Raw genomic sequence first — 137,836 nt, 5'->3', positions numbered from 1 at the left:
GTTTTCTATGAACAGGTATGATAATCAATTAATCATCGCATGTTATATACTCTTTGTGCTGTTAATATCTAAATCAATCAAGTATATTTTGTTAGTTAATATAGGTTTCAGAAACTGAAGCACTATTTATCAGCTACTGAAAGTGTACCTTTTTTAAATGTCACAAAAAATGCATTTTTATTATCAAGCAAAATAATATCGTACAATTTCACTATATGCATGACTACACTTGCATTAAATTTATTAGGTGCTCACCAGGCATAAAAGGGGAAAAATACCAGTGTTTCCTATGTAGATTTTTTGTTCATTTATAATGATTTGTTATTTGATGGTCTTTCATTGTTTGGCATCAGAAGTGATGACGATGATGATGACTATGGTGTATTTCGCTCTGATTCTGAAATGAGGCATTTTCCACAAGTTAGTGAGTATTTTCACCATGTTGAGTTTGATGACGTGAGCAATGATGAAGGAACACATAGAGCTCGTCTTGATGGAGAAAATATTGGCTCAAAAAGTTTAAGCAGTTCTCCATTGAACCATACTTTTGGCTTACATGGTGTGGAAGGAATTTCACAGCCTGGGAAAAAAGATGGTCTTGATATGGATGATGAGTGTGAGGCACCCTCCTCCATGTATCCTGGGGAAAACTGTGATGCTGAACCTGTGGATTTTGAGAACAATGGACTGCTCTGGCTCCCCCCTGAACCAGAAGATGAAGAAGATGAGAGGGAAGCTGGTTTGTTTGATGATGATGATGATGATGACGATGACGATGCAGCTGGAGAGTGGGGGCGTTTACGCACCTCAAACAGTTTTGGAAGTGGAGAATTCCGTAATAGAGATAAGCCGGTTGAGGATCACAAGAAGGGTGTGAAGAATGTGGTTGATGGTCATTTCAGGGCTTTGGTATCTCAACTATTACAGGTTGAGAATATTCCTGTGGGTGATGAAGATGATAAAGAAAGCTGGTTGGAAATTATTACATCTCTGTCATGGGAGGCAGCTACACTATTAAAGCCAGATATGAGCAAAAGTGGAGGAATGGACCCTGGTGGATATGTGAAAATAAAGTGCATTGCTTCTGGACGCCGCTGTGAGAGGTAGTTGCCACTTGCCACAATGGTTCTTGTCCATGCATAACACAGTATGTTGTTGCTGTAGAACTCAAAAGACACTCCTATAGGAATGAGAAACAATTCTCAAAATTTGTATTGATTCTTGAAATCAATTCTCAAATTGCCAATGGTAAAAGTCTACCAATATATCAGTAGGAATGTAGTTACTTTAGAATTGTCAATCCTACTACTTTTAGGATTAACAATATAATTTAAAAATAATTAAAATATATTTCCTAATTAAATTTCCAAAATGTAGAAACCTAAACTTCTGAATTTAAATAACCATAACAATAACTAAACTTAATCCTAAACTGGTTAGGGTTGGCTATATTTATCTTTTTTCAACGCATTCAATTTTGTTAGATATGTAGTCCGCATTAATATTCAAGACTTGCAAATATTTTGATACTATTTCCCTCCTGGTGATCTTAAATCTCCCTAGTCCCTTCCCTTCTCACTCCTTCTCTAACTAACTTATTTAGACTACCTTACCAGTGCATTTGCTTCTCTATGTCATATATGACTAAACCATCTTAAACGAAAACTTCTTAATTTTAAAATAAAATAAATTAAAATAATTCGTAAATTTGGTTTTCCTTGGTTTCATTTATTGTCTTGTTCCACATTCTTAGACAAGGTTCCTCGATATGGATTTTTCTTTTAGTAGTTGATCATCGAGAAGGCTGTGAACAACTAAATGGTTCTCCCTGTGGGCCAGATTAGTGAAAGAACACAACTTGATAATATCACAATCATAGAAAAAACATGAGGAGATTAACATGGGAACTGATGCTTCGAATCACATCAAGAACTTTTTCCTTCAAGATCTACCATTGTTTTGCTGAAACTTTAATTAGCTCCCATTTAAGGATCTTTGTTTTTCTTCTACCATAAGATATATGGAAATATGAAGTTGAAATCTCTTATGTTTTCATAGATATCCTAACTTATGCACGCCACGGTTATCTGAAACTGCATTAGGGCTAGATCAGGATGATTTTTGTTTTTTACTTGGTTGTCTTGCTGCAGTCTTTCTAATTTCTATTTTCTTACTTGGCTTTTGATTGTTTCTTTTCTAGTATGGTGGTCAAAGGAGTTGTTTGTAAGAAAAATGTGGCTCACCGTCGAATGACATCAAGAATAGAAAGACCTCGATTATTGATTCTTGGAGGGGCACTTGAGTACCAGCGTGTTTCTAATCACTTATCAAGTTTTGATACTCTGCTACAGCAGGTAGTGATCCTTTAACAAACCACCTTCTTCTCCCAGCCATTATGTATAACTTAGCAACTTTTTACTCCTGAATGTTCATTATTTTCATTCTTTGAAGTTTGAACCTTTTCTTTTCTTCTCTTCTTTCTCATGTGTTTCCTTTCTCTCTAGGAAATGGACCATCTGAAGATGGCTGTGGCAAGGATAGATGCACACCAACCTGATGTTCTTTTAGTAGAGAAATCCGTCTCACGATTCGCACAGGAGTACCTTCTTGCTAAAGACATATCTCTAGTTCTCAATATCAAGAGGCCACTTTTAGAGCGCATAGCCCGTTGCACAGGTGCTCAGATAGTTCCTTCAATCGATCACCTCTCTTCCCCAAAGTTAGGCTACTGTGATAAGTTTCATGTGGATAAATTTTTGGAAGATCTTGGTACTGCTGGGCAGGGTGGAAAAAAATTGATGAAGACATTAATGTATTTTGAGGGATGCCCAAAGCCATTGGGTTTTACTGTAAGTCCTTGAAACTCCAAACAATAGAGATTTGATGATGATCAGATATTCAGTTTCATTTTGTAACAATTAGACAAGCTAGGAAGATTTGGCTGGTACAACTACTTTTTCAATGAGATTCATGTAGTTTTATTTCAATTCATGCTTTATCTCCTGCTGGGCATAATTTTTAGTTCATGAACTGGCTTGTCGTCTGAACACTCATCAGCATGGAACTAATGCAAAATGTGTAGCAATGCCATTCTTGTACCATTTCATTGATCTTGTAGACTTCTTCAACGATGATCAGCTGGATCCTACCTAGTTGTATTTACCTCTTTTATTTCCGTCTATTTCAGATTTTACTTAGAGGTGCTAATGGGGATGAGTTGAAGAAAGTGAAACATGTGGTCCAATACGGAGTTTTTGCGGCATATCACCTGGCTTTGGAGACATCTTTTCTTGCTGATGAAGGAGCGTCTCTGCCAGAATTCCCCCTCAACTCTCCAATAACGGTAGCACTCCCAGATAAACCTTCTAGCATTGAGAGATCTATATCAACTGTACCTGGTTTTACTATTCCTGCCAATGAAAAGCCTCAGGGACTGCACCCTAGTAGTGAACCACAGAGATCCAACAGCGTCTCCATTGCATATGTTGACTCAACAATCAGCAATTCTTCTATTGACCAAGTTGAAAGACAACCACTTACTGATGGTCCTAGCTCTCAGTCTGCTGCAGTTACTTCCTCTCACATCAATTCAACTGCATTTCTCTCTACTGTTCCTTCTACAGTGAAAGTTTTTTCAGATTCTTACTTTGAGAAGGAAAATAAAAAGGGAAATGGAGATTCTCTGTTAGCAGAAATAATTCCAGAAAACAAGGCAGGTGCCATGGGTGATCATCTTACTGTTAATGGCTTTGAGCATTCAGAAGGTATTCTAATGAATCATTCTCCAAATGATATTGGTGAAATGGTTCCCTCTCAGTCACACGGTACAGAGGTATCATCCACACAGGAAAGTAAAAGTAACTTTGAGGAGCCAGGACCTTTAAAAGAAGAATTTCCGCCATCACCTTCAGATCATCAGAGCATTTTGGTTTCCTTATCCTCCCGTTGTGTGTGGAAGGGGACTGTCTGTGAAAGGTCTCATCTTTTTCGAATTAAATACTATGGTAGCTTTGACAAACCTTTGGGACGGTTTTTGCGAGACCATTTATTTGATAATGTAAGTTCCTTTTTTAGACTCTGTTTTTATCTTTATTTATAAAATATATCCATAATGAGTTAACTAATGAGTAGTAACTTTTTCTTAAGAGTTACACATGCCGTTCTTGTGAGATGCCATCAGAAGCACATGTACATTGTTACACACATCGACAAGGCACCCTGACTATATCTGTTAAGAAGTTGTCAGAAATACTCTTACCGGGTGAAAAGGATGGAAAGATCTGGATGTGGCACAGATGCCTGAGGTGTCCCCGGACCAATGGTTTTCCTCCAGCTACTCGGAGAGTAGCAATGTCTGATGCTGCTTGGGGCTTATCTTTTGGGAAATTTTTGGAGCTTAGTTTTTCAAACCATGCAGCTGCAAGCAGGGTTGCAAGCTGTGGCCATTCTCTGCATAGGGATTGTCTTCGATTCTATGGGTATTTGTCTTTATTTCTTTAATTTATTGTTTTATAAATAATTATAAAGCTTCTTTATTATCTAAAGTAAGTTTCTTGATGTGGAAGCATAGCAATAATGTCACACGTATGCAAGCTTGATCCTAAATATGAATTTATGGCACATTAGAGAACCAAAATTGTGTGGTGAGACCATTTTGGATGTCATCAGCTGGAATAAGCCTCTTTTGGGATGATTACGGGAATGCTTTATGTTCACTGAAACTGAAAATTAAGCTCCTTGGTCTAGTTGCATTCATTTGCATAGATTGTCAAACTATATGGCAATCGTAATGAAAGCCCTTTTGTAATTTCATTTCCCTTCTAACAAATCTTCTTGATGTGTGTGTTTCTTACCAAACTTTCATGTACAGATTTGGGAACATGGTTGCTTGCTTTCGATATGCATCGATTGATGTTCTTTCTGTGTATCTTCCACCTGCAAAACTTGATTTCAACTTTGAGAACCAGGAGTGGATACAGAAAGAAACAGTGGAGGTGCAATGGTCACAATTTTGACTTCTGTTATTTCATTTAGCACTTCGTATATGAGTTTTTTAATTATCTGATTATAACAGGTTGTTGACCGGGCAGAGCTTCTATTTTCTGAAGTACTTAATGCTCTGAGTCAAATTGCAGAGAAAAGACCTAGTGCAGGACCACCAAACAGTGTCACAAAACTACCTGAATCAAGAGGCCAAATAGGAGAACTTGAAGTAATGTTAAAGAAGGAGAAGGCAGAATTTGAGGTCAGGCTTTCTCTGCATGTTAGTCTTCTAGCCCTTAGTTACATAAAAGCCATGTCCTACAAGCCCAGTTATACACATGGCTGTTGAGTTTATTAGACCATTTCAGATGATGTACATGCATGTAAATGAATTTAGAAATCCTAGTCTAAGCTGCTTTTATTTCACAGTATTTCTGTGTGTAAATCTTCAAGTCACTTGGACGAGCTAAATTTACTTACTAATGCTCTTTGAATCATTATGGAAAGTATACATTTGACTGTCTTTTAGCATATGTTAGGCCAGAGTTTGTTATTAATCTGAATCTGCTGGTGCCCTCATGTGTGTAAAATGTCAGTAATTAGATTCCTGCTCATTGAACATTTAGATTCTTGATCAACATGCTTCAATACTTTGTAATTGTCTAAGCTGCTCAAGTCAGTCCTTCTTAATCAACAAGAATGGGCCCCATCGTAACATCAGAAATATGGACTTTCATCTGCTTTGGTTTCACATTAATTTATGATAATTTTCATCTGTCTTGATTTCACATTTATGCAATTTCTATAATAATTACCTTAGTTTTTCATGGATATTTTACATCAAATTTTCATATGCTGTAGGTATATAGCTGATATTAGTTAGGTTTACAACTAAAGATTAAATTCATGAATTTAGTTGAGAAATCGTGAATTTGAAAAAGATGAATTTTTCTAGGTATTTATATCTATAGTTCTATATGTGCATATTGTTTAGGAATATTTACTATTTAATCCCTATGTTATAGGAAAACTTATTAGGTGATTCTTCGGTTTTAAAAAATACATTAAAATATTCCTAACATTAGTCCCTCCATTAATTTTAGCCATTAAGTTTTTAACTATTTAATGACTATGGTTTGGAAACACAATAATTGATCTCTCAATTTGTAAAAAGTCTATTAATTATTTCCTCTGTATCAAGGTATTTTAGATTTTTTTGCAATACTTAATGGTTAAAATTAATGGAGGGACTAATTAATAGACTTTTTAAAACGTCAAAGGCATTTTATTGTATTTTTCGAAATCGAGAGACTGACTAATGAGTTTTTCTATATGACACAGGGATTAAAAAGTAAATATCCTTTATTAAATCCAAATATATGAGTATAAAAAATTAAAGGGTATCTGTGGATAATTAAATTTGAATATCACTATTTCATATACCTCCATCAAAATGAGAGGTAAAACTTTTTGCTATATTTAATAACTAATTCTGCTTGTTCTCATTATTGTTTTAGGAATCGCTCCAAAAGGCTTTGAATAGAGAAGCAAAAAAGGGTCAGCGTGTTATTGACATTCTTGAGATCAATAGACTGCGGCGACAGTTGCTTTTCCAGTCTTACATGTGGGACCACCGCCTAATTTATGCAGCCAATTTAGATATCAACAGTCTTCAGGATAATTTGAATTGGTCAAGTTCAGGACATGAGGAAAAACCCATAGCTAACACTGAGCAGCTCACTGAGATGGATGTGAATGACCAGCCAGGAAAGAGTGTTGGCAGTTGTGACTCTCTTCCTGTAGATACAACATTGCTTAAGATCCCAGATCAACGAGCAGGATTTGGAAGTAATCCTGATCAGTGTGACACTGTCCAGAAAACAGATATGAATCAAGGTTCTAATCTTGAAAAGGAAGACCGTGCTGACCTTTCAGCTGTCATTCCCATCTGTGATCAACCTAACAGTTTGGGATGTAGTGGAAATGTTCGCAGGACTCGTTCTGAGAGCCAGGTTCCCATTGTGTCAAATTTATCTGATACCCTTGATGCTGCATGGACAGGTGAGAATTTCCCAGGAGTTGGAATATCAAAGGATGATACCAGTGTGCTTTCTGATTCTGTTGTGGCAGATTTGTCAACCACAACTACAGCACTGGAAGGTTTAGATCTAAACAATCGAGCGGAAGACCAAAATGGGCCCAAGGTCAGTTATTCACCTTCACCTGCATTATACACCAAGGCCTCTGATAATATGGAAGATTCTGTCAGCTACTTAAGAATGCCCTTCCTAAACTTTTACCGGTCATTGAACAAGAATTTTCTAGCAAGCTCTGAGAAGCTTGATACAATGGGTGAGTATAATCCAGTCTATGTTTCATCCTTCAGGGAGTTGGAACTGCAGGGTGGTGCTAGGCTCCTCCTGCCTGTGGGTGTAAATGACACTGTCATTCCTGTGTATGATGATGAGCCTACAAGCATTATATCTTATGCACTAGTATCACCAGAGTATCATGGCCAACTAACCGATGTCCGGGATTTGAATTCTTCTTTAAATCTATTTGATTCTGTGACTTCTCAGTCATTCCACTCGGTTGATGAAGTCATCATTGATTCTCTCAGAAGTCATGGGTCTATAGATGAGAGTATCTTGTCTATAACTGGATCTCGTAGCCCTCTGCTTTTAGACCCACTCTCTCACACAAAAACTATGCATGCCAGAGTTTCTTTTGGAGATGAAGGCTCACTTGGAAAGGTGAAATATTCTGTGACTTGTTACTATGCAAAAAGTTTTGAAGCCTTGAGGAGGATATGTTGCCCATCTGAGCTTGATTTCATAAGGTCTCTCAGTCGTTGTAAGAAGTGGGGAGCTCAAGGGGGCAAGAGTAATGTATTCTTTGCTAAAACCTTGGACGACCGGTTTATTATCAAACAAGTCACAAAGACAGAGTTGGAGTCTTTTATAAAATTTGCTCCTGAATATTTCAAGTACCTCTCTGATTCAATCAGCTCAAGAAGTCCAACATGCCTGGCTAAAATTTTGGGGATCTATCAGGTACTTTTTCTCTAAACCTTTAAAAATATCCTAAATTATCCTAGTCATTCAATTTAATTTTACAGCTTGCCGGGCCCATTCATTGAACTTGTCCACACGAAGTTGCATATTTTTCCTGGAATTTATTATGTATTTTCTCGCCTTTTATTTTGGAAGGTCACATCAAGGCATCCAAAAGGTGGGAAAGAATCAAAAATGGATGTTCTGGTCATGGAGAATCTTCTGTTCAGGAGGAATTTGACCCGCCTTTATGATCTTAAGGGATCTTCCCGATCACGATATAATGCTGATTCTAGTGGGAACAATAAAGTTCTTTTGGATCAGAACTTGATTGAAGCAATGCCAACTTCTCCAATTTTTGTTGGAAACAAGGCAAAGCGGTTGCTAGAGAGAGCTGTCTGGAATGATACTTCTTTTCTAGCAGTAAGTGTCAAATTCTGTGTGCATGTGTGGTTGGAGATGGCTTGTTGTGTTCAAAGCATTTGAAGTATCTATTTGATAGGTTCCCCTGCATTTCAGGCGAAATAACTTTGTTTTACATGTTGACTTGTTTTTTGCTTGTGCTGATGCAGTCTATCGATGTAATGGACTACTCGTTATTGGTCGGGGTGGACGAAGAGAAGCATGAATTAGTTCTTGGAATCATTGATTTCATGAGGCAGTATACATGGGACAAGCACCTGGAAACTTGGGTGAAAGCTTCAGGCATACTCGGTGGGCCAAAGAACTCATCCCCAACTGTGATTTCTCCAAAGCAATACAAAAAGAGGTTCAGGAAGGCAATGACTGCCTATTTTCTGATGGTCCCAGATCAGTGGTCACCTCCTACTATCGTTCCAAGTAAATCCCAGTCAGATTTTTGCGAAGAGAACAACACAGTGGGCGGGACCTCGGTTGAATGATACTGCGAGTCTCTATGCTTGTAAATTTTACATATGCATTTTGGGACAATAGTCCCACTCGGTTTTTCCCATGTTCATATATTTTTTCCTTATATTTTTATTCTTTTTTTTTTTTAATATAGGAATTACATTTGTATGTTTAGTTAAAAAAGAAAAGTCGGTAATTTTTTGTTAGGAGAAGCAGAAGAAAGCTGTTAAAGCCATAGGAATTTCAGGAAGAGGTATTAATTTGAATGACCGCTCCATGAAATCTCAGCACAATGTATTTATTCATCTATTTTTACGGTTGCAGTGTCTGAATTTCAAGATGTTTGACATTTTTGTACTTAGATTTTGATGTTCTTTCTAAATAATACATCTGGTTTTGTTTCCTTCTATGTTTGGGCATTTGATATCTCGTCCTTCGTGTATTGAAATTCCTCGACTTAGGAATGAAGAGCTTTCCAGAGGATTGGACTGGCAATTCAGAAAGTAAATTTGCTTCTTTCCCAAAATGACTTTATGTAAATGATGTTGGAACTTGATTACAAAATATGGGAAATATGATTAAGGTTTATGCTGGGCATTTAATTACATTCTGATATTGTAAGAAATGAAATACTTCTTTCCATATCGATGCAAATTATTTTAAGCACATTGACGAACATGAGGCTAGAGTTAGTGATTGATCAGCAGAATTTGTTAAAGCCTTCCCATTCGAAGTCTTCTTGCACAGCAGCAACTCCTTTGTCAGAGTTGTTAAACTCCCCACCATTAACAACTTGAAGCAATCTTTGTTGAAGCAGATTGATAATCTCTGCATCTCTGTATTCAATCAAACCATCACCCACGAACGAAAAAAGACACATTTTTTTACAATAAGATAAAATAAAAATTGTTTGATAGTCAACTATAATGAAGGGAAATAACGAATAATAATAAAATATTTTGTATTGGGATAATCTACCTTGAAGTTGAATGATATGCTGTTCTTGGAAACTGTTGATGGAACCGAGGACCTTCATCAAATCCTTCACAAATGATCTCTCCACTTTCATCTCTGTAACAAATTATGCCCTCAGATTGATTCTCAAATACCTGTTTAAATTAAGAAAAGGCAAACAAGTAGCACCGTTTCAATGATCATTCTTGATTCTTAGGTGACAATCTGATACAATTCACTTGTTTTTTATTTCATTAAACAAGAAGATCCATATTACAGCTTCAGGGACAAAGGAAAACAGAGAGGAATTGATGGTATGAGTGTGTTCAGGAGAATGAATACCTTGTGTTTGTAAGATGATCTGGGTTGAAGTGCAGGAGATTTCTTGAGCGGAACCTGAGTGTGTTGAAGCATCATAGTTTTGCCTTTAGGCTTTATGATTGAACCAGAATTTTGAAGCAGGATGTGAGGAGAAGAAAAGCTTGCTACAGCCATTGATCATAGGCAAGAGAAGGAAGGAAGGAAAGAAAGTGAAGCTAGGCAGGAATAGTGTAGTGTAGTGGGAAGATTATAAGTTTTGAAGGTTGAAAGAGAGATAAAACTTGCATTATTAACAGGGGATGTCTTGTCATCAAGCATTATAAGGTAAATACATTAAGCAAATGGACCCCATGTTGCTTATCTTCTACCTGTTGATCCTAGCAAACCCTAAGTCACATTGTTGGTTGATTTCAATTCAATTGGTTGGTGGGTCTATTCACATTGTCACTATAAACCCATGTCCCATTCATTATACTTTATGATTAGTCCTTTGAGTTTATGTATGAGACTTGCACAGAGAGATGTAATGTGCTGAATGGTCACCCATCTCAAGGATTTTCCTTTTTTAATTTTATTAAATTAATGGATGATATAATCATGATTTACATAGATTCAACTAAATACAAAATTAAATGATTACATGTACACTTATTTTTTTAATCAAGCATCACCATCTTTCAAAGTTTGAGATTAAAAAAAGAAATGAAACTGTGAAAGTAATGATCTCAAGGGTTTCTAGCATGCTTAGATATTACTTTTTTTAAATAGGAGCATCATGATTCTACTTTTTGAATAAATTCCCATCAATCAGTTCCAATAATTCATTAGAGGATAACTATTTTTATTCTTTTTTATTATAGTAAAAAGTTAATGAGTTTCTAACATGACAAAAAATATAAAAAAAAAAAATAACATGAAAAAAATAAAGATTTTTTTTTAATACAGCAAAAAAAAAAAGTGAATACAATTGTCATTATTTTATGGATTTAACGATATTCTTTTAGTATAATTTAGATGAAGTGAAAAATATAATAGAAAATAATAATAATCTTTTTAAATAATTCTTATTATAAGAGTAACAAAATTTTAAATTGAATTGATGGGTATATCTGAATTTAATTTATCTTTATGATTTACTCAAATATGAATATTTTGATATGAATTTCTTAGCAAATCATCTTTTCTCGGTTCATTTGATCATTCCCTTTCCTTGCTTTCCTCATATGATGAAAGGAAAGGGTGTTATTTCAACTTCAAAATCCTTTCCATATGGTAAGAAATATCTCTCTTTTTGTGAAGAGAGAAAGCTGTCACCTCAATACGAGAAACTAAGGAAAAATCTCTTGTACACCACGCTAATGAAGGATGCTTTTCTCAACTTTAAAAGTTCTATGTAATTGAACCGCAAAGGATTGAAGAATGTATGATACCTATGCAATGTAGTTATAGTTCTGCCTGCAAGTTGAAAACTTGCTGAATAAGACAACGCCTCACATGACACGTAATAGCCACGTTTTAGGCTGATGTGGCTTATGGACGAAGTTCCTACTAAAACACCCTTCTCGCGTGGTAATCCTTGACTAGCTCTACTTTCTCCAACACCAAGGCCAAAAGCAGGTCAGGGCCAGAGGAAGAGAGAGCAGGGTCATATCTGCCATAGACTTGATAGAGTTTTTCCAATTGGGCGGTTAGTGTGGTGATGTTTGTCTCAACTTTTATTGCCTTTTCACTCCTTGCAGTCACCTAAAAACGAGTTAAGGAGATGAAGTTCTAGACTGTATGTACAAGTGTTGGTTGTGGACAGAATTGAATCTAACCTGAAACTTGGAAATGCAGTGAGAATCTTGGAGATGAATTATCCATGCATGTAAACCAGAACAATTTGATCATACCACCATATTCAAGTGAAAATTTCAGAGATGACGGTATCTACACACGCTCTCTAAATTACCTTACATCTGACTATGCTTAAAAAAACCATAAGAAAAAAAACATTTATCAATTCCAGAGGGAAGATGAACAGAGAAAAGTTTGTCATTTATACGATTTAAGTTCCAGAGTCCATTATCAAGATGGTAAGAAATTGCATGTGCTTTGATACTTGGAGTTGAAAACTTGAAGTCCTCGCAGAAACAAGAAACATAGAGGCGTTACTTGCTCCTCACCTATCATAAAACAAGATGATATCATCCTGTGAGCTGTGAATGATATTGCACAGTAATAATAGATAGTGAAGCATCTAAAGTTTTCAAAACCATTGAGAACCTTCCCAAAAAGAAATAAAGAATATAAAATACCCATTGCAAACAGATTAATAAATATATTATTCTAATCTAATTTTTTGTGCTTTCTTACTCAGTATACCCTTTTGTTTTTATTGTAGCTCCCAAAGCTCTCACTTTTCTTTTCATCAAGTACTCTTTCATCTCCTTCCTCAGACGCCAAATTCTAGTCTCCATCTCACTGTGGTCTCACTCTCATTTGTTGAAGGAATGACTGGTTAAGTGGTGTAGGTCTTGTATGGTAACAGTATCTTAGACCGTGGGTTCCTAGCAAGTTAATGCTTTTTCATTGAAAAGCTATACTGTTCAACTGCTTCCTCAGTCGCTTTCTCATGCCACTGTTTTTGTGTAAAAGAGGCAGATACCTGCTAGACCAAGATTATAATAAAAGAGTTAGCATTTACAAGAGATTCCTCAACTGGGTCTACATCAGTCATCCCCATAAAGCTCACTACTATGGATCTCACAAGTCCCGAATACTTTCAAGCTTTTGCTTCTACTGGGGTAAAAGTCTCACATTTGGTTCTTGCTTTTCTTATTGCTTTTGTTTCCCATTTGGATTTTGGATTTTGATTAATCTTTATGGTGTTTATTCTTCTTGTGGGGTGTTTCTGTGATTTAGGAACCAGCATTGGAGACCAATACGAGTCTGTATGGGCAAGGAAAGGACAATCTATTTGCGGACACCTTTCAAGACCCACTTTGCAAGCTCAATCTCAAGGAGACATCTGAGTTTGTCAAGTCATTTCCAATGCCACATGGCAGTGCGGAATGCAGAGGGTTTCTTGAAGTTCCAACACAAAGGAGCAGAGAGGGAGTGGACTCTGTGACTCAGAGGAGAGTGGAAGCTCCTTCTACACCTGGTAGGCTAATATTCAGCAATAGTATTGGTAGTCTTGCAAAAAAGAGCTTTCCCTCTAAGTGGGATGATGCAGAGAAGTGGCTAATGAGTAGTTCTTGCCATGAATCTCTTGCTTTTAAGCTATCGCCAGAATCTTCAAAGATGCAGAAAGAAAATGGTAACTTTAAGCACCAAATGGAGGTATTTGCGGAAAAATCAAGGGTCACAGAGGAAAAAGTCTCAAAACTTGTTTCCAGCTTTCAGGGGTCTGTAGCTCTGGATCAACACAACCCAGGAGTAACTGTTCGTGGGTTCTCTGCTTCTTCAGATGTGCTTCTTAAAGGTTGGACTTTTTATCGTTTAAAATTTGGCTTTTACTACTCAGCTTTATCCCTTTTGATGCTCAACTATTATCCTTATGAGACGCTTTTTCTTTTGTCTTCTAAAAGCTTTTCTCTACCGTTTGATTGCACTATTTGTTTGAGAGAGAAACCCATAATGTATCATCTATATGTAAACATCTTAAAATTTAAACTTGGTTCCATGAACTATGAATTTATGATGCTTCTTCTTGATTTAAACAATTGTGTTAGGGTCAATTTAAAGTCTGTTTGGTTTTCACTAATCCCAGAAGGTGATTAAAAAAAGGATGCAGCATTCTCCTTAGTTCATTTGTACAAGATTCCCTCTGCAAGCAACAGAATTCTTTATGGATGATACTCTATACTGCTGATACCTTTATGTAAAGTGTGCATTGCGTATGCAGTTGTTGAATAGTAAAACTGAAAATTTTGTTCCTTGACGATTAAACAATCACTGTTTATTTAAAATGTTTATCCTCCTTGAGCTGACCTTATTTGAGTTCATTGGCAACTGCAGACAAGTTAATAGATGAGGTAGAACCAGTTTTACCAAATTTTAGATACTCAGAGACATCAAAAGAAGGATTTCTATTTAGAAACTCAGCTAATGAAGTGATGAAAGATGTTGGTACTGAAGTTATTCATGAGGTAAAACACAGAGATATTGGGACAGAAATGACTCCCTTGGGCAGTTCCACAACTTCTAGATGCCACACGCCATTCAAAAGCTCATCGCCTGCTCGCCATAATACGCCTGCCAATAGGTCAGGCCCTTTGCCACTGGGGAATTCTGATAGCACCAACAGTATCATTGACATTTCCCAGCTTCAAGCTTGCCATTTGGCTAAGCTACAATTTGGGTCACATTATGATTCAGTTGCATCAAATTGGAGCTCAAGGGAGGAAGAGGAAGAGGAAATATCAAAGAGCCTAAGACACTTTGAGACTGGCATTACTTGCCGGAGAAGTGTTTCAGATTCTAGAGCTGCTACATGGGAGGAAGAGGAAAAGACAAAATGCTGTCTTAGGTAAGTCATGGCTAAAACTTAAAAAATATGCATAATTTTTAGCAGCATTCTCTTGTTTGGTGTCTGTACTGACAGTAAGAATTCTGAATTGAGCTACAGGTATCAAAGAGAGGAAGCAAAAATTCAAGCTTGGTTGAACCTCCAAACTGCAAAAGCAGAAGCTCAATCAAGAAAGCTTGAGGTATGTTGCTTATCCTGCTTTATTTAAATTATGCATTGTTGTGTCTTTGGCTTTATAAGTGTTGACTACATAGTCTCAGCGTTCTTGTCCTGTTTATGATAGATTTCGTTGTCTCGATTCCCTCATGCACACCATTGTCCTCCTGTTTCTTGACCAGTCCACCTCTGTTGGAGTGTCATCCCCAATTGTATATACTTTTAGTTCCATGCTTCACTCTTAAAGAAATACAAAGAAGGCTAGAGAAGTCGTCTTCATGCATAAATAATTCCAGTTTTTGCTCTAACTTGTAAGCCCATGTGAGCTAACATTTAAAAAATTCGTGGGGAACTGGAATCAGTACTTTCTTTAGTTTTCTCACTATTGAAAGTTTGGCTTTTAGTTCATATCGATTAAAATAGTATTATTAGTTGTCACTTTACTTTCTGCTTCTTGTGTTCACACAAGTGTAAGAGGTGGAGCCCAAAGAGAGCTGCCGCCTACCAGAGATTCAATGGTCTTGAGCTCATTTTCTAAAATGAAACAGGTCAAAGTACAGAAGATGAGATCAAACTTAGAAGAGAAGTTGATGAAAAGGATGGCAGTTGTTCACAGAAAAGCTGAAGAATGGAGAGCTGCAGCTCGCCAACAACGCCCTGAACAAACGAAGATGATGATCAACCGAAGATGCTCTAGCCACGCTTCTTGTGGTTGCTTCCCTTGCAACACATATCCTTGATCTAAAAATAATAGATAGATGTATCCCTTGCTCTTCTAAGCAAGACCCAAATTTATTGCATTGTTTTTTTCCCCTCCTCTCCTTTTAAATTGCAGAAGTTATATCTCATTTAATGAATCTGATAATAACTAAAAAAAAATACTCAAAATGAATTTAAAAAAACAATGCTTGCAATGTACATGGAAGAAGGGACCAGCCTGTTTCAATTTAGAACAAGGATTGCCAAGTTAGTTGTTAGTGGCATAATTAATATAGGCACATGGAGGTTGTCTGTCTGACAATGGGGAGCCAACTTCTGCAAATTTTGAATTGACTGTGGTGGACTCTGACTTGCTTACCTGATTTCTGATGGGATTCAACTTACTGAAATTAGACATGGAACTGCTATTGATGGGGTAGATGGTTGGCTTGCTTTAAAGAAATGGGCAGGCAATGTACTTATAAGCTTCGAGCTTGAATTCAAATCCCACACCAGAACATCAGGAGTCCTATTTGTTTTAGTTGATAAATTCCACCAATCTCTTAACCTCTAATGTCATGCTTAGAAATCTAGCAAGGGAAGGAAACCTCTGTTTCTCTTGGCTTCTTGTGTGGGGATTGAAGGCTAACAATAATTGAAGTCCTTTTGAAACACTATTTTTGTTATTTCATTGCCTATTTTTTTAGGCTGTTAGGTCCATTATTTTTGGCCTTTCTGCTATTTTTCCTGAGAAAGAGCACTCATCGGGAGCCCTTCCTTCTCTCTCTTTTTTTTTTTTTAATGAAAATAAGAGAAGCTGGCTTTTTCCATCACTAAATTACTAATTCAATGGGAATCAAATAATTTTTTTTAATTCTCAAATATAATGGATAAAATATTTTCTAGAATAAATTCAAAATCTTTTTTTCTTTTTGGCATAAACACTATTAATATATGCAAAATTTTGTAAGATAATAATAATTATAATTAATTATATCACCATCTGAACTCAAATTCAATTAATTATTTCATCATATCTCCAACTATATTACTTATGTCTTTTTCAAATTTATTGTAATTTCTTAAATACTATCATAATTTGTTTAATTTTATATTTTTTAATTAATGACTTATAAAATATGTTTTTGTTAAGAACTTATCTTTTTAATTACAATAATCTTAGAAAGATGTTTAAATTTCATTTTTTAAAAAATAAATTTTTCAAAATTACAAATATTACTACAAAAATAAATTTAATATTTAATTAATTATTTATATGAATGAATTTGAGCAATGAACATCCAATACCTAAAATCTTATTTTAATTTTATAATGAACATTATTATTTAATTTAATCCATTCTAAATTTAATTATTATTAAATTCATTTTATTATAATTAAATACAATACTCGACAATGTCCTACCACTTCATTCATTTCCAAGTAATTTGTTGCGGCCTATAAAGCCCATTGGATTCAAGTAGCAGAAGCTGGGCCGGATCTATACTTGGATTGAGCCCAAAAGCTCGGTAGAAGCAATGAAACGTTTCGCTATCTGTCTTGTTTCGCAAGTAGAGCTTTAGAAAAGCACAAGCAAAACCCGAAGCTAAAGAGAAAACCTACTCTGCCTCCGTTTCTTCTCTCTCTCAATTTCACCATTTAGATCGGACCAAAGATGTTCCTCACAAGGTAAATTCTGTAGTTCTCTTACTAGCGTGCTTCCATTTGAATCCTTTAATGCTTTCTTTTTCCATTTCTTGCTTTTTGTTATTGTTTTAGTTTCAGACTTTGATTTGTGGTAATTTGTGTGATTTTGAAGGACCGAGTATGACCGGGGAGTGAACACTTTCTCTCCCGAAGGCAGATTGTTTCAGGTTGAATATGCTATTGAAGCCATTAAGGTAATCTAAACCTCCCTAAAAACCCTGTTTGTCTCCGTAGAAAGTTCCCATTTGTTTTCTTCCTCGGGAAATTATGGCTATCCAACTTAGATGTATAATCTTATTAATTTCATTTGCCTAAACAGTTTTCCTGGGATTATCTCAACTGGCTCATAAATGATTAGTCGTTTTTATTGCCTTGACATGTTAATTTTGACATATTGGACATGATTGACCTTGATCAGTTGTGATGTTACCCATAATACTCAACAAAACATCATATTTTTTTGGAGTTCTCTGTGATAGTGAAGAACCCACTATTGGGACATCAGGAAGGCAATTGATAATTTTAGTACCATATCTCAATTTTTTTTTTCTTTACCTTTCTTGTGCTGCAGAACAAAGACGTTGCTCCCTCTAACGCACTGTCTAACAGTCTATCAGTCACCCTTATGCTCCCCTTCCCATCCCTAGCCAGAAAAAGGAGGGGATTGCTATTAGGGTCAAGCAGATGCTTAGTTGATTAAAAAATAACATGCTTTATTTTAATTACAGCTAGGTTCAACTGCAATTGGGTTAAAGACAAAAGAAGGTGTCGTGCTTGCAGTTGAGAAGCGTATCACTTCACCACTGCTGGTTTGCCTCTTTCTCTATATGTCTTTCTATTCATATGAAATCCATATCTTTTACATCTTTGATATGATAAACCCACTATCCTTTTGTTTTTTCAGTTCATTTGTAATGGTTGTGATTCTTTGCAATTTCCTTTGTATATAATTATTAGTTGGGGCAAATTTGACACTAGATCCATATGAGTAGTGAGCATACATTTAAAAACGTTCACCTTTATAATTTTTGCTTGAGAAACTTCTACTTGAGCAATTTTCAAGAACTCCACTAATATTTATTGGTACAAGTGTAGAACTTACATGATTTGCATGTGTATCAGCTTCAAACTTGTTGTAACTTATTCAGGCATTCAGCACAACTGATTTCATCATGGAAATCAATGTGATCATGATTGTTGTGGAGCACAAGTGCGCAACTTGTTACAGTCATTATATCTTTCAATTCTCTTTCAGGAGCCCAGTAGTGTGGAAAAAGTTATGGAAATTGATGAGCATATTGGATGTGCCATGAGTGGATTAATTGCAGATGCTCGTACACTTGTTGAGCATGCACGTGTGGAAACTCAGGTACTGTTTTTGTAGTAGCTGTTGTGATGCCTTGTACACTTGGTAGAAAAGTGCCTTTTCTGATCCTTTAAATTAATTCATCAGAACCATAGATTCTCATATGGTGAGCCCATGACAGTGGAGTCCACGACCCAAGCTCTCTGTGATCTTGCTTTACGATTTGGTGAAGGCGATGAAGAATCCATGGTACAGCATTTTCACATTGAAAATTTTAATAATCTAACTCTGCCTGTTTTTTCATTTCTTTGTGAAATACTTAGAAAATAATGACTATCATTCATTCAGTAATCTTCAGTTGCATACAACCATTTAAATAACAATGTAAATGGTTATTTATTTCTTTTGTGATTTCATTATGAAGTTGAGTTTCATTGCATGCATCTTTCAAATTCATTGTTGCAATGATGGTCACTATCTAATGTTGGGGACAAGGATGACCTTCATGGGAAGGTATTGCTAGGAACATTAGTTAGACTGTTAAGAGTGATTGGGAATTCTGTTCTGTCACTGATTCTCCCTTGGGAGAATTAACTACTGATATAAATGTTCTATGATCCATTGCAGAGAAAGAAAGAATACAATTTCTTTCTAAATACTTCTTCTCCTCTCTCCAAATTTTCCCTTTCTTCTTCTCTCATTCCTTGTTCTCCCCTCACCCCCCCCCCCCCCCTTTTTCTTTCTCATTTCCCTTTCTTTTCTGCTGATCGAACACCTTACTTTAGCAACAGTATCCTGCGGCTTAACTGCAAGATATTTTTAATATCATGAACTACTAGAATTTTTGTTTATCAGTAAATTTAGATCTGCTATCAGCACTATGCAGCTGTCAATTTTCAATGAAGTTGTATTGGAATTGCTTATATTACACCAGATGCTTCCGCCAACATCTAGAAAGTTATAAAAGCAAGTTTTTATTCTAGGTTCTTTGCTTAAGGTTCATGTAGTCAAGTGCTGTTAAATAGTGGACTCGCCTTTTATACACTTCTATTATATGCTTCTGATTTGTGGATATCTTTTTTTTTTTTGCAGTCTCGTCCATTTGGGGTGTCACTTCTCATTGCTGGTCATGATGAGAATGGTCCTAGCCTGTAAGTATCAAGTTGTTTTCATATTTGTTTGCTTTAAGAGTAGCAAATGCATTTGCACCTGTCTCTCTCTCTCTCTCTCTATATATATATATATATATAGTCCGGATTTGGTAGAGAAGTTTTCTCTGTTCCATGTATCCATTTGGGGGACTGCTACCTTTCTGATTCTCTTGGAAGTTAATAAATGTCCATTAATCTATAGATGATGCCATTTACTACTTGTTGCTTGGGATTTTGTTACTTATTGCTTGGAAATGTGCAAGTTAATACTCGTAGAAGGTCCTAGAATAACCGATGGAATGAATTAATCATGTGATTACCTGTTAGATCACTTGTATTTTGGCTCAAAAAGAGTTTTTATATTGCACAGGTACTACACAGATCCATCTGGAACATTTTGGCAATGCAATGCAAAGGCTATTGGTTCAGGATCAGAAGGTGCAGATAGCTCTTTGCAAGAGCAATACAACAAGGTATTGCTACTTTCACTCATATGTGCCTTTTCTTTCCCCATCCCCCTTCTCTCTCCCTTTGTTTTATGTTCCTTCAACATTAAATGTCTTAGTAGCTGTACGAGTAGTGCAAAATGAATGTCGCCTTTTAACACGTGTCACTTGCACGGTTGCAGTAAATATGTTAGTTTGCGATCTGTGCTAATGTAAGAAGTCATTAAGCCTTTTTCACTATCTCATATTATGTGTTTGATTTGGATTGCTGACATGATGTTGTCACTTGCTAATTTTGTGCAGGACCTCACACTTCAAGAGGCTGAGACAATTGCACTTTCCATTCTGAAGCAAGTTATGGAAGAAAAGGTAAAGTTTGGTGCTGTTCACTGTTCATTGGTTCTCAACATTTGTGCTTTAGTTTAGCATCTAAAACCTCTCTTTCCTTAGCATATCAGGTGGAAAAAAATATAACATCTAAACAATGCTATTGATTTCAGGTGACTCCAAACAATGTTGATATTGCAAAGGTGGCTCCAACATATCATTTGTATACCCCTGCAGAGGTGGAGACGGTCATTAGTCGTCTATAAGAACACCATATCGTGTAATTTCCTTGTATTCCCTAAATTGCTTGTCTTATTAGTTGGGGAAGCGTAGGATTGAACTCGTGCAATTTTTTTGTCAAATGGTGCTATACTATGCTACTTGAATTGTTAGTTTTATGACTGGATTTCATCTCAATGGAACTCAATTCTCATTTTGTTGGACTTTAAAAATACGAGCCAGATTACAAGCGCCATTAACGTTCTGTCTTTGGTTGAAAGATAGATTTAGCATAAACAAGCTGGCTTTTTTTAATCATGGCTGGATGGGCCGCTGTTTATTTGCCTGGACAATATTTTGAAAGGTACAGACACACACAGGTCAGGGGCCAAGCATACTCCTTAACAAAACTATGGCAATTTTTACGGAGAGCTTATTATTCTCGGGTGTCTGCTGGAACCACCATCAGTTACATGGCATTTTTTCATTCAAGATTCACATGGATACTTGGCAAGAACCTATACTGAACAGTACATATACGCTAGGCTTCAATAAGCGCTTGGGACCACTATAGTGGCGGATAGACCTGGCCGGGATACCCGAGTTAAACGGGTCAACAGTTCTGGTCTGGGATTGGATAAAAATTTGTGATGAGTTAGTTTTGCTTCCTTTCTCGAACACGACCGGTTAGATTTAGTTTATTTTGATTTCCTTTATTTTTTTCATTAAATTGAATATATTATGTTTCATAAATTCATATATAAATAAAAATATTCCTGTAAAAGCGGAAACAAACCACAACTACTTAAAATAGAAATAGTTAGGTTCCCTTTTTTTCAAAGTTTTAGTAGTAAACCTTCAACTAGCTTGGGATAAGGAGGCTGCATAAGCCAAATACCATCATCTTAAGACTTCCCATATTTGATTTTCAGGAAATCAAGTTTTATGTTTATGCCACGCATTAAATGGAGAGAGATTATAGAAACACTCAGAGACAGATTCGAATCGACTCTTTGTGAATAAATTCATAAAGAACCTAGGCTAAACAAAAATATTTCTACAAAACTCGCACTGCCATTTGTGTGACTATTAGAAGGAAAAGCGAAGAGTCGCTATTTATTTGGCAGAAAGATCAAAATGAAGCTAGGCGATGGCCAGCCATGTGTTTTTACAATGTTCAACAATAGCTTATTGTGCAACTTTCTTAAATGCTACGAACGCAAAGCTCCCTCAGTCACGAAACTCATCCATGAAACTTTTGTGGAACTCTGTCAGGCGGGAGACAATGGCCGGAATCTTGTTCTCTTGAGGCAGGATGGTGCACCTAAAATGCCAGGTGCCCGGTACCTTTTTACAATCATAAAAGGAACCACTCAAATTTCTGAAAAGCTAGCATCACATAAATCTTCAGATAAATGTAGGGAAGGAAACATCAATTAATTGTTTTGTTTGGTAAGATCCATTAACCCCATTGATAATGTTAGAATCAGAATGCAAAATCCAACATGAGAATACACGTTAATCAATGCACTAGCAGGAAAAAAATAAGACTCACCTGTCGAAAGCCTGAACCAGGAACGAAAACTATTCCAGTGGCATTGAGGAGACGCTGACAATAAAATGCATCTGGGGCTTTCTTTGCAGCTTCTGCAGCTTTAATGGCCTTTTGAGGAAGACGGATACGAGGGAATAGATACATTGCTCCCTCTGCCTTGTTGCATGTTACACCCTCCAAATTGTTGAATGCATCTTCCAATGTCTGTCATTAGACAATAAAGAAGTACCAAACATCATCACACAAAAATCAAGAAGATATGTCTGCAAACGCTTGACAAGAATTCCATTCACCAAAGATTTCAGCAACCACACTATCCTACTATAGCTGAAAAAACACTCTAATGGAAAAAGTCAACTTTCACCAAACCAACCTTTGCACGCCTTGCAAGGGATGATAGGATTCCTTCTTTTTCAGCAGAATATGATTCGTATGATTCATCTCCAACCTGCATACATGCATGCAGCAAATAAAGGTTTCATCTCCTTATAACACAGATATCAGATGCTAAATCAAGTCCATAAGCTGAAGCCGGTCACAAGGTTAAAGTAACATATAAAAAAGAGGGAAAAAGGAGAAAAAGAAGAAGAAGAAGAAATAACCTTTGGTGGGCTCATGACAAGACTAGCAAGAATTTGACCAGAAATATTGGAACAGAGATTCACTGATGCCACTTTGTATATTTGCTCCCTTACTTCAGGGCTAAACCCAGTGACCTCCATGTAACCTCCTCTCTTCCCACACTCTCCATAGTACCCTGAAAATATATACATTTCCAAATTCAGAAAATTGGAAAACTTTTCACATCATCTTGGTAGTATTCATTTAACCATTCACCTTTGGAGACGGACTGAAAAGATACTAGGCATATATCCTCTTCACCATACCCCATAGACCTGGAGATCTTTTTAAATGAATGGAACTTCTTCTCAGGAACATAAACATTTTCTTGATAAACCTGCATGGAATACATAAAAGATATTCAAACCAGATTCATTTTAGTAAGAGGCTACAAATGAAAGGCCCATCCTGACTACACTCATCCAACCTACCTCATCTGCCAAAAGAACAAGACCTTCTTGCTTGCAGAACTCTACAATTGCTTTCTGGTTGTCCTCTGCAAGGACCTGCCAATAAAAATAAATTATTTACAAAAGACTGTAAACCATTATCTCCATCATGTGATACAAAATCCAGTTGATGCTTACCTGCCCTGTTGGGTTGCCTGGATTTATTACAACTAAGGCCCTGACAGTAATACCCTTAGACTTTGCATCCTCCAATTGCTTCTTAAGCTCAGAAATTTCCAATCCCCACCCAGTTGCTTCATCAAGATAATATGGAACCTGCAAAAACCAGAGAGTTCTACTTCAAACTGCAAAGTCAAAAGATCATTTAAAAGATATGTAAAGTTATCTAGCTTTCTCCTCTTCTATTAGCTCATGTCAATCAATTACTCAATTCTATCTTACCAGAGCTGCTGCAGCAACTTGCTATTTACAGCTAGCAAACAGTCAACAGAAGAGGTAGGCAATAAAATTGTTAATCAAACTTGAGCATAATGTTTTCTGACATACCAGACTGCCTCCATGGAGAGCAATCGAAGCAGAGTACAAGGGGTACTGAGGAATGGGACAGAGTATCCCATCCTTTTCCGAACTTATTAGCAACTGCATCATCATATGAACCTGGTAAAGGCATAAAAATAAGTTTTAAAATGCTTAGAATATGTTCCTGTGTTTCAATGGCAGATACATGCACTTTTACACACATGATTATATGGATATAAAATTGTCCATGATACTTTAAATTAATCAAATTCCAAATGAGGTGTATGTTGGATTCACTGTTACTTACTGCAGGACTTGCACCATCCGTCAAGAAAATATCATTCGGATTAGCAGGAAAGCCATCACGAGCTTCAATTCCAGCAGCAATTGTATCACGTAATCCCTTGATACCCTGATGTGGGAAGAAAAATAAGGATCACTTATTTAGCATAAACACCATTGCATTTTAATGAAAATTCAAAGTTCATGGATGTGGATGGCATGATTATAACCTGACTGTGACTGTAAGCACCAGTTGCTCTTCCAGGAATTTGATCAAGGACCTGCCAAGCTCGTTCTATGGCATCAGCACTAGAACAAGTTATAAGGCCAGTTAAATAATGAATAATCAAAGGATGACTAATGGTCATCATATTGACAGATTCAGAAAGAAAGAACGGAAAAAAAAGAAGATAGAAAGAGATGACTTTCATTTTATTTTCACAAGTCGATCAGAGTGGAATAATTCTAGCAAGATCTACATTTTTTTCAAAAGAAAATGTGGAGAAAAATCTATCGACATAGAAAGAGAGAGCTAAAGGTCAGTTCATCTATTCAAAAAGCATTCTCTTTGACTCTTCAAGAATTCCAGTTTCCATTTACATATACACAGTTGAAGAATGAGTGATAATTTAATCAAAGAACGCAAAACACGTTCTGAAGCTGGACATAAGAGTATTAATACTTGAAAGTTTTGCTCATTAAGCAAGAGGGACAAAAATGCTATATGCTACAAAGAAGTTCATTAACCCAGATCATAAAAATAAGTTACCTGAACAAACCCTGTGTTTCACTTTTGTCCAAAATAGCCGGATGGTCACATAATGCAAGAACCTAAAGAAGAAATGATCATAGGTGAAGTGGTTCAGTAAAATATATTGGGCAGTGCATTCTTTGAAGAAGGTGTATCAAACTAACCTCTCGAAAAAATGTTATTGGCTGCTGGCCAAGAGACTGAGGATTTCCTATGTTGCAGTAAAGTATCTGTAATATGACATTAAAATGCCACTATCAGAATGCAAGAAATGCCAAGAGAAATATTGAGTTAAAACGGAAACATGCACAATGAAAGTTTCCTCTTTTGTTTCTTTATGAATCAATCATGCTCAATTGCCCATTCAAGAGATTGGTTTCTTTCATTCTTCAACAGAATATGATTGGTTTCTTTCATTTTTGAACAGAATATTTCTACAGTAAGGGGCATAAAATCCAGCAAGCAGGATTAAATGAAGTTAACATAGGAAAAACTTTTTGTTCTTTCAAAGTAATTGGACCTTCCTTTGCCTTTAATAACTACCAAAGAGATAACAACCAAGTGGCAAACATCAAGCACAATTATGTAACAAAATCATCAACTAACCTTACATAAACTAGCTTGGACATACCCAAATGAATGCCCAGACAGTTCAATAGTCCAGAAAAAGAAACATACCTCTTCAAATGGCTGAGAACCTGGCTTAGCCTTTAACTCATCTTGTAACCGCTGTGTAAAATTATAGACATTCCATCATCACATACTCAGGCAAGTATAGTTCTATTACAGAACCACAAGAAGACATAATATTAAAACATCAGCAAGTTTGAACAAGATGGCACTAATCTAAGACATCATCCATGTATTACCTGTGCAAGGGTGACGATCTCACCGCGAACAGCATACTCACATTGCAGAACCTGGAAATACACAACATTGTAGTGGAGATACAATGAGAACAGAAAAGGATTGCCAAAAATCATACGTTTATGAAGCAAACTCGATCATTAAATTGCAGAATAAGGAGAAAACTCATTCTTTGAAAAAATGTATAATTTTGCAACTTATAATTTTGAGTGTATGATGTTTCCACAGTTAAAAGTAGGTGTTTCAGCAGGAACATTGCATTGTAGAACTCAAACAGCCTTCCTACAAGTTCATAGAATAGAACAAGCTTTCACATATTCTAAATAGCATTCCATGAAAAAAATGTCAATTATTAAAAAAAAAAAAAAGGAGTATATTATTTGAGAAAGCTCAGGTGCACTGCTCACTAAACTTCAGCTGGAGCATAAACGCCCCGAGCAGCAAAAGGCACAGCAGAGAAAAGCATTTTATGTTCATAAATTAAAACCAACATCCAAAAGAAAATCTAATCTAATCTAATCCAAAGCATAAACCATGATAAAAAGGTGAAAAAATAAATAAAAACAAAGCAAACCCAGATGCAAAACACCACTCAAATTAAACAGACAAACTCAACCAATAAAAAATGAATCTCAATCGAAAGCAGCAAAACTCGTATTGTAAAGAGGGGGTAAAAACAGCACCTTAGGATTAATGGTATCAAGAGAGACAGGAGGATACATGGATGAAGCAGAAGAAGTAGAAGGGGAATCAAGAACAGAAGTAGAAGATAAGAAACGAGATTGAGAAGCGGAAAGAGGACGCAGCAAGGTATGATTTTGAGAGTGATATGAAGGGTTGAGGAGGCTTTTAGCTTTGCCAATCACGAATCTCCGCATCCTTTATATATATACCACAGATGTCGATTATTCTCTATATGAATGAGAGAGGGAGAGAGGGAGAGAGGAGATTTTGACCCCCTTCGTTTTTTTGGAAAATTAAAGAAAGACGCGCTCTTCTGGAAGCAGACTTTGGAAGAGAAGACAGGCGTGTTCCTTCTTTGTTTCTCGCCTTGGTTCGATCTTCAAATTTGGTAGGCTCCCCCTTTTTCTTTTTAATTTTTAATTTCAGCGGTTTAAGCAATTGCTTTCCACTGTTTAGGTTGAAATTATCTAGTTTTTAAGAGGTGAATTTTTTTATATAAAAAAAAAAATCTTCAAAAAAATTAAAAATAATTTAATTATAATTAAAAGTAAAAATTTTAACTTGCTAAAAAAAGGAAAATGAATAATATTATTGGTTACAAATATTAAATTTTAGTTTTCAAATAGATTTCGAAAATACATTCAAAGTAATTAATATATGAAATATATCAGACATTTTTTATATCACAATTTAATTTTCCTTTTATAGCATAACGATTACATCAAAATAGAAAAATAATAGGTGTCACAGCACGTATCAATGAGGTAAAAAATAAAAAATAAAGAGAAGATGGGTGTGAACACTAGAAACAAATTCCTCTTCTAATGTATATAAAGAAATAGAAAATTAAAAATACAATCTTCTTCTTCTAGACAATTTATAGTTTCCCAAACTTGACCCAATTTTCAGATCATAGGTTGGAATCAAACGTCACAGTGGTTGCAGGCAGCCACTCAGGCCCTTGAATAAACGATCCTACACTGAATTTTCCAGCCTCAGCTTCTGTGAGAGCAGGCCTGTAACCTACCCACTTAACCCTTTGATCTACAGCTGACCCAGGCCCTGTGTTCATGTATTCTCCATAGAATATTGTGCCTGGTGGATCAACACCACTTACCCATGACATCCAGCCCATTGGCTTCAAGAATGAGCCAATTTCAGACTGCATAATAACAGTAGTGGAAAAATCTTTCCAAGGCCTGCCAAGGTATGTTGGGGCTGTAAGATTGGAACCATATGCAGAAAATGTGCACTTCTGAATTGAGATTCCAGTGTTTTGGTTAGGGTCTTTTTTCCCCTGAGCTGTGATGGTGTTGAATTGGTTTGGTAAAGGTTGCCTGGGCTGGATGTTGCAATTCTGGAAAACGACAGCCGCATTGCCGAAAATGAAGTCAATTGTACCGGTAATGTCACAGTCCCGGTAGAACTGCCGGTTGGAGTGAGCATAGAGTGTGTCCTGAAATGCATCAAATGCACATTGGTAATAAACAGACATGTCTGAACCAGACCTGAAGGCCACTGCTTGATGCTTTGCTGCCCCTGCCGTGTTGATGAACTTTATATCTCTGGCCATGAAGCCCTTGCCGGCAACAGCTGGAGATCACACAATTAGTATAAAGTCAGAAACACGCCAAAGATATTGAATCTTGGAGATGAGTGGCCTGAATTGGGTGAGAACACAAAACACAAAGTGGGGGGGATCATGTTCTCCATGAAAACCAGAGACCCAAAAAGCTACAAGCATATCACGTGGGCTGCCTGTCAGTGAAGTTTCTTTAATAACAGAACAGTGTATTTTGATTCCTTTAGATGCAAATTGATGCCATGTTTAACTTAAAAAACCCACTGTCACCTGGGCATCAGGTGAGGAAATTTATTACACAACTAAACTCCATGTTCATGAACCAGGTTACATTAATCTTCACAGGCCTTCCACTCATCATTAGTAAGGATGGATTTCAACTGAAGTTTCTACCCAAAACTTAGTCTCTTATTCAATGAGTGATCCACTCACCACCCACCAAAAAAAGAAAACAGAGTTGTGTAGTTTGGCATCTTTTATAGACTAGGTCAATAAGGTATTTAAGGCTTTTTTAAAATTTTAACAGCTAACGTCGACCCCAGACAAAGGAATAATCCCAATCTCTTGTATCATTTTGCAGGGTAATTGGGACCACTACAAAAGATAGTTGTAAATTAGCAAACGGACAAGCACATGGTTGGTCGGTACCAACATCCAATCTCATTTAATTATACTCACAGAAACATTTATTGGGACTTTCAGATTTTTAGGCTGGTACTTCACATGGGAACTCATAAACATAGTCCATGTGCATTCCTAACTTTCCTAAGTCCTGTCATCAAAAGATGGCTAATCTGCTACATGTTATCCTCCCAGAGTAGAAGGATTCACATGGCAGATGAATTAGCTTTGAAATTTCTGTGTTCTTGAAACTTTCAGAAATTTTGTGCAATAACCCAAACTACCCATTAGTGTTTAAGACACCCAATCATCGAAAGTTCAAAACTTTGTGAAGCAAAATCTCATCTAAGCTATATAATTTGTGAAAGTGATTCTAGTTGAATTATAGAATATGGAGAAACAAGAGAATTTAAATTCAAGAATGCACAAAAATGGCAGGAGAAGCAGAAGAACTTACCAAAAGTGGCTGTTAAGAATGTGGGTGTCCCATCCACAAAATTCTTGCTTCCAGAAATGATAGTCTTGTCCTTCCCATCCCCATATATCATCACATTCCACTTGTGCTTATCCAAAATCACATTCTCTATGTATGTTCCTTCCTTCACATATATGATGAATTTATATGGGCTCTTCTTTGGAATTTTTGCCACAGCTTCTCCAATCATCTTGTAATCCCCAGTTCCGTCCTTGGCTACCGTCGCATTTGGCGCTGGCTTCGACTCCTGGAGCAGCCTCCTATCTCCCAAACTAACCCAACCAGGAAACCCTGAGTTTGTTCCTTCGAACCCCAATAATTTTCTGTGAATTGGGATGTTAAAATCTGACAATAAACCTAGGATTTTAGCAACAATGGCCAAACTATTACTTGCGAACTCGGTTGAATTCTCCATTGCTGTCCTCACTTCTTCAAGAAGTTTACTGTTGAAATTCTTTGTAGTGTTTAGTTCTTGCAGAGCATCTAAACAGGTTTCTTGATCAGTGATGGTGGTACTAAGCCATGTTTTCATGTCATTAATCTTAGAAGTCGATAATATCGTTTCTCCTTCTCCAACCGCCATGGAAGAAATCGAGTCATTGAGCCGATCCACAGCATCATCAAACACGGATTCACAAACCCGCAAAGCATCCTTCACCACAGTATTATTGGTACTTTCAATGAGCTTAGAAGGGTAGTCCTTGAGTTTGGAGAGTTCGTCGATGGCGACACGTAAAGAAAGCTTAAAGAGCACTTCTGGGTCACTAGTATTAGCTGAATCAAGAGAAGAGATGCTAGAGACGCAAGATGGAGGATACTGAGTGACACTGCAAACTGCTTTGAGTGAAGCGGCCGGAGTGAGCTCAGTAGGGACGGTAGAGGAAGGGGATGAACCACTGTTTCTTTTGTGTAAAACAGTTCCGACAACAGCACCTACGATGACAGCGACAAGAACGACGGAGGATACAACAAGGATGAGCAGACGCTTACGGGCCTTTCGCCGGAAGGCTTGCTGTTCGACCTCGTCTACCTTACCGTAGCCCTTGAAGGAGTTGATAGAGTCCATGTTTTTTGCTTTCTTGTCTTTCTTTCGAGGTCTCGACGCTGAGAGGCTCTCTTGTGGGGCAATTTATTTGGGTGCCCTTAGCAAAATGCGAGCTTTATCTGAATGAGAATCGAGACCATGCAGGTGTCCTTTTATAAAACGAGAGGCAAAGATGGGATCTTTCCTCTTTTTTAGATGCTTCTGTCCTAAGACTAATTAAATAAATTAACAAGTTATCATCATCGCTGTCGTCTAATCAATGGGTGCTGTTGGTCCAATCCAGCCATTGATTTAGCGATTTACTATTGAAGTGTGAACAATTCGTGAAATCAAATCTCATCAGCACTAAACTGAAAGCTTTCCAAGTGGCACGATTTCTGGGGTTAAAATGAAATATTTTTTTTAAAAAAGATAATGATGGGTTCAGGAGCTTATATGATAATATAAAATTTAAGCATCATGTCTAATGAATCTTCCAAGTCTGCTGATGAAACACGAATCCGAGTAGAAGACCTCTAATGTTCGTGGGTATCCAGCTGTGTAGTGTTAGGCAGTCACATTTCGTTGAAAGCTATGCATATGCAATGGCAAGTTTTTTTGTATAGATGTCTGAAGAATGTGGAGAAAGGAGAAGGTGGAAAGCAACATCCTTGACTTAGTTTTATTATTATATGGCCAAACCCAACCCAAGTGGACAATTTACCAGTTCATTCTCCAATAGCAAATGAAAGTTGCTTCTCCCACAACCGCGTAGAAAGGGGAGGAGGGTCCTTGTCGTTTGTCATATTTTAATTGTTTATTTCAATTTTCCATCTTAGATTATAAGTTAATTAATTAAAATTAGAGGAGCATAATGCTTTTGTGATTTTGAAATGGTGTATATGCAAATGTAAACAGCCTTTTGAAGTACACATTTAGCTCTCCTATCAATTAGTATTGCCAAAAAAGTCAATCAATTCAACATAATAATGAAGAGAGATTGTGTTTTCCTTTCTAAAATCCCTAAAAAATTCAGTTAAATATTTCATGTATTTCTAAAGTCAAATGCAATTGCTAGGATAGACTGGAATTAATAAAGTCAAGTACAATTAAAAATCCCGTGTAATTAAAGCCGGTGATTGTGCCTTGTACTTTATTTTTTTAAATAGTTTTCAATTTTATTTTATTTTCTTACCAAATTAACTTATCCAAGAAAAAAATATATATATTCATTGTGATGCATTGCCGAAAAGGATTTTGGGAAAATTATTTAAATTTAATATTATTCATCTTATTTTTTGGGCAAAATTGCGAGTATCACATGCAAGGGGAGGAAAATGTAATAAACAAAATTTCCATGGAAAACAAGAATCGTAGATTAATTAGGCGAATGAAAATCCTTCTCCAGTTGGCCACAGGGACAGCCCACTTGCTTGCATGCCAGCCAGCCAGGCTTTATTAGAATTTGGGCCTGAAAGTAGATTGAAACATTTCGAATTAAAACTAGATTGATTTAATTTAAAATATATAAATATTAAATTATTAAAACTGAATATTTGGTTCTATTTTAAAAATTAAGTTAAAATATTTTTTCAGAAACAAACTTATAAAGTAATTATTTTGTAAAAATATTTAAGCAATTTACAAATTAAGTTTGATAAATTTAGAAAATAAATTAAACACCCTTTTAATACAAAAAAAGAAATAAAGCTATAGTCAATTCTCCAATTCAAACAATTTAACTCCACCAATTAAGGCGTCTCCCTTTGCTTTCCATTACCATTTGAATGATCAAAACTGTGGGAATGGAATCATAATCCTAGAAGAAATTCTTCAAACGTTAGGATTTTTCTTTGATTTTTGTAAATTTCAATTAAATTGTAAATTGAATGGTAATTAATAATTTAGAAATCCCCGCATGCTCTTATTGATTAATCAAGAAAGCATACAAATGTAACACTCAAATCAAGCACTAGCTATAGCTGAAGCAATACATGATAACACAACTTTTTTTTTTTTTTTTTCATAAACCAAGAGAAAATGGGAAGGTGGTGGAACGCAGCCAACTGCCACCGGCAATGAACCTGCCAGGAGTAAACCCTTGAGCCTCAGTTGCACTAGTGATCACCTTGAAACCCCTCCATCTAACCCTCCTGGAAGTTCCAGCTCCAGCCCCACTGTTCTGATACTCTCCATAAAACAATGTGTTCAGTGCAAAATTCCCTTGCCACTCATGCCATCCAGCAGGGTTTATCACGTCACTGATGGTCGATTGCATTATCACAGTTCTTGAATACTCCTTCCATGGCCTTCCAAGATAAGTTGGGAAGCTGCCCTGGACAGGTCTCAGATCAGAAGTGGCACCAATTCTACACTTTTGAATTACAATGCCAGTGTTTTGATTTGGGTCAGTCCTGCCTTGGGCTGTCACCATATTTTTCTGGCCTGAATTGGGTCTACGAGCATGGATATCACAGTCTTGTAAAACAGCTGCTGAATTGCCAAAAATGAAATCAACTGTGCCTGCTATTAAGCAGTTTATGAAAAATTGACGATTGGAGTGGACATAGAGAGTGTCTTGGTATGCTAGCATATCACATTCGTAGAAAGCTGCAAGATCAGCCCCAACCCTTAGTGCCACTGCTTGGTGCTTGGAGGGACCAGCCGTGTTTTGGAAAGTCACACCCCTGGCTAAGAATCCTTGACCCACAACAGCTGCAGCCACATGGAATAAAGGTTCATGTTAATCAATAACCAGCCACCAAACTTACGTTTAAATCGAGGAAATTAACAGGATTAGCCACAACCCAAAATAGGATGAAGGAGCACTAATAGCTGAAGGCTCTATTCGGCATAAAATTCAAAACTAAGTTAAAATAATAACCATTTACAATTAAAAAATTTAATATTCTCGAAAAAAATAGACAATAACAGAGGAGAGAAGAAAGAAGGAAGCATCCCACTTGGAGATAGGACACTGAATAATAGCTGCTGGGCTGTAAAGCACGATTTGGATAGAATATATATAAGGACAGAAAATGACACTTCAAAGCATAAATTTAGTTTTGAATTTTCTAAAGTATTCGACAAGGAAACTGATCTATAGAAAAAGTAGTAACGTCCTACCAAATCTTTAGCAGTGTTATTTAGATTTTATTTGCTAAAATATTAATTAGAGTTAGATATGCAGATGTTATAATCAAAATAAGTAAAAGACAGATGAGCACAGAAAGTAATTAAGTGATGCATGCTATTTGATGGAGACTTAATAATTTCCTCTATGTGTAGTTGTGAAGATTTGATACTTAGACTTTGGGAATCAAACCATGTGATTTGCATATGTAAAAAAATGGATTAGCAGATTGTTTACGCAATTTCATTTGGCAGTTAGTGTGCAGTGTCACATCGGTGGTCCATGCAGCCAGAAAATCATGGTTTGCATTGCATCAACTGCAAAGTGGCAAGTGGCAAGAACAACCAGGACTAGCTAGTTTGCACTAGCCACGGTTCTAGTGGGATTAAACTTTAGTTTCAATTCTATTTTATCAAGATCGATTTAGTCACAGTTCAATAAACTGAAAATTCATGCAGTTATGGAAAAAATATATATATTATAGAACATACTCTATTCTAGTTTGCACCAGCCACTTCTTGCTTTGACGATTTTTATCATTATTATTGAATTTGATATTAATATATTGATTTATTTAATAATTTTTTGGATGAGAGAATTGATGAAATAAACTAAATGGATAAGAAAAGAATAAAGAATGTGAGGGAAGAGCAGGGTTACCAACTGTGGCAGATTTGAAGGTTGTGCTCCCATCAACTACGTTCCTACTTCCTGTAATAATTGTTGTTTTCCTTCCATCTCCCAAAAACATTAGGTTTGTCTTGCTCTTTGGGACTTCCACATTTTCTCTGTAAACTCCTGCTTTTATTCTTATAATGTATCTCTTGCTGCTTTTAGTAGGAGCTGCAGCTACTGCAGCTGATACTGTCCTATAATTCCCACTTCCATCAGCTGCCACCACCACGTTGGGAGTCACTGATGACGACTGCAACAGTCTCCTGTCTGCCACCGACAACCAACCTGGCCACCCACTTTCTTCATCTTTCTCCTCCTTGAGTTTCCTGTTTGTAGTACTGGTGGCTAACTTAAGCTCATTGATAATGTCTGTGTCAGTCATGTTCTTGATCATTGCAAGGGCATTACTGCACATACGCTTAACATGAACTTGACCAGCCAAAAGAGCTTTTCTCACTTCCTTATCTGCTTTCTCATGAGAGAACCCATCCAAACATGTTTCTTGGTTGGTGATTGCTGCACTCATCAGAGTCTTAAGATCATCTGCGTGTTGAGACAGAGATTTCTTGCTGGGATATTCTTTAAGATCCTCCAAGACCTCGTGTAGCTCATCGAGAGTCTCATCTATAGTCTCCAAACAATCATGGAGAGCAATCTTTTCCCTCTTTGTGAGCTTCTTTTTAGCTCTGAGCTTCTTTACCGTGAAGTAATTGTGCTGGACAGCTTCAGTTGTAATGTTCAAGGACACTTCAATCACATCCTTTTGGGTAGCCAAGTTACTGGTGGCTCCAGGGACAGATACCACAGCTGAGAAGCACAAATCAGGGTATCTTGTGCTGCTACATGAGGATTTGAGGATGGCATGAGATTGTGAAGTATCATCTTCACTTTTCTTTACACCGGAGACAATGGCGACAATAGCTGCAACTAGGAGGAAAGAAGCAAAGAGAGAAAGAAAGAGCTTCTTGTGTTTCTTGGAGAAAGAAATGAGCTTGCTGGTTTCTGGCATTCCAGTCAAGCTTTCTTTATCTTGGGCCATTCTATTATGGCTATAGGAATGTGTCTCTTGTTTATGCACTATAGATGGAGAAGGGAGGCCATATTTATAAAGAGGAAAACTTATTAGACGGTTCCATCCACCGACGTTATGTTTTTCTCGTGAAAAGAAAAGCTTAATCCACGGTGAATTAGATCAGGCAAATATTTCTCCATGAAGAGAATGAAGCAACGGCTTCGCTTGCTGTTTTGTCTTTTACTTTGTTTTCTCTTTAAATTTTTTTATTGGAATTTTTTCTCAAATTTCAATTACATTGAATTATTTATTCCATTGGCCACATGGATGGGGCTTTCTAATAATTTTATATTATTACTGTTATTATCACATTGGCTATATTTTATGTATTTAAAAAAAAAAATAGAAAAGGTTGCAGTATTGTTGTTGAGTTTCTCCTTTGGGAGAGTATCTGTGTACTGACTTTGCAAGTTGCAACTTGGGTTTGATGAATACTCAGAACTGTAAATAAAATACATAGATGTACAGAGGTAGAATGTCTTCATTTGCCTTTGCAACTTGCAATAGTATCATTGTTTTTTTTTTTTTTATTAATTTCTCGTAAAGAGGTTTTTTTTTCACACGTGATTTTCTTGATGGAAAAATAAAGGGAACAACATGGGGCAGCTAAAAAATATATATGACCAATTTTTTAAAACAATTAAGAGGGAAAAAATAAAGATGATTCGTCTGTTATTTTGCGAAATTTATTTGTAAAGGGTTAAGATAATTTTAACTTTTATTAATAATTACCCACGTTTACAATTACATTAATTAATTAATTAATTAATCAAAGCAATAAATAATTTGTAAAGGGTTAAGATAAAACCACATGAGCATCCAGCCATGTATGTATTTTTATCCCACTTGATAATTCATTACATAGTTGTCTACGTGATATGTCTTTCGGCGCAATCCACCATGCAACTTTGCATCTAACAGTTAAAAAAAAAAAAAAAAAAAAAAGGGGTTTCTGATCAAAATTTTCAAATGGCATGATGACAATTTTTTTTTTTTTTGGGTAAAAGTGTAATGATAATATATTTTTTGAGTAGTACAATGATATTTGAAAAGCAGCCCATATGGTCGGCTGCACTGTTTCAGACTGGAATGGTCAAATTAAGCACAAAATGTTAAAATCCCACACTCCGTTGTCCCGACCCCATAAATCAATCTTTCATGTTTCAACTCTGAAAATTCAAAAAACTAATTTAATTTTTAATTAATTATTCATATCACTCACTCACTGGATATTTAGTAATTTTTTTTCTTTTTTACGTATGATTATAATATTATCTGGCCAGCTTTTATGCATCACGATTAGATTTACTTTCTTTAAGTGATCATAAATATCCTACACCATGTCCTTTAGTTCTTGTTAATCATAAAATTTCTTAATAAATTTTTCTGGGAAGCATTTAGGAATTTCATCAGTCATTGAGAATAATTAAATGCTAATTTCTGTAACAAAGACTTTTGAATTTTAGTCACCATTATTCTAACAAAGTGATTGCAAAATAATTATTTGGATTATTAATCTCTTGGTCTACTAGACCATTACTTCATCTACTTAATTAGACTTAATATTCAGCTTGATATTTTAAAATATTTTTTACTTAAATACTTGATATTTTTTCAATGCTCTCTATATTTTATTTTCAATAAAGAAATTTGTTATGATTTTAATTAGGGCTTATTTGATTTAAATTGATTACTGTCACATGAGACATATTGATATCTCCACCAGTCACAGTTTTAGATTTTAGCAATTGTTCGGAACCGTGCGGCACTTGATTGAATACCTTCAAACCTAGTCAGCTTTCAGATCACTCGATATTTTGTGAATATGAATAATTTAGTGAGTCAAGATTATAAAAGTGAACAACGAAACCAACAGATAGCATTCAATCGAAAACTTTACAGTAAGCATAAAAAATAAGAATTAAATAGGAGAATTCATTAATAGGCCACTTATTTTATTTTATGGGCAAAATAGTAATTATATATTATTATCGATACAATAGTTTGTAGACAGGGAAACGATGTACAAGGGGTGAAGGCACAACTCAGGATTTCCGTAGACCTGTGGTAGCCAAGGGTGGTTGACTAGTCACTCCCTCTTAAAGAGCCTTAGAAACAATTAGACTTGTGGCAAGAGAAGATATCAACATATTTCATAGACACCCTCGCTGAGCCACTAGCACTCGGACTAAAATCGAGCTCTGATAGAGGAATCAGGTCCAAAATCCATCAGAGTCCATTATGCAACCTGACCCATCAGCACACCGTCTAACCTGCGATTGAAGTAGACCGGGTTAATTTAGTGCTCGGATTCATCAAAGAGGAATTCAGCTCATCTAACGTGACAGGTAGTAGGAAAGCAAGTCCAGTTATACCGCGACTCTATCAGCATGAGCGCCATAAGGAAATTAAATAGTTATCTGATGACAATGGACAGGCAGGTACACCCGTACGTACGACTCTGTGTGACAGTAATAAGTGGCACTATAACAGGGTAGCGGTTATGCGTCACTCGAAAATAAGAAAAAAAAAAATAAAAGAGAGAAGTGTGACCCATTCAGACTAAATTTTTTTATACATACATAAATTCTATTTTTTTTTTAATCTTAAATTATAAATTACTTTTTAAGAAGTAATTTAACGGAGCAAAAGAAGTAACTTATTTCGTTTTTATTAAAGAAATAAATGCTTTCGACTTTCTAACAAGTTAAATAAAATTGTCAATCAAATAAGTATAACTTTAAAATTTTATGAAAACTTAAAATTATATAATTGAGTTATCTCGACCAAATAAGATCTTAATTTTTAATATCTTCATATTTTTTTATTTAACATTTGAGTTATTGGTGGTGTGTTTTTGTATTTAATAACTCTAGTTTAATTAGTTTTAACTTGATAAGTTTTTTAATTTTTGTTTAATAGTACATTGACATTTAAAAGGAAAAATAAAAGCTTCATATGTTGAAATAAACATGTAATTTATAATATTGTTTGTTTTGGTCCCCTAACTTTATATATATATATATATATATATATATATAGTTTTGCTCTTTATCTTCTCCCCTAAGAAAAATCAATTATATCTGGTTTTAAATTGGAAAAATTATATTTAGTACCAAAACATTTTTGGTTATTTTAATGACTTAGCCATATTGATGGGTTATTTTTATTTTTTGGATGGCCTTCAATAATTTATATGTTTTTTTATTCTGACCAGGCTGTACCATTGTTCTTTTGTTTATCTTTTGGGCCTACCCCACCCACTTGCAAGTGGCAACTTGTATTTTTTTTTTTCCTTTTTAAGGTAGCATATTTCTATTCCCCATGGATTTTTTTTTTAAATTATAATGATATTTATTTCTTGATAGATTTTTTTTTCTTTTTATCATAATACTAAATTTTATTATTAGGAAATTTTTATAATTATTGCAAACTAACAAAAAAATTATTTTTTGTAATAATCCAACTAATGATATTGCAACTTTTGATTTGAAATAAGTTAAAATAAAAAAATCTATTATATCATCTATTTTATTTGATTTTTTTTTTTAAAAAAAAAAGAGAATCATATTGAAAATTTAAAAAACTTGATAGGTCCATTTAGTAGGGTAGCAAACCCTTTGCCTTTGGGATTGGCTTGCTTTATTATTTTGTTTTAAAACTATAAAATTTTAAATTCAAATTATATATTTGAAAATAAATAAAAAAATTGAAAAGTAAGTTTATTTTGTTTTTATTGGTCCCATCCAAAACCAGAAAGGAGAAAGCACCAATTAAGCTGGAATATATCACTATTCAATATAATTTTAAATCCACATCAATTTAAAATAGAAATAATATATTTTTATAAAAATTTTAAATATTTTTATTAAAATATATAATTTAATTTTTATAAATAAAATAAATATTTTACTGTTAATATAAAACAAACAACAGACAATCCAACTATATTTATATCCCACTGATTGATCATAGTATTTAATTATTTAGAAATATCTTTATAAAGTGAAAAGTTAATCTTTAAATCTCTCAATTATGTAGATATGGAAAGGGTTTGGGAGAAGGAAATTTCCACGTGTTTGGTGTCTTATTGGACAGTCTCATTCACATGTTTTTTTTTTAATAAAAAGTATATATATTTAATGATATTTTAGGAGCAGCCCATGATTAGCTGCATTATTTCAAAACCGATCAATCACTTTCTTGTTTCTGTAATTTATTTTTCTTGAAAAAAAAATATTTATACAGTTGCATATTATTGATCACAATTATATTTCTAGGATGGTATTTTTCAAAACATTTTAATAATTTATTTAATTAACTAAATAATAAAAAATAACTTTTTTATCTCTTGATTTAAGCTTTTAAAATTAATTAGCTTTTATTTAACGTGCGTTATAGGTTTTATACTCGTTTTAATATTTATAATTTATTTTATAAATAATAAAAATTTAATTTTTATATAAAAATATAATTTAAATATATGAATAATAATTTTAAATTTTTTAATCATAAATAGTAAGTTTATATTAATTTTTAACTAAAACTAGTTTTATTGTAATAATTTAATTATTTCATCTTCTTTAACTTATATATATAATTTTGTGAATTTTATTATAATAGATAAAATAATTTCAATTAATTAATATTATTTATTAGCTTTAGATGATAAGATTATTTAAATTTTAAATTATAAATAATAATAAAGCTTTTAATTTTATTATAATTATTATTAAAAAAATTAAAAATTATAGATATTTAAGTGAAATAATTTTTAAATTATTAATTCACTAAAAAAATTAGTGATTTTATGTACTTCTTATTTAAATTTTTTTATTTTATTAATATTTTTAATATTCATTAATTAAATTTAACTTTTTATTTTAATTTCTACTTTAAATATATGAATTTAATATTTTAATAATTTTCTTAATATTTATTTAATATTTAAACATATTATTTTAAAATTATTTTTGTGGTATTTAAAATATTATCTTATAAATTCTAAGATTAATTTAAAATAATAAAATTATAATCTAATATATATTCTTGTTTAAAAAATTAATCTTATTATATTTTATATATCTTTTAAGATTTCCATAACTAATTAAAATTAATTTAAAAAATACAATTGTCATCTATTTTAAAAATTAAAATTAAAATAATAAAATTATCAGTTATTTAAATAATTAAATTAATTAATTTAAAAATTTAATGGTATGAAAAATTTTATTATTCTCTCTTTCCACTTTTATATATAGTATAAATAAATTATAAGAACTAGAAATTAGAGAAAGCTTATTAATAGCTAAAGTATTTATTTCAATGATAAAATTTTTATTTTTTTAAGGAATGACAAAGTTAAATATCAATTTTGTAATAGAATAAACTTTTTTTCTTTATTTAAAATTCTCACTTAGTGTCCAATACTCACATTTCACACTCAAATAATTTATTCTTTTTGAACTTTTAAAGGATTTAGGAACAATTTAATTTAATTAATTTTTTATTAATTATTTTATTTAAAACAAAATAGGTGAAATTTTTCAACTTAATTTTTATTTTAAAAAATAAATTAAAACTATAAATAATTTTAGAAGAATTTACTAATTTTTATGTAAAAATAAATAATTTCAAATAATACTATTCCTTTATTCGCATGATTTATTTTATATAACAAAATTAAATAAATTTTCTCAAAAAATATATATATAATTTCATTTCTGTTGAAGATGTAAAATTTATATGTTAAAAAAACTAAACTCTTTCCTTATAATAAAAAAATTGATAAAAATAATTAAATTAAATTTTTATAAAACTTTTATTTTAAATAAAAAGTATAATATTTTTTCAGATTACCATCGAATTACTAATTAATTATTGCTGATTATTAAAAAGTTATTTAGTAATATTTTATCTAACAAATTTTTTATTAGTATCACCAATAAATTTTAAAATACGTTAGTAAATTGGTAAAAAAATTAAAAAATTAAAAAATATTATTATTTATTTATAAATTATCAATAAATTATAATTTGATAATAAATTTGCTATTAATTAAAAAAATAAAGATTATAAGAATTTAAAATAATATTATTATTCATTTAATTCAGAAATATCAGTTATTATTATTGTTAAGTTTTTATTTTATGTCAAATATTTATTAGAAATATAAATAATAAGTAAAAAAATATATTTAATAAATAAAAAACGTAGATGATAAAATGAAGTGAGAAAAAATATAAAATGAGAGAAAATGATTAAAAAAAAAAGGAAAATGTGAAAAAGAAAGAGAATAATAGAATGAAAAAATTAGAGAAAATTATAGAGAAAATGTGGAGAAGAAAGAAAAAAAAATTATTAGAGAATAAATAAAAATGAGAGAAATTAATATAAATGGAAAATTATAAAGGAAAATAAATAAAATAATATAAGAAAAGAAAATATATAAATTAATATAAATGAAAATTATAGAAAAAATGAAGAAAATAGAGAATATGAAAGAAAATAATATAAAAAAAGAAAATATTAAAAAGGAAAATTATAGAGAAACACGAAGAAAGTAAGAGAATAAAAAAGAAAATGAGAGAAAAATGACAACGAAAGAAAGGAAAATTATTAAAAAAAGAATATTATGATGCAAGAAAGCCGAACGAAGGAAAGTAATTTAAAAAAGCAAGAAATAAGAAAAAAGTAAAGTAAAAAAATAGAATAAATGAAATAAAAAAAAAAAGGATGTAATAATAAAAAAGTAAAGCCCAAGTTTTTTGTCTTTAAGAATCCGCTGCTAAAGGGTATTTAGAAAAGGAACACATGAATTTTTATTTTCAATTTACCAATGAAGTTCTAATGGATTTAATTTATTGATAAATTTCAACTTTTTTTTTTAATTTAAAAAATTAGTGGTAAAATATGATATTTTGATACTGCTATCAATCTAGCAGTACCATATTTATAACAGTACGATGAGGAATTCATAAAAAAATATTTAAAATATGAAAGCAAATATTAAATATAAATAAAATTAAAACTCTAATATTTTATAATAAAGAAAATTATTTTTTAGTTCTTGAGATATAGCATAATTAATGGATTTGTCATTTTATTTTTAGAATCCAATACTTTCATTTCTGAGATTTAATTTCGTCAAAATTTATGGTCCCTCCGTAAAAACTTTATGTTAGGTTAATGATTTTCACCTGATCACAGGAAAGAGAATAAATATAATTCCAAAAATATCCTTATCGATAATAAAATGAAAAAAATATTATTTAGTTCCTATAGTATGGAAAAACTCGCTATTTAGTCCCTCAATTTTGAAAAATATATTAAAATATCCCTAATATTTTAAAAAGTCTACTAGTTAGTTTCTCTATTAATTTTATCACTAAATATTTTACTATTTAGTCCCTGTAGTTTAGAAAAAAAATTAATTAGTCCCTCAAATTATTAAAAAATTTACTAATTAGTCACTCCATGGAAATTTTAGATTTTTTTTATAATATTTAACGACTAAAATTAACGGAAAGACTAACTAGTAAATTTTTAAAATATCAGAGACATTTTAATGAATTTTTAAAATGGCGACCAGTGATCGACGACGAACAGCATCACAAAAAATATTTATATTGAATTTTAACTTTTTATTTTTAATAATTTAAATTTTATATATTTTAATTTTTATTATTTTTACTGAATTTAAAATTTAAATTTATTAAAATTTTTATTTGTTTATGAAAATTGAATTTGAGATTTTCTTTGTTAAATTTTGACGAAATTAAATTTTAGGAACTAAAATATTAAATTCAAAAAAATAAAAGGACAAATATGTTAATTATGTAATATTTTAGGGATAAAAATATATTTTTCTCTTCAATTCTTTGAGAGAGGGACCTATAAATTTATAAAAATTAAATTTTATGAACTAAAGTATTGGGTTCTAAAAAGGATAATTCGATCATTTTTTCTATTACTAACGGTATTTTTGACGGAAGGACCTCTAATTTTGATGAAATTAAATCTCAGACACGAAAATATTGAATTCTAAAAATAGAGAGATAAATATATTAATTATGTTATATTTCAAAGACTAAACAATAATTTTCTTTTTATAAAATATTATAAATTATAATAAAATCAATTTTACATGTAATAAATTGAAAGTTGACATGCTATTACAAGCACAGCACAAGTCTTTCCGGTCATAACAAAAAAAACTAAAACTTAACACAGCACACGTATATCCGGTCACAATAAAAAAACACTAAAACTTAATACTGCCATAGGTTGTTAGGTCCTAAATGTTGCTTTTATCTGTGCAGCACCAATTTGTTAATGGGTTTATTAATTTAAAATATAATTGATCGGCTACCGCAAATCATGGTTACAATAATGCACTCCAGCCAGATAAAATTTTATTTATTGATAGTTAATATATTTATCAAACTTAATATTTATAAATTTAATTTAATAGTAAGTGAATTTAAATAAATTTAAAATTTTTTAAATTCTACTCTCATAATGTTTAATTTTCAATTAAAAAAAAATATACTTACATCTAATTTTAAATAATTAAGATTATTTATGTTATTTTAATTATGATTATTTTCTATTTTTACTCTCACATTCTACAGATAAATATTATTACAAATATAATAATTAATTTTATTTAAAAAAATTATTATTATTATTATTATTAAATTCACAGCAATATTAGCTGGTATATTTATTTATTTATTTTTATTATAATAAAGTTTTATCGTGAATGACAATTATGTAATTTAAATCCATTTAAAAAAAATTATGTAATTTAAATGATAATTTGGAGATAAAAAAAATAAATCTAAAAAGGCAAATGTCAACTCTAAATTATGAAAAGGATTTTTCTTGTCACATCCAAATGATTTCCTCCAGTATACGACATTTATCATTATCCATGTTTTCTGTAGTTGTCCATTCCGCTCCCAAAATATAAGTAAATTATATGAAAAAGGTTAAATATATAATTTAGTCCACATCTTTTTATAAAAAAATATTTTATTTTTATTTTTATTATATATATTTTTTAATTTTTAATTATTAAATAATTTAATTTTTATAATATAATAGCACGTGAATATTATAAATTAATTGTAGAGATTAAATTGTTTTATTATTTAAAAATTTAAAAAGTAAATAAATAAATTATATATTTTATCTATGGAAAAACCTCAATTTCAAGCTCATTATTTATACTTGTAATTATATAATATTTTGCATTAATTTCCAAATATTTAATTTTATTTGTCTTTTCAAGTGAATTTCAACAGAAATTTTAATCAAGCATAAGGGTTATGTTTACAGACAAGTTGGCTTCATATTCCTAGAACCAAAATCATTAATGACTTTTCAAATTAATAATAAAATCCAAAGAAAAGAAGGTTCTTGATGTTCCCCGCATACTCAAGACTTTTGCTTTTGCTTTTGCTTTTGGAAAGGGCAATACACCAATAAGTTCCTCCTCCTTCTAATGTAATTTATTCATTTTGTTTTTTAAAAGGAGATATAGAGCCCTTATTTTATTAATTTAGGCCATAAAAATTTTAATCTATTAATATTCACTAAAAATTTAATAGTAACAAGAGACCATTGATAAATTTTTAAATTAAAATCATCACCAATACTTAAATTAATTAAACGATTCGCTACCGTATTTGTTTCCCTGTAAATTTTTATCATCTTGATTTTTCAACTTCTATTGATGAGATTACGATAATTTCTCCTTATAATGTAATATTCACGCACACTTCAAAAGGAATTTAAGCTTAAAAAATATAAAATTGACTAAAAACTCAATCTATCAAATCAAAATAAATAAAATTAAATCAGATTAATTTGATTTAAATTATTTTTTATTTAAATTTAATTTAATTTAATTTAATTTTAAATCGAACCAACTAAATATTTATTATTATTTTCGGTTCAAAAATGACTAACACTAATAAATTAAAGCTCGTTGGATAAGCATAAATTAATTTAAGCTATATACCAACTCTTTCTTGATGTAGCATAGAGTAAAGTAATGTTGTTTATTAAACATGACTTGTACATTTGTAGGTAAATTTTGTATAAAGTAAAATTCTTCCACTACCTTTAAAATTAAAGTTTACCTACGACAGTAAATTTGACATTTTTAATTAATTTTGCAACGCATCATGTCTCCAATGAAATGATTCGAGTTGGCCACAATTAGAAATTGCAAATTTAATCTTAATTAACATTAAATTAATTAAAAAAATGCATTAAGTATACTTTTTCTTATGTTCAAGTGGGTCCCAACAGGACCAATAACCCCAAAACAAATCCAATTGGGATTGCCTCAGGCCCAAAGTTCTAAGAGAATTAATGGGCCAATTCTTCATCAACAGATTAGACCCTCAGGCCAGTCATCTTGCTTCTTGCTGGTGGGGCTCTGTTGATTTGAATCCATGTTCGTTGAGGGGGAAGATTGGGGTGAGCATTCGGTCGGTTCGGTTCAAAACCGAACCGAACCGAATAAACCGAAAACCGAAATTTTAGATTTTATGAAAACCGAACCGAACCGATTTTGGTCAGAAACCGAATCGAACCGAACCGGTCTGATTCGGTTCGATTCGGTTCGGTTTGATCGGTTTCGATTTTTAATATTTTTTTAATTTTTTACACTTTATTTTTAGTATTTTAAAATTTAATTAAAATATTTTAATTTTAATATAATTTAATTTCTCTATATTATTGAAAAAACATATTATTATTCCTAATCGGTTCGGTTCGGTTTTTTCGGTTTTTTTCTGATCAAAACCGAACCGAACCGAAATAACCAAAATTTCTGAAATTTAAAACCGAACCGAACCGAAATGTATAAAAAACCGAACCAAATTTTCAAATCGGTTCGGTTCGGTCGGTTTTTTTCGGTTCGAACCGGATTCTGCTCACCGGTTCGGTCGGTTCGGTCGGTCGGTTTTTTTCGGTTCGTTGAAACTTGAAAGCTTCAATATCTTTTTGTTTTCATTATTTATGATAGAGAAGTCTATGCTTAAGAAGAATATGAATTCACATTACATTTTACTCTTATTTTAAACATTATTTTATCCCTGCCAGGTGATTGTTTCTGATCCTACTGAAATGATGTGCAATTGTTTATGGGTCCCGTGTTCTTCAAAGTCTTCTTTGTCTTTGCTGGGGAGTGCATTAGATTCTCCTATTTGGTTCAGATGGATCAATTTCCAAAAAGTAACTTAACACGGTTAAGAAGTAACTTAATTCCTAACAACAAAGGAAGAAAGCAACTAAGGGAGAAAGAACTATTACCTTTCCAGGAAGTCAAAAAAAAGGTCAAGCAAATAAATAAAATTTTGACACTTTTTTAAGAACTTGAAATTCCTTAATTAAGTTCATGGAGTAAAGCCATCGATAATTCTAGCAGAGGGACTCAACCTCAAGGAAACTCGGGAATGGTATAACCCAGTGCATATCAGCAGGGATTTCTCAGTTTATTCAAATTTCTTGTGTCTTAAATGTTGAAATTGCACACATGAAGACATTAAAACCCTGCAAGTTGATCAATATAGCAGTTTGGTTTTGCAGGTATGTTTGAACTCTTCCCTGTTAATCATATTTGTTATCTTATGCCACTTTTTACCAGGATGGGAGGAAAAGCATGAAGATTTTTTTTGGGGCATGAACATTGAGTTCTTACTAATTCCTTCTAGAACTTAAAGCTGGGACGTATGATCTGAGGAGCTAGTCTGGCTGATTGAAATTTCTCCTCATTTGTCAACTAATGTTTCTTATGCCTATAAATAAACCCTTTGCTCAATTATTTTGGGCAACTTTACCTTTTGAATGGGAAGTTCCTATCATTGTGTTCAAAAACACACTCTGTCTAAGGGAACTACTATTGACAGGTAAGCTAGACATTATTCTTTAAGCTTATTGTGACCCCTTATGATTGGGTCTTGTTTGGAATTGTATATTTATCTTGCTTTTGTTCCTGGATAGACAGAGGAAAAGAGCCTTATGATAATATTCTCTTGGCCTAAGTCCCCTCTCACTTTGCACAAGCAGTTATGGTGCAACAAATTGAATTTCCAATCTGGGCCAATGCAGGTATGGACAGTTTGGAAATCATTTTATTACTCCTGGCACGCTCACCATTTCTTGGTTAGAGTTGGGCTTTGGTAATTATGTTTTGTCTGAACTTTGTATGTCATGTATAAGTCTCAAAAAAGTTTCAAGTCTCAAAAACCAAGTTAAAAGGGACGATGCTGTGTATCATTTCACTGAACTTTAGTTTTGTAGAGTATGCATTCCAGGAATCACTATTCGCATATATTATCAATTAGCATAGAGGATACCTTTTTTTTTTTTTTCTATTTCTTTCTTGCTATTACATATCTTTGTCCTTTTTTCTAATGCGGAATTTATGGAACATAAGAAATTGAAAAAGAAAAAGGAAAAAAAAAAAGAAGAAAAAAAAGAACAATACACTACCTACACTAAGATTAGGCTATTAGCAAAGAGTATAGAAGAAAAAACGAAGTAAAGGACAAAAAGGGGAAGGAGAAAGGAAAATTGTTGCAAGAGATCTGAATCTACTGTATTGTAATTCCTTCAGTCATCTAATGGAGGTTTGTGCCTGGTACAAAAACATAGTATCTAGTTAATTAATGGAAACCTGCCAATGGTGGAAAGGCTTGAAACTGTTGACGCAAGAAGTTACTTGTTCTGTGTAGGATTGGAAGTGCTGGGAGGTATTTTTCTGAAGCTGGAATCAACTTGCTTGAATGGATTCTTCTCAGCCACTGGGATATCCCTGAAAGCTTGTGAAGTTGAAGCCATGAATGATGTTGAAGTGGAAGATGAAGATGCCTGAGGGATGGGACGACCCTCTGCTTGAGCCTTATTTGGCCAACCAGACAGAAAGATTGTAAGCAAAAGAGCAAGAGCAGCTAGGATTGTTGAGTATCGCTTCATATTTGATAATGTCCTGTGTGAGTATGAGCTGACCTGGAAGTTCTTGAACTGTTTTGAAGAGTGAAAACTGCTTATTGAGACAACTTAAATAGTTGGTGGTTTATGCTTAACCTGAAAGTTCAACAAAATTGTAAAAATCTGAATTGGGATCTGATGCCAGTGGGATCATGTGCTCTACTTTGACTACTACAATTTTGTGTCTGTGACCTCCTGATTTTGGATGACTGATGACAAACAAGTAGGAGAGACTGAGAGAGTCATGTGATTTATCACGTGATATTGTTATTATTTTCTTTTTGGGGAGTAGAGCTCAATGGGTTAGTATTATATTCTGCTAAGCCAGTTTTTCCAGAGGCAAGTCTTTGGATCCCATGAGCCCACAACAGCTTTGCCATCCTACTAACAGCCAGACTTGGCCTGCGGTTTTGACCCGATCGGTTCAGGATTTTGATTTAATTCAATATAGATTCTAACTGTTAGTAGTTTGATCCAGTTTAATTCAATCATGTTTTTACATCTGCAACAAAGTCTCTTTTTTTTTTTTTAAAAAAAAAAAAAAGATTTTAACTGAAACTAAACTGCTAATTTGGAGGAAGATTAGATAACTGAAACCGGACCCTTATATAAAGTTTAAGACCGATTTAAGCTGTTGTAAATTTAACTCAGACCAATCTTAATCCAGTTGATTTGAATCAACCCCTGACCAGTCTATTAACAGTTGTTACAAGCTGATGTTGGTTCAGCTTCAAATGGGCTTTAATATTCTGAATTAGAAGGCTGTTATACCATTAGACTATATTTAGTACACTATGTAATATAATATAATTAAAATTTTTTATTAAAATTTAATAAAATATTTAATTACAATATGTTATATTACCGCGAATCAAACGGTGCATTAAAACATTAAACAAAACGCTCATTAATGCATTTATCACCCCTTTAGTTTTTTTTGCATATCTCTACATAGAAACTGTCGATAGCTGAAAAATTCTATACTTATTTATCAAAATGGGTTTAATTATACATTAACACTTAATATGGATAATGTTAAGAACAAATCAGTCAAATTCTATATTTCTAAAGTTTGGATGTTTTGAAATTTAAAGAGAATAGAGTTCATAGGCGTATAACCTTAGTCTGAAAGATCACATATTTTTTTTTTTTTGTTTTAATTATTTCGTATGTACAAACATATCAACGTATTCATTTTTATCAGATGACCATTTAATTTCTCTTCAATGCGTTAGATAGCTGATTTAGAGATCCTAATAAATTTTAAACCTATTTATTTTTTCAGAATTTGATTTTAATCCGGTGCTAATATCCGATGGTCATCAAGTTCTAACACCCACCGAGAAAACAATTTATTAACTAAAATTTTAAAGAATATTTCAACCTCTCATGTAGAGAGAATAGAATTTATAGATGTATGTAAACTTAGTTTGAAGGGTAACGTATTTTTTTTTTAATTTTTTTTTATTGTCCTATATATACAAACATTTAATTTCTTCTATTTTGTATCACGTTATCGACATAAGCTATGTTTTTTATGAATTCAGACAATAGACTAATCCGAACTACTTTAATCACGACGATTAGAGAGTTTTAATAGATTTTAGTCCTATTTATTTTTTTAGGACCCAATCGTAACCGGGGTCAAAAATTCGGCACTCATCAGGTTTTAACCCCCACCGAGAGCACAATTTATTAACTAAAATTTTAAAGAATATTTCAACCTCAGAATTATGAAAGCGATATATGTATATATATATTTTCATAAATTCCGCCGATAAGTCAATCTAAAACCAGACCCAAAGCCATTCACATGTCAGGCGCATGAGCTCGGTGATAAAGTGATGGCGTAGTGATCACTAAAACGACGCGTTGCTTAATCGGGCTGACTCCAACGAGGCATTGCGTATGTCACCGATGACAGTCCAATAACAGCACCCTTTGAGTTCAACGTTCACCCCCTCTTTCTCTCTCTATCCTTAGATTAATTTACTGATTATCATTTTAGAAAACAGGTGAATCCCATCTGTTTCTGTTACATTTTGTCATTATCTTATCTTCTTCGTTTCTTGCTGTTTTGCTTTCCCCTTCCAGTCTTCGCCCTATTCATATTTATACGGTAAATGCAATTCTTGTCTCTGTTAATCTTTTCCCTTCCTTATTTTGTTTTTCCTCAATTTCCCCCTTTCGATTTTGTGTTTGAGGTCGATCCCTCTGTTACTGTTATTGTATTTGTATTGGATTTGGTTGATTCTTCTTTTTCGTTTTGACGACTTCATTTGTTAGATGCCAATTGGTTAATCCAGAATTGATCCCTTTAGCTTCGATTGTAAGTTAATCACACCATCATGTACATTGATCTCCTTACTTTTTCTTTTGGCTAATTTGGTGCCCTACAATTAATATGCATATGGTTTGTTTATCACAATTGGATTGAATAATTGGAAAGGCTCATTTAGCAACCTTAATTTTAGAACATTGACTGTATTCACTCTTATTATGGACAAGCTAGAGAGATTAGGTGTTATACTGTTATTAGATTTCTATACGGATTGCATGGAGATTGTATTATATTTATGCAATTACATACATAATCAGTGAATCTTGCACCTCATATAACAAAGTCTGGCTTTACATTTCCTTGATTTTCCTACTAAGAATTTTTCTAGATTGGATGCTTTTTATGCATTTGTTGTTGAATTAGAAGCAGCACTGACTACTTATTTATGTTGATGTTGGTTCTCTAATGTCACTCTTTTTTCTTTCATTTGTCAGTTGTATCTGATTAATTATTCTCTTTTTATAGGCCAGCTACCTTGTTGTGGTTTTGGATTAAATAAAAAGGAATACAGCTTTGCTGTTCGTGCAGTGACCACTTCATTTTTAAAGTTGTGTCGTGGAATGGCTGAAAAATCGTGTGTCAAGCGTCTTCAGAAGGAATATAGAGCACTATGTAAAGTACGTGTTGTTCTTTGCCAATTGCATATGCCATAATCTATTATGGTATTTGTGTCCAGTTTGGAGCTCAGTTTAGCATCTTCTAGAGGTCTATTGTTTTAACTGTCTGTAAAATTTATGTTTATTTACATGGGATTTTAATATGGTTTCCTGATATCATAGCACTTATTTTAGCCCATATGTTGGATGCATGGCATATTTCTGTACCACAGTGCCTTTGGTCACTTTTAATCTGAAGCAAGCGCATTCATATTATATAGAGCACTATGTAAAGTACGTGTTGTTCTTTGCCAATTGCATATGCCATAATCTATTATGGTATTTGTGTCCAGTTTGGAGCTCAGTTTAGCATCTTCTAGAGGTCTATTGTTTTAACTGTCTGTAAAATTTATGTTTATTTACATGGGATTTTAATATGGTTTCCTGATATCATAGCACTTATTTTAGCCCATATGTTGGATGCATGGCATATTTCTGTACCACAGTGCCTTTGGTCACTTTTAATCTGAAGCAAGCGCATTCATATTTCTAGGATTTTTCCGTTCCATAACTTGATTTGTTTTATGAGGCAGCTGACGTTATATCTTCTAGTTGGCCATAGATCCATAATACAGGTTTTTTTAATATGTACATACACACACATATATATCCAAAGGGAAGAAGAGAAAGACATTTCCTTATTTTTGAGTGTATTATACTGATTTTTTTTTTGTAAAAGTATTTTAGATAGTTTTAGTCAATGTTCTTGTTGCTATCCAAGAATTTAGTTTGAGTTGTTTTTATACTTGATAGTGTTTGTAAAATGAACTTGCAGGAGCCAGTTTCCCATGTTGTTGCACGCCCTTCCCCAAGTGACATTCTTGAGTGGCGTAAGTTCATCTTAATCTTCATCATTTTCTTTGATCTTTTTTTTTTTAACCTTTTTTTTTCTCCCTTTCTAGTTAAGGCACTGCACTTATTGATGGAAGACATTTTCCTTAACAATTTTGGTTTTGTTGAATGGACATGTTGGACTATTACAGTCCCATTATGTCCTGACGACTTTATTCCCTCCTATATTTTATAAGTAGAATGATGTAGCAAAGAGATATTAAAAGTGGATTTAACCTCTGGGAGAATTTGTTCCTGGGGTTTAAGTAAATTTCTGCAATTTAATTAAGAAAAAGGATTTTGTATGTGCTTTGAGCAACATATTGCATCCCAACTTAGATGCCTGTGTATTTATCACACTTGCTTGGGATACTGGTTGACGTATTTTAGGGAAAAGGTGAACTAGAATATGTATATGCAACTGTTTTTTTTTTTTTTTAAAAAAAAAAAAGAAGAAAAGAATAATTGTGTGCAGCCCAAATTGATTCTTTGAATTCTACTAGGTCCTATATGTGCACTAGGGTGAATGCATTAACACATGCTTTGGAGAAGCTATATGTTATGGATTGAACATGTGCATGATGTAAATGAGTTCTCTGCCATTGGGTAGAGAGAGATTTGGTTTCTCATAGGACTAAAAGAGTTGGGTAATGAAGTGAGATGTGATATCTCCCGCAACAAGACTGGCTTGTCATAATCATTGGGCTCTGCAGAGCAACATCTTCTTTGAACTGATGACTGAGAATGGCGCATGAGGTGTTAGAAATCAGAGATAAAGTATTTTATCTGAGTACCAGAGTTGTTTAAAAGCGAGGGAGTTTCAACATTGATCCACTGATAAAAAATAAACTTTTGCAGTGTCATTTAATTAGGTGTGCAAACAATATTCTTCTCCTCTCAAGACTTTGGCGAACTATGTTGAGTGATCTTTTTGCTGCCTGGTCAATTTGGTACCTATACCAAGCTCAGTTTATATATTTGATTCACCCTGACATGTTCTAATAGCTGCTCAAAATTTGTTGACCTTATTTTTTGATCTCTTGTGGGATCCCTGTTGCTTTCTAGTAATGTTATTGATATACTGAGATGCTCTTTTAATACTGGCGGTACTAAAACTTTTTCAATGACAATCCAGATTATGTGTTGGAGGGAAGTGAAGGAACACCTTTTGCAGGTTTGTTAATTGTAGATGTAGCGTTTTCACTGAACCTATGCATTCCAATATTATTTTTTTGATGTGATTATATGGCACAATTGAGAATCTGATGTCAATTTTTCGGTTGGTGTAATGGTAATGGGTAATGATTTGTTTAGGTGGATATTACTACGGAAAGATCAAGTTTCCTCCAGAATATCCCTACAAACCTCCTGGAATCACGTAATATTTTTCTTGTTGCTTTATTTTTTTTGGGATATAATATCATTTCAAAAATTTTTCCTTTTAAAGGGGCAATGCACTTTCTTTTAATTCTCTTAACTTTTAAAATATTCTGTAGCATGATTACTCCCAATGGACGCTTTGGGACTCAAAAGAAAATATGCTTGTCTATGAGCGACTGTAAGTTGTTCACAATATTGTTTGTAGAATCAAAGCTTTCTTACCTCCAACAACTGATCTTCTTTTTATTATTTCACAATGTAGTTCATCCAGAAAGTTGGAATCCAATGTGGTCTGCGTCAAGGTACAACAAATATTAATTTTTTTTGGAGTGTCTTTATTGGTATGATATATAGGATGTCCTATTGTACACTGTTATTTTATCTGCCTCTTGACTATTTAGCATTAGTAATGCAGCAGTTACTGTAGATCCATGTTCTAAAATTCTTCTATTTTCCACCAATGCAGCATACTTACAGGGCTTCTTTCCTTCATGGTGAGTTTGTTGTATCTATTCACTTTACCAGTTGCTTAGAAATTGGGGTTAAATCTAGCTTCTGAATCCATTTGTATCTATCACTGATCAACTCACTTAATTTACACATAGCTTTTCATGGTGTATGTGCCTTTTCTTTTCCTGGGTGTGCTGGGTGGGGTTAGATCTTGCTGATGCTATAATTTTCACTAGACTAATGTGATGTGGTTTAATCATGTTATTCTTTTCCCTTTTTTGGTGGAACTCTGCGCTCTTCTTAATGCAGTGGCATCCTTGTATTGGAACCTTCGAAGCATACATGAAATTTTACATTTCCAGCTTTCTCTAGAATTGTTCTCTTATCAGTATTGGATTTTTGTTATGCAGATGGACAACAGTCCCACCACAGGCAGTGTGAACACTACTGATGCTGAGAAAGCACGTCTGGCAAAGGCTTCTCTAGCTTTTAATTGTAAGAAGTAAGTTGCTACGCACCTTTTCTGGTTGTTGCTATTGTTATTGGTTGTGGGTTGTTTCTCTTCCTTCTGTGCTTATTTTTTCAATTTCAAATAGAGTATCTTGTTTCTACATCCACTGTATCCGTCATGTGCATGGACACTAAAAAGTTTGATGCTTTTCGTGGTCATTGCCATCTTAACTTTCTTTCAGCTTTGATCTATTACAATAGCTGGCATCAACTCGCTGCCCCCTCTTTCGTTACTATATGCCCTTTCTTCTTCTTCTTCTTCTTCTTCCTTTCTTTTTAAAAAAAAAAATGCATACATGCATATATATATATATATTTATTTTTTAAACTGGTAATTCTTTTATGAGCAGCTCAACCTTTAGAAAGTTGTTTCCAGAATATGTGGAGAAGTACAACCAGCAACAGCATTCTGAGCAGATTATTTCAGAGCAGGTGCCACAGGAGGAGAATTCCAGACCTGCAATAGAAAAACTTGATAATTCATTGGGAAACGTGGAAAGAGTTGATACGATGAAGGACACAAGAAGAAATGCGAAGCAGACAATACCAACTTGGGTGATGTTGTTGCTGGTTTCCATCTTTGGCATCGTAATGGCATTGCCATTGCTTCAACTTTGATATCTAATCCGTGAAGTGAAAATTTAGAATGGTTAGCAGACGTTGGAGCTTTTGCTAGTTGAAGAACGCTTCTATAAAACTCCTTAGTTGTGCCCTGAATTCAACAGAACTTGTATAGGGGTTAATGCTGGGTAGGCCCACTTGGGTTTTTTTATGTTACTATTGGCAGTTTGTTAGTTAATGCCCAAAAAAGATGCATGCTCGTGGCCTTATTTCCTTTTCTTAAGTAGATGAAATTTCATGTGGTACAATGCATTGCCCCTTTCTTTTTAGTGTCGAAGCCCTGTTACTAGACAGCTATCCATCTGTTGCCTGGAAAACGTGATCATGGTGAAACCATACACTGATGCCTGGCCGAAAGAGAAGGGAAGCTGCGTTTTGTTGTCTGTAAATATGAAACCATGATACATGCCTTTGTGCTTTGTTGATAATGATATTGTTGTTGGTCAACTGTAGGGATCAATGGATTGTGGGGCCAATTCTTTTCCATTTTAGGCTCTATATTCCATCTCTAAGCTCTCTGAGACTCAGATGAAACTCAACCGTTGCTTTAATTTTATTTATTTATTCAAATTCGCATCTATTCAAAAGAATAAGGAAAAGAAAATGTGGAAACGTGAATGGTCCTTGTTTAATGGGAAGTCGATAGAAATATTAAGTAAACAAAAGGAAAAGTAAAGATAGGTAGTATTGGAATGGCATAATGATAGACTGAATTTTCCCACCCAAAATCCGTAGAAGGAAATACATACTTAAAATGAACAAGTTCCTGTTTTTGATTGGGAAATGGGTTTCAAGAGTCAAAAAGCAGCAACTTGTAAAGTGGGTAACAAACCCTACTGCAACTCGGTGCAGGCTATTATTACTATAGACTTGGGCAGGAATTTTCCCTTCCAAATCTAAAATAAAGAAAGCTTCAATCACTGCGAAACATGCGGCTACCATGATGCAAATATTCATCCTCCCAAGTCCCAACCCCAGCCATGCAATATAAAGCCATCCTTTTTATTTCTGTCACATTTATAATAATTACTCTTTTCTTTTAATATTCATTGTTTAAATTTACGTGCATTTCAGACTCTGAGTCACTCTTTTTTTTTTTTTTAACTACTTAACTAATCTGTAAAGAGTAGCTAGCTGCTGCCATTTTTCTTTCCCTATATTCATATTCAAGCCTCTACAAAAAGGAGTTTGGTCAATGAAGTATGATCATTGCCAACAAATACTTAATTCTTTATTAAATTTTACGCCAGCCTTTGATTGAGTAGTTCTAAATTGAGAGGAAAGCAATCATTTATTCATAAATTCCATTCCATGTAATTTATCTTTTAACTGTATATGTCTTGTGGTCTATTTTCGTTTGTATGTGTAAGAAATTGTATAGCTTAAACTCTTTGTTATGAAGTCCACATACACAGCCTGGTAAGATAATAATTATGATTTTTATGTCAGGTTGGCAATCTTCCTTTATTGATCTTAATTAATTAACAATTAATTAATTATTAAAAATGTCACCAAAATAATAAATATTTAATATTTAAATATATATTAAATTCATCCTATAATTTTTATTTAATATTTTTTTATTTTAAAATTATTATTTTTTTTAACTATAATAACATATAAATAGATTATTGTAATCCTATTTAATTTTCTTAAAATGGAATGATATGAATAATTTATTTCCTAAAAATATATTATTATATGATATAGATATTTTTAAAAATAAATATAAAATTAATAGATTTTATTTTAATAAATTAAAAATAAGTAAATTGAATGTGTTAAATAAAATTATAGCAATTGATCATGATATTCGATCGGACTCAATTCTAATAAAATAAATTTAAATAATTATATTTGTGTTCGAAACATTTTCATTATTTGACGAGTAAAATAATTAATTAATAATTTTTTTTAAATTACAGAAATTAAATAATAATAAAATATTTAATGACTAAAATTAAAAAAATTACTAATTAATAATTTTTTAAAAAATATTAGAAATATTTTAATATATTTTTAAAATTAAATATTATAAAAATTTTATTTTTATTGTAAATAATTTGAGTTAATTATTTTGAGTTAAAATGAAAAATAAATTTAAAATTTATTTAAATCAATTTGAATCTAACTATTACATTTCACTCTAAATCAAAAAAATTATACGAAGCTGGTACAAAAAAAGAGTTATCCATGCAAGATGCAATAAAGCCGCCCGAACACTAGTGAACCACAATATTTAAAAGTTCGATCATGACTTGATGACTATATCTAATTCGGCATAGTAAAATTTTAATAAAAACGTTAGTAGAAAAAATTATGAGATAACAATTAATTTTAAATAAAAAATAAATTCAGAAATTATTTGAATTAATTTGAATAGAAAGGATACACCTTCAAACAGAATTCACAACAATGGCTTGGAGGCGTCTTCGAGATGCTGTAAGGACAGTGCTCACAGCTGGAAATAAAGAATTCAATAGAAATGTACACGTTGTTATAGCTGGGTTGACTAATACTTATTCACAATATGTGACCACCTTTGAAGAGTACGAAGTGCAGAGATATGAAGTAAATACTTTATACAATGAATAAAAATAATATAGTTTCACATTCAAAACTAGTTGTTGAGAAGTTTTACAAATGTTGTTATCTTAAAATATAATTCAACATTTTTAAAAATTGTGGTAGATTTTATTCTTATATTCAGTTCATGCAATCTGAATACATATATAAAAAATATTTTACTCCTAAAGGTGAATTCATATAAAAAAAACTATGTTATTTTATAAAATAACTTTATACTATTTTATATAATAATAATATAAAATATTTTAATATTAGCACTAACATGCAGGCAAAGGAGTAATTTAATAAAATTAGAGAACCTCGCATTCTTGCCCACTTCTATCAAAAGGCTAAATGGACATTATTATGGCATAGTACAAATCAATATTGTGTCCTAATATGTAGCAAGCACTTCATCCACCTCTAATCATCTTCACTTCCCCTATGTTGATCTTCAAATAAGTCTTCAGCTGGGTCATAGACAATCATGTTCGGAAAAAGTTCTAAGAAGTCATCTTTCACCTTCTCTCTTAAATCTGGGTATGGAATGAGACCTTTTAAGATCACACGAAAAGGCAAAGATAATGGAAGATCAGGAGAATGTCTCATCTCCTCGTATATGTCCATTGCTTCTGACGGTAATCCACTATCTAAGAATGCTCTAATGATGTCGCCAAAAGTGTGTTGGTCGAATAAAACTCCCTCCCTCTTCAAATCTTGCCAAACCACCTTCGCTTCCTCAACCTTCCTGTTTCTTGCAAGCATCATAAGCATGTCCCTGTAGAAGAACATGTCTGGCCGATACCATATTTCTTTACGCACTACATTATATAACTGAAGAACAAATAAAGATGTTCAGTTAATATTTCATATGCTCAAGGAAAGGGGGAAGCAAAAGTTATTGCAAAATCATACACCAGCGAGAATAATTGTCCCTCTTAATAAAATTCTTTGAAGTTCTCAAAAGACAAACAACACCCAAAAGCTTAAGTTTGAAAGTTCTTGTCTCTAGTTTTGTTAGAAGCCCAACAAAGAGTTATTTCGTTTCAAAATTCTCCACCTGACTCAAAAAAAAAAAAAAAAAAAAAAAGAAGAAGAAGAAGAAGTAAGAAAGAAACAGAAGCAAACCTTCATGCAGAGGAAAACCTGGTCTTGCCTCTGAAACTCAGCAAGAACAGCAACAAGATCAGACTTGAGCAAGCGAGAAACTTGAGACTTGATGAACCAATCCAGACGGACAGGGTCTGATTGGAGTCTCTTGAGCTCCTTGGCCACAATTAACCCCTCTTTGCCCATCTCTTTCTTCCGCCTCCATATTGACAAGCTAGGCCTGGAGGCCAAATTTGAAATGTGGTGCAAAAGAACAAGCAATGGGAGTTGCTGTTGCTTTTGGTATTTTATGGACGTGATTTCAGAAAATTGATGGGTCAGGAAAGTGAAGTGTTTGAGAGGGGAATGGGAGAGCATAGGTGTTTTAGATGATGATGTTCTCTGAAGAAGATTTGACACAATACGCCACATTGGATGATAACCAGGGAACCTAGCTAGCCCTCCACTATAAAGTCTTGATCTTCTACCACCTTCCAAATAAAAGGAAAGAAACAAGCAAGGGTCTGAAAATGCAAAAACAATGACCTATTTAGATGGAGTTTTATTATCAAGTGTCTTCTATGGTTGTCTGTTTTTAACTTATTTTGCCTCTACTTTATTTATTGGCAAAGCAAGATTCACTTGTAAAAACCAGTAATGACCATTGAAATTACCTACTTTTGATTGAAATAACGATATGTCTCGAGATTTATTAGGGAGTGAGTTTATCTTTCCCAGTTTTACATGGGCTTTTTTTTGCCCCTTTGTCAATCTCTTAATTTGCAACAATGATGTCCTTTTGATTGGATCATCAAAAAAGAATTTAATAAAACACATAAAATTTTACCCATCATATTATCTTATAGCAAAAAAATAAAAAAGGAAAAGCAAATCACACATAAAGTCAAAAAATATTAGAGCTCCAAGGTCCAAACAAAATACCCAGTCTGAACACAAAATAATTGTGAAATGCTACACAAAAAATAAATAAATAAAATAAAAGGATTCAAACCCAAAACAAAACTAAAAACTCTATGAAATTGAACAAATCATTATCTCATGAATAGATTTAAAACCTCACATTAAGCAAAATAACTGAAATTTGATATTAAGTTGATTATAAACAAAAAAAAAAAAGATCTTCCAAGTTCTAACACAATTCAAAAAGGCAAAAAGAAAAAAATAAAATCAAACCTCTGTGAAATTCAAGTAAATTATGAATAAATTCTTAAATAAAGAAATTACAAATTAAAGAGAGCTAAAATATACTTGAAATGCAAAGTGAGATTAATGAACTGCCAACTTGGAGTGATTGAACATAATGATGCATAAGGCATAACTAATCTCACAATTTGTTAAGTGCAGCGGCGAAAACTTTCAACAGCTATAAAAATCAACTACATCACATTGCTATTAGATCTTATGAGCTTTTGTTGCTATTAGTTGAATTTAAGCAGGATTAGGCTTCTTTTGCAGAAAATATTAGTTGTAAACATCTTTTAAATTTTCGTGTCTTAGCCATTAACAAGATGCATAAGTTTGATATATTAATTTCACAGTTTCCTTTTTCTTCATAAAACCAAATGAAACCAAAAACATTAAATTGAAATACAAATAAAAAGATATAGGGAATGAAAGGAGATACATGAAACGTTGTAGGGCTGAATGCTTTGAACACTAGAATGTGGCTGCATCTTTGGAAGAATTTTTACTTAAGCTACTGGAGATTGACAGAGGAAATGGAGAAAAGAAAGAAGACAAACATATATTTGGAGTATAATAGTTTAAACATGGAAGGATATACACATCTGATATCCAAAGCCAAGCTAATATAATTTTAGAAATATTTAATGAAAACAAAAATATCAAAATCTTAAAATAGCTAACAAAAATATTGGTACAACTTACAACAAAGTCAAACATTGAAAAACATTAAACAAGTATTCTACATAAAATTCAACACAAATGGACCAAACAGAATCTCAATCATCACTGTTTACATTATGGGCAGTATCAACATCTATTATGTATTTCAATTTTTTCCAATAAGACTTAGAACATTAATCACTTCTGTGAAGTCCTTAAGCTCGAAAAGACAGCCAGCTAAATTTCCAGTCAAAAACAGCCCAAAAGGGAAGTCTATAAGAAATGCAGGAAATCAACATAGCACGATCAAGAAGGCAATAGAAAAGAGAGAAACAAAAATCATTCGTAATCTAACCCAATCTTGACGAATTTAAAAGATAAGCATAGTTAACATAAGCAAAATATAATAAACTTTTGACCAAACTGCATCTAAATCATTACTGTATTATATTATAGGCAGTATCAACATCTATTAATGTATTGCATTTTTTCCCGATAAGACTTAGAACATTAATCACTTTTGTGAGGTCCTTAAGCTCGAAAAGACAGCCAGCTAAATTTCCAGTAAACCCAGCCCAAAAGGGAAATCTATAAGAAATGCAGAAAATCAATACAGCACAATCAAAAAGGCATAGAAAAGAGAGACTAAATCATTTGTAATGTAACCCATCTAGAGGAATTTAAAAGATAAGCATAGTTAATATAAGCAAAATATAATAACCTTGGCTTACAAAGTGGTTAAAATGATTATGTATGGCTTCCAATGTGGTGAGCCGTTGCTACTATTGTTGCTGGTGCTTCTTCACCTAAGAGGCATATACAAGAACAATATCTACTCATTTTTAAGAAATTTGAAGACTTAAGAAGAATAAAATTAACTTTGAAAAAAAAAAGATCTGTTATGTGAACTGACCAGCTGCCCGGAGCTTTCTTTTGTGCAACGTCGAAGGATGAGTGATGGCCAACGGTTAAAAAAAAAAAAAAAAGACTCAGAGGCAAGGAGGTCCATACTTGCAATCGGAACCTTAACTTCTTGGCGAGTTCCATATCCCTAATGAACTAGCAAAGACGACAGATTTCATGTGTTGCAGCAAGACTGAGAATGGAGCTGATGAAGAGGGAAGGATGAGTAGTTCTGTACAAAGGCAAAGACAGATTTTTCAGCAAGAGAATTGTGAGTTTGGAAAAAAAAAAAGAAGTTGAGTTTTTGGTTGGGGGTGCGAAGAAAATGGGCTCAGGGATGTAATTGAGTTGGGTACTCACGAAATTAAGGATCCAAACCCAAAACCATTTATAAATATAATTCCCAAACCCGTTTAGTATTTTAATTTCAATACTCGTACCTGTCCAAAACCTGTTTAATAATACTCACATACTACCCGAACCCGATTTTTCCATTTCAATTCAATAGCAAAAATTTTTATCATTGGGGTATCCAAACCCAAAAGTCTGCAAATAAGACCTGAAAATTTAAAAATAATTAAACCAAATAATAATAATACAAATTCATCATAACAAGTAAAACATTAATTAGTCCTCTACCCAGCAGATAAAATATTAAACAAACAAGATGTCAAATGACAAAACTTAAAAGTAAACTACAGATGCTACAATAAAATTCATTTAAATAATTAAACTACATAAAACATAAGTATTGAATCTCCAATGATAAATTCTCCTTGAAATAAAGAAAAATTAGAATATCATAATTGAACAATAATACACATTGTCATAATAAAAATAATGGGATAAAAAAATAATTAAAATCAAACTTCCACATTAAAATGTGAAATGCATGATTTAATCCACCTCATCCTCAGCATCACATAAACAACTTATTTTCTCATTTGAACAAGCAGCTGCATAGTAATATAGGAAAATATTATTAACATGTGTCAGCTTTACATTAAAATAGAGTAAAATATTTTAACATGTATCGCTACAGCTTCAGAACTATTAAATGTTGACATTTTGAAGTATACTAAATATGAAGAACAATGACATAGTTAACAAATTCATCAACTCAAAATGAACATATATGACCAGTAACTGAATAAAAATTTGAATATGAGACGAAAACTTTGAGAACTAGTAAATAAATAAGCATGCCGATCAAACCCCCTAGCATGTATTTGGCCATCTAATGGAATTACTAACTGTGTGTTTTAATAAGTCAGTCCCTAAAAGAAAATTAGATCACTGTCCCACAATAACTACTATTAATTCTCCTCATAGAAATAGAATGCAGTAGAGCAGCATTTATGATAGAATATAAGTTCGAAAAGAAACTAAAGTCAACAAATATGATCCTCATGAGATGATGCCAAATCCATTCTGAAAATAAAGGAAATTCCAATTAAATATCAAGGGAATCAGAATTCAAAAACAATATTATCTAGTTGTTGGCTATGGCATTGGAATACTTAAAAACTTAAAAATTCATGCAGTCACGATACAACCAGAGTTTCATTCTAATATCTTTTATCTCAGGTGCTTCTCAACTTTTCAACCAAAAGCAATCAATCACATAACAAATAACCAGATTCAACAATATTTAAAGCAAATCAATTAAAATGGAAGGCCTTCACACCATTCAGCTTGTGTATAGCAGAAAACCATTGGTGGCTGACCTGCTGCTGGCGGCGCCGCTGAATGGTGGCTGCGATTTCCTTCTCGCGGGCGAAAGTGCTGCTGCTGCTTTTATCCTTTAATAATAATAACTTTTTTAGAGAGAATTCACTGTAATTTTTCAAACAATTCTACTTTGCAAATGCTGAGAGGGCATGTTGAGAAATGATCGAAACAATAAAATAATTAGTTATCCAAAAACCAAAGTGAAATTATTCCAAATCCATTTTACAATAACATATCATATCAATCATGTTTAACAATGTGAACTTTGCACAGCAAGATGCTATCAAATATATCTCTTCTACAAGTTAACTACTCAAGTATTGATAAAAAGAATAAATATTCATATGTTACGTACTTTTAACACTCAATCTATTTGTGATCAGGAAACGGAATGGAATAAACACCTCCATTGTCAAAGAAAACCATAAATGACTCCATTTTTGGAACTACAAGCTAAGTATGTGTAATCAACACTATGATGCCTATAAACTTGAATGTCATAATAAATTTATAATGCTTCCAACAATAACAATCAAAATTCTACCCAGAATTATTTTCTTCAGATTTCAAAAAAAAATGCTTACCGTTGAACTGCTGAACTGCAGAGGAGAGAGGTGGGTGGCAAACGAGCAGTCGATGCAGAGGTGCGGGCGTGCGGCGGGCCGGCGGCGGTTCACAGTCGCGATACAGAAGTGGGCGGCAACGAGCGGTCGATGCAGAGGTGCGGCGTGCGGCGGCTGACGAGCACGAGATGCAGTGGTGCGGGCGCTCTCTCCTGTGGTTGAAATACGATGCCCGATTGCTGCTGCAGCGTGATTGGCTTGGGAGACAAATTTCAGATGCAATTTGCCAGGGCTTAAGGTTATTACTAGCAACATACCAAAACTACGTAGTTTTGGTTAAAAAATATTTTTATATTATATAATTTAATTAATAGTTATAAAAGTATTTTTTATATAATTAAAGAATTTCATTTAAAATTACATTATTTTAATTAAAATTATAAAGTTTAATCAATAGACTTTATATGAATAATTATATAAATATATTAATAATAATTAATTAAATATTTATAGTAGTATTTAATTTAAAAATATTTTTATAATTATATGTTAATTTTATAAAATATCTAGTTTTACAATATAATAATATTCTAATAATAATATTAAGTAGTATTCATATAATAATAGTTTATATTAGTTATTTGTACTTTTTAAAAAATGTTATTTTTAAGTATTTATAATAATTTGTATTTTATAATTTATAATTATTTTTATTTTAATTATTTAGTAATATTGATTTTTTAGAATAATTTATAGGATATTTATACTCAAACATTAGTTCAATTTTATATTTTATATTACTTATTTGTATTTTAATAGGAGTTCGAGGAACAAATGATCTTGATGCGCTCCATGGTGGTTCAAGGCGGCATAACAGGATCATTAACCACTTTGGGAGCTCCTAAGACACGTGTGGAAGTGCCTAAGCCGAATGCGTTCAAGGGGATGCGCAATGCCAAAGACATTGATAATTTCCTGTGGAGTTTAGAGCAATATTTCAAAGCAATGGGGATCGTGGAGGATGCCGGGAAAATCAATTATGCTCCACTATACTTAGCCAACACTACCATGGTTTGGTGGAGAAGAAGGCAGGCCAACATAGAGAAGGGCACCTGCACTATAGCCACGTAGGAAGATTTCAAGAAGGAGCTGAAATGCCATTTCTATCCGGACAATGTTGCTAAGGAAGCCAAGGCAAAATTGAGTAGACTAAATTTTTCGAAATTTTATTGGAAATCCCCAACTATCCAGATGATGAGGCCCTGTTTGCTTTCATGGATGGGCTCCAACATTGGGTGAAGATGGACATTGAGCGTAGGGGAGCTCAAGACCTTGCCACTGCTATCTCTTTAGCAGAATCCCTTGTTGAGTATAAGAAGGGAGATAGGGCCAAGGGTCCCGTGAAGCCATCAAATGGCAAGAGTGCTGCTGAAGCCGCCCCTAAAAGCAAAGAGGGACCCCGAGGAAATGGAAGCAAAGAGAAGGCTCAAAGGAGGGGAATTCTAAGGGATGGAGGAAACTTGAGAGGCCACCAATGAAATGCTTCCTATGCGATGTTTTCAATTGCCCAAAGTGCAACACCCTGTCGGCTATAGTCAGTGAAAAGGAATCAAGTCAGCAGCCTAAGGAGGGTGCCAGCATAGGCTCTTAACAATTGGCGGCTGTGGCAGCCAAGGTAGCCGAGGTTCTAGCTAGGCACAAAGGAAGGCTGTTCGCTCTTGTGTGCATAAAGGGACAGACGTTGGAAGCATTGGTGGAATACTGGAGCATCAGGCAACTTTCTGAAAGTGGAGGCAGCAGAGAAGTTGGGCGTTCCATTCCAAAAGGAGACGAGTTGGCTGAAGTTAGTAAATTCCCAACCGACTCCAACACATGGGATAGTCCAAAATGTCCCAGTTAAAATTGGTGAGTGGACCGAAACTCTTGATTTCTCTATTGTCACCATAGATGACTACTCATGTGTGCTTGAGATGGACTTTATGGATAAAGTAAAGGCTGTCACTATCCCCTTCACCAATAGAAGGGCCAACACTTGCACTATCTCATTGGCGAGAGGAAAGGCTGGTACTAGCACTCTCTCTGCCCTCTAGCTTGCAAAGGGTGTTAAGAGGTCCGAGCCAACCTACTTGGTGGCACTGAAACAAGATGATGAGCTACCCCCTGCACTAGAATCACTTGTTGCCGTCAAGTATGTCTTGAAGGAATTTTCAGATGTCATGCCTCAAGAGTTGCCAAAGAGACTTCCACTAAAGAGGGAGGTGGATCATCATATAAAACTGGAGCCTGGGGCTAAACCACCTACTGGTGTTCCTTATTGAATGACACCTCCCGAGCTCGAAGAGTTCCACAGATAGTTGAGGGACCTACTGGATGCAGGGTATATCCAATCCTCTAAAGCCTCCTACGGTGCATCGGTCCTCTTTCAGAAGAAGAAAGATGGCTCTCTTCGCATGTGTATCGACTATCGGGCATTGAACAAGGTAACTGTGAAAAACAAGTACCACATTTCACTCATTGCTGACCTGTTTGATCGGCTTTGTAACGACCCGAAAATCGGACCGCTACCGGCGCTAGGATCCGGGTCGACTTAAGGCCGCCGGGACCCGTAGCAAGCCTGACATGCATACTGTGCATGCACTAACATAATCATACATAAAAATTAAAAATTTACTTTCCATTCATACGCCAACTCAACCTGTGCATGCACTAACATAATCATAACATTGATCCTTCAGTGGGATCTCATCAGTGCCCCCAATGGGCGACATAACATATGCTGAGTTGGTTTACATAAACATCATAAAAAAATCTCTACAATCATGTAATTAAAAAGGGATAACAACAATCTATGGTCAAGCACACTCTAACATCCATAAACATCATCTCATTACATATCTATACTGATTGAGACATTACATTACGATTTGATCATGTCCATTGCTAGCTATTACATAAGCATGACTTCTTTACTCTATCCGGACTCCCGCACTATACTGTACCTGCAAGCCTGGGGGTAAAGGGAGAGGGGTGAGCTAAAAGCCCAGTGAGTAGAACTATAAAACATATTAACACTATGCTCCAATGAAATGCGTCATAACACAGACAATTCACATAAGGGTTGGGTGAACTTGTCACCAATTAGTCCAAGCTAACTTTGTGCCAGGCCGTAGCATGGGGTCCTGGTCTTCCTGTCATACATACATTACTTACCATTGTCCCAGGGCCTCCTTTGGGCTCCTGGTCTTCGAGTCCCATAACCGTGCCAGGCCGTAGAATGGGGTCCTGGTCTTTCCTTACTCTATGCCAGGCTGTAGAATGGGGTCCTGGTCTTCCTGTCATGGACTAATTGGGTCATCCAACATTCACCCACATCAACAACAATCGATGCAATGCGGCATATTCGTGAAAACTAATGCAATCATCCTATTGCGTAATCATGATGCATGAAACATGATAAAACATTAAATTTCTCAATTTAAAAGATTAAGTTTTGTTCCACTCACCTCTGGCTGACTCTGACAATACCGAAGCAGCTGAACTCACTGCTGGGGTCTTCGGTTCCTCGGGTCTGAACCTAGACAGGTGGACTCAAATGAGGGACCAAACATACTAGAACATATCTCTAAACTACTCCCCAAAAACCCCCTAAAACATCATCAAACAACCATAGAAAAATATGCAAAGGCGGCCTGAACAGGGCACTTTTGGCGGCAGGTTCGGCGGCCGAAAGTCCCTCCAGAGCCGAAAGTCAGGCAGGTTCGGCGGCACCTTCGGCGGCCGAAACTGCCAGACAGAGACGAAACTCATGCATGTTCGGCGGCACTTTCGGCGGCTGAAACTGCCAGACAGAGACGAAAGTCTCCTTTCGGGGGCAAGTTTCGGCAGCCGAAAGGCTGCCTCCCCAGCCATGTTCGGCGGCCGAAAGTCCTTCGGCTGCCGAACCTGGTTTCTGCCAAAGGGCAGAAACTTGGCTCCCTTTGCACATTTCGCCTCCAAACCTTCCAAACATGCATCAAACCTATTCTACAACACACATACACAAGCATACATGTTCCTAGGGGCCTCAAACCATCATAAACCCCATCTACAACACATCAAGCATCCACATTGCTCAAGAACATACATTTATACCCATAAACAATACCATAACCTAAACATGCATTCTACCCCATAGATCTACTTAAAACTTACTTAAAACATGCAATGAGCTTAAGATCGGCTCTTACCTCTTGAAGATCGAGAGAGAGACGACCTAAACTCGAAGTTGGGAGGGATTGGGTTCTTGAACCTCCAAGCTCCAAAACTTTGCTCAAAAGCTCAAATCTTCAAAACAAGATTAAAACAAATGAAAATCTTGAAAGATTTAGAGGAAGAACATCAAAGATTGGTGAGGGGCGGCAGAGAGCTCACCTTGGCCGAAGATGGGGAAAAAGCTCGCCCGTTTTCGGCTAAGGGACCCTTTTATAGTGGCTGGCTAGACCACGTTCGGGGGCCGAAGCTTGCCTCCGCATGCATGCCATGTTCGGCGGCCGAACTTGAGGTTCGGCGGCCGAACCTGGACTTCCCTCACTTATGCTTTCGGGGGCCTAAAGCACACCCGCAACGCATGCATGTTCGGCGGCCGAACTTGAGGTTTGGCGGCCGAACCTGAGTTTTCCTCCAATGCTATTTTCATGCAAAAACTCATTTTCTTTCATGCTTAAAACATAAAACACATTAAAACATTATATAAAAACATGGTTTTACCCTACTAGAGGCTTCCGACATCCGAGATTCCACCGGACTGTAGGAATTCCGATACCGAAGTCTAGCCGGGTATTACAGGCTTGGTGAGCCTTGTTGGTTCTCAAAGTTAAATCTTCGCTCGAGATACTACTAAGTCATAATTGCTAAAGGAGACGAACCGAAGACAGCTTGTGTTACAAGGTATAGGTCATATAAATTTCGTGTCATGCCCTTTGGTTTAACTAATGCTCCTGCCACATTTTGCACCTCGATGAACAAAGTGTTTGAGCCCTTCCTGGATCGCTTTGTTGTGGTTTATTTGGATGACATTGTAGTCTATAGCAATACGTTGGAGGAGCATGTCAATCATTTGAAGCAAGTCTTCAAGGTGTTGAGGGACAATGAGCTATATGTGAAGGAGAAATATTCCTTTAGACAGCAAGAGATTCCCTTCTTAGGGTATATTGTTGGGCATGGCAAGATACGGATGGACGAGTCAAAGATCCGTGCCATTCTAGAATGGGAGCCACCGAAGAGGGTGTCCAAATTGAGATCATTTCTTGGCCTTGTGAACTATTACCGAAGGTTCATTAAGGGCTATTTTGCTATTGCAGCACCATTCGCTCACTGATATGCTGAAGAAGAATAAGCTGTGGAAGTGGGATGCCTGTTGTCAAAATGCTTTTGAAGCATTGAAGAAGGCTGTTATGGAAGAATTAATGTTGGCGTTGCCTGATTATTAATACCAAGGATTTTAAGATACACACGGATGCCTCTGACTTTGCAATAAGTAGAGTTCTGTTGCAAGATCGGCATCCAGTTGCCTATGAGAGCTGAAAGCTGAACGAGACCGAGAAAAAGTACACCGTACAAGAGAAAGAGATGACCGCCGTAGTCCACTACCTTCAAACTTGGAGATATTATCTGTTGGGTTCCAAGTTCGTAGTGGAGATTGACAATATGGCTATGAGTTACTTTCTCACCCAAAAGAAGCTCTCCCCAAAGCAAGCCCAATGGCAAGCTTTCTTGGCCGAGTTTGATTTTCTCATGGAGTACAAGCCTAGCTTGGCCAATTTAGTTGCAAATGCTCTCAGCAAAAAGGCAGAGCTGGCTGCTACTGCCACCCAACCAAGTTCTTCCCTATTAGATCACATCAGAGAGGGGATGATGCATGATGATCAAGCCAAGCAACTGGTGGAGTTGGCAAGGCAGGGGAAGACAAGAAGGTTCTGGTTGGATGAGGGTCTAATTCGTGCTAAGAAGGGCAGCATATTTGTGCCTAGGTGGGGAGGCCTGAGGAAGAAAATGTAACACCCTTACCCAGTTATTTAATTAACCGAGCCGGAGACATCACATTTTTAAACAATTCTCTTATTTTTACTTTAATATCATGTAAATCATGACCCCTTCTTTTTTTTTTTGTTAGTCTACTAAATTTTTTTTTTATTGTCGCTATATCTAACCAAATTATATTTCTATCAAAGAAAATAGAGTCATTTCATTAGATCCATAACTTACATTTTGGTTAAATTACATATTAATTTTAAAATTTTCTATCTATTAAATCTATTAATTCTCACACTTTGATTAAACATTATAATTAAACTATTCTTCTCTTGGTCTATTTCTACTAGAGTAGTAAAATGTTCAAATAAAACATAATGAACAAATTCTTAAATTTATTCAAACAAAGTTGAGCACAAACCTTAAAATTTTCTAATCTTCCTTTTCTCTTCCTTTTCCTTTAGAACTTCCACTCTTCCCTTCCACTTCTTCTTCATGAAAAATAAACAAATAAATCACATTAATACAATATTTCTCATAGATATGATACATAAAAATGATAAGAAAATATTCCTATATCAAAACCCCTCACTTACCTTTAACTTTCCAAACCCTTAGGTTACTATTCACTCTCCCTCAACCTTGAAATTTCTCTTTGATTTCCCTTCTTTTCTTCAAATTCTTCTTTGGAAAGGTGTTGGGAGAAGATGGGGAATTGATTGGAGGTGAAATTTTGAAGCAATTTTGGTGTAGAGAAAAAAAAGATGAAAAATGGGCATTCCCTTGGTAGTTCTCGGCAGAGAAAGAAAATAAACAAAATGAAGAATGATTTTCTTCTTCTAGCATTTTCTTTTCTTTCTTCCTCTCTTTTTCTTTTTCTTTTTTTATAAAATTTATTTGCTTGAGTGGTTACAAATGAGCCATTTGTCTTTACATTACAATTTAATTTATCTATCTTTTTTTTTCTTATTCTTTTTATTTATTATTTTTTTATTTTTATTTTATTATCCTTATTATTATTTTTATTTTTATTATATATTTTTTTAGGATGTTACAGGAAATCATAAGTGGGTGCCCCGATTTCCTCTGGGCTGGCCATCTTGGAGCAAGGAGAACAATGGCTTTGTTGGAATGTGCCTACTATTGGTTTCGGATGTTCGATGATGTGGAGCTATATGTGAAAATCTACTTAGTTTGCCAGTAGGATAAAACCAAGAAACAAAGGCCAGCGGGACTTCTAGATCCTCTCCCAATCCCCAAGCGACCTTGAGAGAGTATCTCCATGGACTTTATCATTGGGTTGCCGAGGGTAAATGGGTTCAGCAACATCATGATTGTTGTTGACCGATTCAGCAAATATGGGGTGTTCATTGCAATACCGACCAACTTTAATGCAAGGGATGCAGTCCGACTGTTCTTCAGGGACGTGGTGAAATATTGAGGAATACCACGGTCCATTATCAACCATCGGGACACTCGATTTGTGGTAAACTTCTGGACGGAGTTGTTCAAGATCATGGGCACTGATCTTAATTTCTCTACAAGTTTCTACCCTCAGACGGATGGGCAAACCGAGCGTATCAATGCCTTATTGGAGTTGTATCTAAGGCATTATGTCACTACTAACCAAAGAAATTGGGTTAAGTTACTAGATGTAGCCCAATTCTCTTATAATCTGCAGAAGAGTGACTCTATGGGGGCAAGCCCGTTCGAGCTAGCCACGGGATAGCAACCACTTGCACCTTATGACATGGTAGTGCCATACAAAGGGAAAAGTCCAGGTGCCTTTCGATTCGCCAAAGCCTGGAGAGAGAAGCTCGAGCTAGCAAAGGCTTCTTTGGCGAAGGCAGCAAGGAAGATGAAGAAGTGGGTAGATCTAAAGAGGAGACACCGAGAGTTTGAGGAAGGGGATCTCATCATGGTGAAACTTATTCTTCAGACCATTCGGAATTTTAAGAAAGCTCACAAAGGATTACTGCGAAGGTACGAGGGACCATTTTCAGTGGAAAAATGGATTGGGAAGCTGGCTCACCAAGTCAAGTTGCTACCATACCTGGAGTGCCATCTGGTGTTTCATGTAAGTTTTCTGAAGTCTTACTATTTAGATAAAGGTGATCCAAGAAGGAACAAGTCGCAAAGGCTCCAACAGCAGTTTTCATAATCTTGGATCACGATGAGGAAGTGATCTTGACTCATAGGCAAATACCGAAGAGAGATTCCCATACACCGTATAAAGAGTATCTGGTGAAATGGAAGGGGCTCCTAGATGCTAAGGTGAGCTGAAAAAATGAATTTTTCTTGTGGCAACATGAGGACAAGGTGCAAGCCTATTGGCAAGACGCGACGAGGGCATCACGGAAATAGCTGAGGGAGCATGTCACAGCTCTTCCCAACTCTTCAAAAAATCTAAAAATTTTGATGAAGGAAGAATTGCGACAGTGGGTCTGTGGAGTGCCTAAATGAGATTTGGCTGGCGCAGCGTATTGCGGAGTGCGCGAAGCATGCACGCAAGGCTAACGCGCAGGGAGCACAGGCAGCAGTGCAAGACTGCTGCTGCGGGACAACTGCTGGTTGGCCTACGGAGCTACGCTAGACGAGGTTGGAGCGTGCGAGTGACGGAGAGAAAATGCAAGGCGCTGGGACATGCTGGAAGGTATGCGAAGCTTTCAAAAGGGCCTTGGGCGGAGGTTCTAGAATTGCCCAGAATTGGCCAGAAGCGCCCAAAACAGCCTGGAGGCTGTCAAACCAGTCCAGAAGCTTTCAGAAATCTATTGGACAACAAGATATTTCCGACCAAAAGGGTCCCACAGACAATTTGGCCAACCAATCTAGAATTCTCCCAAGAATGTAAAATTATCAAAAGGCCCCTAAAAGTTCTAGAAGGACAATTCTATCCACACATTAGAGAATGCATCTCCACCACATGTTGAGGAGGTGGGATGCCTATAAATACCCACAATGAGATTCAGTTGTACAGTTTAGAGCTTTTAGCTAAAGCATCCATACTTTATAAATCACTTTCTAAAGCAATACAATTTTCTTCCTTCCATCATCACTCTCTTGTATTTATCTATCAACCCTTTCTCTCCAATCAATCTTCTTTTGCCACAATCACCCAATTGCTTTTGTTTTGAACTACTGGTTAAGGTTGAACTTAGTTCGTGGAACTAAGGCCACACGGTAGAAGTGAAATTCGGATATTGAATCACTTATTCCGTGAAAATGGGAGTGGCCGAGCTATTGACACAAAGCACCGAAGACAAACATTTGAGATACCATATATGTGTCTTGATCAGCATAACAATCCTCATGGCATCAAAGGTTATGGACCTGTTTACTGGTGACATAGTGTTTTCATGACCAAAATGTACAGGGGAACATCAATTTCGATGGCTAAGGATAAGTTGTTCTGGTGGAGAATGGAGAACTACACTGGCAAGGAGGTGTATAAGATCATTTGAATAGACAGAAACTATCAGTATCTAGACCAGCTGTCTTGCACTAAATATCTTCTACTTTGCTGTTGTTGTTTACTTGGTTACATGTATGTTCACTCTAACTATTATGTGTAGCCTATTGAAAGTTCAATCTTACATCCCTGCTTTCTTGGCGACTTTTGTCTAAGTTTATTATTTTTATCATTATATTTTTATGATTTAGGATGATGGCTACAGAATGTTCCTAATGTTTGTTCACTTTAATATTCAAACATTGTCCTGATTCTTGAATAGCAGCTGCTTTATTGAAAAAACAAAAAAGAATAGTAATTTTCTTGACTTGAGAGGAGGAAAAGAGAGAGGAATCTGTCCTGCTGTAGATTTATTGAGTGATGAAGAAGTTACACGGTGAGGATTTCAGATATTTATGCCTATTAACGATTTTGCGGGGAGCAATGAACTACTATAGAGGAAGCAACATCTCAATCTTGACAAAGACATATGCCCAATTGTCCATTACTGACTTGGGTGGGGTTATCTTTTAAGGAAGTATGATTGAGGAAGTTACCCATTAAGGTTTGAATACTGCTGATTGTTGACAGAGATACAAGGATTAATGGACACCCTGCGTTAAGAGAATTTGGAGATTTTTCCTTGGCATTGGCATTTTTGAATTATAGTGGAAAGTATGCACTTCCCCATGTGCTAATTGTCTTGTCTTTCTAGGAAATACTACAGTGGAGAAATTCATTTTTTACAGGTCATTGTAAGATTGGCAAACCTGAAATGACCCTGTAGAATGATGATGCTTTTTGCTAGAGGCTTAGATTCAAAAAGATCGCACAGGATGATCAGCACAAGATTTGCCCAAGTTTGAAAATGAACCAATATATTTTAATACTTGCTGTGGTTCAAAAAATAAAACAAATCCAAGCCATGGGAATTCAATGGAATCAATAGTGACACAAGAATGTATATAGAAATACATCTTCAGAGGCAGATGGATGCCTAGCTTAGTACCCTATTCCCCTCTCACACAATATTTTCATTTCAGTTTTCAGACATCTGTTCCTAAATCTCTGCTTCCATACCATAGCTTTACCAGCAACGTCTTGTGAAACAGACTTAAGTCATTTCAGACTACTCAGTATCAAAAATCAGACAAATACTGAGCAAATCAAGCAGAGAGGTTTTCTTTACCTCCATAAAGAAGCACCAATTCTTAAGGATTATATTGAAAAGGACTCGATTTTTCATCAACCTCCAACCAAATCTAGCCAATGTTGACGAGATAATGCAATATCTTCAGTCATCCACAGGCACCCCTTTTTTTTTCTGCTTTTCAAGATTTACATACACAATACACGTCTTCTCATCTTTGGTTAGATATCAACTGAACTACTAGAACTACTAGGAGCCACCCTTTTTTCCCGGCTCAGAAGCCTCTTCAACGACCTTAACCTTTGTGTAGGCATTGGCGACTTGGATTCTTCCTCAGGAAAATTATCACTCATTTGCACAGGAATATCAATAACCAGCATCTCATCTTGCCTGGAAGAAGAAGAGGAGGAAGAAGACGAAGAAGGTGCTTGAGCGGAAGTTGCTTCTTCCAAGCCGCCGCCTCCATTGCCGCCGGTGCTTACTTGAGTCTGGTCCCCCCAAAACAACACATTTGTGGGAAAATTTGGAGATTCTGTCGAATACCCAGAAGCCAAAATTTCCTCTGGAGAATGAATGTTCTCTTGCAAATCACTACTGTCGAAGCTGGAGCATTCGGGTAATGGCGCTACTGAGTTTCTGCAGAGAGGACAAGTGGAGTGCGATTGAAACCACATATCAATACAATCAACATGGAAACCATGGTTGCATTTGGGCAGCAACCTCGTTTTTTCCCCCTCTGCAACTTCAGCTAAGCAAACTGCACATTCCAACCCATCTTTGAAGTCTTTGGATTGGAAAATTACCACCGGTAGGGATTTAAGGACCGAGAGGTCTAGCCCTCTCCGGACTGGATCCTGACCAGGGGTAAAAACGAAACGGCGGCGGTTCCGGCGAGAGGATGCTGGACGAGCAGGCTCTTCAGTGCGCCACCAAAACCATTTTGCATAGAGATGAAGCAAGAGAACAAAAGCTACCACCATAAATAGAATGATTACGGCAACCACCATGATCTTGCCAGTTATTTGCACAGTTACTGAGTTGTCTAAGTCCCCCATAGCTGATTCCCAGAAAGGATATTTCCAAGAAACGCAGTCAAAGATATCTTCTTGAATGTATATAAGGAAAGAGCAAATGAACACAACCCAGATGGGATAATTACAAGAGATTGTGGAAAAATGTAGCAAATCCCAAAAAGGTATCTTTGCTTTGCAGTGATTTTAAAGAATCACAGACGAAAGCTGAAGCAAAACAAAAATATAATACTGATATGGATTAATCAAGGAAGAGCTACAAGTGTATAAGAAGAAAAGAAGGATAAAAGCTTGTTATTTAAGTTGTGGAATGGGAAGAAGGGGATAAGATTGATGTCTAAGAATGGCGAAATCAAAATTGAGGAAATTAAGACTCAGAGCTGGTGAGAGGAAGAAGGGAATAAAATGATGAGTTTCGGGTCTAAAACAAACAATGAAAGGCTCCTCCTTTGTGTCGCTTTCTTTTACTCTGCGCCGTTCCGTCAATGGCTTGGTTTTCTTTCCTTCCTTCTTTTGACTCTTCTCGTGGCCTTGACGCATTTTGAAAGTTCAATTGGATTCTTCACTGTGTTATTTCCTTCTTTTTTTTTAATTGCAATACAATTTATAAAATTTAGTAGAATCTATAATTTAATATTTTTTTCAATAATATTAAATATCATAGTATTTTCAAAAAAAAATTATCATAGAAAATTTATTGAAATATAGAAATTTAAATGTATAAATAAAAAAAAAAATTTACCCATAAATTAGCAGTGCTCCAAACAAAAAGAAGGGTGGCATTATCATATCCTCATGTCTCCCCTCATTATTACCTATTACAGTGATTCACATGCTTCCTCTTTGTTTTATTGCCTTTTTTTCATTTTATATGATTTAATAATTTCATCATGACTTACTTGGAATTTTCCTTTTTTTTTTAAAAAAAAAAACTTTTTTTTTTTAAAAAAAAAAAAGAAAAACATTTTGATTTCAAAGACAATATAATTAGTCATTAAATAATGTGAACTTGGTTCTATAATCATTACTAGATAAAAACACAATTGGTTATTTTGTTAGAAAAATCGCTATTCATGTGAAGTAAAGTGCTTAAATTAAGGAAGTCATTCATTTTAGACTAAACCAAACAAAACAAATCAAATCAGATTATAAAAATAATTAAAATTAATAAACAATTCGATTAATTCCATAGTAGCCGATGTTGCATCAATATCCCTGTCCGAAAGGACTAACCACCACCCAACATATAGATTAGAAGTTGTAATGGGAAAGTGCAACTGCCTGCACACCCCTTGCCCCTGCAAGGTCTTTTCAAAGTCTTGGAAGGAAGAGGCTGTATTTGATTCAGTCTTCCTCTGTATTTAAGAAGCTTCAAACCATCCATATCTGACTCACAAAATCTCTGCCTTCAGACCAGCCGTCCACGTGCAGTTTTATCACAACTCATATACACTTGCCTTTGCTTCTTCATTGTCTGCTTATAATTCAAAATGCACTATCCATTCTTCTATTTTCATAGACCAATTGCTGTTCCATTCAATTTCGTATTAAGACATTTTTTTTAAAAATAAAATAAAATAATTAATTAGAGCCCTCTGATTCAAATTTCTGAATTTTAAACTAAAATCACCGCTTCACATTTGATAATTAAATTATATATATATATAAAGCAAAGGAAATCACAAGAAATGAGAGACATAATCCCGATTATTGATCCGAAAATTTCGTTGAATTTGAATTTGAATTCAAATTTATTATTAATTTAATTAATTACGGTGAACAACTATTGACTGTCCGTTTCTTTCATTTTCAAGCTTAATCGTATTGACTATTCAGAAGCAAGAGTCAATGTTTACCTCTAAAATATTAACAAAACGGATCACCTTCTCACCAAAAATAATAATAATAAAAAATCACCCTCCACTTTTCTTTTGTCTTATCCGTTACGCAATTTTTAAAAAAAAAATTAAGATGGTAGATGAAACTTTTATGAATTAATAAATAATTTTAAATATTTAAGATACTTTGTCTAAATTAAACACGAATTCATTATCTTATATATTTATATTTAAGATGAATTATTTTTATTATTCTAAGTGAAATGGAATCATGATTAATAAAAAAATTAAAATTCTTACTAATTCCATAGTAATTATTGAAGTGACATTTTGCCTATCCTACAAAAAACCTATATATGTTGAGATTCAATTATCCGAGCTCAGTAGGCCCATCAATATATAAAATGGGGCAGCCCATTCACATAAAGCATATCCCATTCTTAAATGTAGTAATGGGCGATGGGCCTCAACTTGGACCCTTCTCTCAGCTCAACTGAACTGGTTGGCAAAGGCTCGCAACCACAAGCGCTAAGAAATGGGCTCGTTGAAGGCTCGCTGGAGAGAGAGAGAGAGAGAGAATCTCCAAGTTGATCCCAGTAACCAAATTATATCCAAGAACACAGGAATGCTGCTTAACACGAAGTTGTCTGTTTCAGCTTGTCACTTGTTAAGTTTGGTAATACACCATCTCCATCTCTTTAATGCATGATTACATCTATCAATTAAATAAATCATTTCCATTTAATCGGTTTAAACAAAACAAAGCCTTTATTAATTATTAGGGACTTTCAATCAAAACAAAGCACAAAACTTGATTAACACTAACATTAACCTTTACTCTTACATGTGTGCACAGCACAAGCAGCTAAAAGGAAAATAAAGCCCAAACGCTTTAAGCAGGTTATTTTGATTAGCAAATATAATAAACAAACAGACAATCAAGTTTTATGATCATCATCTTCAGACTGGTTTCTGAAATGGGAATCCACAGTCTTCTCCATCTCTTTAATCTTCTTTTCTTTATCCTCTTTGCCTTTATGGATCTCCTTCTCCACTTCCTCCCTCTGCAACACAGAATACATGATCATATATAAAAGTCAATCTCCACCCGACCAAGAAGATGATTAATTAAAGAAAGAAGAATTGTGAACTGACGTCAATGGTTTGAGTGACAGGTCGCTTGGTTCCATGTACTGAAGCTCTGTTGGAAGCTTTTGTGGTGATGACTCTTCTCATCAAGTCATCTCTCTTCAGTTTATCTCCAACATTTTGACTCCTCCATAACCACCCAACTACTAATCTCCCCTCCATTTTCACTTGCTCTTCTCCCTTCTTCCACCTCTCCAAGCTCTTGATTGGTAGCGTTTTGCTGGTTGATGACCTTTAATTAATGGGGACTTGCCACGAATGCTCGTTGCTCTGTAACGCATGCATATCTGCTACGTGCCTTAAACTTTCAATACGTGTCACTCTCCCCTTGTATCGGAAAAAGTTTCTTAATTGAAAATTTTTTTTACCAGTAATTCCTTACATGGTTACCAAATAACAGTAAATATTACTTTGAAGTTACGGTCCAATTTGGTAGCAATTGATTTTTCAAATATAATTTTATTATAGTATCTGATGACCGCGGGTTTCTTCACTTCGGATTGAGGCCAGATTTAGGACAGCTTATAATTCGAAAGCTTTTAAATTTCTTTTTGAGTCAGATCCAGTCCACTCAGCTCAAAGACCGCACTTCAGTCAGATTCTCCAATCAGACCGACCCAACTCATTTGGTTCAATGAACAGATCTCTTTTGGGCCTAGCCTTATTCTTACCTTCTGGCACAGCTCGGAACCCAAAAGGAATTCAGCTCATTCGTTTTATGGGACCATCCGCATGCATACCTGGAGAGAATCAGAGACCGTTATGTATGGGACAGAGATCTGATTTCCACGTACGTCTGTATCAACGTAGCAGGAACAGGTAGTCCAATGATACATATTCTGTTACACGTCACTAACTGTTAAAAGGAAACATATAAAAGGAAAAATACTCTCCTTTAGATCTAAATTTTTTTTTTCAATCTTACAAAACCCATTTTAAAATCCTATTTTTTGGATTTTAGATCATTGGTATCATTCTACGTATTAACATTTTGAAAGATAAACTTGAAAAAAATACATTGAAACATGAGTTAATTTTTAAAATAGATGCCACGTATGTCGTAATTCTCCACGGCTGAGATCGCATAGAATGCTGAATAGCAGAGGCTAAAATATTATAATCAAAGAAGACCTGGGAATAATAATAATAATAATAATAATAATAATAATAATAATAATAATAATAATAATATGATTGAAACGTTGCTTTCAAAAAAAAAAAAAAGATTGAAACGTCACCGTTTTGAGCAGCCAAATCCCGAAACCTGTGGACCAGAAAGCCGAAGCTTAAAAGACATGAAGGCCCGGCCCGATGAAGATGAAGCAGATACGAGGTCCTTTTCTTCCATCCATTGATCCACCGACTGTCTGTTCGATGATATTCCTGCTTCTCTAGTCTTCCACCACTCCATTGTCAGATCTTTTCTCACTATCACACTCATTCTCATTTGCATTGCTTAATCTAATACCCATTTCCCAGAAATGGATAGAGATTCGTCTGACGAGGAAGATGATCGCCACACTCTAATTGAGCAAAATGATAGGAAGCCCAATCACCATCACAACCATTCCTCTCCCCAGCGGCGATCCACCTCCACCTTCCACATTGAGGAGACCGAGTCTTTTGGTGGTTCAATTCGCCGTCGTTTCTTTCGTAACTTCAATAAGAGGTACTACTACTACTTGTTGGCCATTTTTCTCCCTCTCTTAATCGTCGTCATCATTTTCTCTGCGGATATTAGGAATATGTTCTCCGCCAATCTCTCTGCTCTCAGGCTTGATTCCGTTTCAGACCGGATGAGAGAGGCTGAGTTACAAGCGCTTTACTTGCTGGGTCAGCAGCAACTTTCTCTGCTCTCTCTCTTGAACCAATCATTTCCATTTCACAATAATAACAGCAATACGCTTTCTAATTCCAATTCTAATACAAGTGTTAATTCCAATGCCTCTTTTGAGTTCAATAACTTAGAGGAACAAGGTTTGAGATTCAAGATTGAGGATTTGAGATCTGCCCTTCTCAAGCAGATTTCTTTAAATAAACAAATTCAACAGGTTCTATTATCCCCTCACGAGTCTGCAAATGTCAATGTATCTGCTCCAGACTTTGTGGGTTCTGGATTTGGTTATGATAGGTGTAGGAAGGTGGAGTCGAGATTCTCGGATAGGAAGACAATAGACTGGAAACCCAGATCAGACAAGTTCTTGTTTGCCATTTGCTTATCTGGGCAGATGAGTAACCATTTGATTTGCTTGGAGAAGCATATGTTTTTCGCGGCTTTGTTGAATCGAGTTTTGGTTATGCCAAGTTCTAAATTTGATTTCCAATATAGTAGGGTGTTAGATATTGAACACATAAATCATTGTTTGGGAAGGAAGGTGGTAGTGACATTTGAAGAGTTTGCACAGATGAGGAAGAATCATGTGCATATTGATCGATTTATATGTTACTTCTCTTCACCTGTTCCGTGCTATGTGGATGAAGAACACGTTAAGAGGTTGAAAGGGTTAGGTATTTCAATGGGCAAGCTTGAGTCGCCTTGGAAGGAGGATGTGAAGAAACCAAGTAAAAAGACTGTTCAGGATGTGCAGGCCAAGTTTACTGCCAATAATGATGTGATTGCTATTGGAGACGTGTTTTTCGCTGATGTAGAGAAGGAGTGGGTGTTGCAGCCCGGTGGTCCTCTTGCTCACAAATGCAAGACATTGATTGAACCAAGTAGGCTTATTATACTTACTGCCCAGCGATTTATTCAAACTTTCTTGGGGAAGAACTTCATTGCCCTCCATTTCCGGCGCCATGGCTTTTTGAAGTTTTGGTATCCTTTTCTTTCCTTGCTTTTGTGGCTTTTTCTTTTTCTTCTAAAAGTAATTGGTTTCTGGGCCTGCTAGGCATGCACTGCTGCTTGTGTGTATTTGTGTAGATTATTCAGTATAATGATGGCATGTGTGTGTATGTATATATATATATATATATACATATATATATAATTGTAGCTCTAACAGATGAACAATTTTTTGATGTTTTGCCAGCAATGTCAAAAAGCCAAGTTGCTTTTACCCCATACCCCAAGCTGCAGATTGCATTGCACGGGTGGTTGAGAGGGCCAATGCACCAGTCATGTATCTTTCCACTGATGCAGCAGAAAGTGAAACTGATTTGTTGCAGTCCCTAATTCTGGTGAATGGCAAAGCTGTACCCCTTGTCAAACGGCCATCACATACTTCAGTAGAGAAGTGGGATGCTTTGTTATCAAGACACGGCATTGAGGGTGATTCTCAGGTAAGATTTTGTATTCTATTTTTCGTTCTTTTTCTCTTGAGTGAGTTTACCCTACCTTTTCTGTTCATTTCACTGATTATCCCCATATGTTTGACCAATATATCCAACGCTGGAAATGCATCACACATTGGTATTTCCAATTAAGCTCAGGATTTCATTTCAGCTTCTGATCCAATCAGACTGAAGAAAAATACGAGCAGTGTTTCTCATTTAGTTAATCTATTATTACTTCAATTTGAGGTGTCTTTTTTCTGAATCCTTGAAATTGGTAACATTGCACTAGTAGATGCAGGAAAGTATATTGACTGCGGTTATAAGAAAAAAAAAATGACAACAATCCTTAGTTGCACACAGTGAGCTTATGATTCCCTTTGATAGTTTACTCTTATGCTAATGTGAACAATCCTTATTTGCACATGAGCATCAAAGGCATGCAATTTTTATGTTTCACATGTGTCTAGATTTTTAAAGTCTATGGGAAAGTGGTTGAATGTGGTTTCTCTTGTTAGGGCATTCTTATATCTTAGTAAAAATTTTATATTGTAATTCTCCAAAAAAAGTGTTTATCACAAAGCTCAACCCTGTGTAGCTATGAGAAGTTCTTATTATCAGTTCTGTGAATAAATAGCAGAGAATTATCTCCCTTCCCCTGCCTCCCAACCAAAAAAGAAGAAGAAGAAGAAGAAAACATGATTCAGTTTATGCATAATTGTGGTGATTTTCTTTTAAGCTGAATGTATGAAAATTATACTAAAGCATTTGGTTTTTACTCTGTTATTTTGTCAATGCAAATACACATTCTGAACCCCATAATCTGCACAAGGCGTAACAATTTCATGTTAAAAGGTTCCTGGACTTGCATGCTTTCTTTTTCTTGCAGGTGGAAGCCATGCTTGATAAGACAATCTGTGCTATGTCTAGTGTTTTCATTGGAGCCTCAGGATCCACTTTCACTGAGGACATTTTGCGGCTGCGGAAGGATTGGGAATCAGCATCTTTATGTGATGAGTACCTTTGCCAAGGTGAATTGCCAAACTTCATTGCAGAAGATGAATGAAGAGGAAGATAATCAAGTTACTGTTTTCAGATATGTACCGGCATTCCTTGTGAAGATGGTTTCCAATGAATTGAATTATCTGCAAGACTGGTATTCATTATTCAATATTCCTGGGTCAATACCTGTATGGCTTGATGCTGAATATGTACCTTGTACGTTAGTGTAGTGTATGATATGATAGTAGCATTATGTTTTGCACATAAGTTTCTGATCATTGTTTTTGCGGTTTGAGAATGTTTTCTGTAATACACCCGGCAAGCTGGTCTCCCTCTATTGTTGTCGATGACTTATCATTCTTTATATTTGCTCAGCTCAAAAACCATGAAGGTTAAATTGGGGAGTGACATGTTCATTCAATGACCATTTTTTTCTTACGGGATTTATTGTTGTGTAGGAATCATATGATAGTTGAAGATTCTTTGGAAATTTGTATAGCCCTCTGATGTGCAAGTTTTCTGCTAAAAAGATACATGCAGGCTGAAGAAGATTCATGATACATTAGAACACGATTTAAAACATTCTTATTTAAAGACTTATCATTGTAAAAATTGTTGTAGGCTGACTAAATGCATGGTTTCTTGTGAATTTTACTCTCGTTTTACATGCGGTATAGACGAGAATTTCTCAATTCTTCCGTGTAGAAGAAAACACCTGGTGTAAAGTATAAACTGAATTGTGGAAAGATATTGATCAAGGCTAAAAATCCTTTTTTAAAAAATATTATTATTAGTGTAAAGTTCTTATTTAATTGAAATAAGATAAATTTTATATTCATTTTAATGATTTTGGTAAATACAATATTAATTAATTGGTAACGTCTAATCATATTTAAAAGATAAAATCTAAAATTGCCTCAAAAAAGAAAGCGCACGTGGGAAGCAGATGAGAGACGCTAAACATGACTCGGCCTCGCACGCGCGCTTTCTCACACTCTCTCTCTCCTTGTGCAACTGACCTGGGAAAAGCCCGCCGCTTCTTCCATTTTCTCCTCCTGCTTTCTCTCTTTCAGTTTCTGTGTTCTCTCGTCAAAGCTAACACTTTTCTGTTATTTATTCCTTTGGCTTGGTCTTTACACGATTCGAGATTCTTATTCTTCTTCTCCTTCACTGACTTGTTGGAATATACACACATCCTTCTTTTATTGATTGATTCTCCTGCGGCATCCATTTGTCTATAGAATCAAATACTGGGTATAGAATTTATATATAAAAGCCAAACAAGAAAGTGGGTTCTGTTTAAAATTTAGAATCAAGAATCATGAGGGCGAGATTGGTGGTGTTCCCAGTGAGAGGAAGGAATTGGTGTTTTAGCAGATCCAGCGATCCTTCCATTGCTGAGGAAGCCTCAGCTTACACCCCCTCCACTCTGAAGGAACTCTGGAAGAAGATCTCATCCTCCAACTCCAATGCCCACAATGCGGAGCTTCTCATTGATTTTGTCTCCAACAAGGCACATTTCTTTTTTTATTTTTTATATTTCTATCTATGGTCATAATTTTTTTTTCTAGGATTAATGTGTTCTCTTTTTTGTTATTTTTTCCCAAAATAGATGAATAGAGCATGGATGGGTCTACAGAAGGCACCAGAGGGCTCTTTGAAGAATAAGATTCATGGGTATTTTGTATTGTTCCCCCATATTGCTCTTTTGTCATGTACAGTCATTATTTGTTCTTTAGTAATTGATTCGGTCATTGAAATTAATTGATGCCTGCAGGTTGGGATTGAAGCTCTTGGCCCGGGTTAAGCCATCTGAGATTTTCTTAAAATCTATATCCAAGGAGATCACTGATGTTGAAATTACATACCCCTCCAGGTTTTTGTTATCTTTCCCATTAATCGCATTGGGTCATTCTAACATTTCCTTTGCTTCAAAGCAAAATGATAACCTTGATTAATTATTTAATTTGTATACTTGTACTGATATTGACTCATGAGTTTAACAGCAATGTTTCTGACATAGCTTTCTATGTAATGCATGTGAAAAATACTTTCAAAAATCACATCAACATTATCATTTACACTGGCTTGAGTGCACCATTTGGTCAATTGTTTCTTTAGAATATTTTTGGCTTTAGGAATCACTTCTTTATTTATTAGACAGGTGATATAATGTACTATAAAGTTCTATTGTTTGATAAAGTATGCAGACATGAGTTCAGTTCTTGTGCTATGGTACAAGAAGCCTACTCTGCAAAAGTGTAAATCCATGAGCTTACATACATGATGTTCCAATATTTGTTTGAATCTAAAAGGGGGTAATGTGCTTATTTGGGGGAGTTTGGAATTAGCATATCTAACCATCAATTTAAAACTGCCACTTGGTTTATATCCGGTTGATTTAATTATAAAAATTAAATCTGTCTTTCTTGTGCCTACATGCAGTATCATCTTTAATGTAATGAAAAGTAAATATGGATGTAAAAAAAGGTTTTAGATTAGTGTTTTTTTTTTATAAGTAGGTTTCTTATGCCTCGTTAAAGGATTTATTTTACAATGTTACAGTTTAAATGCAAGACTTGTACGCCGAAGATTACGGCATATTGCCATGAGGTAATTGCATTGCCTTTCCTTATTTGATATATTCGGGGATAGAAAATTTCATTTTTCAGTTCCTTTTGTCATCGCCATCACCAAGTTATCATCAGAATGTCATGTATCATTTTTATGTATGCAGTCGTGGTCTGAATTTTAAGCTGTAGAAGTGAATTGAAATGGTTTGCTGCATGAATTTAGTTGGACACATGGTAATCCAATGTAATGGAATATCACATTTGGCAAAAAAAAAAAAAATCTTAATGGATGATTGAGGGCTGCAAGGGGCCCATATACAATTATACAAATGAAGATCCAAATCATGTTTAGCTGGAAAAGAAATGCTCTGACTACCATCGTTTTAGCACAGGAAGTAGAATACCATGATGATTTATGTTAGGGTCCCGGGCCAAGGATCTTGTTTGGGGTCTAAGTGTAGATGGTTGGGTAGGTGTTTGAGTGTTTGGGTTAGATTTCTTTTTGTTTGCTCGGGTCATTAACAATTCGGCTCAAAGAGGGAGCCTTAAACCTCTTGAGTGTAAAGTACTCAAAGACTGAATGAAATTCCAAGTTCATTCTTCATTGATGTTTATGCAAATATTTATAGGGTACATCAAAGGATCATGACTTGATCATGGCCACTACTTCCTAGAATAAGGGAAATAACAGAATCTTAAAAATACCCTCCTAATATAATGGAAACACTAACATAATGCATAAAGAAATATTCAACAAATAGACTAGAAAATGAACATGATGAACTGCTTCAATCCTCAACTTCCATAAGCATTACACGTGGCTGCTGCTTCTGCTGGTTACGAGTATACACCTGCAAGGGTCTCGTAACAGTACTTCCCGCCCCGTTAGGAAGCTTGTCCGCAAGCGTAAAATCTGGAAAGCGTGCCAGCAAATCCTGAACATTTTCCCAAGAGGAATCAGCTGGGGAAGATTGGCTCCAATGGACCAAGACTTCCTGTTTTCCCGAACGACAACGCTGTCCCAAAATAGTAAAGGGAACCAAAGGTTGCTGTTCAGTAATAGGTGGGAGAATCGTTTCAAAATTTCCAGAATCAGAATGATATGGCTTGATTGTGGAGACATGAAAGACTGGATGTAATTTGGAATCAGGGGGAAGCTTCAACCGATAAGCCATAGAGCCAATGCGCTCCAAAACCTCAAAAGGACCATAATATTTGGCAGCCAATTTCTGATTTTTTCTTGAGGCAATGGATGACTGACGGTATGGAACTCCAATGGCCGGTGAGAACGATCATAATGAAGTTTCATTCTGTTTTGAGCCAATTGAAGGTTGTTGCGTAGGAGCTTCAACATTGAGTCACGTTGCTGTAAAATAACATCCACAGTCTCTATAGTGGAATTGCCGGGCAAGTAAGAAAGGAGTCTAGGTGGAGCACGCCCATAGACCGTCTCAAATGGAGTGGATTTAAGAGCTGAATGGTAGCTGGTATTGTAGCAAAACTCAGCCCAAGTAGGATTTGGAACATCCTGGATTAACTGTAAGTACCACAATTGGGCAATTCCTTCAAGGTGGTAAGAAGCCAGTCCCACTTGTTCATCATCAGGAGTGGACTGATGCTTGAAGAAGTGTTGACACCTGCTAATCCACCCAAGAGGATCTTCCGTGCCGTTATAGCGAGGGAAGTCCAGTTTGGTGTATTTGGGCACAAAGGAGCAATCGCGAGTAGTCACAGAACCGGTGGTTCCAATTGTTCCCTTGTCACGCCTTGGTCGAGCTTGGCTTTCTGCTTCGGGAGAAGTAGAACGAGCCTGTCTAACTGAGTCTAAATCAAGGGACATGGCATCCATCTTAGCATGGAGCTGCTCAACTTTATCATGGCGAAGTTGATTAGCCTGCTCCTCAGAAAGGACGATATTGAGAAGTTGAGTAAGCTGGTCTTGAATAGAGTCCCCCATAACAGTCGGCTCTAATACCAAAATGTTAGGGTCCCTGGCCAAGGATCTTGTTTGGGGTCTAAGTGTAGATGGTTGGATAGGTGTTTGAGTGTTTGGGCTAGATTTCTTTTTGTTTGCTCGGGTCATTAACGATTCGGCTCAAAGAGGGAGCCTTAAACCTCTTGAGTGTAAAGTACTCAAAGACTTAATGAAATTCCAAGTTCATTCTTCATTGATGTTTATGCAAATATTTATAGGGTACATCAAAGGATCATGACTTGATCATGGCCACTACTTCCTAGAATAAGGGAAATAACAGAATATGAAAAATACCCTCCTAATATAATGGAAACACTAACATAATGCATAAAGAAATATTCAACAAATAGACTAGAAACTGAACATGAGGAACTGCTTCAATCCTCAACTTCCATAAGCATTACACGTGGCTGCTGCTTCTGCTGGTTACGAGTATACACCTGCAAGGGTCTCGTAACAATTTATGCAAGAAATCGGGCACCTTTAGAGAGAACTGCTTGTTCAGAACCTTATGGCTCTTCAGCTGACAAATACACACACACACACACACACACACATACATACTTGAACTTTATTTTGGTGTTTTTATATATTTATTTTGGATTCTATAAATTTTTATGGCGGACGATTTCTGAATCAAGTGCTGTCTGATATTCAGGGGAGCTGCCAGCCACAAGCGATATTTCTATGGTTCCGTTTCTTTACTTCCATTGACAAGTGCATTTACTGTACGTATGTGAATAGTTTTACAATGTCCACTTTCATTCTCATTTCGTTTCATGTTCATTGTCAAATGTATACTTTCACACTTGAGACATCTTGAACTGCGCATTTCACCTTCTATGTTATGTTTCAATTTCTCTTGGCGCATCACATCCCTTTTCATATCTTCTTTGCAGGTTTTACCTCTGCCCAATATACCATTCTTTTGGGTCTTATTTCGTACTTATTCTCATTGGCGAGCTCTCCAGGTGCGTGATATGTTCTTGGGCAACGCCCAAAAGAAAAAGAAGAAAAAGAAGTTGAATTTCTTTTATATCTGTGACTGCAAATATCTGTACCATAGGGCAATAGGCTAATTTGGACACGTTGCATTCACACTGGGCATAATTTTCTCAATTCAACTCATTTAAGCCCTAATTCCAAAATTAGCTGAGGTCCTCTATGGGGATCCAAGAAAGATATAGAAATCTCAGAAGAAGAAAAGCATTACCTTTCCCCTGAACTTTTTTAGATTTCTCTGTTGTGTATATATTGTGTGCTATGGAGTTCACTAGTTATTGAATTTGAGGACTTTTAACACCTAGAATAAAGAAAAGAAGAGAAGTTTTCAATGCAGTTCAAGATGAATAAGAAAACTGCACTGCTCAATATAAAGAACTCCTGCACTTGGAATGGGTTTTTCCTTTTCTCTAACCTCTATGCTTTCAACAGTGAAAAAGCAGTGGAACTTTTTTTAATGTTTTCTTAATTCTGCCAAATGAATCTCTTCTTTGTAGTTTATGCTATATAGCTATTAAATGAATTCTCAGTGCTGTTAGATTAGAAAGTTTGGGGAGCCAATAGCATTAGGGGCTCAATAAATAAAAAAGTAATAGATTTTTCCCATCTTAAAATATTTTACTTCTCATCATATTTTCCTGCTATGTTGAGCATCAAGTGATGGTTTCCTTGCTCTCTTTCCTCCCATTTTGAATCTCAATACAACAGGGGAGTGAGAAGCTGCTTCAGCTTGTGTCAGACTGTCCTCATGCTGAGAATTCACGCATTCCAAATGTGAAGGGATGTGAAACTGAAACTGGCGGCTCCAAGCATCATGTCCACAAAATGCGAAGTTCTCTATGGGTAATCTCTTTTATAAAATTTTTACATATTTATAGATGCATGAGATATTGGTCTATCTATATATATATAATTCTTTAATCATTTTTGAAACTTAGATAAAATTCCACTTTTTAGCTTACAAAGGAGTATTTCCGTTGTTAAGAAGTGATATAGTTTTGATACCTATTGATAAGTAACGGCTAACTTAAGTTATAACCTGAGCCATGCTTTCCTGAATGTCCACCTTTGTTGTGTTTACTAGGTGTTCAATCTTAAAAAGATAGAGCTGTGATTTTTGGATGCCGATTTTCCCTCTCTTTATTTAACTGTCTATAATTTTACTTGAGATGTTTATCAGACCATACATATTTTAAATGAGTTATCTGAAAAAGCAAAAATGAGTTGCACTGAAATGCTAGCTCTGAAAGTGATTTTTCATTTGTATGCCTATCATTTGGTATAATTTTCCCTGCATTGATATCAGCAGTATGTGTTCTTCATCACTTTGTGCTTACCTTACTTTTGAGGTTGATCTATTTATAAATAGTCGGTCAATGTTGAGCTGCAAAAGTCACGACCTCTCCACATATTGCTTTATGTGTTCTTGTGAAATATGTGAATAGGTGCTGCAGCCATCAAAGGAGCTCGAGGAACTTCTTCACAACGGAGATGAAAATGATGGCCTTAGTAAATGTGCTATTTCAAAAATCTGCAAGACCTTCAATTTGAACATGATTGAAGTTATAAAGTTTAAGCATAAAATGTAGTTTAACATTGCTTTGTACATTTTTTCCATTTGGAATGTAATATAGGTAGGTGGCATTCTGATGGATAAAAGCATCCATTCCATTTTCCCCCAAGTTGTTGCATAACTGTTTCCTACGAGCTCACATTGGAAGAAATTTTTTAATCAAGAGAATTTAACCCATTTTTTAGTTGTGTTTGCTATTTTGACGTTGATTGATTTATTACAACCGTATATCTCATTGTGATTTGCTGTAATGAGGATGATCGACCATCCTAGAAGAAAAGATATGACTTGGAATGTTCCTAGAGCAAATGATCTGTTTCTAGGGGCTAAATCTCCAGTCAAATTAATTATTGTACTTATTTCCAATTGTAGCACAATTATCAAATTTTAATTTTGTTTCCATGAAATAAAAAATTGCTGAATTTTGATAAAATTTCATCTAAAATCAAACATAAGCTTTAGTGGAAGACGATTATTTAGAACTATGAGATCGACTTTAATTTTTTTATATTTACTCATAGCAAGCATATGAACGAATACTTAGAAAAATCTATTTTAATTATATACATCCACGTAAACCGACTTAATTAAATTATTCTTCTTTGTAAGTTATAATTTGACGCATTTGTTTATTTATTTTATTCATTTTTACTGTTTATTATTAAATAAATTATTAGCCCCAATTTTATAATATTATTAAATATATGAATTAAATGTTTACAAACAATTTTTATGTTTGATGAGTATATTTAAATTAATTAATTGAATTAAATTTAGTTAAAAATTTTCTTTTACTAAATTAATTAATGCAGTGAAAAACCTCAAAAAAAAAAAAAAAAAGAAAAAGAAAAACCTCGCAATTTTACTTTGCATGGTCTATAAAAAATGAGGATAAATACGGGTGGGCTTAGGGCTCATTTAGGAGAGCGTAGGGAGCTGGCCCGAAAGGTACATTGGGCCGGCACGGTTGACACGTGCGAGATGCCTTTGGACCCTCCATTTTCGGTTTCTATAAGAGTCAAAAAGACCAAGGACTTCTTTTCAGTTGTTTCTTGCTCGAGACAAAAGGGAGGAGCTTGGAGGGCTGGGCGGTGACTGAAGAGCACTGTCGAAGAATCAAAGAAAACAATTCACAAATTGGAATGGCACCAGAGCCTGAGGATGAGATCAAGGACGAGAAGAACCCTCGCCCTCTCGACGAAGACGACATCGCTCTTCTCAAAACTTATGTAATCTTTCTCTCTCTTTCCCCCCTGACTTTTCTCTTGTCAATTTCTGCTTCCTCAGAACCCTAATTGCTCTTTTTTTCTTTTCCCACATGCACCTCTTATTCGATTCATTAATGGTGTTAGAAATGTTTTGGTTGAACATAGAATTGGAATTTAGCAGTTGCTTCGCAGGCTTAAGATTTAGCGTTTTATTAGTTAAGTGGGTTCTGTGCGTTTACTCATCATTGACTGGCAATGGGGTCGAGTCACTAGTCGGGTTTTTGATGTATCTGGCAAATTCTTCATATTTCTTTGAAGATCTTTTATTTTATCCCTTTTTGAGCACAGGATAATGACTTTAATCTGATTTTATTGGTTATTACATGCTTATTCCGGATTCGTGCGAACTGGATTAAATCTCACATTTGATCCCTTTTTTCCTTATTACCATTGGTAACTTTATTTGCAAGACATTAACAGATTTAACACTTGTACAGGGTTTAGGGCCATATTCTAATAGCATTAAGAAGGTGGAGAAGGAAATTAAGGAAATGGCTAAGAAAGTCAATGACTTATGTGGTATGCTTCTCCTTTCTGTTCTAATGGAAACCGATATGAATTGTCATGATTGCCCCGTACCAAATATAAGGAGAGCCAATTTATCAGAATGTTTTGATCTATATATTCGTTGAGGTCCATATTCTTTAAGATCTCTGGTTAATATGAGGTTGTTAATATTTCAACTCTGTTAGTAATATTTCTTTTCATTATAAAGGCATTAAGGAGTCTGACACGGGTTTAGCAGCACCAAGTCAGTGGGACCTTGTTTCTGATAAGCAAATGATGCAGGAGGAGCAGCCTCTTCAGGTCTGTGTTTACAAAACGAGGAATATGGAATTATTTGATGTGTTTCTAGAGGACTGATTTCTTTTGCCAACCAGGTGGCGAGGTGTACGAAAATAATAAATCCAAACACTGAAGACGCAAAATATGTAATAAATGTCAAACAAATTGCAAAGGTATACCTTCTTTAGGGCCTGTAAATCAAGCAAATTATGGGGATATATTGAGATGTGGGATGCTTCATAACCATAATGTTGTCTCTTTTTTTATTATTAAAAAAAAATTATGCCTCAAAAACCCTGATTCTTTTACCAGTAGGATCTTGTTTTGCATGATTTATTTTTCAGTCGCTGGGTATGGATTTTTGTCACAGGCAGTTCTTTTATTAATATTATTTACATTTTCTCAAATACAGTTTGTTGTCGGGTTAGGTGACAAGGTTTCCCCAACTGATATAGAAGAAGGCATGCGTGTTGGGTAGGTTATCTTTCTGCATTCTAAATCAAGAATTTGACTGCACACTAGACTTCAGAACATGCCTTGTGCTACATGGGCATTGTTATATGTTCTATCATTTTGTGTAATTTTCTCCTCCACAATGACCAGTGCTGTTATTGTTAATCCTTTTATTTATTTATATATTTTTTCGTTGATAGTATTCTTATGCATTCCACTGGTTTGGTACCTAGTGCATAAATTCCCATGTCTTTTAATTGCAGGGTTGATCGTAATAAATATCAGATACAGATTCCTTTGCCACCAAAAATTGACCCAAGTGTGACCATGATGACAGTGGAAGAGAAACCAGATGTGACTTATAATGATGTTGGCGGATGTAAGGAGCAGATTGAAAAGATGCGAGAAGTATTTAAAGCTAACCTTCTTAATTTGTTTTCTTGTTGAAAATTATTGTCAACCCTTGAACTGCATGACTAGATATTTAACTGTATATCTGATGTTCGAATTCATGAACATAGGTTGTTGAACTACCCATGCTTCATCCGGAGAAATTTGTGAAGCTTGGCATTGATCCTCCTAAAGGTGTTCTGTGCTATGGTCCTCCTGGAACTGGTAAAACACTTTTAGCCAGAGCTGTTGCTAATAGAACTGATGCTTGTTTCATTCGAGTTATCGGAAGTGAGCTTGTTCAAAAATATGTTGGTGAGGGAGCAAGGATGGTTCGTGAGCTATTTCAGGTTAAGAGTTGCTGCATACTTAGTGATCTATATTTTTGCTTCTCATTTTTTCATTATATAGTATTGTGGTTTGCCTTTTGCTTAGCAAAAATGCTGCTGCAGATGGCTCGTTCAAAGAAGGCTTGTATTGTATTTTTTGATGAAGTTGATGCCATAGGTGGTGCTCGTTTTGATGATGGTGTGGGTGGAGACAATGAGGTTCAGCGTACAATGCTTGAAATTGTGAATCAGCTTGATGGATTTGATGCTCGTGGAAACATTAAAGTTCTTATGGCAACAAACAGGTTAAATTTTATAACTACGTTTCTTGTTTTAGTAAAATCCTAACAGCAGGTTGTTTAAGTAGAAATTGCCCACCACACAAGTGCTCTCGTCTCATTGGTCTGCATGTGTGAAACCAAGTTCATTTTTTCTTTCTTTGCTTTCTTCTTCTATCCATGTGCATCTCAGGTAGGGATGTAAACGGGTAGGGTATCCGCGAAATTGAGGGTACCCAAACCCGAACCCGATTATATATAAAATTTCCGAACCCGTCCCAAATCCATTTAGTATTTTAATTTTACTATCCGTACCCGTTCCATATCCGTTTAACAATACCCGTATAATACCCGAATCCGACCGAACCCGATTTTTTTAAATTGAATTCAATGAAAAAAATTTAAAAATTTAGATCTTATAACCCAAATATCAAACCCTAAATTAAAAAATTTGCACAACCTGAATTAGAAAATTTGCACAACATGAATATCAACCTCAATTATTTATTCAACTAAAACTATTCCTAAGATATGCACAACCCAGTAGAAATATTGGAGAGCAATAATCAAATAGTAAATATCCAAATAATCAAATTAATAGTTCATAAATTCTAAAATTCTTTAATAGCAACTAAAAATTCTTTAACAATATGTACATAAAAGATCTGATTATCAAAAAATTTGATTGCAAACCTATTCCAGCCAAAGGAGATGTTGCCGACGCCGATTGTGGAGAGGCGGGGAGAGGGAATAGTTGTCTCCAACTGAGAAGTGGGAGATGTGGCCACTGGAGAGAGATAAGGAGATATCGGGAGAGAGAAGATTTATCGTCGACTGGGGAGAGAAAGGAGATATCGCCGGTGTCGATTGGACTGCCGGCACTCGTCAGTGAGGTGGAGGAGAGAGGCCGATTGGGAATTGGGAATTATAGGAAGGGAAGCAGGAGAGGCGCGGACGGAGAGAGGATAGTGAAAGTGAAAAAAAGGAATTATGGATCAGGGTTAGGGTTAGTTTTGTTATATACTAATCGGGTTCGGGTAACGGGTATCCGATAGTCTAATTCCGAACCCTACCTGAATCCGAGACGAATAAAATTTTTCAAACCCGAATCCGCCCAAATCTGTTTTGTAAAAACCTAAATCCGTTCTAATAGGGTTTGGGCGGATCGGGTACCCGTGAAAACCCGCCCGCTTGACATCCCTAATCTCAGGCTTTAGTTGTCATATTTCTAAACTGTCCTGTGTCCAAATGTATGTATGTATGTATGTTCATGGCTTTTTTATTACACATTTGAGTGATCTGTTGGTGTCATAAATTGCAGTGAAGTTTTTGGTAAATATTTTATTCTTAAATATTGAGGAGTGTGATTTCTTGTTGCAGGCCTGACACTCTAGATCCAGCACTATTGCGTCCTGGACGATTAGATCGTAAGGTTGAATTTGGCCTTCCAGATTTGGAAAGTAGAACGCAGATATTTAAGATTCATACACGAACAATGAACTGTGAAAGGGATATCCGGTTTGAGCTGTTGGCTCGGCTTTGCCCAAATTCAACAGGTAATAATGGTTTCCCTGAGAATTGTAGATTTTATGTTTTATGCATTGTTGTAAATTAATCATTAGCATGTAGAGAATGCTTTGAGTCTTTTGGTTAGATTTATAAAATAAGGCACATAATTTGCTCTGTAGTATATTTGGGTTTTACTGTTTTTCTGATGTGGTTTTCTTTTTCAGGAGCTGACATTAGGAGTGTATGCACTGAAGCTGGAATGTATGCAATTCGAGCACGAAGGAAGACGGTGACAGAGAAAGATTTTCTTGATGCAGTGAACAAAGTAATTAAAGGATACCAGAAATTCAGTGCAACACCGAAGTACATGGTCTACAATTGAGCGGATTGTTTCTTAATGTTGAACAAATTTGGTACTGGTTATAGATCCTATCCAAGTGGATGATGATCTGAAGCAATGGCTGTTTTACTGACTTCCATCTTTTGATGATTGTGTTTGAAGCTTTGCGTGATTCATGTCTCTGAATTTTCCAATGGTAAGGTTACCATTTATGTTAAATTCCATTCTTCTCTTCTCTGGCAACGCCTTTCGTTTATGATAATTGGTACTTGAAAGCTGATGGGTCATGATCATTGGTTTCTTCACATCGAGGGTTGGGCTAGTTTCCGCCTAAGCGCGTCCAATAATAATTTGTTTAACTGTTGTTAATTAAAGGCTATTAAAAATATTTTATATAAACTTAAAGCATCATTTTGACTTCAAATTAGAACTACCTGAAATGGGTCAAGTTATCTTTGACTTGGATTAAAACCGGACGTTGATGCTAGTAAAAAATTTCAGGCTTTTATCTGAATCCAAATTTCAAAGCATTTATCCATGTTACATTCATAAACATTGTTGATGTTCCATGCATTTGCAACAGGGAGAAGAGAAAGTGGGTTCAAGCTTCATTCCACAAATTTAGCACTCAAAACTGAATTTTAAATCATCATCCGATGCAACAGCAAGAAAACTAGCTCAATTTACCAATTCTACCTGGCTTTCCACACAAGAATGTTAAAAAGTAAAATCTATGATATTGGAGCGGAATCCAACTTCCAAAGCTTTTAATGCATGTTTACATTTACAATATTAATGTTCCATGTCTTCAACAAATTTAGCACCGAATCTGAATTGAGAGTCATTATCCAATGCAACAAGAAGATGTATTAAGTTCCTAATTCTACTAAGTATTCCATATAAGAAGATTAACTAAAAACCTATGTTCAACAAACTTGAAGAAGCAAACAAGAAGCAACCATAGGTATCGCTGCCATCTAAGACATGTAATCAAATGCATCTGGATTATCTGCTTTCCGAGGGGTTCCTTGATCATTTCCAACTGTCCTTTTGCTCATGTTAGCTCGCTGAACAAGACGGACCAATGCCTGAACTACTTCTGACATAGGCGGTCGAAACTCTGGCTCCGGCTGCAACAATACAGTGAAAAATAAGCATCAAAACGGTAATATGTAGCTAGGAATATACATCCTTATGAACAAGTCAATTTCGGCATTAACAATCCCTATTCTAAATAGAATAAATTGGCTGGTTGTCAACCACTTGGCATAATTGCTGCAATAGGTGTTTGGAAACAACCTAAAAAATAAATACCTCTCCTCAAAATAGCATATATTACCTGGACACAAAGGGCAATAACATCGGCAAAGCGGGAGAGAGATTTTACAGGATAGAGACCTTTGAGAGCTGGATCTACCATTTTAGATAGTGCATCAATGTCATGAAGCTGAGGCGTGGCCCATCGAACCAAAGATTGCTCAGATCTTGGCCTTGAACTGTGAGATATAAAAATTGCAAGACCAGTAACTAACTGAATCTCTTACTTAGATGCTACAAATACAATAACGAGACTATCAAGATGGCCATGGTTTCTGCCAAACTGAGAGACAGACAGAGAGAGGAGGGGGTGGGGGTGCAATAAGAGACCATGTCCTATGACAACGTTTCACCTGTCAAAAGGTTTACGTCCAGTGAGAAGCTCTAACATGACTACTCCAAAACTGTAAACATCGCTCTTGAGAGTATATTGACCAGACATGGCTACCTCAGGCGCACCATATCCAGATCCTGCATCATGGTTCAATACCTGTGTGGAGGAAACTTAACATGTTCAGCAAATACCACAAGATTGATGATCTGTTCTGGTACCAAAACTGAAATAATGTGCAAAAGGATCAATATAAACCATCTTCCATGCAGAAAACACATTATCGATATTTGCCGCATTAACTAAAACTCATAAGATTTTACTCAACTTTTTTTCACATGAAAAAGAAAACAGCCAGTTGATGCATTACCATAAAACTTTGAAAAAGTTCAAAGTTACCTGATCTGCGTTTGGAAGAAATTTTGCTAGGCCAGAGTCTGAAAGGTGAGGATTGAGCTCAGCGCCTAGCAGGATGTTTGCTGACTTGATATTTTTGTGAATAACAGATGGTGAGCACACTTCATGCAGGTACCTGAAAAATCCACCCTTGAGTACCAGGAAAGTAATTCATGAATATCATAAAAAGAATAACCAGTTAACCATAACCTACACCAATCTTTATTGCAAAGTTTAACCCTATCGCAAAGAAACAAGTAGTTGAATTTCATATGATGGGGATTCTAAATTCCAACATCAAAGCTCTTAATATTGGTGCAGCTAAGCAACCTATGCTGCATCTGGAATGGTACTTGATGCATATCAACCAGAAATAATGCTGATGTCACCCTTTACTTGATATTGCAAGCAAGAAAGTGAGTTGCAAAGTTACACATCAATTTTGTTTATTTATAACAATAACAGCAATAGTAGAGTGCTGCTATCATTCAAGTAGGTAATACAACCCGTATTATCCTTACATTTCACCATCAGCAAACAATAAATAACAGGGAAAGAGAGTAGAGGGGACATGTATTTATATTTCCTGATGCAGATTGATTTCAGAAAGGGGAAAATTGGAAAACCATGCTTATTTTAGTCGTGTGTTGTTAACTTACTCTAATGCACGAGCTGTCCCCAAAGCTATCTTGACACGGGAATTCCATATCAAAGGCTTGCTGTATTCATCTGAAAGATGCAGGAAGTCATGTAGCGACCCATTTTTATGGAACTCATAGACCAGCAGGTGCTGCCCATGCTCTGAACAATAACCCACAAGCTCTGTCACATTTGGGTGATGTAACTCGGAGATTTTTGAAACCATCTCCATAAAATCATCATTCATATCATAGGTAAGAATGGATGAATCTATTTTCTTCACAGCAAGAACCTACAGCATTGACAAACAAAAAAAAGCGAAAGCAATAAAGACAAGTTAAAACTTAAAGTCATCAAAGCATTAAACATCTTAAAATAGAAACCAAAATCTCCAACCTGTGCCATCTCAACTGGATAAAAAAGGTCAATAACATGCATATTTACTCGGTGTGTATGCACATACTAAAAGAGTGTGTTCCTGTCTACTTTGCATGGTCTGTAACAGAAATGCAATATGCTTGCTGCCATTTAAACATTTTAATGTAATGGAGCAAACTCATACCAAATTCATGTAGAATGAGAAGAAATTGAAGGATCAATTGAAGCAAGTTCTCAAGAAGAAAAAGAAACAAATTATCTAGATAAACTAATTCCCAAAACTTTTTATTAGTTCTTAATAATAACTGTAATTCTAAGCTCTAATAGTAAAATGCCTAGACATATTTAAAGTGCATCACTAATCCAGAAAATAATATTAGTTAAATATGAGCTCGAAGTTTCCTTCGTAACTCCTGGAACTTCTTTGTAGTGTCTTTGGTACTAAACTAAATAAACTTAGGAATATTAAAACAAAACAAACTTGGAATTAAACACCAAATTTAACTATAAAATTATATACCTGATATAATTCTTAATAAAATGCTAAACCTACTAGAATTCCGAACCTAAAAATATAAATTTCCTTATTTTACAATGAACATAAAAGCCAAGTAGCCCAAGTTGAGTCTTTTTCAATGTTGCATCACATTTGTCACAGGTCTACCTTCTCTCTTAGACATTCTACTAGTGGGTTAGGCACTCCTTCAACATGAAGTGTAAAAATTGGTACATAGAACACAGAAGAGTATTTGGTAATCCTTGAACTGAAATATTCAGCCGAATTTCATAGGTGAGAAAAGTATACCTTCCCATCATCAAAATGAGCTCGATAAACACGACCAAAAGACCCCTCTCCAAGAAGGTTGTCGATACTGAAGCTGCCAGTGGCTATCTGCAGGTCTGCTATGGAGTATAGTGTTACATTTGTAGGAGCTGTAACCTGTTTCTTGACAACAACAGGCTTGTTTGAAAAATCATCATCATCAAATGATTTATGGCAATCGATAGGAGGGGGTCTAAGATTTATGGAGGCTGAGGTATCAAATGTCTTTGAATTGGCTGTGAAGGAAGTTTGTATAGACTTTATTTCTGCAACACGATACAATTCAACAAAGAAAAAGTCAGAAAAGGATAAAGCAAAAGAATCCAAGCAAAATATTTTGGAAAATCAAGAAGCTAATAGTGATATACTCCTACGCTCTAGCTAAAACTAATTTGCTTGGTATAGTCAAGAAATTTTCCGTGGATTCAACATTCCAACGGCATATATACTAGTTTTTCCTAATTGAATTGGCACTATCTTCCCCATACAAGACAATTGTATGGTAATAGAATTTTAAGGTTATCTAAAGGACACAATATTTGTGTGCTAATGCCTTGGCATTTCCAATATTTTATGTACTGGGCCCTGCCAATTCAAATTCATCAGTTCTGCTTTTGTCGTCATTGGCAGCAACAATGAACTTTAGTTAATTCATCCATTGGTAGAATAAACTCATAATGCACAAGTATTAACATTGTAGTTGTTTATATGTTATAGCAAATACATTTTCCTCATTGACAAAGGAAGATAAGGAACGGAAAATCCCCTTATCACTGCAATGGGTTTTGGAGAAAAATGAAGCAAACCATACAAATTATTCAATGATGAATGCCCTAATCAGAAAGATGCAGAAAAAATGGGTCACCTTGTACTTTATTTGAAGAATGAAGTGCTAATGGCTGATTATCAAACTTCTCTACATCTGTAGATGACCTCTTGGATCTTTTCTTCACAAAGAAGAATGCTATAATCCCCCCAATAACAAAGATGGATATTACTATTCCAGCTATGCCACCACCTCCAATCCCTGATTTTTTGCTGCCACTACCAGCATCACTATCAGATGGACTGTTGCCACCAGATTTATGACCTGGGTTTCTGTGGGCTGGAGGTGTACCTGGCGGAGGTGGGGGTGCAGGCCCCGAGTTCCAATTATTACCGTCCATCCTGTGACAAGATAACTCCAATCTTTTAAAAGTTCACTCAGTATGGCAATCAGAACAAATGTTGATATTTTAAGATGCTCACTGTAAATTAATGTCCTTCAACTGTTCAGGGACCCATCCAGTAAAATGATTATTGGCAACATTCCTGTCAAATGCAAATGCAAGTATAATGAAGGTCCACATAATAGGTCAACTGTAAGAAAATATATGTGACTTCTAAAATTTAATTACACTAGCTACCCACAGATTGTTGAGAGGAAGATTGGCAAGGACATCAATAGTGCCTGTGAACTGGTTGTTTTGCAAATACCTGTGAATTGATAAGTTCGCATGAGTAAGACAATCAGACACGTAGTAAAATCAGAGAAGATGGACCTTTCAGTAACTTACATTGTGGTCATGCTTGAAAGGTTGCCAAAACTCTGAGGTAGATTACCTGGCAGTTGGTTGAAGGAGATATCCCTGTAGCAGGAATAGAAATTTTTTATGCTTCTTGTCATTCAATTCTAAAACCAACTTGGCGTGTTTATCACAATTTGTTAATGAGTAAAACCCAGCACCTCAAAAGATTTCAGAACCACAAGCTATAGGAATGCAGGAAGCAAACTTAATATGGATTCGCTCTATAGCAAAATATAACAAAATGAATCTACAGATATTGCTAATTCACAATCAAAAGTACAAGCATAAAATTTTTTTTAAAAAAAAGCAGTCATGTTAATTAGGAAGTGACAGATTGCTATCAGTAATTTTTTAGCACATCAGAACAGAAAGAGACTAATTTGTTCAAAAAAAAAAAAAAAACTTCAACAATATGACAAAGTAATTATGTATATTATTCATTTGATAAAAAGTAAAAAGGTCTCACAGTGTGGAGAGGGAAGAAAGCTTGCCAAACATGTCATACAATTGATTCCGAAGCTGATTGTGAGCTACATTCCTACCCTCCAGAGAAAGAAAGGGAAAAAGGGAAAAAAAAAAAAAAAAAGAAAAAGAGAGAGAGAAAAGAATCAGTTTTGAACTTTGGATGAAGAGCCTCAAAGAATGAATAACTGGAAGTCGCTCACAGATATGTGAGCTTAGTCAGCCCAGAAATGGAATAGGGGATGTCTCCAGTAAACTGATTATTGGAAAGATTTCTGCATACAAAAGAGCATCAGGAATGAATAGTAAGAAAAACATAAAAGCTATTGTAGGGGGGAGCTAATTCAAATATGAAACATACAATTGTGTCAGATTTGGAGGAAGTCCATAAGGTATACCACCCACAAGATTATTATTGCTGAAGTCTCTGCAGAAAGTTAACCAGGTCAATATCTTGAGAGGATATACTCTGTAGATACAATCAACAAAATAAATATATAAAAAAGACCGTGGATCTCACAGGTACGTTAATGCTGTCAAACTTGAGAGCTGGAAGCCAAATGATCCAGAAAGTTGAAGACCAGATAATTTACTGAAAAAAAGAAATGGAGATGTGTTCAATAGTCAGTGCTTCTGGCAATGTCTCAAACGAAGCAGGCCAGAAAAAAAATTGAAAATGCCATAGAAGATCACATTTCTGTGACTCGTGAGCCTGAGCAAGTAACGCCTTTCCAGGACTCTCCACATGGATCACCACCATTAGAGTTCCATTGACTTAACTGTCCTGGTGAACCTAAACTGCTGTACATGGTTCTTAAAGCAGAAGCTGCACATCAAAAAGCAAAAAGAATAGGGTAACTTTATCATTTAATAGTCACTACTGCCAAACATATTTCCAAAAACTTGAAGTTTTCTTACGATAGTTCTGTGAATTTCATCGTACAAGCAACAAGTGATAATATCACTAGTAGAATATTATAAATGTGAATAAGTTTATGTCATGATACTCAACCATAAGTTGGAAACATGGTGATTGATTATCTCTCTGGCAGATCTGATCTGACAGAAGCAGAATGCAAAAGAAAAGAATAGTAACAATCCACGGCATGTTCTCATCAATAACAGGGTGCAGAAAACTCAGATGACTATGGATTTCCACATACCCAAAATTCACTATTACTTCTAATGGAACCTTAGGATTAGGACAATATATGAACAAGGATTAAAGGGAGAGATTGCCTTTCTTGCAGAAGCAGCACAACAAATGAGAATTGAATATGAAAAACAATGTAAGATACAGCAACATTTGTACTCGAGAATAATGTAGAGAATGATCTTTAGTTTTATTAATTCATACAAATATTGCAATACAACCATTGATTTCCTTAGCCTACATCTGTGTCCTAATTCGACATTGGATAGAATCGAATAACCACTTAGAAGGAAATGAAAAGGGGCTAAACAAATTATTAATAATGCCACATATAGACTGCTTTATCACAAGTGAATTTTAGGCTTTTTTGTTTTCATATGTTTACTGATGTTGGCCAATCACCTGAGTTCTCTTTTGTATAGAAAGTAAAAAAGTTCCATCAGGAATCCCTTGAAGCTGGGTGTTTGAAAGATCACCTCTTTCACCAAAAGCAAATTCTGGGTATTTTTCAAGCACAGCAATATATACACATCAATTTCAAGCACCCATCAGTAGTTGCAGTACTCAATTCCCATTAATATATTTTGGACGCCATTAAAACTATTATCAATATTCCATCTTACTGTCTTAAACTCGAAATGGTATTATTTAAAAGGGGAAAAAGAACTTTTTCCGCAACCCAGAATTGATCTTCGCAGTTTTAACATACTGCAAGTGCTTTCTCCTCAAATACACAGATAATTATTAAGAAAATAAGAGAAGGAAAAGAGAGAGCACTAAATCTGCAAATGTATTTATAATAATAATTAAAAAGAAAAAGATCTTTCAGTGGTCATAACAAGTCACAAGCGGCAGGAACAGCAGTGCAAAACAAGTAGTAAAGGAGAAGCTAACACAAAAAGAACTAAAAGAAATGCAGATGTGGCGAAGATCAGCACACGCATATCTATATATGAAAAACACACGCTAATACAAAAGCAAAAAAGGGCAGAAGAAGAGAGCAAAGTAACAGAATTTACCATCATTTGGATCTGTGTCGCCATTGATACATCCCAGAATGCATATTGTCACTGTCACTACCAGATGACACCTTCTCCAAATCTCCATCATCAGCTCCTCAAACTCTCCCTGTCAAGCCTCACCAACAAACCAATATTCCTGCTGCTACGGTGCTACCCCTTGTTTATATTTTCTTTTTCTTTTAATTTTTAAGAAAAAAGATTTTTCTTTTTTAGACATACCCCCTCTGCCTAGTCCGAGTGAAGCTGGCAAGCATGATTAGCCAGAATAATTGAAAGCCACAGAAGACATCTGTTTTTTTTTTTTTTTTTTTCTCTTTTATGTTTTGTTGGGTTCTGATTTATATTTACACAAACAAAAAATAAATAAATGAAACATGAAAAACAAGAAAAGGTGGAAAGATACAGCTCTGTTTCCTTTAAGAAATGAATAGCTGTAATAGCTCCAAGCAACACCTCCAAATTTCAAGATAATTGACGTTGTATTGATTGACTTTTTGTAAGGTTAAATATATATATATTTTTTCTTTTATTTCAATTTTATAGTTTATTGAATGAATTTTTTTACTATTAAATTTTGTTTTGAATTAAAAAATACTTATTTAAAATAATACAACCAATAGAAAAAATTAATTATCCAACCACCCTTATCTTTATTTTACAAGACTGCATTGTAAAATAAATAATATTATCTTGCAAATATATACAAAAAAATATATTAAAATAAATGATTATTGCCAAATTAATCATAATTGATTGTCAAAAGATAATATACAGCAAATAAGATTGTGCTAATAACAATAATAAAAGAGAAAATTGAAAGATAGCCATCGGTAGCACAGCTGGCGATTAACATGTCAATTATAAACGCGTCATCTTGGCCATACTTAAACGAGAAGTTCATGTGACTCTTGACATTGGTGTTTTTTCTGTGCTACTTCAATTTTAATATGTATCAATTGTTAAAATATATTTATTTTATAAAAAAAACTAAATTACTATAAATATAAATAAATGTTAATTAATTAGAAGAAAAAAAACATGAGAATTAACAGAATTTTCTTTGATTAATTTGTTAATTTTTATGTATTTGCTTATGTTGAGAGTTTTAGCATTTAGTGAGAATAAACATATGTTTTGATTTATAAAAAAAAAAAATAAAAAATAAAAAATTAGTTTGATCATTGAATTAAAAATCTGCAAAAATAAATAAAATTTAATGAGTTCGTTGAGATAAGCCTTTCAATGTGCACTTACAAAAGATTGCTTAATTAGGTAGCAAAACTTAGGTACAGACTAATTATGGGAGAATCAAGAAGATTAAAAACCTAATAAGAAATTAGGTTTGAGTTGTTGAGAATCCAGAATGATTGGGTTGGGCAAGTCAGTCCCAGATTCAGTGTATTGTATTGCTGTGACTTAAAAGTTTGGGCTGCATTTGGTCTGTTTTCCTCCAAATGGCCTGATTATTGTGCTTTCTGGACAAGTGGATCTATCCACCCCTCTGTTATTAGTTTCAAAATATGGTTGTGTTTTTCTGTTATTAGTTTCAAATTCTTGCGTAGAGTAGCAAAAAGGAATTCAAGTGCGTATAAGCAAGCAAACCGACTTAACTGAAATGAAAAGCTTGGCTGCCAGTGACCCATCACCATCACTTCTCTGCATGCATGGCTACAGTGATTACTTGTAAGAAATCTAAGTTTTTTGATGAATTTGGACACTAATGGTGATTGTCCTCAAACATTACGAAGAAATGTTTGTAGTATAGCGTTTCCCACTTCAGACTTCACACCATAATCGTTCCAGCTCAAGCAACCAGAACGTATGCCCATAACTCTTCATTACGTGTACTGGACCCTTCATGGGCTCAGCCCACACCTACAAATCCACTATCACAATTTGCGCCTTTATTTTTCCAGTTGTAGCCCTGTGACGTGATCTCGTGCATGGCCGTCGGTCTTTTCTTAAATTTCACGACAAGTGTGATGATTTGGGTTTAAATTTGGAATATTTATCCATTTCAGCCTCAGTTGGAACTTCTAACTAAGTGATAAGCGTACGTTTCCAAAACTCTCAAAAAAGAAAAGAAAACAAAATCCCTATCAACCTATCTCTGATCTCATGGCTACTGCCGCTGCTCCACCTCAAGATGATGCCATCTATTATCATAACCCTAATAGCGAACAACTCAATGAAGGATTCAATTATCTTATAGTGAGCCCAGACAAGGGAGGACTCATGGATTTGTGGAGGTTCATGGTGTGGGCTGACATAGACAGTGGAGCCAGATTTATGGAGAGCTCAGAGGAAGGAGTAATTGTTGGGGAAGCAATTGAACACAGGTGGGTGATTTTGGTGTCTATTATTTGTCGCAAAGTGCTTCACCTATTTCGCAAGCCACTAGAGTGTACTGGCTATGGAGTTGATTTCTTCCTTAACTTTATCTCTCAGAACGGTGGCCTCTTTGACTTACTCTTGAACTTCATCCATGGTATATAACTACATATCTAAATACAATGGCGACATGTCGTTTCTTTTGATGGGTAATGTACGATTGATGAATTTTACTCCTCCTTGTTGGTGTGATGGTGCAGGAAAGGTGGTGATACCGCAGAGAGGCACCGAAACTTTTATAAGTAGCATTGGACAGATGGATGGGCGAGTTGAACTATGCAAGGCTAAAGATTCTCTGCAACAAATAGGTGAAGAATCAGGGAACAAAACTCTCATGGACCTCTGCATCATGTCTTCCAAGTTAGCTTATGAGAATGCCAAAGTTGTTCAACGTATTGTGAATCACTGGGAGGCAAGCAATTTGTTTCTCTTCTGATTCTTTTTTATTCAATTCCATTAAAGATGCTCGGTTTGAACTTATCATATCATATCTAATGCAAAAGTATCCAATTTCTGATAAACGCAGATGCATTTCGTGGACTTCTACGACTGCTGGAATGGTAAGAAATTAGATGTAATTTGGGTGTAATTATATCCTAATCTCCTTTGATCTTTTTCCCCCTTTTGTGGTGTTTTTCTTGATAGATTTCCAAAAGGAGAACTCCACCCAAGTGTTTATACTTTGTGACAAGCCCACAGATGCAAATTTGATACTGATCAGCTTTAGGGGCACAGAGCCTTTTGATGCTGATGATTGGAGTACTGATTTTGACTATTCATGGTATGAGATCCCAAAATTAGGAAAAGTCCATATGGGGTTCTTAGAAGCATTAGGCTTGGGCAACAGAGCAAACACCACCACCTTCAAAAATCACCTTCTTAAGAAGAATGGTGGTGATGATCCCACAAACCCATCAGAAGGTACTGAATCCAAAATCTGGGATAATTCTTCAGACTCTGAGGAGCCGATTATTCCACCAGATATGGTGAAGAAGAGTGCATACTATGCTGTGAGAAAAAAGCTCAGGAGCTTACTCAAGGAGCACAAGAATGCCAAGTTTGTAGTTACAGGACACAGCTTAGGTGGGGCACTTGCTATTTTGTTCCCAACTCTGCTAGTTCTGCATGAGGAGAATGAGATTATGCAGAGATTACTTGGTGTATACACATTTGGGCAGCCAAGGATTGGGAACCTGCAGCTAGGGAAGTTCATGGAAGCTCAATTAGAACATCCGATTCCTAAATACTTCAGAGTGGTCTATTGCAATGACCTTGTGCCTAGGTTGCCTTATGATGACAAAACCTTCCTATATAAGCATTTTGGAGTTTGCCTTTACTATGACAGCTTCTACAATGAAAAGGTAACTATCCACTCTTGCCCTTTTGTGCGTGGTCTTGCTTGGAAATAAGTTATTGACTTTGTTTGTGCATCTTGAAGAGGACTGACGAGGAGCCAGACCCAAATTTCTTTGGGTTGAGGTATGTGATTCCAGTGCACCTAAATGCTGCATGGGAGTTGATTAGAAGCATGGTGATGGGCTACATATATGGGCCAGAGTACCAGGAGGGATGGTTCTCCTTGTGCTTCAGGGTTTTTGGCCTGGCATTACCCGGAATTGCTGCACATTGCCCTACAGATTATGTGAACTCAGTCAGGCTAGGAAGCGACCGAACTTAAATGTCCCCTCTCTGAGTGAAAGAAACAATATTGCCGGATTGATTTTGCAGTCTTCATCACACGGTCAAGTGGTCATTGATTAGATAAAAAAAAAAAAAGAACATTTCTTGTTATGTAATTCTTTTTAGTAATGAAGTTGATTGGTATAATGGGTTAGCATTTCTCATTATGTAACTTTGTCTGTATGCATTATTGTGTGCTATTAGTGTTCGATGTTGAATAATGAAATGAGCAAACTCAAACATTGGTTTGGTGATATGATTTTTGTATTGATCCAGCAGTTTCGCCTGAACTCAACCGCCGGCCATGACTCCAGGTTCATTCATTTCCTTTACTATACTGAGAGATTTAAACAAGGATTTTATATAAATTCTAGGAAGAGCCTTTACAGTTAATAGACATGATTTATATCAAGTTGTATAAATGCATCTTAAGGTCCATTGCAGACCCCGTAGCTAAGGTCATTGTTATTCCCGCATGATAAAAATTAAATGTTAGGCAGACTACAATGCAAGATGACTCTCGAGTCTCTGACTCTGTTATCTATCCATATCCATCTGCTCTGTTCCTTTCCGGTGACAGAGCATTATATTATCTTTTCGATTCTCAACTTTTCACGCATTCCTAAGTCAAATTAATCTAAAACCTTTCATGTATAACAATTACAAGGAAGGGAAATCTTTGTTGTTTTATCGCCGGACTAAGCCTGGATATGGGAACGGTCATAACTTCAGTCTCTGTATTCTGCTCTAAAGATATATCTGCAGGATCAATATGGATGGGGCTGTTCCAAGGATTAAAGGACCACATTTCCAATTTCTTTATTATTTTTTATAATTCTGTTATGAATTTGGACTTAAAACTGTACCTTATTCTCGTATTGAGAACTTAACTTTTTCCAACATATGAATGCAGACAAAAATTTTCCATGTCCTGTGTTAGATTCCTGTGAATATCGAGTCCTAACGCCAAAGAAACACCACTAACATCTTATATATATATATATATATATATATATATATATATATATATACATATATATATATATATATATCAAAATCATTAACCCATCTTGAATTAGCTTCGAATTCTTGGTGGGTTGCTGAGAAATAAGAGTGAAAGGATTGAACTATCCATTCATGGCTAACGTTGAACCAAATCTTGAGCAGAATATCGACTATGGCTATGACCAAGATGAGAGAAAAAAATATGGTGGGGATAATGGATTGAAGTACCTGATAGTGGATCCACAGAAAGGAGGGATATGGAACTTGTTCAAGTTCTTGGTGTTCCATAACACCACAAGTGGTATCAGGTTCTTGGATAGCTCAGACGAGGAAGAAAAGCGTGGTGCAATAGCTGATCACAGGTTGGTCATATTGACATCTATTATCGTACGCAGGATCCTTGCACTTATTGCCAAACCATTGGCATACATTGGCTTTATGGTCGACTTCTTTCTCAACCTCCTTTCTGAGAATGACGACTTCATTGGCTTGCTTGTCAACTTTCTCCATGGTATGCAATTCGGTTTCCTCTTGAGCTTGATTTCCTTTTCAAAAAATGTATGTAGAGGAGCAGCAAATACTTAATGTTACAGTGAAAATGGGAATGCAGGGAAGGTGGTGATACCGCACAGAGACTCAGAGACTTTCATAAGCACTATTGGGCAATTGGATGGGCGAATAGACTTGTACAAGGGTGACAACTTGGTGAAACAGGTTGATGATTCTGTTTCTGCAGAGAGAAGCATTAGTATGGAATTGGGTAACAGAGCTCTTGTGGATCTTTCTATCATGGCTTCCAAATTAGCTTATGAGAATGCTAAAGTCGTCAAAAATATCGTTAACAATCACTGGAAGGCAAGCACTTTTTCTAATAATTTCTTCTCTCTCTCACCATTTTGTTTCTCATGATCAATCTCTTCTGACATTCATATTATGAACTTTTCCTCGCATCACAAAAGCAGATGCATTTTGTGGATTTCTACGACTGCTGGAATGGTAAGAAAACACATTTTCTTTTATAGGATCTATTCTTACTGTTCCTTTCTCCTGAATTGAACTTGGAAATTTCATTATTTTGGTTGATTTTTATGATAGATTATCAAAAGGGAAGCAATACCCAAGTGTTCATACTCTGTGACAAACCAAAAGATGCAAACTTGATAGTGGTCAGCTTTAGGGGCACAGAACCTTTTAATGCCTGTGATTGGAGCACTGACATTGATTTCTCTTGGTACGAAATCCCAAAAGCGGGAAAAGTCCATGTTGGATTCTTAGAAGCATTGGGTTTAGGAACCAGAAGGGATGCTCACACCTTTCAATATAACCTTCAGAGGCAGAACAGGAACTTCAACTATCCAAATTGCGATCATGACGTTACCAAAATCCCTTCAGAAGGTACTGAAACAGTATCATCCGCCACTGATTCTGATAAGGAACAAAGCACATGGGACAATTCATCTGATTCCGAAGCGGCCATTAGTAGTAGCATTAGCAATCTGAAGTTGGAAGTGGCGAAAAAGAGTGCATACTATGCTGTGACAATGAAGCTGGAGAGCTTACTGAGGGAGCACAAGAATGCAAAATTTTTAGTCACTGGACATAGCTTAGGCGGAGCAATTGCGATATTATACCCAACTGTGCTAGTAATACAAGAAGAGATGGAATTAGCAGAAAGGTTACTTGGCGTGTACACATTTGGGCAACCAAGAGTTGGGGATGTGAAGCTGGGGAAGTTTGTGGAAGCCCATTTGAACAATCCAGTTCCCAAATATTTCAGATTGGTCTACTGTAATGATCTCGTGCCTAGGGTGCCTTTTGATGACCATATCTTCTCCTACAAGCATTTTGGAGTGTGTCTCTACTATGACAGCTGGTACTATCAGCACGTATGTATTTCTCTTTCGCTGTTTATGGATTTTTCTTTTTTCTTTTTTATTATGTTCCGAGTAGAATAGAAGTTCTAAATTTCTATATATTTACAGAAAATGGATGAGCAGCCAAACCCAAATTTCTTTGGAATGAGATATTTGATACCACAGCACATGAACGCAGCATGGGAGATTATGAGAAGCTTAGCAATGGGATACACTCATGGGCCAGAGTACAAGGAAGGGTGGTTCTGTACATTTTTCAGGTTAATGGGATTATTAATCCCCGGAATTGCTGCCCATAGCCCTAGAGATTATGTTAATTCTATCAGGCTTGGAAAGGAGCGAGTTACGCTCTCGTCTACCTTCAAAAGTTTCTTGCACAAATAAATGCTTGGATTCAACAAGAAAGAGAAAAGAAATAACTAACTTCAGCAGACAGCCCAGTTTGATGTCAAAAACATTGTGTTTTGTAGCTGTTCAATTTGGACCAAGTCTCCAGGTTTGTAATAAGTCCATCTAAATTGGGCAAGGGGCTTTCTACTGTGGAGTTTCAATTGTGTAGTAAAAATAAAATTTTGTTACTTCACTAAATAAAGTTGAGGATTTTTTTTTTTCTTTTACAAAATGTCTCTTTTAACTTAATAAACCTGTACAATACTAATAATCTTAGCTGAAAAAGTAGATGATATGATTCTGTCGCTACAGATGCAAATCACATGAGATCATGGTTTCCTGTTCCATCTCTTTGTAACAATTTCTTTTTCCAGAAAACCAGAAGGAAAGCAACACCCAAGTGTTCATATGTTGTGACAAGCTAGCCCGAAGATGCAAACTTTCTTCAATAATTGACTTAGTATGCATCAAGTAATTAAATTTTAAATTATTTTGTTAAGATTTTAAGTTCAAAATTTAAAATTGTTTATGATATTCTATGATTTTTTAGTTATATTTTAAATGTATAAATAACAATTAATTAATAAATGGGGTCTTAATATATATAAATTTTGCTTTTTAAAAAAATAAATTTAAATAAAAAAGAAAATGATATTTTTAATTCCTGCTACATAATTTAGGGTAAATTTATATGCAGCAAGCATTCATGTGAAATTAATTAAATACTTAATATGTAAGAATCGGACAGATGTCTTGTGAATAAATGAATAGTTATAGTTGTGGGCTAACCTCACATCGTATCAGATATTAAGCAATGTCCAAATTAAACTAAACAAAATCCATATTCAGATTACAAACTAATTTGTTACTATCGCTCAGAGCAACTCCTTACTGCTCGTCTTTTCAAGTAGTTTCTCATGTTCACTATTTGTCTCTCGTTGATTTACGGATTCCTCATCGCTCATTGATCCACGTGTTGCTCGTCACTCATCGCTCTGTGAACTTTTCGATGTACGCTATCACTCATGATTCGTCTTTCCATGCAGCTCCTGTTGTTCGTCATTCCACGTGGGGCCTTGCTTTTTTATTTGAATTAATTTAAGAATTTTAATTTAATTTATTTAGCTCAATAATACAAAATTTAAATTATTATTTTTTCTTAATTTATTATTTAAATTTTAAAAAAATTGTGCAAAACTGAATTTAAACTGACAATTTAAAAATAAATTTAATTAAACTTCCTTAATAAATATAAATGTAAAATTGAGTACTAATCCTAATCCATGATTGGAATTAGAAATTATTATTTAAATAATTTAATTTAAAATTAAATTGAATTAAAAATTAAAATTTTAATATTTATAAAAATTTAATTTTATTTCAGAAATTAAATCAAATTGAACTGATCTGATTCGATTAATTTTAATTTTTAATAAATTTTTTATTTTTTATATTTTACATTTAATATTTTAAAATTTAATTAAAAATTTTTAATTTTAATATAATTTAATTTTTTTATATTATTAAAAATAAGATATTATTATTATTAATCGATTTAATTTAATTTTTTTAATTAAAATTAAATTAATTAAAATTTTTAAAATTTAAAAATTAAATCAAATGAAAATAAATAAAAAAATTAAATTAATTTAATTTTTTAATTTAAAACTGAATATTACTCCATTAAAACGTGATATGTAAGGGTGTATAGGAGAATTCAGAAAGTAGGTAGGAAATTTTATTCTACGTAAGAAAATAATCATAATAATTTGTCTTTTTTTTTGCTATTAATTTATTTCGATAAAATTAACTACGATAAGACAAAACACACCATTACAACGTGGTTCTTTATTTTAATTATGAAAACATTTACAATATGCACAAATCGGCGGCTAACAATTTATTCATTTTTATTAATTTTCATATTTAAAATGAAATAATTTAATTTTTTAATTAAAAATTAAAATCATATATCATTTTACAATAATTCAATTTTCAATCAATTCAATAAAAGAAAATATATATAATAAAATAGATCCATTATTATGAATAATAGAGAAACCGACAGTTTAATATTTATCAATAATTACGTTATCCCATGAGATATGAATGAATGCATGCACGATCTGCATCATGGAGAGAATCATTTGGTTTTTGATAAGGTTAAAACGGAGTCAGTTTTCGCAGGAACTCAGCATACTTGCTCTGCCGGCGAAACATTTTCTTCAAAGCTCATTTGTATAGCGTTTTGTTTTCTTCCTTTACAATATTAATATGATTACTGTTACGTTGTTTGTAAGTCAATGTTGGTTGGTTAGGACAGGAAATAACTTGATGAAAATTTTGTTGTATTTGAGGCTGTCAAAGGTAATAATTAGTTCAACGTTTTAAACGAGGGCGGCCATAATAATATCAGAGCGGGATTATATAAATATATCTCAAATTCATAAGATTCAAATCTTATTATTGTTTGAAATTAAAAAATTTATAAAAATTTTATAAACTTGAAATTTTCTTTTATTAATTCTCATGCGTAGAATAAAATAGCGTAATTATTTTTAATTTAAAAGACTTTTTTAAGATATAAAAATCATGAATATTTTGTGTAAGAAGTCAATTAAAATTTTCTCATACAAATGTTAAAAGGTAAACTTATTACTTTTTACTAATTTGGTTTAATAACTAAAAATATATCACTTATTTATTAAATTTAAGTTCAAATATTTATATCTCTAATTCTTTATTAAGAAAAACTAATTATTATCGAGTTTATCTAATAAATTAAATCACATGTTAATAATTTTATAAAGGTTATTCAAATTTAAAAATAAAAACTCAACGTTTATGTATATGTGAAGAAGAGAAATTAACTTTGATAAACTATAATTGGTATTTATGATGATTTGTACTATTTTACAGTTACTACAATTGATACTAACCCATGACTATATTTATAGATTTAGCCCATGGTATTCTTAATTTATATTAAAAAAATATTATATACCAATGAAATTTAATTATTGATTTGTGTGATGATTTGGAATTCAGTTGGACAGCTAGATGCAGACATCTGGACAAATACTCAATTCGATGAATTGATTATTCATCTGTAATCGGTTTCATATAGATTCCTACATATAATCTTGAAAAAGGAGATCCGCAAGATATGAGAAGACAGTAAGAGGTCGATTAAGGAGAGACTATCCGACGCTCGAGTTAGATCAAGAATAATTATCTAAAATTTAATAATCTAAAGAGAAAGTAAATAATAATAAAACATTCAAAAGAAATGTGATATATATAATGAATGACATTTAGCGTTAAGTCCCATCATATCGGACGTGGACAACTTTTGACAGATGTGTCAGACGACTAATAAATGATTGGTCCTACTACATGTACAATCATAATTCTAGCAAGGTTCAACGGGTTTCACAAAGGTTGGTACATTGACTCTATATTTTTAAAGTTGGTAGTCGTTATACTCCATAAACCGGGGCTACTTGGTCGGAACGGATGGATGTATCTTTATACTCCATAGACCGAGGCTACTTGATCGGATCGAATGGATATGTTTCTTCTAAATTCCGTTTACACCTATAATGATTTTAATTTGTTTTAATATCATTTTGGGAAATTTTAGTATTGGCTTCTTCTCCAAAAATGGTAATTACAAAAGTAAATTTATAAATAGCTAGGCAAGGCAAATAATATTCATAGATCAATGTATTGTGCTAATCATAACTCTTGGATAATTTGATGCAAACTCTTCCTATAAATACGTTCATACTTCTGCTTGCTCGCCCCATACTGAACACAGCCTTGAACAAATTGAGGAAAAAGAGTAGTGAAGCGAGTGATCATCAGAAGCCAGAAGCCATGACCACCACCGTGAGTCTTCCTCCAAACTTCCTGATAGTGAACCCAAATAAGGGAAGAAAAAGAGACATATTCAAGTACATGGTGGGGAATAACACGAAGAGTGGAATGAACTTCTTGGATAGCTCTGAGGAGACAGTCAAGGGTGGTGCAGCCGTTGATCACAGATGGATTTTGCTGGTGTCCATTATCATTCGCAGGATCCTTGCCCTTATTAACACCCCATTGAAATACTTTGGCTATTTGGTTGATTTCTTTCTCAACCTTATTTCTCAGAATGGTGGCTTCTGCAGCATATGCAGTAATTTTCTTCAGGGTATCAACTCTACCTCTCTCTCTCTCTCATAAGCATATTATTGTTATTACTATCTGCTGCAATAATATATGGTGGAATTATCGCAGGAAAGCTGAAGATACCAAGGAGAGGCTCAGAAAATTTTATTAGCACAATTGGGCAACTGGATGGACGAATAGACCTCTATAGGACTGTATTCTTGTCTGAGAAAGCAGATGATTCTATTAATTCAGACTCACATAACGTAAGATCAGAACTGGGGAATCGATATCTCATGGATCTTTGTATCATGGCATCCAAGCTTGTTTATGAGAATGAGAAAGTTGTTAAAAATGTCGTCGAAAATCACTGGAAGGCAAGCACTACTTCTCATTCTTATGATCTCTCTTCTCTTTGACCTTTTCTGATGCAATATACATATATATCTTCATCTATAATCTATCTGATATGTAATTTTGACGAAAACAGATGCACTTCGAGGCCTTTTACAACTGCTGGAATGGTAAGAAAATACAAAATTTCTCATTACGTGGCCGTTCTTATGTGTTTGTTTTCTTGAGTCGAGCTTAACTATATCTCATTCTTTTATTAATCGGACAGAAAACCAGAAGGAGAGCAATACCCAAGTGTTCATCATTGCTGACAAGCCCAAAGATGCAAACTTGATAGTGATCAGCTTTAGAGGTACGGAACCTTTCAATGCACAAGACTGGAGTACTGATTTCGATTTCTCCTGGTACGAGGTACCGAAAGTAGGAAAACTCCATATTGGATTTTTAGAAGCCTTGGGTTTAGGTAGCAGAGGAGATGCTACCACCTTCCAAAATCAACTTCGGAGGAAGCATACAAGTTTCTTGCATGTAATTGGTGAGTCTGAGGCGTCCGTTAAGGAAAAGGCGAAAAAGAGTGCATACTATGCTGTGTCGTTGACACTCAAGAACTTACTAAAGGAACACAGGAATGCAAAATTTGTTGTTACTGGACATAGCTTAGGCGGTGCACTGGCTATATTATTCCCTTGCGTGCTGGTAATACAAGAGGAGACGGAGATGATCCAAAGGTTGCTAAATATATACACATTTGGGCAGCCAAGGATCGGCGATGCACAGCTAGGGACATTCATGGAAGCCCATTTGAACTACCCAAATAATAGATACTATAGGGTAGTTTACTCTAATGACATGGTGCCTAGGGTACCTTTCGATGACAAGATCTTCGCTTTCAAGCACTTTGGAGTCTGCCTTTACTATGATAGCCGATACTTTGGCCGAGTACGTATCTCACTTAAAACACATCAAAATTTAACATTCATTTTCAATTATTAGTTTTTTATGAAGAAATCTGATTTGTTTGTTGTGAATTTGTTATTTGAAGTTTATGGACGAGGAACCAAACAGAAATTTCTTTTCATTGAAGCACATGATCCCTATGCGGGTGAATGCACTGTGGGAAATCATAAGGAGTTTTGTGATAAGCCACACACATGGACCAGAGTATCAAGAGAGTTGGTTCTGCACATTATTCAGGATAATGGGGCTGGTGCTTCCTGGAATTTCTGCGCATAGTCCTATAGATTATGTTAATTCGGTCAGGCTTGGAAGGGAGCGCACATTTCCATTGTCTACTTTGAAAAGCTTCGCTCGCAAATCATAATTAAGATGGATTGCTTACTCTTCGTCGTCATAATAAGATCAAGAGATCAGACGTTCAAGTCACCCTATTATGTAGAAAAACTCGTAATGGAAATGTATCATGATCTAGCAGTCTTTTATGGGAGTTTCATATAAATAATGTAAGCGTAGGCTTGTTAGAATAAAAATTGCATGCATGCCCACTTTCTGCGCTGTATATATCTTTTAGTTTACCATATAAGATCGTAAACGGGTGCACACCAATGAGATCGAGTCAGCATATGGTAGTTTTAGCTACGAAATGCATTTCGTTGGCGTATATTAACCGCGGCCTGATTCAACTCAGCGTTGGCTTCATCTATAGAACTTTTGGCGACGAGAAACGTCGTCACAAAAGCCAACTTTGTAACGACCCGGAAGCTGGACCGCTATCGGCGCTAGGATCCAGATCGACTTAAGGTCGCTGGGACCCGTAGCAAGCTTACTATACATCCTGTGTACCTGATAAAATCCCATATATATTCATACATTTTCATAAAAATTTTAAACTTTTCATATACCAAACTTGATCTGTGTATGCACTATAACTGCTAGTGGGGCAACATGTTATATGTCAAGTCTGGTTGAACATAACTAATCATTAAAACATTTCATATAGATCATGTACAAAAAGGGGATTACCATTACTATTAGGGCCAAACACAATACTAAACCATGGAACATTTCTTTACATTACATTACATTATACCATTTTACATTACATGTCCACTACTAATCTATTACACTTAACACAACCTTCAACCTTGACGACTTCCCGGTCTATCCTGAACCTGCAAACCTGGGGGTTAGGGGAAAGGGGTGAGTTACAAAAGCCCAGTGAGCAGAACAGTAAAAACAATTTAAATAATATATGCTTCCATGAAATGCATCACATCACAAACAAATCACATCAATGATGGACTTGTCACCAATGGCCCTCTACATAATCCAACCGTGCCAGGGGCGTAGAATGAGCCTCGACCTGAACTTTCTCTTAACATAACATAACATAACATAACCAATCGTGCCAGGGGCGTAGAATAGGCCTCGACCTAGACTTTCTCTTAACATCGTGCCAGGGGCGTAGAATGGGCCTCGACCTGGACTTCCATACCATATCATATCATATCATATCATATCATATCAAGGGCCAATGGGTCATCCAACATCCATCCACATCAACATCATATTATGCAATGCATCATATTCGTGAATTCTAATGCAAAACACCATATTTCATACATGGCATTCATGATGCATGAACATGCTTAAAAGTTTAATTGCTTTTAGTAAAAAGAGTTGTGTTCTACTCACCTCTGGCTGACTCTGAAACAGCTAGCACTGCTGGCCTCCTCGGTTCCTAGGGTCCGATCCTACACAGGTGGACTCAAATGAGGGACCAAAAAAACTCTAATATGACTCTAAACATCTCCCCAAAAACCCCCCTAAAACATCATAAAACATTCATAGAAAACATGCAAATGAAGGCTGGACAGGGCACTTTCGGCGGCAGGTTCGGCTGCCGAAGGTCCCTCCAGAGCCAAAAGTCAAGCACTTTTGGGGGCAGGGTTCGGCAGCCGAAGATCCTTCCAAAGCCGAAAGTCACCAATCTTCGGGGGCAAGTTCGGCGGCCGAAACCCCCCTCCAGAGCCGAAAGTCCAACTTTCGGGGGCGAGGTTTGGCGGCCAAAACTGCCTCCACAGGCAGGTTCGGCGGCCGAAACTGGCTTCGACGGCCGAACCTGGGCTCTCCCAAAGGGCAGAACCCTATTCTGCCCTGCATATCCAGCCACCCACAACATCCCAACACGCATCCAACTATACTAAAACATGTATAAACACATTTTTAAGCATATAGGGGCATAAAACTAACCTATACCCCAACAAACATCACATTTAGCATACATTTATCATTTAACTAATATAAACCCTAACATTTTACATCTAGCCTAAACATGCATCAAAACCCTTAACCCCCTTCTTAAAACTTACTTAAAATATCATAAAAGGCGTGGATCGACACTTACCTCTTGAAGATCGAGAGGAGATGCGATCCCAAACTCGGAGATATAGAGGAACAAGCTCCAGGGGTCTCCAATCTTCAAAACTTTGATCTTTAGCTCAAAAATCTTCAAAACAAGATGAAAGCTTGTCAAAAACTTGAAAGATTTGAAGGAAAACATAAAATCAACCAAAGGAAGGCGAAATCTCACCTATGCCCGAAAATAGGGAGAGAAAACTCGCCCATTTTCGGACAAGGGGCCTTTTATAGGTGGTTGGCCAGACCACCTTCGGGAGCCAAAAGAGCTCCCGCAAGTCCACCATGTTCGGCGGCCGAACATGAGGTTTGGCGGTCGAACCTGGACTCTTCCTTCATGGTATTTTCTTTCAAAAACTCATTTTCTTTCTTCATTAAAACTATAAAAACATGTAAAAACATTTTATAAAAATATATTTTACCCTTTTAGAGGGTTCCGATATTCGAGATTCCATCGGAAAGTAGGAATTCTGATACCGGAGTCTAGCCGAGTATTACAGCTTGGTTGTAGTTATAAGAGTTTAAGTTCTATGAATATAATTTTAGACCAATTTATTACATGAGTGGTGAGGAGGTAAATCCCTAGACTTTATTTGTAACTACGCGGCTCCATTTTAGACCAATTTACCTCTCTTTCTGAGCTCAGACATATGGTCCCTCTTGAAGTGACCATTTGCCAGTAGGTGCGGTCTAGGCTGTATGCTCCACTGGGATGGGGAGTTCAGCTTCTTCTTTTTTTTTTTTTTTTTTGTCGTTTTCCTCTCCCAAGGTCATTTTTGCTAGTGTTTGTTTACTGTGAGTTAACCCGAGCTGTGGGCAGGGTCTCTTACTTTTGTCGTGAGTCCATCCATTCAGCGGATTAAGGAGCTCGGATTTTTGTTCTTTGCATAAGCTTTTGTGCTACCTGTGTGACGGGCTCAGGAGTTCGGAATTTCGTCTTCCTCATTGTGAAGTCAATACTTAATTTCTTGCTTTCTTGACGAGCCTTATACGGGCTGTGTTTCAGGGATCCTGACTATTTTTGCTCCAGGAGATCTTACGGGATCCTGACCCTTTTTGCTCCAGGGAGATCTTTGGTGATCCCGCCGGCCGTTTTTGCTCCAAGAGATCTTACGGGATCCTGGCCGTTTTTGCTTCGGGAAGATCCCGCCGGCCGTTTTTGCTCCAGGAGATCTTACGGGATCCTGGCCGTTTTTGCTCCGGGGAGATCTCTGGTGATCCCGCCGGCCGTTTTTGCTCCAGGAGATCTTACGGGATCCTGGCCGTTTTTGCTCCGGGGAGATCTCTGGTGATCCCGCCGGCCGTTTTTGCTCCAGGAGATCTTACGGGATCCTGGCCGTTTTTGCTCCGGGGAGATCTTTGGTGATCCCGCCGGCCTTCTTCCTCCAGGAGGTCTATATGTCTCAAGGAGGTCTTCTGATATCTGTTCTTTTCTTTTCCTGAGAGAGTTAATACTCACAATAATAGAGATAATCATTGCTTTGTTATAAGATGGTGTTATTTCATTTATTCATGTTTTCGTAGTACATGAATTTCTTTTCACAAATATTCTAAGGAAAGTACCTCTTCCGCTTCACCAGCTCATTCATCCTTTTGTTCCTCCAACGATCATGTTAATGGTTCCACTGGACCCATCATTCACTGGCCCTGCTCCCATTCTCCTGAGTGTCTGCGCTGGTGGGTTCGGCTGAGGCCTTTGTCCTTCCGGTTTCTTTTTCTTCCCCAGCTCTTCTCTCCCTTTCTCCGGTTTCACGGCTAACTGTTTAGGGATGGTTGAAGGTAGGTTGAGGTTCATTGGTCTGGGGCTCTTCTACCACTGGCAATACGTTTGTTGGGGTGCTAAAGCCCCGTTGCTGCATTATCTGCCCCAGCCAGTGGGCGGTGTTTTGTAGTTGGAGGGCGATGGTTTGGAGGTCCTGGTTGGACAAGGTAGCGGCGGAAGCATTCCCTGCCAGGCTTGGCGAGGGGTTGAAAGGGATAGGTGGTTGATTGTTTGGAGTTGTAGGACTGGAAAAGGAGAACTGCTGCCCCTCTTGGGCAGAGCTCAGGTCATTTGGAGTGACGTTGTTTTCGTTGTGGTTAGCCATTGTGGATCTCAGTGGGTATTGTAAGAGTGGAACTCCGGCAATGAAAAGATCTCATTCGTTCCCACAGACGGCGCCACTTGATGATCTAAGATTCAGAAAATAGGGTTTTACAAGGGTTCTGTAAAATTGGAAAAGTTTAGACCTAGAGGAGAGTATTTCTCCTTTTATCTGTTCCTTTTGTCTGCTAGTGACGTATAACGATATTGCTGCTATTGGAACACGTGTCCCTGCCGCGTTGATATGGGCGTACGAGGATATCAGATTCCGGACCCATGTGTTACTGCCATCGATTCCTTCTGAAACGCATGTGGTGGGTCCCTCCAAGTGAAGTGGCTGACTGCTCTTTCCCTTCCGGACTGGGCCGGACGACGAGATTAAAGCTGGAGCTCAAGAGAGATCTGATCTCTGAGCCGGCTTGACAGGAGATCTTAGTAGGAGTCCGGTCTGAAGGAAGACGGGCTAGACCAGGTTTATAGGGGAAGCCTGGAAGCCCCCGCACGATGGGCTTTTGACATGGGTCTGGTCCAGTCCGAGATGGAGAAATCCAGCGGTCATCATAAATTTATTATACTCTTCTTCGTTTAAAATTAAAGATTATATAAATATTTAACTAAACTTTTAATGTTTTTTTATCAATTTTTTGTTTTCCCTGAAAGAATTATTTTTTTAAATTTTCAAAGTTTTTATTTAAAAAAATATAATTTTATAAAAAAATTATTTAAATTTTTTTTATAAAATAAATCATGTGAAATGGATAATATTTAGGATGGTTGAAATTTTAACTCATAAATATTATCTTCATATTTTAAAGAGGAAAAAAAAAAAAGCATCGGAGTTGAGACAAACCAAATGGGAGTTGGACAGTGCATGAACCATTCATGGCAGCAGGCACAGCTATACGCACATTTTTCACTCCCATTTTTTTTTTTTTTTGGAATTTTACTCCGATTTTATTGCGCATGTTTAATGCAGTTAGTTTTATTTTTTTTTATTTGAATTAATTTAAGAATTTTAATTTAATTTATTTAGCTCAATAATACAAAATTTAATTAAATTATTATTTTTCTTAATTTATTATTTAAATTTAAAAACTCAATTTCATAATTTTTTAATTAGAGAAAAGTTCAATTCTTAGATTTTTGTTTAAAAAAAGGGAAAATTACTTTTTAGTCCTTGAAGTATAGCGTAATTAACATATTCGTCCCTCTATTTTTAGAATCCAACGCTTTCGTCCCTGAGATTTAATTCCGTCAAAATTAGAGGTCCCTCCGTCAAAAATGCCGTTAGTGATAGGAAAAATGACCGAATTACCCTTTTTAGAACTCAATACTTTAGTCCCTGAAATTTAATTCCTACAAATTTATAGGTCCCTCTCTCAAAGAATTGAAGGAAAAAATACATTTTTGTCCCTAAGATATTACATAATTAACATATTTGTCCCTCTATTTTTTGAATTCAACATTTTAGTCCCTAAAGTATAATTTCGTCAAAATTCAAGGAAGAAAATCTCAAACTCAATTTCCATAAACAAATAAAAATTTTAATAAATTTAAGATTCAAATTCAGTAAAAATAATAAAAATCAAAATATATAAAATTTAAATTATTAAAAATAAAAAGTTAAAACTCAATATAAATATTTTTTGTGATACTGTTCGTCATCGATCACTGCTCGCCATTTTAAAAATTCATTAAAATGTCTATAATATTTTAAAAAATTTACTAGTTAGTCTTTCCGTTAATTTCAGTCGTTAAGTGTTATAAAAAAAAATCTAAAATTTCCATGATATGGAGTGACTAATTAGTAAATTTTTTAATAATTTGAGGGACTAATTAATTTTTTTTCTAAACTATAGGGACTAAATAGTAAAATATTTAGTGATAAAATTAATAGAGGAACTAACTAGTAGACTTTTTAAAATATTAGAGACATTTTAATATATTTTTCAAAATTGAGGGACTAAGTAGCGAGTTTTTCCATACTATAGGGACTAAATAGTATTTTTTCATTTTATTATTGATAGGGGTATTTTTGGGATTATATTTATTCTCTTTCCTTTGATCAGGTGAAAATCATTAACTTAACAGAAATTTTTGACGGAGGGACCTTGAATTTTGACGGAATTAAACCTCAGGGGTGAAAGTGTTGGGTTCTAAAAATAGAGAGACGAATCCGTTAATTACGCTATATCTCAGGGACTAAAAAGTAATTTTTCCTTAAAAAAATTGTGCAAAACTGAATTTAAACTGACAACTTAAAAATAAATTTAATTAAACTTCCTTAATAAATATAAATGTAAAATTGGGCACTAATCCATGCTTGAAATTAAAAATTAACATTTGATCAGTTCCGTAAATTAAATCCAACTTGAATAAAATAAAAATTAAAATTTTAGTATTTATAAAAATTGAATCGAATCAATTTTAATTAAAAATTAAATTAAATTGAACTGATCTGATTTAATTAAATTTGATTGATTTAAATTTTTAATAAATTTTTTATCTTTTATATTTTATTTTTAATATTTTAAAATTTAATTAAAAAATTTAAATTTTTAATAAATTTTTTATTTTTTATATTTTAAATTTTAATTTTAATATGATCTAATTTCTTTATATTACTAAAAATAATATATTACTACTGTTAATAGGTTTAATTTAATTTTTTTAATTAAAATTAAATTAAATTAAAATAATTAAAATTTTTAAAATTTAAAAATTGTATCGAATGAAAATAAATAAAAATAAATAAAAATTTTAAATTAATTTAATTTAATTAATTTTTTAATTTAAACTGAATATTGCTCCATTAAAACGTGATATGTAGGGTGTATAGGAGAATTCAGAAAGTTGGTAGGAAATTTTATTCTACGTAAGAAAATAATCATAATAATTTGTCTTTTTTTGGCTATTAATTTCTTTCAATAAAATAAACTACAATAAGACAAAACTACAATAAATAATCATAATAATTTGTCTTTTTTAATTTCTTTATATTACTAAAAAGAATCCTATCTCTCTATATATAGGATTCTTTATTTCAATTACTGAAAACATTTACAATATGCACAAATCGGCGGCTAACAGTTTATTCATTTTTATTAATTTTCATATTTAAAATGAAATAATTTAATTTTTTAATTAAAAATTAAAATCATATATCATTTTACAATAATTCAATTTTCAATCATTTCAATAAAAGAAAACATATTTAATAAAATAGATCCATTATTATGAATAATAGAGAAACCGACAGTTTATAATATTTATCAATAATTGCGTTATCCCAAGAGATATGAATGAATGCATGCACGATCTGCATTAGTATCTCTGTCTACCATGCATCTTCATGGAGAGAATCATTTGGTTTTTGATAAGGTTAAAACGAAGTCAGTTTTCGCAGGAACTCAGCAGACTTGCTCTGCCGGCCAGCCATTTGCTTCAAAGCTCATGTGTATAGCGTTTGTTTTCTTCCTTTACAATATTAATATGATTGTTTGTAAGTCAATGTTGGTTGGTTAGGACAGGAAATAACTTGATGAAAATTTTGTTGTATTTGAGGCTGTCAAGGTAATAATTAGTTCAACGTTTTAAACGAGGGCGGCCATAATAACTAACCGTCACATCTCACAGTAAATACTGCTCATGAATCAACACAACACACGTGATGCGAATGCCTAAATCCATCTTACCCAGTACATTACGAGTTCTTTTTTTTTTTTTTTTAATTATAAGCACAATGATGAAGTATAATTGGTAAAGATGAAGTATAATTGGTAAACAGTACAACGAAAAAGTCGCAATATAGCTGGTAAATAGATTTTAAAAATAAAAAAAAAATTAATCAGACTATTTTTTTTTTTAATAGGAGTTAGGAAAGTTGAGCTTTAGACCTTTCAGGTCTATCAGGATGCACTTTTCACCAGACTAAGTCTCAGAGTGCTAATCAGACTATCTCTTAATCAATATATTAAAATCTTTTATCTATATAAAATACCTGAATGGAATTATATAAATATATCTCAAATATATAAAATTTAAAAGACTTTTTTTTTTAAGGTATAAAAATCATGAATATTTTGTGTAAGAAATCAATTAAAATTTTCAATTTTCATTAATTGTTAGATACGTAAGATGTGAATTTTTCAATAAATTATAATTCTAAACTAATTAATGAGTAATCTAATTTTTTTATTTTTTATTGCCTTCTATTAAGGCATGAAAAACAAGAGAAATTTTAAATTTGAGTTTTTTTTTTTCATATATTTAATTTGAAGTTTATTGAAAATGGAAGAGCTCTCATTATCATTAATAATCGCAGACCTGTAAAACAAATAAGTGAATTATTCAAAGAATATGAACGGCAATAATCACATGTTTAAATATTTAAGTTTAAATATTTATATCTCTAATCCTTTATTAAGAAAAACTAATTATTATCGATTGTATCTAATAAATTAAGTCACATCTTAATAATTTTATAAAGGTTATTCAAATTAAAAAAAATAAAAACTCAACGTTTATGTATATGTGACGAAGAGAAATTAACTTTGATAAACTATAATTGGTATTTCTGATGATTTGTACTCTTTTACAGTTACTACAATTGATAATAACCCATGTTTATATTTATAGATTTAGCCCATGGTATTCTTAATTAATATTAAAAAATATATTATATACCAATGACATTTAATTAATTAAATATGTAATGATACGAGATTTAGCAAGGTAGCCAGACACTTGAACTAATACTCAATTCGATGAATTTATTATTGATCTGTGATAGGTTTTGTATAGGTCCCTCTATATTTGATCTTGAGAAAAGGGATATACAAAATCAAGTGAATCGAAAAAAGACTATTTGAAAAAGACTATTTGAAGTTCAAGTTAGATAAAAAATAATTATCTAAAATTTAATAATATAAAAAAAAAGTAAATAATAATAAAACATTCAAAAGGAATTTCTAGAAGAATTCATTTATGAGTGGGTTTGAGAGCCTTTCAAAGAAGAACTCTTTAAAGAGAAATTTATTTCCATTTGAGACTAGATCAATCAAATATATAATGATTGGCATTTAGCGTTAAGTTCCATCATATCGGAAGTGTAAATGACCGGCAAATTCAATCCATATTTATTATCATATTTTGTCGTATACATTACTTTAATCAGCCCTATTACATGTGCAATTATGACTCTAGTATGGTCCCGCATGCTTTACAAAAATTGATATGTTGACTCCATGATTTGAAGAGGTCGACCTGCTCATTTCGAATATCAATAAGGTTGATGGTGTCGGTGGTTGTATCTTCATACTCTATAAATCGAGACTACCCAATCGAACCGAATAGAAATATTCATATGTTTGTTTCAAATCCCATGAGATTACACTTATTACAGTTTTAATTTATTTTAATATCAGCTTTGAAAATTTTAGTATTAGCTTCTTCTCCAAAAATTGTAATTACAAAAATAAATTTATAAATAGCTAGACAAGGCAAATAATATTCATAGATCAATGTATTGTGCTAATCATAACTCTTGGAAAATTTGATGCAAACTCTTCCTATAAATACGTTCATACTTCTGCTTGCTCGCCCCATACTGAACACAGCCTTGAACAAATTGAGGAAAAAGAGTAGTGAAGCGAGTGATCATCAGAAGCCAGAAGCCATGACCACCACCGTGAGTCTTCCTCCAAACTTCCTGATTGTGAACCCAAATAAGGGAAGAAAAAGAGACATATTCAAGTACATGGTGGGGAATAACACGAAGAGTGGAATGAACTTCTTGGATAGCTCTGAGGAGACAGTCAAGGGTGGTGCAGCCGTTGATCACAGATGGATTTTGCTGGTGTCCATTATCATTCGCAGGATCCTTGCCCTTATTAACACCCCATTGAAATACTTTGGCTATTTGGTTGATTTCTTTCTCAACCTTATTTCTCAGAATGGTGGCTTCTGCAGCATATGTAGTAATTTTCTTCAGGGTATCAACTCTACCTCTCTCTCTCTCATAAGCATATTATTATTATTACTATCTGCTGCAATAATATATGGTGGAATATCAACTCTACCTCTCTCTCTCTCATAAGCATATTATTATTATTACTATCTGCTGCAATAATATATGGTGGAATTATCACAGGAAAGCTGAAGATACCAAGGAGAGGCTCAGAAAATTTTATTAGCACAATTGGGCAACTGGATGGACGAATAGACCTCTATAGGACTGTATTCTTGTCTGAGAAAGCAGATGATTCTGTTAATTCAGACTCACATAACGTAAGATCAGAACTGGGGAATCGATATCTCATGGATCTTTGTATCATGGCATCCAAGCTTGTTTATGAGAATGAGAAAGTTGTTAAAAATGTCGTCGAAAATCACTGGAAGGCAAGCACTACTTCTCATTCTTATGATCTCTCTTCTCTTTGACCTTTTCTGATGCAATATACATATATATCTTCATCTATAATCTATCTGATATGTAATTTTGACGAAAACAGATGCACTTCGAGGCCTTTTACAACTGCTGGAATGGTAAGAAAATACAAAATTTCTCATTACGTTGCCGTTCTTATGTGTTTGTTTTCTTGAGTCGAGCTTAACTATATCTCATTCTTTTATTAATCGGACAGAAAACCAGAAGGAGAGCAATACCCAAGTGTTCATCATTACTGACAAGCCCAAAGATGCAAACTTGATAGTGATCAGCTTTAGAGGTACGGAACCTTTCAATGCACAAGACTGGAGTACTGATTTCGATTTCTCCTGGTACGAGGTACCGAAAGTAGGAAAACTCCATATTGGATTTTTAGAAGCCTTGGGTTTAGGTAGCAGAGGAGATGCTACCACCTTCCAAAATCAACTTCGGAGGAAGCATACAAGTTTCTTGCATGTAATTGGTGAGTCTGAGGCGTCCGTTAAGGAAAAGGCGAAAAAGAGTGCATACTATGCTGTGTCGTTGACACTCAAGAACTTACTAAAGGAACACAGGAATGCAAAATTTGTTGTTACTGGACATAGCTTAGGCGGTGCACTGGCTATATTATTCCCTTGCGTGCTGGTGATACAAGAGGAGACGGAGATGATCCAAAGGTTGCTAAATATATACACATTTGGGCAGCCAAGGATCGGCGATGCACAGCTAGGGACATTCATGGAAGCCCATTTGAACTACCCAAATAATAGATACTATAGGGTAGTTTACTCTAATGACATGGTGCCTAGGGTACCTTTCGATGACAAGATCTTCGCTTTCAAGCACTTTGGAGTCTGCCTTTACTATGATAGCCGATACTTTGGCCGAGTACGTATCTCACTTAAAACACATCAAAATTTAACATTCATTTTCAATTATTAGTTTTTTATGAAGAAATCTGATTTGTATGTTGTGAATTTGTTATTTGAAGTTTATGGACGAGGAACCAAATAGAAATTTCTTTTCATTGAAGCACATGATCCCTATGCGGGTGAATGCACTGTGGGAAATCATAAGGAGTTTTGTGATAAGCCACACACATGGACCAGAGTATCAAGAGAGTTGGTTCTGCACATTATTCAGGATAATGGGGCTGGTGCTTCCTGGAATTTCTGCGCATAGTCCTATAGATTATGTTAATTCGGTCAGGCTTGGAAGGGAGCGCACATTTCCATTGTCTACTTTGAAAAGCTTCGCTCGCAAATCATAATTAAGATGGATTGCGTACTCTTCCTCGTCATAATAAGATCAAGAGATCAGACGTCCAAGTCACCCTATTATGTAGAAAAACTCGTAATGGAAATGTATCATGATCTAGCAGTTTTTTATGTGGTTTCATATAAATAATGTAAGCATATGTTTGCATGCTTGTTAGAATAAAAATTGCATGCATGCATGCCCACTTTCTGTGCTTGTATATGATAAATCTGATATTCCTCTTACTCCATGATAGATCTGATTTTCTTCTTGCTCCTTTAAATGGGTCTCTCAATGTTCTATTTGATGAAAAAACCTGCAAAATAAGAAAAGATGGTCAGGGGTCTACCGGAGATGTCTCGGTGGAGACCCTCTGACGTTCAAGTCAGATTCATAAACTAGTGTAATATGGATAGGCAAGAGTTGCAGAGAAAAATAAAAATATAGAGCTGAGGAAGAAGTCAGAAGAAGTAGACCCCCCAAAGAAGATCCCTTCTCCTTTTTTACCTGCTCCTGACGTCTCCCGCCTCCCTGCTATTGTGCTACCTGTCTATGTCACTCAGGCCTATACGTACGGACGTGTCATGTCACACCCATTCTCTAATCTGTAGAGACGAATATGACCTGGAAAACTGACAGAACTTCCCCTAATATTTATACATATAAATACATATAACCTGCTATAGTTTTCAAATATTAAACATATAAGAGAAAACTGATGATGGATCTAGTCAATTCATAATATATATACATTAAACAAAATACATGCTTCACTGGAATGTACAATCTATATATGATCTTTCAAAATTACAAAAAGAAATGACAAAAGACTTAGATTGGTCCGACTTCCTCTAGACTCTGAGAGGATGATGGGGAAGGAAGGACAAACTAGGAGATGAGGACTGCTGAGCGGATCACCAAAAAGGAACTGAAATATTAAAAGTATAAGGGTGAGTACGAAATACTCAGTGAGCGGATAAATAAATAACAAAGGGGAAAAGATAAAGTTTAGGTACTTAATAGTACCAAATATTTAGCTAAAATAAGTCAGTTGAACAAATACAATTTAAGTCAATTAATACAAATAAACTGTGAAAAATAGAATCCGCATACACTCATAATATGTTCCCTGTAGATAATACTGGCATCTCAGGTGTGCTCATAATATGTTCCCTGTAGATAATACTGGCATCTCAAGTGTGATAAAATAATGACAGCCTGAGAGCAATACTGGCATCTTAGGCTCTATGATGACAATTTTGGTCCAAGAGCAAATAAAATAATGGTCATACACATGTGCAGAGTGATCAAGCATAATTTAGGCACATTTTTATGATCTTTATTATTGTTTATTTACACATTATTTAGCTTAATTTATGATTTTTACCTTGTTTTTACAGAAAAAAGAAGAAATTGGAAAAATGGAGAAAAAGTGCAGAAAATGACAGAAAAGTGATTGGGTCAGTGATTTGCCCAAATCACTGCCCAAATCAAGCTGAAGCAGAAACCTGGAGGCAACAGGCAGAAGTGATTGGGTCAGTGATTTGCCCAAATCACTCGTAGAAACTGGTCAAATCACTCGCAAAAACTGCCCAGATCACTAGCAGAGATAGCACAGACTTGCAGAAAGTGATTGGACCAGTGATTTGCCCAAATCACTGCCCCGATCACAATGACAGCAGAAAATACAGCAGAGCGGGAAATTGTTCAGGAAACCGAATTTTGAGTTTTCAGAAGTCCAAATCCAACTCAATCACTACCAAAACAATTCCAAGAGCCACGAAAGAGTTTCTCACTTAAGGAATTCCAGTTGCAATTAAATTCAACATCAAAAGAGGAATCACAAGCCAAATTAAAAAGGGATTTCAAAACCCTAGAAGGATGAAATTCTTCAGCTATAAAAGAGCAACCTCCAAACCAGCAAGGGGCATCTTCTGATCATCTCTCAGCTTCAGAAACTCTCCAGAAACGCAGCAATCTCTTCTTTCTTTTTTTTCTTTTGTGATTTTGTCCACCATGAGTGGCTAAACACTTTCCTTTCTAGTTGAAGTTGGAAAATTCAGATTTGTGATGAATTGGGAGATTTAAATCTCCATTGTTAAACTTCTATTTATTTTCAATATTTATGCAATTTGATCTTTCTATAATTGTTGCTTTGCTTTTAGAATCAATTTAGGCCTATTGCTTTTAATTGCTTGAGTAACAATTGTTTGAATAATTTAAGTCCGTAATTGCTTATATTATTTGAACACAAATTTAATCAAGTTGCATGATCTAAACTTGACCACGCGGTTGGCAAGGTTAGAATTAGGTTTCTCTAAGTCTTAATGCAGTTAACAGTTGTTCGATGCCAAAGGCCCCAAGGACGTTCCTTGGCAACTTGTTAACTAGTGTTTGATTAGCGAACGTTTCCTAATCAAACTAGAACTAAGGAGGAATTTGGATTGTGAGAAGCGTCTTCCACATCCTAAACTAATTTATTGAGATAAATAGGAGTATTAAAGAATCAATGATCAATTCTAAACAATCTGAAATAGATCCATACTTCAACTAGAAGCTTTTCTCTTATTGATTTACTCATCTTTAAATTATTGCTTTCTTTTACTATTTAGTTTTAATTCATCAAATCAAACCCCCCTCTTTTATTTACTTGTTATTTACTTGACCTAGTCATTATTAGAAAAATCATTGGTGTCAATTCTCTGTGGTTCGACCCTATTGCCACTATCTACAAGTTTATTGTTGATTGTTTAATAGGTTTATTTTTGACGGCTTCGACAACCGCTTATCAAAAATTGGCGCCGTTGCCGGGGAATTGATCTAACTAACGTATTTTCCTTTTATGACCAGGGCTGATCGTAAAGAAGCTCTTCTTTACGATCCTGAAATTGAACGCACTGCCAAGACCTTTCAAGCATGGCTACGGTAAGTATGTCTTTTCTCTCTTCTCAAATTTCTGAACTAACCTCTATGGTGAGAAATTATGGTATAGGTCAAGCCCAACAACTTCAACAAGCACATACAGGATTCTATGGACAGCCAAGACATAATCCCTACCTTGACACATACAATACAAGTTGGGGAGACAATATGAGCTATGGCTATACAAGGACAGACCACTACCATGACTACCAAAGAGATCTACAATACAATCCATGTTGGAGGGACAATCCGAATTATGGCTATGCAAGGGCTGACTACTACCAAAACTATCAAGCCCAAGCAACACCTCAAAACTCCCATATGGAACTTGAAGAGATGGTAAGGAAATTGGAAATTTCTGGAAAAATTCTCCAACAGCAAGTGGATCAAGCGGTCAACTCAATGAACGCGCACATATTAAGAAGAGAGGAAGAGCTTCAAGATCTATGGGACGATGACGAAGAAACAGACCAAGCTGCTGAGTCTGCTGCACAAATCACCACTACACTTGAAGCTGAACTAGATACCCGATTCCAGGTTACTGCAAAATTTTCTGCACCAGCAAATTCACCCAATGCCACACCTGCCACTGCTGAAATTGCACCGACAATTGCTGAACCTGCTGTCCAAAAATCAGCAAGTGCTGAATCTGCCACCATTGCATCCCTTGTTGCTGTCCAAACACCAGCAACCTCAAAAATTGACACAACTGAACCAGAAGATGTTGCACTTACTGAACCAACAACATACACCACTGAATCAACCACTATTGCATCCCCTGCTGTTGTCCAAAATCTTGAGCAACAAGTGAGCCAAATGACCACTTCAATGAGCAAATTTGAGTCTCAAGGGAAGCTACCCTCCCAAACTGAGATAAATCCAAGACAAAATGCTAGTGCCATCACATTGAGGAGTGGAAAAGAGCTACAAGACAGCAAGGCTAAAAAATTGCAAAAACAGGCCATGGAAGAAATTCTGCCAGAAAGTGATCAGGGCAGTGATTTGCCCAATTCACTGGTAGAAACTGACCTGATCGCTGGGCAAACTGAGCTGTCCAGCAGTGATTTGCCCAAATCACCAGAGAAGGCAGAGAGTGATCTGCCCAAATCAACAGACCAGGCAGAATCCAGTCAAAGGCAGAAACAGCAACTTATAGAGAAATTCAAGGTACTTCCTCCCTTCCCAAAGAGATTTGCAAGATCCCAAAAGGAGAAAGAGGAAAAAGAGATATTGGAGACACTTCGCAAAGTGGAAATCAACATACCCCTACTTGATGCTATCAAACAAATACCAAGGTATGCTAAATTTCTCAAAGAGCTATGCACCAATAGGAGGAAACTTGCTGAACATAAAAAGGTAAGTGTGGGGGAGTGTGTCTCAGCTGTCATTCAAAGGAAACTTCCCACCAAATGCAAGGATAGAGGAATGTTTGCCATTTCATGCAAAATAGGCAACATAGGAATAAAGAAGGCCATGTGTGACCTTGGAGCTTCAATAAATGTCATGCCTCTTTCTATTTTTAACTTGTTGAATGCAGGTACACTCAAGGGCACCAGCATTATGATCCAATTGGCTGATCGATCTGTTGTCTACCCCAAGGGAGTGCTAGAAGATGTGTTGGTGCAAGTGGACCAATTAGTCTTTCCAGCAGATTTTTATGTTATTGACATGGAGGAAGACAAGGGCAAAATCACCTCTGATATCCTACTTGGAAGACCATTCTTAAGTACAGCAAGAACTAAAATTGATGTGCATGATGGCACATTGACTATGGAGTTTGAAGGGGAAGTTATCAAATTTAATGTTTATGATGCCATGAAATTCCCCAATGATGTTTCTCCTGTTTATGGCCTTGATGTTATTGATGATTTAAGTCAAGAAATTTTTGATTTTGATCAAGAAAATTTACTTTATGATGGTCTTTGCAGGAAAGGAGAAGTGGACAGCAACATCACTGAAGCAGAAAAAACAGCAGACTGCTGTAACTTGCTGGATGTGGGTGATTTGCCCAGTGATTTGCCCAGATCACCAGATAATCAGCTCAAATCACAGACCAAATCACTGGAGCAGACAGACTTGACAGACAGTGATTTGCCCAGATCACCAGATAATCTGCCCAAATCACAGCCCAAATCAGACAGCAAACAGCAGAAATCAGCACAAACAGCAACTGCACCAGAACTGAAACCATTGCCCAGCCACCTCAAATATGCCTACTTGGGAGCTGGAAATTCACTTCCAGCAATTATTTCTAACCAGCTCAACCAAGAAGAAGAGGAAAAACTCCTTGATCTATTGAGGAAGCACAAGAAAGCAATTGGGTGGACCTTGGAGGACATAAAAGGCACCTCAAGACCATTCGGTGGAGGCTCAAGACAGGATGCAGCACATGGAAAGCATGTTGCAGCTGCTGGTTCAACATTTTCTGCCCACAGACCAGCCACGACAGTGATTTGACCAGTGATTTGCCCAAATCACCTGCTCAAATCACCCACATCCCAGGCAGTCCCTTTCCTTCTCCTTATTAATTTTTTCATATTTATGTTTAAACATTGAGGACAATGTTTGGGATAGGTGTGGGGGTATTTGCTGTTAGGTTTAGGTTATATTTTTTCCGTTTACATTATCTTTTTGCTTTCTTTTTATTTCTTTTTGCATCTTTTTGCCCCATAAACACACACCCAAATTTTTTTCACACATTTTTTTCACTTTTTGCACACACACACACACAGAATTTTGACTTAGCTTTTGCTCTACTCAGCATAGATAACAAGGTTAAAAGAGCTTCCTATCTCATGACCCCATTGATTTTCCACCCCTTTAAGCCTAAATTGAATCAATTATAGTGTGCTACCTTCACTTTGGAAGTTCTTTTCTTGAATTGAATCTCTAAATTTGTATTGGTCAAGGAAAATAAAAATATAAATACATGCAAATAAAAAGTTAGTGTAACTCCCTATGAGGTGATTTGCCCAAACTGTCATGAAAAGAAAAAAGAAAAAAAAAAACAAACCAGCACAAAGCACAAATCATAAACCTGTTCCAATGGCCAAATAAGCTATGAACAGAGCTAGTAGCCACTTGAACAAGTGACTGACTGAGTAACCGGGGGTGGGTATCACCAATATGCACCTTCGCGTAAAAAGGTTAGTGACTTTTTCAGGCAAGAATAAAAAGTGATGCTGAATAAAATAAAATAAAACACTCAAAGAAGGGCAAGTCACTCTTAGAGGTTACATTGAGCTCATATAAAGAGAATAAGTATGATTAAATCAAAAACCTTTTTCTTGACCATGGTAGGTGAGGGGAAACAAGGAAAAGAAGAAACAACCTTGGTGCATATACTCTATACTGTGATACTTCAATTTAGGAGTCTAGGGGGGGCTGATTAAATGGTACTTAGGCTCAAAAGAAAAAGGAGCTTGATTGACTAAGTTATTTGTTGCTTGAGGACAAGCAAAAAGCTAGGTGTGGGGGTATTTGATCAAGCATAATTTAGCCACATTTTTATGATCTTTATTATTGTTTATTTACACATTATTTAGCTTAATTTATGGTTTTTACCTTGTTTTTACAGAAAAGGAAGAAATTGAAAAAATGGAGAAAAAGTGCAGAAAATGACAGAAAAGTGGTTGGGTCAGTGATTTGCCCAAATCACTGCCCAAATCAAGCTGAAGCAGAAACCTGGAGGCAACAGGCAGAAGTGATTGGGTCAGTGATTTGCCCAAATCACTCGTAGAAACTGGTCAAATCACTCGCAGAAACTGCCCAGATCACTAGCAGAGATAGCACAGACTTGCAGAAAGTGATTGGACCAGTGATTTGCCCAAATCACTGCCCCGATCACAATGACAGCAGAAAATACAGCAGAGCGGGAAATTGTTCAGGAAACCGAATTTTGAGTTTTCAGAAGTCCAAATCCAACTCAATCACTACCAAAACAATTCCAAGAGCCACGAAAGAGTTTCTCACTTAAGGAATTCCAGTTGCAATTAAATTCAACATCAAAAGAGGAATCACAAGCCAAATTAAAAAGGGATTTCAAAACCCTAGAAGGATGGAATTCTTCAGCTATAAAAGAGCAACCTCCAAACCAGCAAGGGGCATCTTCTGATCATCTCTCAGCTTCAGAAACTCTCCAGAAACGCAGCAATCTCTTCTTTCTTTTTTTCTTTTGTGATTTTGTCCACCATGAGTGGCTAAACACTTTCCTTTCTAGTTGAAGTTGGAAAATTCAGATTTGTGATGAATTGGGAGATTTAAATCTCCATTGTTAAACTTCTATTTATTTTCAATATTTATGCAATTTGATCTTTCTATAATTGTTGCTTTGCTTTTAGAATCAATTTAGGCCTATTGCTTTTAATTGCTTGAGTAACAATTGTTTGAATAATTTAAGTCCGTAATTGCTTATATTATTTGAACACAAATTTAATCAAGTTGCATGATCTAAACTTGACCACGCGGTTGGCAAGGTTAGAATTAGGTTTCTCTAAGTCTTAATGCAGTTAACAGTTGTTCGATGCCAAAGGCCCCAAGGACGTTCCTTGGCAACTTGTTAACTAGTGTTTGATTAGCGAACGTTTCCTAATCAAACTAGAACTAAGGAGGAATTTGGATTGTGAGAAGCGTCTTCCACATCCTAAACTAATTTGTTGAGATAAATAGGAGTATTAAAGAATCAATGATCAATTCTAAACAATCTGAAATAGATCCATACTTCAACTAGAAGCTTTTCTCTTATTGATTTACTCATCTTTAAATTATTGCTTTCTTTTACTATTTAGTTTTAATTCATCAAATCAAACCCCCCTCTTTTATTTACTTGTTATTTACTTGACCTAGTCATTATTAGGAAAATTATTGGTGTCAATTCTCTGTGGTTCGACCCTATTGCCACTATCTACAAGTTTATAGTTGATTGTTTAATAGGTTTATTTTTTACGGCTTCGACAACCGCTTATCACAGAGCTACCCTCAAAGGGTGACCACCTGACATACGCCCCAAATGCTATCTGTATATCAAGCGCTATCCCAAAGACAGTATAAATATATATATCATGCTGAAAATAAATCACCTATCATCAAGGTGTTATCTGTTTGGTGCATATACAGAGTGTAATCGGCTATTTATTCAGCTGTGCTTTAAATTCAATTTTCATTTATTCAAGAAATATAAATTAACTTTATCCTTTCCCATTTTAAATAAACAAAGTAACATATACACATATAAATATATTTAAGAAAAATATCAATGTTATATATTTATCCACTCACCAATACTGGGGACGAAAAGACCTAGGTCGCAGGAGCCCCCCTATTGTCTATCTTGGAAGCTGGATCCTCTTCTAGAATTAAAAGGAAAATAATATATCAAATAATAAACCAAAAAAAATTTAGGATGATAATATAAAACGTAAAATACGAAATTTTAAATATATTTTTATATATATGTTTAAGAAAATTTCGGCAGTATTTCGGCATAGTTAGACCTCCCAAAAATATCCAAACTCAATAAAAATACTCAATAACCTATAAATATTAGTTAGATCAACCTATGAAAATCATTAATCCCAAAAATAAATATTAAATCTTATTAATTGGATCTAACTATAGCATATCCCTTTTAATTCTCAAATCGCAAAAATCACTATTAAAATGGTAGAGAAAATAAATTATATCGTAAAAATTTGAATAAAAAGGGATAAAACTCACCTACCCAAATTTGGAGCTTTTAGAAGAAAATATTAAATTTCTGAGCAGGATATACGTTTAATCAGGATCTAGCTGAAGGATCTTAGAAATTTGTGGGTTGATTGGGTTGAGGGGAAGGAGATTTGGGTTAGGGAGGAAATTTTATTTTTTTCTTAAAAAATTAACAGAGCTTTTACTCTGTTTTCTGCTTCTTTCACGAGGATGACGGAGATGCCGAAATTCTCCAATTTCGAGAAGGTTCCCGAGTTTTAATATCTCTTTTAATTAATTAATTAATTTTTTAAATTATTTATTTATTTTAATTTTATTTTAATAATAATTATTATATATATATATATATATATATATAATTTATGGGCCTTATCTCTCTTTTTTTTTTTTTTATGGGCCAGATATGATAATTCTCTCCTCCTAAAAGAAATTTCGTCCTCGAAATTTTACATACCTGGTGAAGGGAATAAATGTGGGAATTGAATTCGCATACTCTCTTCTTTTTCCCAAGTAACTTCTTTAGCATAGTGATTACTCCATCGAACTTTAACCAGGGGTATTATCTTGCTCCTTAGAACCTTCTCTTCTCTGGCAATGATCTCTACTGGCTCTTCTTCATATGTTAAATTTTCTCTCAACTCAATAGGCTGTTTCTGGAGGATGTGGGAAGGGTCACTTCTGTATCTCCTTAACATAGATACATGAAAGACATCATGAATCTAAGATAGCTCTGGAGGTAGTGCTAAACGATAAGCAACTGGTCCAATTCTCTCTAAAATCTCATATGGTCCAATGAATCGCGGACTTAATTTCCCACGTTTGCCAAAACGTACAACCCCTTTCCACTGAGAGATTTTCAGAAATACCTTGTCGCCAATATTATATTCAATATCCCTTCTCTTCAGATCTGCATAACTCTTCTGTCTGTCTTGTGCTGCTTTTAATCTACTTCTGATCATCTGAATTTTATCTGTAGTGTGTTGTACTAGTTCTGGACCTTCTACTTGTCTTTCCCCTACCTCATTCTAACACAATGGTGTTCTGCATCTCCTCCCATACAAAACTTCATATGGAGCCATGCCGATACTCGAATGATAACTATTATTATAAGAGAACTCCATTAAATGCACATACCTATCCCAACTTCCTTTAAACTCCATCACACAAGCTCTCAGCATATCCTCCAAGGTCTGAATAGTTCTTTCTAATTGACCATCAGTTTGAGGGTGGAAGGAAGTGCTAAACTTCAACTTGGTGCCTAAAGC

At 35.0% G+C, this 137,836-nt stretch overlaps 19 protein-coding genes and 2 long non-coding RNA genes across 41 annotated transcripts in view; 12 read left to right on the top strand and 9 right to left on the bottom strand.

The window, feature by feature from the left end:
* LOC110626782 (1-phosphatidylinositol-3-phosphate 5-kinase FAB1B) overlaps positions 1–9,315 on the top strand; it is an 11,030-nt gene extending 1,715 nt beyond the window's left edge. Inside the window, exons 1-11 of one of the 3 annotated variants that reach the window (XM_021772859.2) lie at positions 1–15; positions 357–1,103; positions 2,201–2,354; positions 2,505–2,849; positions 3,188–4,057; positions 4,147–4,478; positions 4,871–4,994; positions 5,075–5,263; positions 6,501–8,036; positions 8,193–8,459; positions 8,609–9,315. The exon at positions 1–15 is cut by the window's left edge and continues 1,715 nt beyond it. In XM_021772859.2, coding sequence (XP_021628551.1) covers positions 1–15; positions 357–1,103; positions 2,201–2,354; positions 2,505–2,849; positions 3,188–4,057; positions 4,147–4,478; positions 4,871–4,994; positions 5,075–5,263; positions 6,501–8,036; positions 8,193–8,459; positions 8,609–8,938 — 4,909 coding nt within the window. In that variant the 3' untranslated portion in view covers positions 8,939–9,315. Of the gene's footprint in view, positions 16–353; positions 1,104–2,200; positions 2,355–2,504; positions 2,850–3,187; positions 4,058–4,146; positions 4,479–4,870; positions 4,995–5,074; positions 5,264–6,500; positions 8,037–8,192; positions 8,460–8,608 lie in introns of all 3 variants that reach the window. The other 2 variants (XM_021772860.2, XM_021772858.2) reach the window with 2 other exon arrangements.
* A 147-nt stretch (positions 9,316–9,462) lies between these two features.
* Positions 9,463–10,455, bottom strand: LOC110626783. Its single transcript, XM_021772861.2, has 3 exons — positions 10,203–10,455; positions 9,885–10,015; positions 9,463–9,742 (listed from the first exon to the last, which is right to left on the bottom strand). Exons 1-3 carry the CDS (start codon positions 10,353–10,355, stop codon positions 9,607–9,609), a joined length of 420 nt encoding a protein of 139 aa, XP_021628553.1. The 5' UTR covers positions 10,356–10,455; the 3' UTR covers positions 9,463–9,606.
* A 2,080-nt stretch (positions 10,456–12,535) lies between these two features.
* Positions 12,536–15,667, top strand: LOC110626011. 3 transcript variants are annotated; one of them, XM_021771737.2, is made up of 6 exons: positions 12,536–12,967; positions 13,086–13,326; positions 13,456–13,647; positions 14,184–14,694; positions 14,794–14,875; positions 15,399–15,667. In XM_021771737.2, the coding sequence occupies exons 1-6, from the start codon at positions 12,920–12,922 to the stop codon at positions 15,588–15,590; spliced, it is 1,266 nt and encodes a 421-aa protein (XP_021627429.1). In that variant the 5' UTR covers positions 12,536–12,919; the 3' UTR covers positions 15,591–15,667. The 3 variants fall into 3 exon arrangements, with proteins under 3 accessions (XP_021627429.1, XP_043817603.1, XP_021627428.1); XM_043961668.1 differs by having other exon boundaries at positions 12,537–12,733; positions 12,819–12,967; positions 13,086–13,647; XM_021771736.2 differs by having other exon boundaries at positions 12,537–12,967; positions 13,086–13,647.
* A 1,411-nt stretch (positions 15,668–17,078) lies between these two features.
* On the top strand, positions 17,079–20,938 carry LOC110626443 (proteasome subunit alpha type-5). The gene is made up of 9 exons (XM_021772350.2): positions 17,079–17,238; positions 17,369–17,450; positions 17,985–18,065; positions 18,512–18,625; positions 18,710–18,811; positions 19,655–19,713; positions 20,084–20,186; positions 20,463–20,528; positions 20,660–20,938. The coding sequence occupies exons 1-9, from the start codon at positions 17,225–17,227 to the stop codon at positions 20,750–20,752; spliced, it is 714 nt and encodes a 237-aa protein (XP_021628042.1). The 5' UTR covers positions 17,079–17,224; the 3' UTR covers positions 20,753–20,938.
* A 764-nt stretch (positions 20,939–21,702) lies between these two features.
* On the bottom strand, positions 21,703–26,792 carry LOC110626442 (alanine aminotransferase 2). The gene is made up of 15 exons (XM_021772349.2): positions 26,394–26,792; positions 25,713–25,763; positions 25,522–25,572; positions 25,008–25,073; positions 24,862–24,923; positions 24,323–24,401; positions 24,118–24,222; positions 23,838–23,948; positions 23,469–23,606; positions 23,313–23,387; positions 23,098–23,218; positions 22,863–23,017; positions 22,634–22,708; positions 22,261–22,464; positions 21,703–22,052 (listed from the first exon to the last, which is right to left on the bottom strand). The coding sequence occupies exons 1-15, from the start codon at positions 26,586–26,588 to the stop codon at positions 21,936–21,938; spliced, it is 1,605 nt and encodes a 534-aa protein (XP_021628041.1). The 5' UTR covers positions 26,589–26,792; the 3' UTR covers positions 21,703–21,935.
* A 398-nt stretch (positions 26,793–27,190) lies between these two features.
* On the bottom strand, positions 27,191–30,265 carry LOC110626821 (pectinesterase 3). Its single transcript, XM_021772936.2, has 2 exons — positions 29,055–30,265; positions 27,191–27,987 (listed from the first exon to the last, which is right to left on the bottom strand). Exons 1-2 carry the CDS (start codon positions 30,136–30,138, stop codon positions 27,305–27,307), a joined length of 1,767 nt encoding a protein of 588 aa, XP_021628628.1. The 5' UTR covers positions 30,139–30,265; the 3' UTR covers positions 27,191–27,304.
* A 1,727-nt stretch (positions 30,266–31,992) lies between these two features.
* Positions 31,993–35,098, bottom strand: LOC110626918 (pectinesterase). Its single transcript, XM_021773108.2, has 2 exons — positions 33,890–35,098; positions 31,993–32,811 (listed from the first exon to the last, which is right to left on the bottom strand). The coding sequence occupies exons 1-2, from the start codon at positions 34,941–34,943 to the stop codon at positions 32,120–32,122; spliced, it is 1,746 nt and encodes a 581-aa protein (XP_021628800.1). The 5' UTR covers positions 34,944–35,098; the 3' UTR covers positions 31,993–32,119.
* A 10,894-nt stretch (positions 35,099–45,992) lies between these two features.
* On the top strand, positions 45,993–48,241 carry LOC110627057. Its single transcript, XR_002489823.2, has 3 exons — positions 45,993–46,900; positions 46,995–47,102; positions 47,729–48,241. It is a non-coding gene; the product is annotated as an uncharacterized LOC110627057 (long non-coding RNA).
* On the bottom strand, positions 47,540–47,969 carry LOC110627056. The gene is made up of 2 exons (XM_021773283.2): positions 47,716–47,969; positions 47,540–47,631 (listed from the first exon to the last, which is right to left on the bottom strand). Exons 1-2 carry the CDS (start codon positions 47,967–47,969, stop codon positions 47,607–47,609), a joined length of 279 nt encoding a protein of 92 aa, XP_021628975.1. The 3' UTR covers positions 47,540–47,606.
* A 1,513-nt stretch (positions 48,242–49,754) lies between the features above and the next one.
* Positions 49,755–55,220, top strand: LOC110626812 (ubiquitin-conjugating enzyme E2 34). 3 transcript variants are annotated; one of them, XM_021772921.2, is made up of 11 exons: positions 49,755–50,103; positions 50,271–50,313; positions 50,791–50,942; positions 51,757–51,811; positions 52,948–52,986; positions 53,127–53,190; positions 53,309–53,370; positions 53,455–53,494; positions 53,659–53,686; positions 54,053–54,144; positions 54,503–55,220. In XM_021772921.2, exons 3-11 carry the CDS (start codon positions 50,886–50,888, stop codon positions 54,768–54,770), a joined length of 705 nt encoding a protein of 234 aa, XP_021628613.1. In that variant the 5' UTR covers positions 49,755–50,103; positions 50,271–50,313; positions 50,791–50,885; the 3' UTR covers positions 54,771–55,220. The 3 variants fall into 3 exon arrangements, with proteins under 3 accessions (XP_021628613.1, XP_021628614.1, XP_021628612.1); XM_021772922.2 differs by lacking the exon at positions 50,271–50,313 and having other exon boundaries at positions 49,755–49,999; XM_021772920.2 differs by lacking the exon at positions 50,271–50,313.
* A 2,405-nt stretch (positions 55,221–57,625) lies between these two features.
* On the bottom strand, positions 57,626–63,769 carry LOC110626873 (pentatricopeptide repeat-containing protein At1g62350). Of its 15 annotated transcripts, none has more exons than XM_043961933.1 (7): positions 63,515–63,769; positions 62,887–63,001; positions 61,308–61,758; positions 61,210–61,226; positions 61,018–61,102; positions 58,470–58,921; positions 57,626–58,175 (listed from the first exon to the last, which is right to left on the bottom strand). In XM_043961933.1, the coding sequence occupies exons 6-7, from the start codon at positions 58,860–58,862 to the stop codon at positions 57,765–57,767; spliced, it is 804 nt and encodes a 267-aa protein (XP_043817868.1). In that variant the 5' UTR covers positions 58,863–58,921; positions 61,018–61,102; positions 61,210–61,226; positions 61,308–61,758; positions 62,887–63,001; positions 63,515–63,769; the 3' UTR covers positions 57,626–57,764. The 15 variants fall into 15 exon arrangements, with proteins under 15 accessions (XP_043817868.1, XP_021628719.1, XP_043817864.1 ...); XM_021773027.2 differs by having other exon boundaries at positions 58,470–58,954; positions 61,210–61,431; positions 61,640–61,758; XM_043961929.1 differs by having other exon boundaries at positions 58,470–58,954; positions 61,210–61,431; positions 61,640–61,758; positions 62,927–63,001.
* Positions 63,770–69,706: 5,937 nt separating this feature from the next.
* Positions 69,707–70,331, bottom strand: LOC122725186. Its single transcript, XR_006352662.1, has 2 exons — positions 70,099–70,331; positions 69,707–69,993 (listed from the first exon to the last, which is right to left on the bottom strand). It is a non-coding gene; the product is annotated as an uncharacterized LOC122725186 (long non-coding RNA).
* Positions 70,332–73,809: 3,478 nt separating this feature from the next.
* On the bottom strand, positions 73,810–75,671 carry LOC110625928 (RING-H2 finger protein ATL3). Its single transcript, XM_021771634.2, has one exon. The coding sequence runs from the start codon at positions 75,153–75,155 to the stop codon at positions 74,322–74,324; it is 834 nt and encodes a 277-aa protein (XP_021627326.1). The 5' UTR covers positions 75,156–75,671; the 3' UTR covers positions 73,810–74,321.
* Positions 75,672–79,433: 3,762 nt separating this feature from the next.
* LOC110626736 (O-fucosyltransferase 36) lies at positions 79,434–82,811 on the top strand. Its single transcript, XM_021772798.2, has 3 exons — positions 79,434–80,933; positions 81,148–81,397; positions 82,278–82,811. The coding sequence occupies exons 1-3, from the start codon at positions 79,600–79,602 to the stop codon at positions 82,452–82,454; spliced, it is 1,761 nt and encodes a 586-aa protein (XP_021628490.1). The 5' UTR covers positions 79,434–79,599; the 3' UTR covers positions 82,455–82,811.
* A 521-nt stretch (positions 82,812–83,332) lies between these two features.
* Positions 83,333–89,702, top strand: LOC110625442. Its single transcript, XM_021771031.2, has 8 exons — positions 83,333–83,903; positions 84,003–84,067; positions 84,168–84,266; positions 84,956–85,003; positions 87,597–87,666; positions 87,838–87,909; positions 88,649–88,783; positions 89,386–89,702. Exons 1-8 carry the CDS (start codon positions 83,712–83,714, stop codon positions 89,527–89,529), a joined length of 825 nt encoding a protein of 274 aa, XP_021626723.1. The 5' UTR covers positions 83,333–83,711; the 3' UTR covers positions 89,530–89,702.
* Positions 89,703–90,552: 850 nt separating this feature from the next.
* LOC110626219 (26S proteasome regulatory subunit 7A) lies at positions 90,553–95,109 on the top strand. Its single transcript, XM_021772002.2, has 10 exons — positions 90,553–90,742; positions 91,219–91,300; positions 91,497–91,588; positions 91,663–91,740; positions 91,980–92,041; positions 92,284–92,428; positions 92,542–92,760; positions 92,863–93,044; positions 94,398–94,573; positions 94,751–95,109. Exons 1-10 carry the CDS (start codon positions 90,656–90,658, stop codon positions 94,906–94,908), a joined length of 1,281 nt encoding a protein of 426 aa, XP_021627694.1. The 5' UTR covers positions 90,553–90,655; the 3' UTR covers positions 94,909–95,109.
* Positions 95,110–95,586: 477 nt separating this feature from the next.
* On the bottom strand, positions 95,587–103,259 carry LOC110626218 (protein STRUBBELIG-RECEPTOR FAMILY 6). The gene is made up of 16 exons (XM_043961746.1): positions 102,953–103,259; positions 101,474–101,606; positions 101,301–101,372; positions 101,142–101,207; positions 100,984–101,055; positions 100,785–100,856; positions 100,307–100,378; positions 100,161–100,226; positions 99,999–100,061; positions 99,616–99,917; positions 98,733–99,016; positions 97,570–97,841; positions 96,914–97,046; positions 96,537–96,673; positions 96,206–96,362; positions 95,587–95,996 (listed from the first exon to the last, which is right to left on the bottom strand). The coding sequence occupies exons 1-16, from the start codon at positions 103,041–103,043 to the stop codon at positions 95,844–95,846; spliced, it is 2,145 nt and encodes a 714-aa protein (XP_043817681.1). The 5' UTR covers positions 103,044–103,259; the 3' UTR covers positions 95,587–95,843.
* Positions 103,260–104,971: 1,712 nt separating this feature from the next.
* Positions 104,972–107,984, top strand: LOC110626135 (triacylglycerol lipase OBL1). The gene is made up of 5 exons (XM_021771892.2): positions 104,972–105,443; positions 105,547–105,758; positions 105,873–105,906; positions 105,992–106,707; positions 106,785–107,984. The coding sequence occupies exons 1-5, from the start codon at positions 105,074–105,076 to the stop codon at positions 107,022–107,024; spliced, it is 1,572 nt and encodes a 523-aa protein (XP_021627584.1). The 5' UTR covers positions 104,972–105,073; the 3' UTR covers positions 107,025–107,984.
* An 84-nt stretch (positions 107,985–108,068) lies between these two features.
* Positions 108,069–110,688, top strand: LOC110626323 (triacylglycerol lipase OBL1). Its single transcript, XM_021772149.2, has 6 exons — positions 108,069–108,209; positions 108,240–108,542; positions 108,642–108,886; positions 108,994–109,027; positions 109,127–109,917; positions 110,014–110,688. Exons 1-6 carry the CDS (start codon positions 108,164–108,166, stop codon positions 110,287–110,289), a joined length of 1,695 nt encoding a protein of 564 aa, XP_021627841.1. The 5' UTR covers positions 108,069–108,163; the 3' UTR covers positions 110,290–110,688.
* Positions 110,689–114,018: 3,330 nt separating this feature from the next.
* LOC110626649 (triacylglycerol lipase OBL1) lies at positions 114,019–116,319 on the top strand. The gene is made up of 5 exons (XM_021772686.2): positions 114,019–114,490; positions 114,577–114,824; positions 114,938–114,971; positions 115,070–115,740; positions 115,844–116,319. Exons 1-5 carry the CDS (start codon positions 114,055–114,057, stop codon positions 116,120–116,122), a joined length of 1,668 nt encoding a protein of 555 aa, XP_021628378.2. The 5' UTR covers positions 114,019–114,054; the 3' UTR covers positions 116,123–116,319.
* Positions 116,320–125,786: 9,467 nt separating this feature from the next.
* LOC110626329 (triacylglycerol lipase OBL1) lies at positions 125,787–128,211 on the top strand. Its single transcript, XM_021772155.2, has 5 exons — positions 125,787–126,252; positions 126,411–126,658; positions 126,772–126,805; positions 126,904–127,574; positions 127,678–128,211. Exons 1-5 carry the CDS (start codon positions 125,817–125,819, stop codon positions 127,954–127,956), a joined length of 1,668 nt encoding a protein of 555 aa, XP_021627847.2. The 5' UTR covers positions 125,787–125,816; the 3' UTR covers positions 127,957–128,211.
* Positions 128,212–137,836: the final 9,625 nt, after the last annotated feature.

This window comes from Manihot esculenta, chromosome 11 (assembly GCF_001659605.2).
Source record: "Manihot esculenta cultivar AM560-2 chromosome 11, M.esculenta_v8, whole genome shotgun sequence".
Taxonomy (NCBI): domain Eukaryota; kingdom Viridiplantae; phylum Streptophyta; class Magnoliopsida; order Malpighiales; family Euphorbiaceae; genus Manihot; species Manihot esculenta.
This window is presented reverse-complemented; position numbering and strand designations above follow the sequence as displayed.

What these genes read in the sequence shown, in the direction of transcription:
- LOC110626783 (XM_021772861.2), bottom strand. Translation starts at nt 10,355, where the DNA reads ATGGCTGTAGCAAGCTTTTCTTCTCCTCACATCCTGCTTCAAAATTCT. An exon ending in GATCATCTTACAAACACAAG is followed by an intron (nt 10,016 to 10,202) that starts GTATTCATTCTC and finishes TAATTTAAACAG; the next exon opens with GTATTTGAGAATCAATCTGA. An exon ending in GCATATCATTCAACTTCAAG is followed by an intron (nt 9,743 to 9,884) that starts GTAGATTATCCC and finishes GATTGAATACAG; the next exon opens with AGATGCAGAGATTATCAATC.
- LOC110626011 (XM_043961668.1), top strand. Translation starts at nt 12,920, where the DNA reads ATGGATCTCACAAGTCCCGAATACTTTCAAGCTTTTGCTTCTACTGGG. An exon ending in TTCAGATGTGCTTCTTAAAG is followed by an intron (nt 13,648 to 14,183) that starts GTTGGACTTTTT and finishes TGGCAACTGCAG; the next exon opens with ACAAGTTAATAGATGAGGTA. An exon ending in AAGACAAAATGCTGTCTTAG is followed by an intron (nt 14,695 to 14,793) that starts GTAAGTCATGGC and finishes ATTGAGCTACAG; the next exon opens with GTATCAAAGAGAGGAAGCAA.
- LOC110626443 (XM_021772350.2), top strand. An exon ending in ATGCTATTGAAGCCATTAAG is followed by an intron (nt 17,451 to 17,984) that starts GTAATCTAAACC and finishes TTTTAATTACAG; the next exon opens with CTAGGTTCAACTGCAATTGG. An exon ending in AAGGCGATGAAGAATCCATG is followed by an intron (nt 18,812 to 19,654) that starts GTACAGCATTTT and finishes TTTTTTTTGCAG; the next exon opens with TCTCGTCCATTTGGGGTGTC.
- LOC110626442 (XM_021772349.2), bottom strand. Translation starts at nt 26,588, where the DNA reads ATGCGGAGATTCGTGATTGGCAAAGCTAAAAGCCTCCTCAACCCTTCA. An exon ending in CTCTCCATGGAGGCAGTCTG is followed by an intron (nt 23,607 to 23,837) that starts GTATGTCAGAAA and finishes TGGTTTTTGCAG; the next exon opens with GTTCCATATTATCTTGATGA. An exon ending in CCCTTGCAAGGCGTGCAAAG is followed by an intron (nt 22,465 to 22,633) that starts GTTGGTTTGGTG and finishes GTCTAATGACAG; the next exon opens with ACATTGGAAGATGCATTCAA.
- LOC110626821 (XM_021772936.2), bottom strand. Translation starts at nt 30,138, where the DNA reads ATGGACTCTATCAACTCCTTCAAGGGCTACGGTAAGGTAGACGAGGTC. An exon ending in ATTCTTAACAGCCACTTTTG is followed by an intron (nt 27,988 to 29,054) that starts GTAAGTTCTTCT and finishes TGTGATCTCCAG; the next exon opens with CTGTTGCCGGCAAGGGCTTC.
- LOC110626918 (XM_021773108.2), bottom strand. Translation starts at nt 34,943, where the DNA reads ATGGCCCAAGATAAAGAAAGCTTGACTGGAATGCCAGAAACCAGCAAG. An exon ending in CTTCAAATCTGCCACAGTTG is followed by an intron (nt 32,812 to 33,889) that starts GTAACCCTGCTC and finishes ATGTGGCTGCAG; the next exon opens with CTGTTGTGGGTCAAGGATTC.
- LOC110627056 (XM_021773283.2), bottom strand. Translation starts at nt 47,969, where the DNA reads ATGAAGCGATACTCAACAATCCTAGCTGCTCTTGCTCTTTTGCTTACA. An exon ending in TCCAATCCTACACAGAACAA is followed by an intron (nt 47,632 to 47,715) that starts GTAACTTCTTGC and finishes TTTTTGTACCAG; the next exon opens with GCACAAACCTCCATTAGATG.
- LOC110626812 (XM_021772922.2), top strand. Translation starts at nt 50,886, where the DNA reads ATGGCTGAAAAATCGTGTGTCAAGCGTCTTCAGAAGGAATATAGAGCA. An exon ending in AATATAGAGCACTATGTAAA is followed by an intron (nt 50,943 to 51,756) that starts GTACGTGTTGTT and finishes ATGAACTTGCAG; the next exon opens with GAGCCAGTTTCCCATGTTGT. An exon ending in CTAGCTTTTAATTGTAAGAA is followed by an intron (nt 54,145 to 54,502) that starts GTAAGTTGCTAC and finishes TTTTATGAGCAG; the next exon opens with CTCAACCTTTAGAAAGTTGT.
- LOC110626873 (XM_043961930.1), bottom strand. Translation starts at nt 58,862, where the DNA reads ATGTGGCGTATTGTGTCAAATCTTCTTCAGAGAACATCATCATCTAAA. An exon ending in AGGTTTTCCTCTGCATGAAG is followed by an intron (nt 58,176 to 58,469) that starts GTTTGCTTCTGT and finishes TTTGTTCTTCAG; the next exon opens with TTATATAATGTAGTGCGTAA.
- LOC110625928 (XM_021771634.2), bottom strand. Translation starts at nt 75,155, where the DNA reads ATGGGGGACTTAGACAACTCAGTAACTGTGCAAATAACTGGCAAGATC.
- LOC110626736 (XM_021772798.2), top strand. Translation starts at nt 79,600, where the DNA reads ATGGATAGAGATTCGTCTGACGAGGAAGATGATCGCCACACTCTAATT. An exon ending in CATGGCTTTTTGAAGTTTTG is followed by an intron (nt 80,934 to 81,147) that starts GTATCCTTTTCT and finishes ATGTTTTGCCAG; the next exon opens with CAATGTCAAAAAGCCAAGTT. An exon ending in GCATTGAGGGTGATTCTCAG is followed by an intron (nt 81,398 to 82,277) that starts GTAAGATTTTGT and finishes TTTTTCTTGCAG; the next exon opens with GTGGAAGCCATGCTTGATAA.
- LOC110625442 (XM_021771031.2), top strand. Translation starts at nt 83,712, where the DNA reads ATGAGGGCGAGATTGGTGGTGTTCCCAGTGAGAGGAAGGAATTGGTGT. An exon ending in GAAATTACATACCCCTCCAG is followed by an intron (nt 84,267 to 84,955) that starts GTTTTTGTTATC and finishes ACAATGTTACAG; the next exon opens with TTTAAATGCAAGACTTGTAC. An exon ending in TTACGGCATATTGCCATGAG is followed by an intron (nt 85,004 to 87,596) that starts GTAATTGCATTG and finishes TCTGATATTCAG; the next exon opens with GGGAGCTGCCAGCCACAAGC.
- LOC110626219 (XM_021772002.2), top strand. Translation starts at nt 90,656, where the DNA reads ATGGCACCAGAGCCTGAGGATGAGATCAAGGACGAGAAGAACCCTCGC. An exon ending in GAAAGTCAATGACTTATGTG is followed by an intron (nt 91,301 to 91,496) that starts GTATGCTTCTCC and finishes TTCATTATAAAG; the next exon opens with GCATTAAGGAGTCTGACACG. An exon ending in AGATTGAAAAGATGCGAGAA is followed by an intron (nt 92,429 to 92,541) that starts GTATTTAAAGCT and finishes TCATGAACATAG; the next exon opens with GTTGTTGAACTACCCATGCT.
- LOC110626218 (XM_043961746.1), bottom strand. Translation starts at nt 103,043, where the DNA reads ATGATGGAGATTTGGAGAAGGTGTCATCTGGTAGTGACAGTGACAATA. An exon ending in CTTTCTTCCCTCTCCACACT is followed by an intron (nt 100,379 to 100,784) that starts GTGAGACCTTTT and finishes TTCCTGCTACAG; the next exon opens with GGATATCTCCTTCAACCAAC. An exon ending in TTATTGCCCTTTGTGTCCAG is followed by an intron (nt 95,997 to 96,205) that starts GTAATATATGCT and finishes GTATTGTTGCAG; the next exon opens with CCGGAGCCAGAGTTTCGACC.
- LOC110626135 (XM_021771892.2), top strand. Translation starts at nt 105,074, where the DNA reads ATGGCTACTGCCGCTGCTCCACCTCAAGATGATGCCATCTATTATCAT. An exon ending in GTATTGTGAATCACTGGGAG is followed by an intron (nt 105,759 to 105,872) that starts GCAAGCAATTTG and finishes TGATAAACGCAG; the next exon opens with ATGCATTTCGTGGACTTCTA. An exon ending in CTTCTACGACTGCTGGAATG is followed by an intron (nt 105,907 to 105,991) that starts GTAAGAAATTAG and finishes TTTTCTTGATAG; the next exon opens with ATTTCCAAAAGGAGAACTCC.
- LOC110626323 (XM_021772149.2), top strand. Translation starts at nt 108,164, where the DNA reads ATGGCTAACGTTGAACCAAATCTTGAGCAGAATATCGACTATGGCT. An exon ending in TTTCTACGACTGCTGGAATG is followed by an intron (nt 109,028 to 109,126) that starts GTAAGAAAACAC and finishes TTTTTATGATAG; the next exon opens with ATTATCAAAAGGGAAGCAAT. An exon ending in ACAGCTGGTACTATCAGCAC is followed by an intron (nt 109,918 to 110,013) that starts GTATGTATTTCT and finishes ATATATTTACAG; the next exon opens with AAAATGGATGAGCAGCCAAA.
- LOC110626649 (XM_021772686.2), top strand. Translation starts at nt 114,055, where the DNA reads ATGCAAACTCTTCCTATAAATACGTTCATACTTCTGCTTGCTCGCCCC. An exon ending in ATGCAGTAATTTTCTTCAGG is followed by an intron (nt 114,491 to 114,576) that starts GTATCAACTCTA and finishes GAATTATCGCAG; the next exon opens with GAAAGCTGAAGATACCAAGG. An exon ending in TCGTCGAAAATCACTGGAAG is followed by an intron (nt 114,825 to 114,937) that starts GCAAGCACTACT and finishes TGACGAAAACAG; the next exon opens with ATGCACTTCGAGGCCTTTTA.
- LOC110626329 (XM_021772155.2), top strand. Translation starts at nt 125,817, where the DNA reads ATGCAAACTCTTCCTATAAATACGTTCATACTTCTGCTTGCTCGCCCC. An exon ending in ATGTAGTAATTTTCTTCAGG is followed by an intron (nt 126,253 to 126,410) that starts GTATCAACTCTA and finishes GAATTATCACAG; the next exon opens with GAAAGCTGAAGATACCAAGG. An exon ending in CTTTTACAACTGCTGGAATG is followed by an intron (nt 126,806 to 126,903) that starts GTAAGAAAATAC and finishes TTAATCGGACAG; the next exon opens with AAAACCAGAAGGAGAGCAAT.